General features: G+C 36.7%; 2 protein-coding genes and 1 long non-coding RNA gene across 4 annotated transcripts; 2 read left to right on the plus strand and 1 right to left on the minus strand.

Annotated features, from left to right (window-relative positions):
* Window positions 1–213: 213 nt before the first annotated feature.
* ccl20a.3 (chemokine (C-C motif) ligand 20a, duplicate 3) lies at window positions 214–1,518 on the plus strand. Its single transcript, XM_051875912.1, has 4 exons — window positions 214–445; window positions 888–987; window positions 1,088–1,165; window positions 1,278–1,518. The coding sequence occupies exons 1-4, from the start codon at window positions 367–369 to the stop codon at window positions 1,318–1,320; spliced, it is 300 nt and encodes a 99-aa protein (XP_051731872.1). The 5' UTR covers window positions 214–366; the 3' UTR covers window positions 1,321–1,518.
* Window positions 1,519–7,805: 6,287 nt separating this feature from the next.
* LOC127502696 (uncharacterized) lies at window positions 7,806–32,385 on the minus strand. Of its 2 annotated transcripts, XR_007926903.1 has the most exons (3): window positions 32,253–32,385; window positions 19,838–20,033; window positions 7,806–8,777 (listed from the first exon to the last, which is right to left on the minus strand). It is a non-coding gene; the product is annotated as an uncharacterized LOC127502696 (long non-coding RNA). The 2 variants fall into 2 exon arrangements; XR_007926901.1 differs by lacking the exon at window positions 7,806–8,777 and having other exon boundaries at window positions 18,789–20,033.
* A 25,127-nt stretch (window positions 32,386–57,512) lies between these two features.
* On the plus strand, window positions 57,513–118,173 carry camsap2b (calmodulin regulated spectrin-associated protein family, member 2b). Its single transcript, XM_051917933.1, is given in 20 exon segments — window positions 57,513–58,119; window positions 66,325–66,584; window positions 73,875–74,036; window positions 91,177–91,254; window positions 100,112–100,253; window positions 101,859–101,998; window positions 104,072–104,162; window positions 104,248–104,332; window positions 104,425–104,450; window positions 104,702–104,771; window positions 104,862–105,110; window positions 105,792–107,288; window positions 107,290–107,563; window positions 108,845–108,981; window positions 109,457–109,677; window positions 110,689–110,785; window positions 111,001–111,066; window positions 114,831–114,943; window positions 116,183–116,301; window positions 116,600–118,173. Coding segments are annotated over 20 exon segments (4,287 nt in total). The 5' UTR covers window positions 57,513–57,956; the 3' UTR covers window positions 116,897–118,173.
* Window positions 118,174–118,943: the final 770 nt, after the last annotated feature.

Raw genomic sequence — 118,943 nt, forward strand, 5'->3', positions numbered from 1 at the left:
GACCTTCAATTTGTAACTAAAGGCCTCTCGGAGTTTCCAACATTATTAATTTACCAGTTGGAAACAATTCAAATATGTTGGTGGTTCACTCTCTCTTTCAGGGAAGTAAACATAAAAAACTCCCACAGGCCATTTTTTCCTCTTTGTTCTTCCTTGTTGCACCTATTTGACTGACAGGCCAGATAAGACCTCATTGTGGTGTCATTTTTCTTTTTTTTGTTTGTACATCTGTTTACGTATGCACGGAAAACCCTGTCTAGGTTGTTTCCATGTCCAACAGCCTATATAAAGCTATCACTCTCACTGCTGCCCCACTTCACATCTGACTCTTGCTCTGAGGATCTCACACACACAGACAGAGAGACAATGACTCGGGTTTCAGCTATCGTGATCGTGCTGATGGTTGTGGCTCTCAGTGTATTCTCTGCAGATGCCTCAGCTTTGTGTAAGTACATCTTTCTTTCCTTTTTTCCATAAGTGGATTTGTAATCAGCTACTTGCACAATCATACTCTAAAAATGCCGGGTTGTTTCAACCGATGTTTGGGCCAAATATGGAAAAACTCAACTGCTGGTTTAAAGTTTTTAATTAAATTTTTAAACTAGAATGGTTGGGTTTGTCCATATTTGCCCCAAACATTGTTTTTTTTTTTTTTTTTTTTATGATTATAGCATTCACAACTTTACCGGAATAAGTCTTTTGTGATATTTTTTGATTATACTGAATACTGATATGTGTAAAATGTGTTTAAAATGGTGCATAAACAGGTGCATAATGTGAAGATGTTTTTGTAATATTATATATATATATATATATATACACACATACATACTTACATACACACACAACTCAGTATGTGTTAACATGCTAATATTGTTGTGTTACAGCATGTTGCAGAAAGTACACCAAAGGAAAAGTACCAATGCATATTATCAAAGGATATTCCATTCAGTACATGACAAGAAACTGCCACATCAATGCTGTAATGTAAGTACCATATAAGATGCATTCATAGTGCATTATGTATTGAATGACGAACTAAACGAAAACTAAAAGACGAACTAAAAGATGCTTCCTTACCCCACAGATTCCACACAAACGGAGGCAAGAACATTTGCACAGACCCCACCAAAGACTGGGTGATGGATGGCATCCGTAAACTGAGGTAAACTTGCAGATATGTGATTTCTGTGGATAAATAAACACAGATTAACTCAGATTAATTGAACAGCATTGAATTGAAGCTAATGATTCTGTTATTTCTTCTCTAATTTTAGGGATAAAGTGCAAGCGATCAGCAAAAAACATTCAAAAGTCTAATTTTACAACTTCTGAAGCTGAACAGATGTTACAAGAATAATTCTTTATGGAGGAAGATCTATTTCTTTATGAAATTTGCATATGTACTCTGCATATTTGTATATGCATGTTATTTTGTACTATTTGTTTGTTTGCTTTTTAATTCAATGCATTAAAATTATTTTTTTTATATAAAGTGAAAACTTTGTATGTTGTATGTTCTTATAACTCAAACTTTTAAACTTGTAGCTCAAACAATTCAATTTAACAAAAAATAATTCTAACTAGATACATATGTGAGTTTCAGAACAAGAGCAGTAAAATAAATGCACATTACCATTACTTGAATTTGATTTCATAGATTTGCATATGACACAAAGTGCATAGGCCTACAGTAGATTGAAAGTGCCTCTGCAATTCATGCTGTGATTGGTATGCTTTCTTTAATTTGAATAATGTGCTATGACTGGACTGACAGCGTTAACGAGATTATCAAAAGGCTTTGATGAAAAAAATTCCCCATTCATGCTTTAACTCTGGGAAATAACATTAAAGATATCATCTAAAAGGAAGCACTGGAATGCAGAAAAAACTTCTCTCTGGTTTAAAACAAACAAAGCTTGAAGGATAACCTGTCAAACGAATAGGCTACTTAGTTACACGTGCATTCTTCTCTTGTGTGATGAACTTTACACAGACTAAGAAAAAGATTAAATAATCAGAAGATCCACATGGTGTCGCCCTCCTCTATAAAATAAAGCATTTTGATTTCATTGACCTAAACCAGCGATTGATTGTAGCCTCATCGTCAACATAGGATAGATCATCAATAACAGCAGGTCTATTAATAAAGTAGGTTGTTGATTTAATCTTCTCTCTGGTCAGAATCAGAACTGCAGTGTTTATGAGAGCTTTCTTTCTCATGTGACAGAAACTAACAGATAGATGCAAGGTGCTTATCATAATAAATGACAGTAGCTTAAATGAGCGAATCCGGAACTTTTTAAAAAAGATAATAATCTTATTTATGAAGGGGAAGTTTTAAAAATAAATTAAAAACTCGCAGTATGCGAGAACGAGGAAGAAAGACAATTCCCTGCATACTTCATGGTGACCGGAGTGAGAGTAAATCAAAGGCTGCTCTTATCTCACGCTGACAAGGAAATGTAAGTGAATATAGGCTACAGAAAAACACGAGAAAACAGAAACTAAAGAGCCAGGCTAGTTCGCACAAAAATTAAAATTTTGTCAGCATTTACTCACCCTCACGATGATCTAAACTCATATGACTTTCTTTTGTAGGACACAAAAGCAGACTATCTGAAGATTACACATGGGTACTGAAGCTTTCAAACATAAAAAGACATACAAGCATCATAAAAGTATCCAAAAATATAATTTATGTAGGAGAAGTTGCATTCTATGAGAGGATATTTCCGACTTTAAAAACACTTTGATGTTGAAGCTGCCTAATATGGAAACCTGGGACACAGCCAAAACGTCACAACGATTTTGGTCGAATATTCATCTGAATATCTACCTGTTTCCGGGGGGCGCTACTGTAAAAAAAGAACGTGGGTACAATTTCCGGTGAGGCCGCGGAAGTAGTATACCAATGGTATTTTGTGAAGGAAAAAAAAAAAGAAAAAAATTCTTTTTATTTCCCACTTTGAGCACTGTTGGGTGTAACGCATTACAAGTAACAGGAGTTATGTAATCAGATTACTTTTTTCTAGTGGTAAAGCAATGCATTACTTTTAAATTTGCAACAAAATACTTTTTCAAATAAGTATCTCAAGTTACTTTGTTTTCCCATTTTATTGACTGACAGCTTTCCTGTCTCCATGTTGAGAGAAATCAGAAGTGCAGAGGTGTTGAGTTGTGCTGTGTGAAAATGACGGTTATTGTAGTTCTAGACTAAATGTGAGTATGCATTTACTCATCTCACTCACACAAAAACAGATTCAGTATTTCTCAGAATGAAACTCTGAATCTTACACAAACCTGAAACAATTAAATGTATTAACACAAATACACTTCATGTATTTAATCTCACTTTATTTACCAATGTCTTTGCTGCTGACATTTGATGATCCAGTTCAGTCATACCAGTAATCAAAAATGACTTTAAGTAAACATCACATTTGTGTTTCTTTTTCTTATTTTTGTTTGCTGAAGTTCTTCTGCAATCCAGAATGGCAGCACAGCTGAAAGGTTTGAGCTGCGCCCTCTACTGTACAGACGTGAATTTGAAATTACTTTTAAAAGTAACTATCCCCAACACTGTTCATGAGTATAACTTTGGTGTTTCAGAGCACTGAACACTAAAATGAACAGTAACAACTTTTTTGATGAAAACCTCCCACTAACTTTATTGTCCTCAAATAAATCTAATTATAATACTGGGCTACAGACTTAACACTAAAATTCAACTTTTGCTATTTGTAAAACTGAATAACGCATTATTTATTCTTTTTATGGATCATTTTTGCTATTTCACAGCATACTCAAAAGGAATTATTCATAATTGGCTGCTTCTAGGGAATTTTTGCAGCCATTTTGCCCCCAAAAGTATTTCACACACACACACACACACACACACACACACACTTCCTGCAGCTGAGTTGTTTAATTACCAACGACGCTCTCATGATCTCATGACATCATTGCCTCGGTCCTCTCTGCACGGCTGCACACACAGAGGACTTCCTGCTGAATAATGGACACACACACATTCCAAAACACCCACACACACAAACAGGAACACGGCAACAAAACAGCTCCACTGCCCACCTCTAATCTTTCCTTTTACGCAACAGTGAACAGCAAACTTCCTCCGGCACACGAACTAATACACGTATGTAATTGCTGTCCATATAAGCCAAAACTCTTTCAGATAAAGAACTAAGTATTCATATTCTATGACTGACATTTCAGAGTTTCAGAGTTCAAATCTTGGTTGTGATTAAAGCCTGTTGGTGTGTATATGGGCCATTATACAGAATTTGTTCAAAGTCAGAGTTGGACACGTTTTGAAAAAAAAGTCTTGTAAATATATTTTTAGATTTCAAGTGTAATTTATGACATATTTCTTTGTAAAAGGCATAAAGTTTATTATACTGATTTCAAAGTTAAGGATTTAAACACTATCATAACATCTTAGTTGATAATTCAATATACTTTATTTTTGACAAAACATCCCATGTTTCGGTCGTGACTGCACATTTTTACGGTAGTGACAGTAATGTTTTGGTAGTGACCACATCACATTACAGAATTTTAACTCACACACTAAAACACTACTAAAACATATTGAAATATGATAATGCATAACTGTACTAAAATTTTGTTTATTTCCACCAAATAAATGATTATGTGTTCCCTTTTGTCACTACCAAAACAATGACGACATGTTTCGGTCATGACTGTTTCAGTAGTGACAATTTTAGCTCAAAGATGCTAATCAGCACATGGTTAGCTAGCACAGTTCTGAACAGTTGTACACAGAAAAAAAAAAAAAACTAAATTTGATCAAATAACACTCAAAAAACAATGATGTCACAACCGAAACTTCACCACATGTTTCGGATGTGACTGTTTCGGTAGTGACAATTTTAGATACTTTTGAGCCTAGCTCAAAGATGCTAATCAGCACAGGGTTAGCTAGCACAGTTCTGAACAGTTGTACACAAATAAAAACTAAATCTTATGGAATAACACCCAAAAAAGTTTGCTTAATTGCAGAAAAAAAAGGTGTTTCGTAGTGACATTCCTTAAACACATTTACCTGAAAATGATGGTACCTATCTACTATGAAAGAGAGGCTATGAGAGAGGGACAGGAATATTTCCTGATCAAAAATGTAGAAGTGTAGTTAAAATCAGTTTCAGCCAATGGACTAAAACATACACTGTTTCGTTAGTGACATGACAATACGGGACAGATTTTTTTACATAAAGTTTCATGATTTAAAAATAAAATATAAAATATATATATTTTTTTAACTTCACTTTGAAAGTACCCAATAAATGATGATTTGATATATTAAGCTTACTGATATTTTAAATATTATTGTGGGATTTAATAGATAATAGAAGGATCTTAGTAAATATCTAAACTTGGAATACTTAAATGCTTTTTAAATGTGTTTTTTGGTTGTGGGACAGCAGTTTGCTCCAATTCTGTAGAATAGCCCATATATATATATGAAATCCGGTTTATATATATACACACACAAATATGGGATAAACCCATCGATATGTCCCACCCCAACATCCTGTTTACATAAGAAATAAAGAAATAAAGAAAACTGCACTCATCAAGCCATTTATTGGGGCCCTTAAAGAATACACTAGCACTGAGAATAACTCAGACAGACAATGTCATTCTGCATTACCTTTGATTTACAGCTCTAGGCAAGGAGGTGTGATCCCAGCGCTGTGGATCTGCGTTCAAACAGAGCTGTACAAGAAACTGACTCCTTTAGGGCTCAAAAAGAACCATAAAATCCCAATTGCTGGGTTTATTGAACTGACTCATGACAAGAGTTATTTATTATAGCATAGATGCTGATACATCTTTATCTTCATAGCATTGAAGATAATGCAATAACAACTGATTCTGAGTAATAATTCTCTGGGAATCCCTTAAGTTCACTCAGCTTAAGTGGTTGAAGAATGGACCAATTTGCTCTTCTATCATCCTATGCTGATCCTGAAAGGTATACCAATCACTACCTTTAAATTTAAGGGGTATAGAGCTCAGACTGGGGCCTGTATGTATGTATGTATGTATGTATGTATACCGTTCAGGCATAACATAATGACCACTGACAGGTGAAGTGAATTATCTCTTCATCGCGGCACCTGTTAGTGGGTAGGATATATTAAGTGAACATTTTGTCCTCAAAGTTGATGTGTTAGAAGCAGGAAAAATGGGCAAGCGTAAGGATTTGAGCGAGTTTGACAGGGGCCAAATTGTGATGGCTAGACGACTGTGTCAGAGCATCTCCAAAACTTCAGCTCTTGTGGGGTGTTCCTGGTATGAAGTGGTCGGTATCTATAAAAATTGTCCAAAAAAGGAACAGTGGTGAACCGGTGGCCTGGTCTGATGAATCACATTTTCTTTTACATCACATGGATGGCCGGGTGCGTCGCTTACCTGGGGAACACATGGCACCAGGATGCACTATGGGAAGAAGGCAAGCCGGCGGAGGCAGTGTGATGCTTTGGGCAATGTTCTGCTGGGAAACCTTGGGTCCTGCCATCCATGTACAGTAGATGTTAATTTGACACCTACCTAAGCATTGTTGCAGACCATGTACACCCTTTCATGGAAACGGTATTCCCTGGTGGCTGTGACCTCTTTCAGCAGGATAATGCGCCCTGCCACAAAGCAAAAATGGTTCAGGAATGGTTTGAGGAGCACAACAACGAGTTTGAGGTGTTGACTTGGCCTCTACATTCCCCAGATCTCAATCCAATCGAGCATCTTTGGGATGTGCTGAACAAACAAGTCCGATCCATGGAGGCCCCACCTCACAACTTACAGGACTTAAAGGATCTGCTGCTAACATCTTGGTGCCAGATACCACAGCACACCTTCAGGGGTGTAGTGGAGTCCATGCCTCGACGGGTCAGGGCTGTTTTGGCAGCAAAAGGGGGACCAACACGATATTAGGAAGGTGGTCATTATGCCTGATTGGTTTATATATATAGATATAGGCCTATGTAAGGAATAATTGGTAAAGGGCCATTGAATTATTAGAAGCGGAGTGGCCATTACACCTCTGGTGTGCATTATTTTTTTAATAATTCAACAGGCAGGAGTCAGAGAAATGATCTATTAAATAACTTAAATAATTTGGCAAAGTGGAACTGTAATGTGGCCAAGACTTCACTGGAACTACTTATAAACAATTGCACATCTTAGAAAGTTCATCAACCAACTGGAATCAAGCATTCAACAGCCCTGTAGTATAAATAAACAATATACTTTAAGCTTACTGCATTGCTTCATGGGAGTGAGCAGTTCTTTTGGCAGAGATTTCTTTTAAGAATCATGGGTAATGTAGTTTTTCACCAGGAATTCCACTGATAATAATGCAGGCTGATGGCTTCAGCAAAAGCATATACAATTTATTAACAACCTCATAGCTCATATTAGGTCTGTCTTTAAAGGTTTATAAGTTATTGTTCGAAATCAGTTCCCCTATGGAGAAAATGAATGGATTTTTACTTCCGAAAGCGACTGTTGCACTCCATTAGACAAACGTTATGCACCTAATTAATATTCATGAGTCAAAGCTGATAAGGTTCATAATGCATTAATTTCACCCACTTTTCAGAAATATGGTGTATGTTTGGTTGATAATTTGGTCCTCGGTATACTGACAGAAACATTGTACTTTGGTAAAATCACTTTGTGCATGTCGCTCCCTGCTGTTCAAGCATCTTCTCCATAACAAGATGCGACAACAAACACTCAAAATCAGGACAGAGACACAATGCGCCACTGAGATTTTATTATTCAGACATTTTATTCAGAGAATGTTCCGCTGAGAACATGGAGGAATGAAAGGTAGTCAAAGAAAGAGACAGAAAATAGACAGGATTAGGCAATGACTGTGTTGTTGTTTCAGTATCTGGAGATTTTAAGACTGAAGCTTTTTTCCTTTGATGTCTGTAACAGAGAAGCATACATTGTCTCACGCTACATATGTACATAGACTAAAAAGTTGCACAAACACAAACTCACACCTCGTACACTTCCAAGTGCACACAAAACACCAAACAGACACACAGCTGACAGGGAGGACACAGTATTCAACAGCAAGTGCCATTTTAGGCTCATTTCAGGCTGCAGTGAACACAGTATATAATTTGAGAGACAAAACAGCCAAATGAGAAGAACATCTAAATGATTACACATTCATCCTCCATTTCCTTCTATCCGCTCCACACACGCACACATTTACACAACCACCAATTAGATGCAGGAGGAAGCAGTCAGCGAGGCTGCTTCTATTTGCGTCTTCCTTGAAGAACTCCAGATCCGCGAGGATGAGAGCGGGAGAAGAAAGGAACAGAAAAGCTGATCTCCGCTGTACTGGCATAGAGTGTGATGTACGCTGGCATGACAGGCAGGAATCTGGGCCATAGTTACATTCATTGTTCAGAGAGCTGTTACAAAACTAAACCCACCGACAGCAATGAATGTTGATTATGACCTTTGAAGAAATGTATAGAGGTGGGCGTGTCCAAGTGAGATCTGTTGGGCTGAAGAGGGCGTGGCCTCAGGGCACAATCAACGGTCGATGGTTTTTCAGTGTCAAAAACTCACCGACAGCGTTGAATGTTCAACAAGACCAGCAAGAGGGGGAGAAAGACCAAAATATTTCACTCAAACCTTGTCACGTGGGCTTCTGTGCCCTCCAGAAGGTTCAAGAAGACCTTTCTCCACGCTGAGCCGAGCACCTGCTGGAAGACAAAATGAGAATATGAGTGAAAAATTCAAAAACTATAAGCACATTTTGATTAAGAAGACAGACACATTAACAAAAATATAAGAATAATTGTTGGCATCTGGATGACTCCTTTGGATAAAATAAAATAAAACTGGATAAAATAAAATAGGACATTTCGCAAGGACAAATTCAATTGATCAAAAGTGACAATGAAGACGTTTATAATGTAATGGTTGCTAAATAAATATAGACACTTCAAATGTTTAGGGTCATTAACAATTTTTTTTGCAAGAAATTAATTAATACTTTTATTTAGCAAGGACACGCTAAATTTATCAAAAGTGACAGTGAAGTAATTCATAATGTTTCAAAAGATTTCTATTTCAAATAAATGCTGTTCTTTTGAACTTTCTATTCATCAAAGAATCCTGAAAAAATGTAACATGGCTTCCACAAAAATATTAAGCAGCACAACTGTTTTCAACATTAAAAACAATAGGAAATTTTACTTGAGCAGCAGATCATCATATTAGAATGATTTCTGAAGGATCATGTGACACCAAAGATTGGAGTAATGATGCTGATAATCCAGCTTTGACATCACAGGAATAAATTACATTTTAAAATATATTAACATAGAAAACAGTTATTTCAAATGGTAATAATATTTCACACTATTACAGTTATTACAGCTTGTTTATTTATTTATTTTTGCAGACCGTGTGAACAACCCTAATAAAAGCTGTGGCTAATAAAAGCTCAAAAGACGAAACTGAATAATAAACAAAAGAACAGAATACTCAACAGAACAAAAATATTCCATCATATTCGTATGGCACTAAAATCCTAATAAAAATCCGGAGGAAGTACTGTTAAAGAGGACCTTCCCACACAAAAACAAAATCTATGGGGAAAATGCTCTGAAAGTCAAATAAAATCTTTATCATAAAAGAATAAAAAGTGATGTTATGAAAGCATGTCACTGCAGATAGTATTTCAGATAATTTCAGTAATTTTGTAATTTAAAAAATGCATGTTGGCCTCTCACACACACACATTCTTTCCTCTCACACAAAAGACCATGATCTGATTTGTACCAAAACCAAACTTTTCACCCAAATCGCTGTACCATTTCAAACACAATGCGCAATGAATTCACACACTGCAGCACCTCTTCAGATGACCATGGGGGGTGAAAGGGTTTCCTATGGCAACAGCAGTATGAGGGAGGGATGTGATAATCCAGGGGGATTGTGGGTAGAGTGGATGTGTGTGTATGGGGGTCTCCTGTTAATCCAGATACTCAGCATTACATTTTCACGAGACAGAACACAGACTTCACAGTACCCAAAATAAAATGGTATGAGGTAGTCCGATTTATGCTGCGTCACCAAAACCTTGCTCTGCTGGTGTTCTCATATCAGATTGGAGGATTCTGTCACACCTCTGCAAATCTTTGGATATTATCAGATATATATCAGGATATTTGTATGAATTATATATGTGTGATCAGTGTATAATCAGTAAAGTTGCATGCCATTAATGTAGTCCATACAACATGTATCACTCATGCTGTTCCCATTTTAATAGGAAAAAAAAAAAACACAAGAAATATGATTTGTACAAGTATGATCTAAACCACCTTGCAGATATTTGAATTTTTTTCAGAATCTTAAATGTTCATAATTTTCAAATTTTCAAAATCCTAAAAATTCAGTTATTTCCAGGTTTAAATAAAAAGATTGAAATCCCATATTTCACAAAACATTCACTACTAGTGGTCAAAAGTTAATAATTAAGGTTTTTGAAAGAAGTCTCTTATTGTGAAATATTATTACAATTTAAAAGAACTGTTTTCTATTTTAATATATTTTAAAATGCAATTTATCCTTGTGTTAGCAAAGGTTTAATTCCTTATTATCAACGTTGCTGCTTAATATTTTTGTGGAATCCGTGACACATTAAGACACACACACACACACACACACGTATATATATATGACTTTCATTCAGCAAGGATGCATTAAATTGATCAAAAGTGACAGTAAAGACATTCATAATGTTACAAAAAATCCATTACAAATAAATGCTGTTCTTTTATTATTATTTATCAAAGAATCCTCATTTTCCACAAAACAGGAGCAAAAACTATTTCTAACACTGATAAAAATAAAGAACCAATATTAATAATTAAGCACTAATAAGAACACAAGATAATAATAACTGAGCACTAAATCAGCATATGATTTCTGAAGGATCGTGTGACATTGAAGACTGGAGTAATGATGCTGAAAATTCAGCTAAACTATCACAGGAATAAATTACATTTTAAAATGTATTAACATAGAAAGCAGTTAGTTAAGATGTTTTTGGTCTAATAAATGCAGCTTTGGTAAGCATAACAGACCTTTTTTTTTTTCCCTTCAAAAAAACATTAAAAATCTTAATTATTCCAATCTTTTGACTGTAGCAGTGTACTGTCATTTAAAATACACACTCACTCCAAACTCACCCTCAGTCCCACAGCAGTTTGTCCTATAGCGTGTATCAAGAACACCAGAGCCTGCAGTGTAGCTTTCATTCCTTATTTGTCCTAACAGTGCTTCGGGTGGTCCGAAGTGATCCAACTTCACAAACTGAGGCAGAGAAAGAATGTGCCTTCCTATATATACGCATGTATCTAATATACAGTCTGTAATGACTTTCAGACGTGGTGGTCTGATCTTAACGTGGACTGTGTGGCCTTTTTCAGTGCGTCTCCTTGTGGTCTTCCATAGAATTTGGGGGGGAAGTGGGGGGTTGGGAGGGGGCCCCGTTTTAGCTCTTAAAATACCCTGGATCAAGCCGTGGTCGGGCAGCTCGTCTATCAGCGCTGATTACACGTCGCTGCCGCTGAGGACAGGAGGCAATCAGGAACACGATCACCCCTGATGTGTCTGCACAAAGCTTCCGTCCTCTACAGCCACCTGTGGTTTCCACCGATGTGGACGTGTCTTTACTGTGAGAGAGGAAAGGTAGACCTGTCCTAGGATTTCCTTTTTGATACAAAATATGACTTCATGCCAGAGCTGAAGAATAACTAATTAAAAGCTACTAGCTAAATTTTGGCGGTTCAGTTCAACTGTTTTCAAAACACTGGAGCTTTTTCACAGCTACTCTTTCAAACAAGTAACATTATAATTTCATATGGACTTTTGTATGAATCATTTTGGTTCAAAAAAATTATTCACTGATTGATATGTAGTGCTAGATTCATTTTGGTGGATCAATTTGTTTGTTCAGATCAAACAAAAGATTCACTAATTGATATGTAGTACTGGGGATGTCTGAGTGATTTCTGATTCTTTTTAATGCACTGATTTGTTTGTTTACTTCAAATGAATGGATCAATTCATTTTAGTGAATCAATTTGTTTGTTTTGTTTCAAAACATAATTCACTGATTGATAAGTAGTACTGAGAAGTTTGATTCATTTTAACAAGTAATTTGTTTGATCAGTTCAAACAAATAATTCACTGAGAGATGTTGTGCTGGGCATATAAATTCATTTCAGTGAATCAATTTGTTTGGTCTGGTTTTAAAAAAAAAAAGATTCACTGATTGATATGCAGTGCTGCGGATGTATGATTTCTGATTCTTTTTAACATACTGATTTGTTTGTTCACTTCATGAATGATGATCGGATTCATCGTTCATTTGAATGATGAACAAAAAGTGTGCATGTAAATGTGGCTACAGATAGATATTGTGCTGGGGTGGATCATTTCATTTTAGTGAATCAATTTGTTTGTTCTGTTTTAAAACATAATTCACTGATTGATAAGTAGTAGTGGGAAGTTCGATTCATTTTAACAAATTAATTTGTTTGATCAGTTCAAACATAAAATTCCCTGATAGATGTTGTGTTGTGCAGATTAATTCATTTTAGTGAATCAATTTGTTTGGTCAGTTTTAAAAAATGACTTACTGATTGATATGTAGTGCTGGGGAAGTCTGATGCTTTTTAACAAATTGATTTTGTTTGTTCACTTCAAATGAATGATTCACAGATATATGTTGTGCTGGGGTAGATAAATTCATTTGAAGTGAATCAATTTGTTCAGTTTTAAAACATCATTTACTGATTGATAAGTAGTGCTGGTAAGTCTGATTCATTTTAACAAAGTAAGTCATTTAATCAGTTCAAACAAATCAGTTCAAAGAAGTAATTCACTGATATGTGTTGTGCTGGGCAGATCAATTCATTTTAGTGAGTCAATTTGTTTGGTCTGTTTTAAAAAATGATTCACTGATTGATATGTTGTGCTGGGGAAGTCTGATTCATTTTAGTGAGTCAATTTGTTTGGTCTGTTTTAAAAAATGATTCACTGATTGATATGTTGTGCTGGGGAAGTCTGATTCATTTTTAGTGAATTGATTTGTTTGTTTAGATAAAAAAAATGATCAACTGATTGATATGTAGTGCTGGGGATGTCTGATTCTTTTTAACAAATTGATTTGTTTGTCCACTTTAAACAAATAATTCACTGATAGATGTTGTGCTGTGTAAATCAATTCATTGTAGTTAATCAATTTGTTTGTTCTGTTTTAAGAAATTATTCACTAATTGATATGTAGTGCTGGGGAAGTCTGATTCATTTTAGTTAATCAATGTGTTTGTTCAGTTCAAACAAATGATTCACAGATAGATGTTGTGATGTGCAGATCAAGCCATTTAATGGAATCAATGCGTTTGTTCAGTTAAAAAATGATTCACTGATTATATTAAGTTTTGTTGTTGTATTTAGTGTAAATTTACCTTTTCAAATGTAATGCTGTCACCCTACCTTGGATGCAAAGTAAACAAGAACTCAACAGAAAAATAAGATCTTAAAGTGTCTTAAACTGCAACTTCTCTGAAGTGATTTTGATTCTCCATATTGAGATTTTATATTTTTAACAGCTTTAACTTCTAATGATTCCTGCAAAAGGACTACTATACAGTTTATCAGTCACTATGCAAAAATATTTGACTACAGATGACCAATCAGAATCAAAATTTCCATTTTGATGGCGTCTCTCTCTTGCCTTTGGTGTGTCTATCTTTCATCTGAGCTTCAGTCCGTTTGTAAAGAAACACTGAAGACAAGGCTCTCTTTTGAAGCTGCATGACTGTTTCATTGAGATGCGCCGCTGGACAGCAAAGGAATACCATACGTTCTGATGAGATAAAAGAGAAGCTTCCCCGAGTTACCACAGCGATACAATCTCACAGTGCCGCAGGTGCCATGAAGCTTTAAAGCTGAAACTGAGGTAGGGGGCTGGGAAAACAGTTAACCTAATCAGCCCTTGATAGGAAACAATGCAAATAGAGAGAGAGAGAGAGAGAAAGAGAGAGTGCAAATAAAGAAAATTAGCTGAATGTACTGCTTCCTGGAAACAATATATGCTACAAACAATATTACAGTGCTAATGGGTCAATCAATGCATTGAGCAATCAAATATTTTTTGTATAATGACCACTTGTCTACATATTTCAATTTAGCGGTCATTTTGCTAAAATAAACCCTATTTTAAGACCAGCTGATTGGACATTTATGCCAGTGATGGCCAAAACTGAATTTTCAGCATCATTACTCCAGTCTTAAATGTCAGAATATCTTTCAGAAAGCTATATAATATGCTGATTTTGGTGCTCAAGAAACATTTTTTTATTATTATTATCATTGTTGATAATAATGTGTTGCTTAATATTTTTGTGGAATCCGTGGAATTTTTGTGTATTTTGACGAATGAAAATTACAGAACATCATTTATTCCAAATAGAAATCTTTTGTAATGTGATAAATGTCTTTGCTATGGAAGCTTGTGTCCGCCACTGAATAAAAAAAAAAAAAAAAAAAAAAGTAATTGCGACTTTTTATCTTGCAATTCTGATTTTTTTTTTCTCAGAATTGCGAGTTATAAAGTCAGAATTGTGTGATATAAACTTGTAGTTGCAAGAAAAATAAAGCCAGAATTGCAAGTTATAAAGTCAGAATTGCAAGACAAACTCACAATTGCGAAAAATAAAGTCAGAATTTTAAGTTATAAAGTTGCAATTTTTACTTTTTTTTCTCAGAATTGTGTTTATATCTTGCAACTGAGAGATATAAAGTTAGAAATGTGAATTATAAAGTCATAATTGCGAGTTATAAATTCAGAATTGTGAGATATAAAGTCACAATTGCGAGTTATAAGGTTTTTTTTCCCTCAGAATTGTGTTTATATCTCACAATTCTGACTTTATAACGCACAATTGCAAGTTATAAAGTCAGAATTGTGAGATATAAACACAAGAGAAAGCAAGTCAGTGTTTTTTTCCCTCAGAACTGGACTTCATAACTTGCAATTGTGAGTTTATATCTTACAGTTCTGAGAAGTCAGAATTGCAAGATATAAACTCGCAATTGCGAAAAAAATAGTCAGAATTGCGAGACAAAAAGTCACAACTATCTTTTTTATTTTTTATTCAGTGGCGAAAACAAGCTTCCATACTTCACTGTAACTTTTGATCAATAAAAGTTTTAATTTACTTCAAAATAATATCTTACTGACCCCAGTCTTTTGAACTGAACTGTATTGTACCTGACAGTAAAATGTGTCATATTTTGAAATTCTAGGCATTTAACCTTGAGGAAAAAAATTCAAGGACTCAGGGCTAGTTCACCATCTCTAAAGCTTGTTTTAATTTTCAGCACACAAAGGTAAACCCCAGTTTAACCTTAGACCCCTAAACCTTTAGGAATGCAGCGTTGATTTGCTGGTTGCATTGTTCCAATGACCCCCAAAGAAAGATTGTGTATGCATGCATTAGTGTGTGTGTCTACAAGAGGCATTTAGAGAGCTGTCAGGCTTTGAGTGAGAGTTTGTCTCTGATATCAGCCTGAAGGCTTTCTACAGCTCACCTGCTACAGACCTGAACTCAGAGACCGTCTGGGACTGTGACCCCCCCACCCCCCCAACACACACACACACACACACACACACACACACACACACACACACACACACACACACACACACACACACACACACACACCCAAACACTGATTTACACGCACACAGCTGTTTTCTACAGTGCAGACAAAAGGATGTTTGTCAGACATGCCTATACACAATGTTTCCTATTGTAAAAATCAGTGACTGGACAACCCATTCAATCTCTGGCAAATCACCACACAGACATTCACTTTCCTGTTAATCACCACAAAGTTCATTCAAAACCCTCACACAGCAACACAGAGAGAAGAGAGAAGAGAGAAAGAGAGGAAGAGGAAGACATCACATGACTAGTACATGTCTAAATGTTCTAAACTTGCCTTCAACCAATATATAACGCCAACGCTGATATATCAGTTGATATTTGGTATTTTTTAATTATCAGCCTTGACCGATAAGTTTTACTGTTTGGCAGATATGTTGGAAGCAGGACTTTTAATTTTAATAATTTTAATTTTAAAAATTTATTTTGAAGCACTGAGAATGCCAGCGCCTGAACGTCCAAGTTCTTATTTTTTGTCTTCATAAGTTTACTGGCTGCATCCGAAATCGTATACTCTCTTGAGTAGGTACTTATTTTGAATAAGTAATTACTAAACGACCACTAAAAAATTATGTACTAAATAGTATGAATGTGTGAATGTAATCTGGACATACTACATTCGCCATGTTGTCATTATCATGTGACCTCTCAGCGTCAGTTACGTTGCTTCACTGCCATTTACAAATCCTCTCCCGTGGGCTCAAGGGATAGTAAAGTGTCCATCACGCACACTTCAAAATCTTGCCGGAAGTAGTAGGTCATCCGGGTACTTTTTGCCTACTCTTTTATGAGTACTGTGAATCCGGACATACTTCTTTTGTCACATACTGTTTTTGCCAATTAAATAGTAGGGAAGCATACAATTTCGTATTCAGCCACTGTCTTTGTTTACAGTGTTACAGTGTTTACATCCTTTTTATTCATATTTTTAACTCTTTCTCTATTTGTGAAAAACACTATAAACAAATTACAGAATCAAAAAATTGCAATCTAAAGATTTTTATAAATTTTTATATTCATTTTCAAATTATTCAAATTTAATAAATCTTATGTAAAATAACAAATTGAATTTCAGCAATTGTTATGCATATTTTGTTTTTTACTATCTTTAAATTAAATAGTCTGATATCATACAGCTTTATTTTGGCCATCGGCCACCCTGATTTAAGATATCGGCATCGCCATTAAAAAAAAAAAAAAAAATCAATATTGGTCAAACACTATAAAGTCTGCTAAATGAATAAATGTAAAACTTACTATGCAAAGAGTTAAGCCTAAAGTATACTTCAGTTTTTATGTGTACAATAGGGTATGCATTGTTTTGTATTATGAATCGTGCAACTAGTGCGTTCACACTGAAAATTCCAAACAGAAAAAAAATAAACTTTAAATACACGGATGATGCACTTAATTAACCGAAAAATGAAGTGTGGAATGTTGGGCACTTCATGCACTAAACTGTCGCAGCTTTCATTACATAGCGGAGGGGAAGGGGCTATCAGATTCCAATGTTAAATGACAAAATAACCTTATAAAATGTTTACACTACACGGTTGAGTACATAGTGCATAAGTATAATAGTGTATAAGTACATAGTGTAATAATCATAATCATGGATGAGATTATTAACATTACTGTAGTAACGAAGCAGAGCAGGACCGAGGCACCTGGAGCGATTGCTAATGAGAGACGAGTGTGACACACGTCTCAAGAGCAGCGGAACTTTTATCATGCCGAAGTCACCTCTTCCGCTTCTTCCGGTCATTCGTATGTGGGGTAAAGCAGAGCCGTTTTATCGTTTTAGATACATTTGTGTGTTGAAAGTTGTTATAATGCTACTCTCTGCGTTCGCTCCGAGGCTACTATGAGACACTTGTTGCACACTACAATAAGCTAGATCGATATTAGGCATGGTAAAACATGGTACTCGCTGTAAATCAGGAAAACAAGATTTAAACAATAAGACTTACTGTGTTGAGCTATATAACAATGATTAGTGTTCTGTTGATAAATGTATCCAAACAGTTGCTCACCTGTCTAATAAAACACATAATATATTAAAGCGTCTTTGGTGTTTCCATGGTTTCTACAAAATAAAACAGTAAACAGAGGATAATGTGGGTATGATGTCAATGATAGGCAATGCACGGCCTGTGTGCTGGTTAAAACTGCTTATTTCTCTGGATTTAAACATTCTTGGAAACATCTGGGTTAATGTAAGTACAAGTCAACAAAATATATAACATTGTTCTAGTGGTTTTTGGATATTTTAATCCAAAAATGTTACATATTGTGCCTTTAAGTAAACTGAAGTTGGGTTTAAATCTCCACAACAAATCAAACATCCCCACCTTAAAGCCAGCAAACCAATCAAACAACCAAAACCTACCTAAACTAATAAAACCAATGGGACAAGGTTTGGCTGGTTAACATGGGCCAGTTTGCCTCTGCTGGTAGATGCCAGAACTACACAATTCTGCTGCCAAAATGTTTTTTTTTTTTCCCCCCCATGAACAGCTTTCAAACGAAGCACTGTAATCTTCTAATAATATTTAAATAAATATTTCAGTATTACATGTAAGTAATTGTAAAGGTTTAAATAGTGTAATATGGACTGGCCATGAGCAACGATGGCAGAATTCGAATCACATACCCTACTGTTCAAAAGTGTGGAGTTGGTAATATTTTTTGTTTATTAGGTGTCTTCTGCTTGCCAAGGCTGCATTTATTTGTAAAAACAGTAATATTGTGAAATATTTTTACAATTTAAAATAACTGTTTTATATTTGAATATATTTAAAAATAGAATTTATTCCTGTGATGGAAAAGCTGAATTTCCAACATCATTACTCCAGTCTTCAGTGTCACATGATCCTTCAGAAATCATTCTAATATGCTGATTTGCTGCTCAAGAAAATATAAATTGTGCTGCTTAATAATAAAATGGATTCTTTAAAGAACTTGAACGATCAAAAGAACACCATTTATTTGGAATAGAAATCTTTTGTAACATTATAAATGTCTTTGTGTCACATGAATTTAATGCATCCTTGCTGAATAAAAGTATATTTCTTAAAAAAAAAACAAAAAAAAAAACACTGACCCCAATCTTTTGAGTGGTAGTGTACGTCAGTAGGGGTTATGCACAAGATGAGAAACTCCCATTGGGATGAATTCAAGTATTATAGCTTTTCTTAAATAAAACAACTCTACAACCATTCAAAACCACACACCAGTTACACAATCCCACTATAAAACCAGCTACCAATCTGAAAGCACCAATTAAACAGCCCCACCTTAAAACATCAATCAATCAAACAAACAGCAAACTGTTCTCCTTAAAACACATCAAAATGCTGCCCCTTCCTTTCACCCTGAATGCCCCTTTTTCTAAAGCCTGTAGGAGTGGCGAGATTCCAGGGTACAGTGAGACTGTTTACACCACGGATCACAGCAGACAGACATAAAGCTTTCACCCTGCCTCCCTCACATAGCGGCAACTACATTAAAAGGACATAAATCTGTGGGAGTGGACATGCAAGAATGTGTATGAGCATATTAAAAAAAATAAACCTGATGTCAGTCAGAGAAACCAAAGCCCTGCAGATGTGATGATGTCTCTGTGTGTGTTGAAAGAACAGCTTTTACCTAGCTTTTTTGGTCAAGAATGGTTTTCATCGTTCCCTCTTCTCTCATTTTTGATTTATGGTTTATTAGAGGCTGTTCCACAGACGTCACTTACACATGGAAAGCCATTGTACAGTCATTTTTAAATAAAGTTGTGGTCAGGGTTTGTGTGAGGATGTATGGAGCCCTTATACATGACATACTGTAGCTTAATTTTTCTTGGAACACACAAACTGCAATAAATCCCTTATATGAAGGGCTGGGAGCCAAAACCCAAACAATCATTTACATAAAATATATCTACAGCGTGTCAGGTTTTGGAAAGTCCATCATTTCACTGTTTTTCTTATTCAACACTGTAGTATTTTATCCTCACAGCTTACTTGGAGGTCCGATGAGGACAAGATGTGCGTGTGTGTTGGAGTTCTTGAAGGCCGACAGTTTATTTCTGTTCCTGCGTCGCGACGCATTTTTGCCAACTCAGCGAAACCCCTGCAGCTTCTGGAGACAGAGCGTGGGTGAGAGGGAGCGCAAACCCACAGTCAAAACTTCAACATCTCCTACTGTCCAGCACAGCCTCTGAAAAACACAAAAGTCACACACTTACATGATCATGCTCGAACTTTTTGGCCCCTGAGCAGCTGAAACACAGTAAAAAGAAAATCACATGGCATCCCCGCCACACAATATGGTCATAAAAGAGAAAGTGCACAGCTATGGTTGGCTGAAACAAAAGGACGGGGACAGACCGTCGGGCACCAGAGCCACATCCACAAAAGATGAAAACCCTGGATTACAGAGTACTGCAGAAAACCATATGACTGATACAAGACAGTCTGGCCTGAAAGAACCTCGTAAAACATACACTCATAATTAGGGTTGTGCAAAATGCATCTTGATATTTTAAAATCTATATTCAATACATATACATGTATTTATGAAAATGTAAGAACTAAAGAAAATCCAGTTTAAAAATAATAAAGGCCCATTTTTCATATTATTTATATATATCATATATTATTTATATATATAGTTATTTAACTATTTTGTACTTAATATTTTAACATTAATATATTTTGAATTTTTTAGTAATTTTGTTCGTTTTATTAGTTTTTAAAACTTTAACTTTAGTACTTTAACTTCAGCTCTATCAGCCAATTATTTTTATTAGTTTTTTAGTTAACAATAACAACACTGATTTACAGTATATGCGCCAATATACTGTAAATAATAGTAAACAGCAATATATACCTGCATATATTTTTTACAAAAACATTTCAAAATGTGAAAAATGCCATATGGGGACTTCTATAAAAATCTTTGTACTATACTATCACTGCATTCATTTGCATTATTATTTACTGAAAAAGAGAGTTTTAACTGATTCACAGAGATGAATCAAATTCTACAAATCTAACACCATACTTTATTTGTTACTCAAGTTTAAACCAGAGACATTATTGATTCTTGCTTAATTTTATATAACTTTGTATCATCAGCAAAATCATTGTGAATACATTGTGTAGCCCTAATTATCTTACTCTCAAGACAATGCATATTTTCACCATATTAGGACACAAATAAAATTGCAAAAAAAGTATGAGTATTAGAAACATGTCTTAAAGCTTGCGAAACAAAGGGGTCATTCACATAGCATACGTTCTAGTACAAGCAGAGACAGAGGGCAATGGAATTGAACAAAAAGCACATTAATAGTTTTGTAAGCTTAACCAGCAAATTAGGTGATTGATAAGCATTATAGGAAATCTGAAGACTTCCATCTATGGATAAATTCACCATTAGTCTCTCTGTAAAACATACATTTTCAACATTTAATATACAATTCTCATGCCAGAACTCAAGTCATGCAGCTTCATGTGATTTTTCTAGAAGGTAAAGTGGAAGCAGAGCTGTTGCAAAACAAAAAAATGTCTATGGGTGCATCTCAATCAGCTACCTAGTTCAGTGATCAGGGAGTCGTCCATTTTAAGGGCTGTCTCAATCACAAAATATTTCCAGTACACTGAAATAGTACTGTCAAAAGGACCAACTTTGGTACCAAGTCGGTACTGAAATTTTAAAAATGTGACAATACCATTATTTCCCCCTAGCATTTTGAGCGCTGTTAAGCAGATTCTCAAAAAACCAATGATTTGCTATTGTGTTCACGTGCTCAACAGATACGTCTGTGATTGGCTACAAATCTGCTAAGAATCTGCTCAACAGCACTCAAAATGCTAGGGGAAATGCTGGTATTGCCACATTTTTTTAAATTTCAGTACTGACTTGGTACCGACTTTTAATAATACTACACTGAAACGTTTGCTCCCTAAAAAAATCCCACAATGCACAACGAAAACCAGGGAGTATCGATGTTCACTATGCTTCCTTAATGGGAGTTTGGAAGCACGAAACATAAATAAAAAAATAAAAAAACATTATTTAAAAAGCATAAACATACATCGCTAGACAGGTACTGAACATAATCTAGCTATAACATTTATAATTAATTTACGGCTAAAATGTTGCAAGTATATGTAACAATCAAAGTATTTATTATTATGTATTTTAAATTTAAAAAAAAAAAAAATTATTGGAAAAAATATCAGTTCTGCTGTTGTTCATAAATACCAGTAGTGACGTTGTTCAATGACTATGTTATAAAGTCACCATCAGTGTCTCAATGTGTAGTGAGCCAGGGACCGTGCAGAGAATTTGAGTACACGATATACTGATTCACGACCTAGGGAGCTATGGAGCTGATTGAGACACACCCTATGACAAATGGCAACCTCACACACTGGGCAAACAATCACATGTCTTGCTGACAGGAAGTGAAGAACTGCAGGGATGTATGTGGCAACACAAAGAGCTTTAATCTTCCTTGCAAAAGAAGGAAACATGGTGTGTGATTTACAAGCCAACACTATCACCCGAGGATTCAACAAATCACAGCAGAGATCCTTGAGTGTAACGGAGCCCGTTTAAGTTTAACAACACTACACTCTTTATTTCCTCTGCTTTTGTTCTTTTCCCTCTTCACCTCTTTTCTCTTTTCTCTCTTCTCAACGCCTCTGCAGGAAGTGCACACTGGAGTTTATTTTTGAATCGGACAAAAGGAATGCATGCCATTTCCTGTTCATGCCGTCTCCATATGGACATATGAAGAAATGCACAGATCTAATGGAAGGGTTTTCCACGATTCAAGAGTCAGGCTGCCATTACAAGCTCCAATATTAACTCATCAGACTCCAAACATAAAACAATAAGAGCTTCTTTTCCACTCTGGCAAACAATGAGAATCAGACATCGGACTACTTGGACTAAAACAGTCCAAAATTAAAATGTATGAAGTTTTTGGCCTTTTCAGAGATGGAAAAATGCAGACTATGACAATATTCATGAACAATGGCACACAATTGAATTGTCTTCTTTCAGCAAAACACTCAAAAACATTTGAGAGCAAAGTACTATAGTTCAAAAGTAATATTTTCTGTATTCTTTGACTATTGGCAATGGTTCTGACCAAATGGTCCCGAAATGGTCCTGTGCCACCCTACGCTCACCTTATCCCAAATGCCACCTGGTAAGGTAGTACACTCTTAGAAGAAAAGATTCTATATAGAACTTTCAAGGGTTCTATCAGGCTCTTCATATATAGAACCTTTAAGGAGTTCCCATTATAGGATCATTTTATGGATTTAGTTTCAATTAATTTAGTTTTAATTCATTTTTAATTTTGATTAAATTTTATGAATTAAGCAGCTTGTAAACATACTTTATCACTATAAAAAACTATAAATGCAACACAACACATACACTATATAGACTGCAAGTACACATCACGTGCGCAATTTGGGTTCGGTAAAAACCTCTGGCCTACCTGTAAACACCAGGTGATCAGATTGGACAGCCTAAAGGGCTGTTCACACCAAGAATGAGAACTATAACAATAACTATAACTAGAGTTGTCAAAAGTACCGACTTCGGTACCAATTCGGTACTGAAATTTTAAAAATGTGATGATACCAGTATTTCCCCCTAGCATTTTGAGTGCTGTTGAGCAGATTTTTAAAACACCTCAGATTGGCCATTGTGTTCTTGTGCTCAACAGATATGTCTGTGATACGTACTAGGATGATCAACACTTCAAAAACAAGTTGTAAATAGACATCTTTGATGCTCTTCAGCGAGCTCTTACACAGATACACACAGGAGCATTTGAAAGCAGGCGTCTATCAGCAGATCCCTAATATATCCGCTTATAGACAGATCCGCTGATAGAGGCCTGCTTTCAAATGCTCCCTTTTGTATCTGTGTAAGTGCTTGGTGAAATGCTGTCGAAGTCGAAGTCGGTATTTTCGACAACCCTGACTATAACTATATTATTGTCCAAAGAGACGATAACGTTCTGTTTATTCTAAGCAAGCGCCTGCCACTTTAAATGTTCGAACTCTTTAAAGTGAGGTGGATTCTGATTGGCTGCAAGTTCTTTAATCGTACATCAGCTGGAGAAAAATAATTCTGAAAGAGAAATTGGGCAATAATACAAGCAATGACATTGCTTCTCTGTGTCTTTATCATTATAGCTGTGGTATGGACTTACTGTATATAACAATTTTATAGTTATGGCTAAACAGCAGTTATCTTTCTTGGTGTGAATGGCCCTTTAGATGGAGACTACTGAAATTCAAAAAATAATTAAAATCATAATAAGAGAATCAAATCATTTTTGCATCCTCACAAAACTACAGAAAAAGCTTAGTATGGGCACATTCTACAGTAAGAGCCCCAAAATTTGAGTCATTATGTAGTTTTTCGTACTAAAAGCAGCATCTGCTCTGGCGTCTGCTGAAACAAGACAAATTGGTGGCTTCCACTGAAGCCACTGAAGTTGAGAAGCCTATAAAAAGAGCATTTAATGAGGAAAAAATAAGAAATAATAAAAAGAAAATTTTCTGTATGCCAAAACCTCTGTCTGAAGTGAGACCAATTCAGAACCGTACATCAGGTTTTATGTGGTCATGTGACATCAAGACTCGAGTGCTAACACTCATATATATATATATATATATATATATATATATATATATATATGATACAACACAAGTGAAACGAAATGACATTCCCATAAGGGTTTTGCATCGAAACAGGCTGGTTCTGTTTATGTGGAAAGATTGTAAAAAAAAATTTTTCTTCTTTACTACATTTGGGGAGAAAACAAAAAATAAGCAAACCATCACACCACAATCATTAACATAAAGAACGAATGTAACTAAATATTCAGTTCCATCATTTCATCTCCAAGCAGATTAAATTAACAAAACAGCCTCTTTTTCTTTCTCCTTGACATAATCAAAATGAATTAAACTCTCAAACAGTCCTCTCTCATTTTTCACACAGAGAGGGGTAACAAGTAAAAAAAGAAAAAGGGAGAGAAAGAAGAGGAAAATGAAATAAGAGAAATGAACGGCTCATTGCTTGTGCATCCTACAGCAGTGGGGTCCCACACTGCGCCCAGTGGGGTTTACAGCATTATGGGTAATGAGAGGGGAAAAAACGAAATGTTCTAATGGTTTAGACTAGATGGGTGGTTGTCTTTTGGAAGCGAGAAAAAAGAGGAATCGTCACTTTCTGTTTATGCCATAGACACTCAGTAGAACAGTGTTCTTTAACTGTACTGTATGTGTTGCTCTTCAAAAGGTTCCAACTTACTGAGTCTACAGATCACAGATTACAGCCAACAATACAGAGGGTTCATGCAAACAGACATAAAAAGCAATCTTGCAGTTTCATTTTTAGCCATTTGGATGGGGTTTTTTATGTATTGCATTTCATTGGTGGCATTTATGTTTTTTTTTTTAAATTTCTTAACGTAATCAGAGGTGTTCTCTTGGGAAACTGCTTGTTAAAGATGTTCGTGGTTAAATCCTCAGTCATAAACACATGGCACATTCTACAGTCAGCACCTTCAAAAAATGTTCTCATGACAATGGCTTTTAGTTTCCAAAGAAAATAGGAAGTTAAAGTCAATTTCACTACTGTTTCTTCAGTTCAGATTGTAAGGAAAATGTGGCGTATACATGCAAAGTTCATATCAAAACTGGCATTTCATTAAATAAATATTTTTTTCCCTTAAGTTTGGGATCAAAGATAAATTAAGCATAACCAAGCCTAAAAACAACCTCATAATTTCACATTATTTCATCACACAATTATGATGCAACTGTCAAACGAGCTGTTTACACCAGTCAAATGAATGTCTTTAAGACTGATTGAGGATGTTTTTGAGACAATTCTTTAGAGCTAATTTGTGAATGCACACTTACAATTACCGCCTACATTTTCCGAACTATACAGAAATATTATATATATAGTATATCAGTATACAGTATCTCCAGCTACCACACGCAAAAGCAGAATGACATGAGAAAAAAAAGGCTGAATGTCACTATAGAAGTGTCACTGAATTTAACACACCAACATCAAACAGTTAAAAAAAAAAACTGTGAATGGAAACTGAAATGACGTTTACAGCTGACAACCTTTAAAATGCCTTAGAAAAAAAAAAAAAAAAAATGCAGTAACTACACCAACACTTGATCTGAGCAGATTGGCTCAGTCTTGATTAACTTTGATCTGATATCAGTTTTCACACTCTGAATTTTGTCACTAGAAGTGTCACTGAATTTTCAACACCACATTAACAGCAAACCTAAAAAACTGACAACCTTTAAAGGGTTAGTTCACCCAAAAATGAAAATAATGTCATTTATTACTCACCCTCATGTCGTTCCACACCCGTAAGGCCTTCATTCATCTTCGTAACACAAATTAAGATATTTTTGATTAAATCCGATAATATTATAATAATATTATAAATTATTATATATATAATATTATAAAGTGACGAGAATACTTTTTATGCGCCAAAAAAAACTTTATAATATTAAGGTAGAACTACTGAATTAAATTACTGTAATAAATGACATTATTTTCATTTTTGGGTGAACTAACCGTTTAAAGGTTGTCAGTTTTTTAGGTTTGATGTTAATGTGGTGTTGAAAATTCAGTGACACTTCTAGTGACAAAATTCAGAGTGTGAAAACTGATATCAGATCAAAGTTAATCAAGAAGACTGAGCCAATCTGCTCAGATCAATTTCAAAACACTGCTTTGGAGCTTTGCGAATCGAATCAGAATCAACTCAGAGCACCAAAGATTCGATTCGTAAAACTCCGAAGCAGTGTTTTGAAATCGGCCCATCACTATATTGTTGAAAAGTCGTTTTTTGGTCATAAAAAGTATTCTCGTCACTTTATAATATTAAGGTAGAACTGAATCGGATTTAATCAAAAATATCTTAATTTGTGTTCCGAAGATGAATGAAGGCCTTACGGGTGTGGAACGACATGAGGGTGAGTAATAAATTACATTATTTTCATTTTTGGGTGAACTAACCCTTTAACATGCCCTAGAATAAAAAATTGAAAAAACACAAGCAAAACACTGGAACTGAGCAGCTTGGCTCGGTTTTTTGATTGACTTTGATTTGATATCAATTTTCAAACATATTTCTCTAAACATAGTCCAACCAAATCCATCTGTCACAGTCAATCACAGTTTAAGGGACTTGTTTTCAGTCATAATTCAATTGACAAAACGTGTAGTTAGTGTTTTGCCTTTGCAGGGCAGCGAAATGTGTTTTTCCATTCTCAGACGAGGACTGTTATATTTAATTCAGACGCTAAAGTCCTAAACACACCCATTCCAGCTCTCTCTACAAGTTGGGTTAGGATGTGTTCCACTCAAATTCCATAATTCCAATTAAAGCAGCTGTATGTAATTCCTATGCCACTAGTGCCACTAAATGGAATAAGGGTTTCCATGCAGGACAGTTTCCCATCATTTTCCATTGTTCGACCAAACAGATAGTCCCACCTCAAACTCGTGCCATTGGCTGAGCCAATGCTGCTACTCAAAATCAAACAGACATTTGAAAGCACACAGTGACACAAGCTATTTACAGTTTTCAGGGAAATGTTTGCGAACAGCTTACTTATAGTTGTCTCTGTATATTAAGCAGAGTTAAGAGACGGTATTTAGAAAATTGCAGGTTTTAGCACCAAACTCATTAAAAAAATTACATAAAGTATACAATCACACACTATGACTGAGCAGTAGGTAGTGGAAATTATACATAACATCTCATATTTTAGCTGTATATAAATGTGTCACTACAGCCGAAACCATGCCGTTTCAGTGCAGTTTTTACCAGCCAACAGCAGTCATGCTCCAGGGAGCCTGAGTTCGTGTTGTAAGTTTTCAGTGAAGAGTAGAAAGATCGTTAGCATAAATCATTCTCTACGTTAAGGGTTTTTGGTGATGTAGATGCACTTATGCTCTACGTTGCCCCACACCACCCAAATGCTCCAGATGGGGACAAAGTTTATGCAGATTGGCTCATTAACCTCACTGTGCTGATCTCTCCACAGTAATGACACACACAGCACGTTGGGGCTTCAATAATCCATCTCAACATCCTCTCCACAGAACAGATTACAGTGTGGATGCCACAAACCTTGCCCTGGAAATAGCGATGGCTCTAGATGGAGACTACATATGTGAGTGCACAAGCTCAAGCGCACCCTGAAAAAGTGTTAAAACAAAAAACAAGCAGCTGGTGTCACATTCCCCCTGAGGTGTTTCTGTTAATTTTAGTTCCTCAGACAGAATGGATGAACATCTCTTTGAAGTGTGGCCCATTCTGGAATATTTCTCTCAAATCATCACAACCACACATGGAGGCATTTTTTCTGTATGTATGTGTGTGAGGGTTTTGTTGAGACTTGGAATGGGCGTGGATTCCCTCAAGAACTAACATTCTCCGGATTTTAGAGCTGCCTTGACTTCTGTGCGTCTGAATATGATTGTTGAATGGTGACTGCTTTTCACTGTTTGCAATGAATGCCCACATTTATGCCGCCGAACAACACACACCTCTGAACAAAACCTCGTCTTTCAGTTTTCACTTGAAAAGCAGTCAGTCAATGTGCTTACCTCCTGCAAGGGTTCTTTGATTTCTGGGACATTCTTAAAAGAGCTGTGCTCAAACTATTGGTTTTATGATATTGTTAGTAATAGTAATCTTTCGGATTTTTGATTGTAGTGTGCTTTGTTGTTGATCGCAAAGCTGAATTTTCAACAGCCATTTTTCCAGTCTTCAATGTCACCATCTTTCATTCTAATATGCTGATTTGGTGCTCAAGAAACATTTCTTACTTTAATCTTGGAAAACGTTGTGCTGCTTAATATTTTTGTGAAAACCACGATACATTTTGTCAGGCTTCTTTTGTGAATGGAAAGTTAAAAAAAACTGTATTTATTTGAAATAGAAATCTTTTGTAACATTACAAGTGTCTTTACTGTCACTTTTGATCGATTTAATTCATCTTTGCTGAAGAACAACAACAACAACAACAACAACAAAAACTTACTGACCCCAAATTTTTGAGTGATAATAAATGTGTTTGAGACATACTTTTGTCATATGCCTTGTGTAAGACACCATTTTGAAGTTCCAAACCTACTATTTCAAAAATATGTAGCCAGTTTCAAAGAAACGTTACGACATGTAACATGTAGTCACTTAACAAAAATGACCAAAAATATGCCACCCGTATTTTCACTTGAGGTGAAAAGAGAGCAAGAGATCGTAGCTACAGTGGTAGACTGATATATGATGATGTCTGAGAATAGTGTAATGCCACATAAATGGAACAAGTTTAGATCAAACATTAATTCATCAATAATATTACATTAATACTGAAAAGACATGAAATTCAGAGCAGATATCATGGCCATACATTATGTTAGGGTTTGTTAAAAATTAACAAACTCACAAATTCTAACAAATTATATCTAACAAGTTCAAATGTTTCAATGCATTAGACATAAAACATTAAAGTGTTTACCACTAATTTGGAACCAAGTAACAAAGTATTTGCAACCAAATGGGTTTCTCTCAGAACTAATTTCCTTTTCAGAAATATTGTTGCAGTTAGACTGAAAAAAAAAAAAAAATAGCTTTGGAACAATTTTCACTCAGAAATTTCTAGAAGATTTTACAAAGAATTACAAAGAAACAGCAAGGAGCACACTGAATTAAACGATTTTGAAGTAAAAAGACTGAACATTCTCCAATTCTCTTTGTTTTATTTACAACTTCGAAAAATCTTTTTTTTTTCTTTTTTTTTACGATGTACTTTTAACATCTGAAAATTCAAGTGTTGTTAAATAGTATATCTATGGTTTTCTTATTTTAAACACAACAAATCTTTTTGTGAATGATTTGCTTGCAAAAGTGCAATCTCAGGAAAAACAAAAGGTACAAAAGCTGTACTGGGGTGGTACCTTTGTACACCTTTGTACCAAAATAGACACCTTTGCACTCTTGTCTTGATATTTTATTTTAGAGTGTCACCCCTTGTGCTTTTTTTCTGCATAGTGGCTGATTTGTAGATTGTACCCCCCAAAAGTTGCTCTCTTTTTTCATATTTTTCGTATTTCCCGTTAATTTCCTATGCCAGTCATCTCTGACTGCTAACAACACAACTGTCACTTTTTTTTTCTCTGTAATCAAGTCCGTGATTATAATTTTTTTTTTTTTTTTGTGGTCACTGCCATTTTTGGTGTTGTTCGGTAAAATGACCGAACAACACCAGAGGGTACATATTAGTACCTAAAGTGTACATATTGGTACCTAAAAGGAACAAAAGTGTACTATTTGAAAAGGTACCGCCCCAGTGAGAGCTTTTGTACCTTTTTTCCTGAGAGTGTGTGTTTGAGCTGTTTTATTTAAACTAAATTTAAATTGTTGTGTTTGACATTTTGTTGCCTACATACAATGACATCATTAAATGTTCAAATATTTTCTAAAGCTTGTGTATCTTACCCAGCAGACATACCTGGCAATAAAAACATCGGATTTGAGTGTCTTATCATTTTGTGTGTGTGCCCTATTCATGATAGAATTCTTGCTGTCTGTTTGGGCCTGCTTGCTTGTTTGTAAGAGAGAGAGAGAAAGAGAGACAGTGGAAGAGAGGAGGGGGTGTTCTCTCCAGACACCCGTTGCTGTTGATCATTATGTCTGTGTTCAGGTGTCTCTGAGGGTGGCAGTAGGTGGAGATAACCCGGGAGACAGACAAAGAAGGTGGAGTGTGTGTGTGGGGGGGGTTACTTTCCGGTACAGATCAAATCACAGCCTGTAATATATTTAACAGTCGCCTCTCTCGGTCTGTTGCAGCTTTCCGTGACCTTACTTTATCTCACTGCAGACCAGAACGGCAACAAACAGATTTCATATATTGCAATTAGACACATCTGGATCCTGTCAGCAATACCAGACGGATTTCAAAGATCAGCTGTGTACTTCTTTTTCTAGTGTACTTCCGTCTGAACTGGGGTTTTCTACTTTTTCTTTTAAACAGTGACTTGTCTGTACAAAATACATCAACTGCTGTAGTTAATATGTAACATTTACTGTATAACAGAAAAAAACTGCAGAGAACAATGAAACTGAAAGGTAATTATGCACATTTAACTTGTCACTAAGCCAAGTTTATCTTCAGCCCACATGCAAGCATCAGTTTACTGATTTAATCTAATGATGCAGCAGTGATGATGAGAGTCTGGACACTGAGATGACTCACACCACAGTCTGTGATACCGAAAACGGAAAGCAGTCAAACACAAGAGGTGAAGTCCAGGTGATCTGGATCAAGATTTTCATCTACACATTTAGAAAACTAGAAATATCATGTCTGAGCAGACGGGGAAGGTTGTAACACTTTCTAATTTACTTCTACTGGAGCTACAAAGATTGCACGAAATGGGAGAGTGTACATGTACATTTGTTTCCCATTTTGTTTGCAGTTTTGAATCGAAATGCTTCCTATACACTTTTACAATTATTTAATACAATTATAAGTCAATTTCATTGCCACGATAAAATGAACAATGAGTGTTACAGCCCACTCTGGTTGTGGTATAGACTGTAACAATAGCACTCTTTGTTTATGACATTAATTGTTACACGGTATTGTGGATTTTTAAACTACTTTAATTTGTTTCAGACAAATTCAGGAATATTATATCAAAGATTGAGATACATAGTGCAATAAAAATATTAAAACAAAATGTTACAACTCTCCTCTTACATGTACTGTAGCATATATGTCCTTTAACCCTCCTGTTAATTGCATGGATTATTAAATCACAAAAGATTTACTTCAAAACAACAATATAATTTATTTCCCATATTTTTTAATGATCACGCAGATAAATATTCCAAAGGTTTTGGTGTAAACATAAAAAACAATACAATATGAAGAGAACAGTTAAATATAGCCGAAGTAAGGTTCAAAAATAACCACCAATAGAGGTTAAAAGTGGCTTTTAAAGATCTTTGCATTTGTAGATATCTTGTTTCAGCATTGTGCAAACAGAAGCTTCTTGACTGTGATTTATATTTAACTTTTACTATACTATAAATGTAGTAATTTATTCTGATAAATAGCCTCAATTAAACACATAAAACATCTGAATAAATAGCAATATATTTTTGAAAAGTCTGGCAGAAATTGATCAATCAAACTACAGACATAGCACTTTTATGAATAAGTTACTGGTGACACAGTTCCTATTTTATGCGCAGCTGCCACCAACAGCTTTTACCCTTTATTCATGACCAATATCTTCAAATTTTGCATTGTGAGAGCAAAGTGAAGGCTTACATACCTTCTTTAAAATCTTAAGAAGACGTGAAGGAAGACATTCCACGTAAGGAGCATTTGTATCGCGTCAGAAATCTCTTCGGATCCTTCAGCTGGTTGGATCTGCGCCGGTCACTGCTGAATCGCTGTAGTTCCACTCGCGCTCTGAATGATTCCACAAATGGGGCGGGGCTTTGTGTCACATGACAGACTGCAAAACCTATGATTGGCCACTGTGATGTAGTTTGACACAATGCTGTTGCTTGTGATTGGTTGAGTGTGAAGCTATTTGACGTTGAGTTCGGTGTGTGTTAGAATTTGTGAAGGGGGGCGAATAAGTGTGGGTGGGTGGGGTCCTTTAGAAAAAAAAAAAAAAAAAAAAGCAAGGCCCATATTTTCTGCAAATCTGTCATTGTCGAGATTTCCAGCTTAAAGATGCTTAAAACGTATATTGACAATGAAAAGAATGTATTTAAAGAAAAATCTGAGAGAAAATGATTTTACAATATTTGAAATAAAATCCAAATATATTTTTTGTGAATGAATATTCATATAAAACAAAATAAAATGTATTTTATAAATGTTAGACAACTGGTTCCTGGTTCAACATACTGAAGAATTGTAGAGCAATTACATTTTACACTTAATCTGATCTTTGGTTTTTACAATGTGTGTTTTTAGTGTGCTAGCAATAGCTGTGTGTTACTTGATTAGCTCTTTTCTCTGTCTGTACACTTCCTGTTTACCCCACAAACCACAAATCTGAATGAACTTGCTTGGCTTAGAGGAGTAAGAGTATTGCTGTTGGGACACTTTTAAACAGACTCATTTGTCTTCCTTCTGGTCAGGGCAGCAGAATGAAGCATTAAAGCATCCATAACAGTTCCTTTGAGGTCTGTTTTTGACCATCATCTGGAACAGATTCAATTTTAATTGACAATTGGTTCCCTGAGATCTATAAAACAACAAAGAGGAATGAAAAACATTAACAGTGCTTCTCCTCTCCTCTGTGCTGTTTCTGCTGAACCACAAAGCTCTGACACATTTCAGTGAATTATTTACAAAAGAAAAACTCAAAATAGGATTCAGTCCTCCTTATATGAGCAATGAGCATCACTCCTCAAAGCTTTCAGGCCAAATAGATTGTAAAACATCAGTCATCATCATTTACTCACTATCATATTGTTTCCACCCATGTGTATGATTTTCTTTCTTCCATGGAAAACAAAAGGGAGTTAGAAGACAGGAGTCACTTTGAACACTTTTATGGCTCTTCTAATCGCTTGGCAAAGAGCATTCTTCAGAATTTCACCTTTTGTGTTCCATAGAAGAAAGTCATATAGGATTGGAATGACGTGAGGGTGTGTAAATGATAATTTGTGTGTGTGTGTGTGTGTGTGTGTGTGTGTGTGTGTATAGGTTTACATAGTCCCCACAAAAATAGTAGAGCAATCACATTTGATCATGAGATCATCTACATTGTGGGGACCACCAGCCAGCGGTCCCCACGAGAGAAATGGATTAATGAATATAGTGAATGACGGTTATTTGAAAATGTAAAAATGCAGAAAGTTTTCTGTGATGGGTAGGTTTGGGGGTAGGGTTAGAGTTAAGGGATAGAAAATACAGTTTGTACTTTGTACAGTATAAAAACCATTACCCACAAAGATATGTATAAAGATATGTATTTATTGCCAGATGTATAAAGTATGTGTGTTTGCAAAGGGGCGGTTAACACGTCACCATTTTTAATAAAATATGGAAAACTTATGCGTTTTGACCATTTATTTACATGACAACGGTGTTTTGGGGGCCTGAAAATGCAAAGATTTTAAAACGGGTTTCAAAGTGCAAGTTTTTGAAAACGACACCGTTATTGTCTCCACGAAAACTACAAAAGAGAGAGTTTCTTTACAAAGTGACATCGCCATCTACTGGCCTGGCATGTATAATACTGAATTTTTAATCGTTTTTGCGATCCGTGTGAACAGGGATTGCTTTGACAACTTTGTCAGTCTGTACACAAAAAACACAAAGGGAAAACTTTTCCATTTTTAGTACATCATGTCAACGTACACGTACATGTAAACGTACCCTCATTTTTTATTCTCTGAATGAAACAAGCTTCCATAGGTTATTACAAGCTCCATGAAACCAAGGAAATGTAATCATATACTGTTTGCTATTGAAAATGATTCATAGCATTATAGTCTTCTCACTGATGAGACCATTTACACCACACCAATTTCAACTAAAAACATAAAACTTTTTATGCGTTTTGGCTGCTCATTTACACGATAACGGCATTTTGGGGGCCTGAAAGTGGAAACATTTTGAAAACGGGATTCAAAGTGCAAGTTTTTGAAAATGATATCGTTATCGTCTTCGTGTAAACAACAAATACGTGAATTTGTGAAAATGGTGACATCATGCGCATACATGTTACATGTTTAATCTATAGGCGCATAGTGTTTCTTTACAAAGTAACATCGCCATCTACTGGCCTGGCATGTATAATACAGTGTTTTTAGTCATTTTCGTGGATTTGTGTGAACGAGGAACATTTTGACGTTGTCGCCTGTACGCAAAAAACGCAAAGGAAAAAAATGACAATTTTTAGTACATCATTGTTGTGTTAACATACCCTAATTCTTTAAACAAAGACAGTATTTGATTTAAACACAGGCTATATTCATTTTTGTAACAATCGGAAAGCAATACATTTATGTTAATCATTTTGGAAAAAGAAAAAGAACTTTGACAAAAAAAAAGATTCATCCATTATAGCTCATCTAACATTCTGTCCCCATAAGCTCACAGAGTTATGCATAATACTGCACACATTTCTGTCTATTATGTTGTCTGTTGAAGCCGCAATTTATAAGGATGTGGTAGACAGTGTGAAGGAAAATTAATCTCTCTCCTTTTCACACACACACATTCATATGCTCAGTAGTTATTTGCAGGGTTGATAAATTCGCTCCTGCTAAAGGATAATCCGTAATGAAAGTGTTGCAGGTTTGTGCAGCAGAGGCTGGTTTCTGTCGTCTCCATGGTGATTTGACATAGATGTTCACATGTGGGTAAAAACATTGCACTGGGATGGTATTCAGTGCTGGAATTTATTGCTAAATTTAGGCAGGACATTTTCACAGTTATCTGGCTGACACCGCAGAGTGGAGACCACATCATGAATTGTATTTGGCAGAGTGTTATGAGAAAAAAATCACATCATGTACATGTTAAATTATACCCTTACAAGCGGATTTTGGAAATAACTGTTGGATAAATTCTGACACTGCTTTGTAAATCAATTTAAATTTGGATGACATGTAATTTTATAACCAAGATCATACCAAAACACCGTTTGTGTGTGATCAGAATGATTGTTCCACCTTTTGTCACTGTCATCATGTGTGGAAATCTGATCTGCTATACTTGATTACCATGGCAACCTACCAAAGCCAGGGATTTAGTAGTATTGGTGCCAAACACTAGGCAAATTTCTATGTGTGCTTTAACAAAAGCATTCAATTATCTTTAGCCTGAGTTGAATAATAAATTAAATCAGTAAACATATACAGAAATTAAAAAAAACAAAAGAATAAAAAAAAAGTACATGCTTTATAGTTTATAAAAGAGGACGAGGGCTGCGTCCGAAATCGCATAGTAGGTACTTATTTTGAAAAAGTAATGACTTCACGACTGCTAAAAATGTACATTCTATAGTATGAATGTAATCCTGACATACTACATGTTGTCATTATCATGTGACCTACCAGCGTCAGTTACATCGCTTCACTGCCATTCACAAATCCTCTCCCGTGGCCTCATGGGATAATAAAGCCCTGAGTGTACTTAGCATATACTTACTGGGAACGCACAGCCTTGGAAAGTATACTTCATTTGACTGGTATGCATTCACAGGCGTATGACGCATGCATAGTTTTGAGCAATCTCTTGCCACGAGTTACAACCCATGTAAATATCTTTGTATTCTTTCATGTTAGATTTGTATAAATGAGGGTACTTTCTAACCTCTCTCGTCTATGTAGGCCTCCATTGTCACTGTAGCTTGCATGCATTCCAGTCTGTTTTGTTTATGCCGTTTTTCTTTGACTACCTTGTGAATCGATGCACCCAGGCCACGGTTGCCACCTTGTGGATAAACTAATTACTGCAAGAAAAAATTAAATGCGCATGTGCGACCTGCGCGTACAAGTATGCACGGTTACAAAAATCCGTCGGTGAGCATACAGTACGCCCGTACTCTTCTGATGACGAAATTCGCATCACGCGCTCTGTACGCAGACCCTCGCGTACGCATAAAAAGTGAGCTATACTTTGGGCTTAAAGTGTCCATTTTATGCACACTTCAAAATCTCAGCGGAAGAAGTAGGTTATCCGGGTACCTTTTGCCTACTTATGAGTACTGTGAATTCTACATACTTTTTTTGTCACATCCTGTTTTTTTGTCTACTATATAATAGGGAAGTATGCAATTTCAGATGCAGCCATTGATAATATCTGTATATATTACCGTATAGCTCAAAGATTATTACTACAGATGCTTTAGGCTTTTCTATGTGGATGAGGGGGTGGAGGAGCTCCCGTGTCGGATCTCAGAATGTCTGGTTGATTGCTGACATGCCTTGAGTGAGGGCAGATGTTTGCTAATTGGAGTGATTAGGTCTTAACGAGGGGAGAGGTCCTTAACTAGGCACCCACTGTTTTAGCCAATAACACGTTGCTCATGTCAGCTCATCTGCTGATAACGAGCGCTAGAAAAACCCTCAGATGATAAACAAAAGAGGTCAAAGAATCAGGATTCATTTTGGAATTCTGATTGCTCTCAATTTTCATATTTTGAAACAGAAATCATTTGGTGGTGTGTGAATTTGTATTTCAGATCAGTACACAACTGAGTGTGCGTGTACTGAAGTCTGCATGCTTTCTACGATAATTAAAAGCATGTGAATCTCTCTGTAGTAATGCCCACAACTTGCTTCTTTCTTGATCTAAGGGAAAAGAAAACATGCCAATTCTCACTGGCACTGCTTATGAAACTCAACTTAATATTTAACCCTAACTTTAATCCAGCACCTGAGTTTTGTGGTCCTGTCTCACTTTGAATGTCAGCTGATCTGGTGTCATCATGACCTGGGCTGAACAGTGGTGTGTCTGATACAGAGGGAGATGCTGAGTAACATGTCTGGGTTTCGGGGTGACTGACGGTCACTTCTGAAGCTGTTACGCAACTGTGACTGTTCGCTTGGAGTGTAAATGGAGGAAGGACATTCTGACCCACCAAGAGGAAGTGACTGTGAAACTATATAAGGGCCCTATTTGACAAACAATCCTTCTTCCTCTAATCCTGAATCAGATCTGTCTGGATTTTATATTACACTTGTGTCCAGATAGAACCAGATTTAGCCACACAACTTCCATTTATAGCATTTATTTCACTCACATGCTCAGCTGCTAAGGATTATGGGTAGTCAGTTGTGGTCATACCATTCAAATCATTCATATCATTTGTTCCGGTTCAATATTGTTGGTGTTATAGGGCTTGAATTTTGGCATGGAATTGTGCATATTGTGTATAATTTTAGTCATTCCCACAGATTTTGTGCACACCAAAATGCGCACACATAAAGCTGCCTCTCAGTACAAAATTAAGATCTTTTTCACTGCTTTTTCACTGTTTTCTCCTCTAGAGGTTGCTTATTTAAAACAAAGGCATATCTTGATGACCCCTTGATTTCGCAGAGGTGTTGGGAGGTGTTGTCTTCACGTCTGCAGTTGGTGGAAAAGAATCTGACGAGACTCGGGCAGAAATCAAAATCATGGATGACCTAATGTATTAAAGATTTATTAACATTACTGTAGTATGAAGCAGTATGTTGGAGCGGAACGAGGCCGCTGGAGCGATTGCTAATGAGAGACAAGTGCAACACACGACACGGCTCGAGAGCAGTGGAGCTTTTATTATGGCGCAGACAAGCGCATTCCGCTTCTTCCGGTCATGTGGGGTAAAGCAGCGCTGTTTTATAATATTTGAAACATTTGTTTGTTGAAAGTTGTTATAGTGCTACTCTGCGTTCACTCGGCGGCTGCTATGAGACACTTGTTGCACACTGCAGTAAGCTAGATTGATATTAATCATGGTAAAACATGGTACTCGCGGTAAATCAAGAAAATGAGATTTAAACAATAAGACTTACTGTGTTGAGCTATATAACAATGATTAGTTTTCTGTTGATGAATGTATTCAAACAGTTGCTCACCTGTCTAATAAAACATAATATATTAAAGCGTCTTTGGTGTTTCCATGGTTTCTACAAAATAAAACTGGAAATCAAAGATAACGTGGGTACGATGTCATTCTCTGGATTTAAACATTCTTGGAAACATTTGGGATAGTGTAAGTACACAAGTCAACAAAATATATAACACGGTTCAAGTGGTTTTTGGATATTTTAATCCAAAAATCTTACATATTGTACCTTTAAACAGTCAAATACACACAAAATAATGTCAAAAGTATTCACGTAAACACAGTCAGTTTTAAGTGAATGTAAACAGTTGAGAAAGAAAATGTTTGTGTAACACTAATGGATACGTACGTCAGGTCTTAAAGTGACAGCAGCCTAATATACCTGCCACCAAATTATGAGATAATATCTATATAGCAGTTTTCATAACAGTATCAATGTCAAAATTGTGGCCAGTGAAAATGGTGACTGGCTATAACTTTGGTAAACCACTAGCCAAAGTGGCTGGTAGATAAAAAAAAAAGTTATATATATAATACTACATATATATATAATATATATATAGTATATATATATATAAGCTGATCAGGAGAGCCAATGAGCAAAACCTCAGTCTTTTCACTATTAAGACAGAAATTTTTGGGTCATCCATGTTTTTATCTCATGCAGTGTGAGAGAAAAGGAACATTCACATTTTCAGATGGGTTTGAAATTAAATGAGAGTGAAAAAATGATGACAGAATTTTCTTTTTATGTGAACTATTCCTTTAACTAAACATTGACACCTCACAAAGCAGCAAAAGCTACTCGCACCAGGCTGCTAAAGTGCTAAAGAAACCACTCTTACATTCACCTCCATAAATGCACCTCTGTAAGAAGTGACCAGTAGATCGTACTTTTACTTGTTTCAACAGCCTGTTTAAAATTTACATATAATGCACCACATTTTCAATAAACACCTTGTAATTAATTTTAGTTCAAGCCTTACAGGCCCTTTCTTAAAGTCCATGCCGCTTGGGATAGGTGCTGATGGCAGAATTAGGCAGTGAGCATTACGATATTCTCTGGGGTGCCGGGCCTGTCGCACTGATGTGAAAGCGCGGCATGACGTGTGGACAAGATGCAGGCAGTTGGACGGCTCGAGGTCTGCTGTGGGGGTTATTCTGCATTGTTGTTGGCTTGGCCTACATGCTCAGCCAAGCATATTCTCTTACTGCAGACACACATCTAACATCACTGATGCATCTCTCTGTGCATCATCTTTCTTCTCCGTCTCTTTTCACTCTCGTTCGAATCAACGTCTCATGATTAAGGATGCTGCCAACAGGCATTATAATGACGATCACGCTCTGGCTAATGCCATGTTGTTGCTGCATAATTTAAGCCTATTTTAAAAATAAATGGCAGTATTGTGTCCATAGCTCTGCCCTGGTCTCAAACACGCATATTAAGTTCAGCAAAATGTTTTTTTAACATTGGAACTGATGCATTTCTTTAGCCATCTGAAAAGTAGTTTTTTTCTTTTTTTTTTTAAACCATTAGCATCTTATTAATATTGGATGTATATCAGGACAGTCATCGTCTGCAACGTAAAGTGGCCAAAAATATGACAATCACTTATTTGGCTGCATTTTACTCTAGTCTGTCACTGTTCCTCACCACTCCAGATGGACACACAGGTTTCATGAATTATTTATCATGAACATATTAAAAAATCCTTTCTGTTTCCCATATATTTAAACATTTGTCAGTTTTAGAACTTCAGCTTTAATTTTTAGGATGTGTGTACCTGTCATAACAGCATTAAAAGCATTCCTAACATTGGATTTCCTAGTACTGCGCGGAGAGGTACAAGCCACTGAAATTAATTTAATCTTAAAGTTCAAAAGGTCATAGAGCAGGTATTTAGAAGCACATAACTCAAAAGCAGCTTTAAACAGCAGTTGTGTTTGATTGACAGGGTGTTAGCCAATCAGGATTGAGTAGAATGACATTGATTGGATGTGTTACTAATAAGTCTTGACAGCAAGAAAGATGGTAAGTCTCTGCTGTTCTCAGACCTTCAATGATGTTATAAATCTGAATAGAATCAGAAATAACCCGCTGATTTCAACTTTGTTTGTTCTGCATCCATTTGCATTGATTATCTGCTTTCAAATAGACACTTTTACAAGTCTGTAAGGTGAGGACTTAGACCTTGTTCCACATAGTTATTAAATAGAACAAAAATCTCTAAATGTTATTAATCAAAATAAACATCAGTTCAGCTTTCTTAATTTTTGTACAACATTAAATCAAAAGCTGACACGCAAATTACCTGTCTATTCTCATCAGTGTTTTCTTTATGGTGGATTTATGGTATAGCTCAATTTGTAGAGTGTGAAGGTTTTGTGTTCGATTCCCAAGGAAAACACCACCTAATATATATACACTATATTGCCAAAAGTTTTGGGATGCCTGCCTTTACATGCACATTAACTTTAATGACATCCCATTCTTAATCCGTAGGGTTTAATATGGAGTTGGCCCACAATTTGCAGCTATAACAGCTTCAACTCTTCTGGGAAGCCTTTCCACAAGGTTTAGGAGTGTGTTTATGGGAATTTTTGACCATTCTTCTAGAAGCGCATTTGTGAGGTCAGGCAGTGATGTTGGCGAGAAGGCCTGGCTTGCAGTCTATCGGGTTGAGGTCAGGACTCTGTGCAGGCTAGTCAAGTTCCTCCACACCAAACTCTCTCATCCATGTCTTTATGGACCTTGCTTTGTGCACTGGTGCGCAGTCATGTTGGAACAGGAAGGGGCCATCCCCAAACTGTTCCCACAAAGTTGGGAGCATGAAATTGTCCAAAAATGTCTTGGTATGCTGAAGCATTAAGAGTTCCTTTCACTGGAACTAAGGGGCCAAGTCCATCCCCTGAAAAACAACCCCACACCATAATCCCCCCTCCACCAAACTTTACACTTGGCACAATGCAGTCAGACAAGTACTGTTCTCCTGGCAACCGCTAAACCCAGACTCTTCCATCGGATTGCCAGACAGAGAAGCGTGTCCGAGTCCAGTGGCGGCGTGCTTTACACCACTGCATCCGACGCTTTGCACTTGGTGATGTAAGGCTTGGATGCAGCTGCTCAGCCATGGAAACCCATTCCATGAAGCTCTCTACGCACTGTTCTTGAGCTAATCTGAAGGCCACATGAAGTTTGGAGGTCTGTAGCTATTGACTCTGCAGAAAGTTGGCGACTTCTGCGCACTGTGCGCCTCAGCATGCACTGACCCCGCTCTGTGATTTTACATGGCCTACCACTTTGTGGCTGAGTTGCTGTTGTTCCCAATTGCTTCCACTTTGTTATGATACCACTAACAGTTGACCGTGGAATATCTAGTAGTGAGGAAATTTCACGAATGGACTTATTGCACAGGTGGCAACCTATGACGGTACAACACTTGAAATCACTGAGCTCCTGAGAGCGACCTATTCATTCACAAATGTTTGTAGAAGCAGTCTGCATGCCTAGGTGCTTGATTTTATACACCTGTGGCCATGGAAGTGATTGGAACACCTAAATTCAATGATTTGGAGGGGTGTTCCAATACTTTTGGCAATATATATATATATATATATATATATATATATATATAGTATATATATATATATATATATATATTTATGAAAGTGTCTTCAAAATGCATACATGTAATCAGTGTTGGGGAAAGTTATAAAAGTAATGCATTACATTATTGCGTTACTCCCTAAAAAATGTAACTAATTGTGTTAGTTACCTTTTATGGAAAGTAATGTGTTACGTTACTTTTGCATTAATTTTTCTCATCTGGGCTGGGCTTGCTTATTTGTTTTTAAATAACAAAAAAAAAACTTTCTAGAAAGCAAACCTTACAGCTGTGCTGCCATTCTGGATTAAAGAATAACACAAGAGAAGAAAGTTCAACATTCTTACTTCAGCAATAAAATAAATAAACACAAATGTGATGTATAACTTAAGTCAGTTTTGCTTGTTAGTATGGTTGAATTGGTCAGCAGCAAAGGTGCTTAATAAAGTGAGATTAAATACATAAAGTATATTTGTGTAATTTAACATTTAATTATTGCAGGTTTGCGTAATATTCTGAAATGAAATGTATTGAAACTTCTGTATTATAATAGTACAGAGACTGTTTAGACAGTACGCATAACAAGGAATGTGAATCACAGTTCGCCTGGGGCCTGTAAATCACATGGCCTTTGGGTCTCTGTGTTTATTCCACAGAATTATGGGATATGATGCATGTCAAAAGTCACAATGTCACAAAAACACAATATTTCCTGCCAAGTGTCCGTCATCAAAAGCTACTACAAAAGGACAGCTTGTCAAGTCAAAGTCTCAGAGTTTAAAAAGCCTTAGAATTTTGTTCTAATAAGCTTAAATACAAATCAGTATGTTAGTTCTTCTATCAAAAATAATATTATGGCATATAGTACTTCACTGTCATGCTTTAAAGTTTAGGTTTACAAAAACCATGTAAATACCTCATACAGATTCAGAGAAAGAATTGTTTAATCAGATTTAAATGAGATTTAGAGTATTGTTTTATGTAAAAATTTGTTTTCTTTTTTTCTTAGTGTTCCTGGCAGAGTTCCAGTGAAACAGCCTTCCAGCTGTTACTTACACAACATATGAAGATGGAGATTGAAACATTTTTCATCAGGCGCTCCAAGATATACTCGATTGCAGAGAACTTTTTTTTTTTTTTTTTCAAACAAAAAGGCATAATGCAATTTAAATCCAATCCTAAATGCCAGGTGGCCTGTGCAGCAATGCCAGAATCCTCTCTTTCTGGCTCCTGTTAGGATACAAGATGTGATACTTTGTGCAATATATAATTTGTGTTTTTGGTCACTTTATAAAAAAAAAAACAAAAAAAAAAAACAGTGTATTGCAGTACCAAAATAATGTTTGCCACATGTCTTTAGACAGTATTTTAGCATTAATACAGCAGTGACAATGACAATGGAAAAATGTGGTAACAAACATGTCCCCTGACTTTTAAAATATGAAGACAATTTAAATATTTAATAATAATAATACTATAATAGGCATAATTCAATAAAATTGTATTAAATAATAAGAAATGGTTTTTCATATTATTCAACTTTTTTGTACCTCTATGTTAACTTGTATTTTGAATATACACTACTCAAAAAAATTAAAGGAACACAGCAGATCTCAATGGGTAAAAGTATCATGCTGGATATCTATACTGATATGGACTGGGTAATGTGTTAGGAACGAAAGGATGCCACATCGTTTAATGGAAATGAAAATTATCAACCTACAGAGGACTGAATTAAAAGACACCCCGAAAATCAAAGTAAAAAAAAAAGCAGCAGGCTAGTCCATTTTGCTGAAATTTCATTGCAGCAACTCAAAATGGTACTCAGTAGTTTGTATGGTACCCACGTGCTTGTATGCATGCCTGACAACGTCAGAGCATGCTCCTAATGAGACGACGGATGGTGTCCTGGTGTATTTCCTCCCAGATCTGGACCAGGGCATCACTGAGCTCCTGGACAGCCTGAGGTGCAATCTGGCGCCATCGGATGAACCAAAACATAATGTCCCAGAGGTGTTCTATTGGATTTAGGTCAGGCGAGCATGGGGGCCATTCAATGGTATCAATTCCTTCATCCTCCAGGAACTGCCTGCATACCCTCACCACATGAGGCCGGGCATTGTCATGCACCAGGAGGAACCCAGGACCCACTGCACCAGCATAGGGTCTGACAATGGGTCCAAGGATTTCATCCCGATACCTAATGGCAGTTAGGGTGCCATTGTCTAGCCTGTAGAGGTCTGTGCATCCCTCTATGGATATTCCTCTCCAGACCATCACTGACCCACCACCAAACCTGTCATGCTAAATAATGTTACAGGCAGCATAACGTTCTCCATGGCTTCTCCAGACCCTTTCACGTCTGTCACATGTGCTCAGGGTGAACCTGCTCTCATCTGAAAAGCACTGGGCGCCAGTGGCGGACCTGCCAATTCTGGTGTTCAATGGTAAATGCCAATCGAGCTCCACGGTGCTGGGCAGTGAGCACAGGGCCCACTAGAGGACGTCGGGCCCTCAGGCCACCCTCAACTTGAATCTGAATGCACAATTTGTAGGTCATAAATTCATCCCAACATCAAGGTCTGCCATAACCTGGATTCATCTAATTGTTGAACACATTATCACATCATTTATCAAATGATCAGGAGCTGGGAAATCAACATAATTTCTCTGGTAATGAGATGACCTCTGCAGTAATGCTATGTCTTGCCTTAAGGGGACCTATTATGTCCTTTTATAGAGTCTTGATTTTGTTTTTAAGCTCTGCTTGTGTGTGTGCTGTTTACTTCAGGAACTGTGAAGCCCATAAGGGAGGCTGAGAGGTGGGCAAACAGGAAGTGACACGATTGTATGCGTGAGCTGTGCCTGTGTGGACTGACCCTAATCATAACGGACAGTTTGCACTTATATAAGTGGCACAGAACAGCCAGCAGGCCTGAAGACCATCCTGGAGCAACATATGTGACTTTATATGTGAATATGTGCACATGCATGTATGCATCAGTGTCCACTTTCTTTAATGTAAACACACACAAGTGTCTCGCGCTCTGCTGATGCAAGCAACACTGTCTTTACTGTTTTGATAAACACATAATTCCTACCGTCTCAATTTCTCTTGATCTCTGTACTTAACAGCCCCTCACAAAGCATCTCACGGTTAAAGTGCTGATCTAGAATCAGATTTTTCCCCTTTCCTGGCACAATCTCAGTGAAATAAACAGATTCTGGCTCAGCACTCCTACACATCTGACTATTCAAGGCAAAAAAAAAAAAAAACGTATGAAGAATATCGCTGAGGATGAGAGGACGTAAGCACAACCGCCGGCTTTATCAGTGGTGAAAACACACACACACACACACACAAGCAGGAGGATGAGAATTTGCTGTGGTGTTTACTGAATGCTCAGGTTAACTCTTTTCATTGGTGTATAAGTGAGCGTACTGTATGTATTGGTGGTTTGCTGCTGACGGAGGCTTTGCATTGAGAGCAGATCTGCCCGCTGGCTTCAGCGTTTTACACAAGTCATTTCATAGCGGACAAAGTAAAGTCACACACCTGAACCCGGCATGAAGTGTTAACAATACAATCTCATAAACAGCATCTTAGCAGTATTGTTAATGCTCTCATGCCTAAATAAAGTGAGGGAAATGTATAATTGGACTCTGTATTGTGTAGCAGCTGCTTTAGAGGATGTTGTTTACAGAATGATGTTGAGTTCTCTTTAATATCTCTTTTTTTCTGCAAAGATATCCACTGCTGTTCAAAAGTTTGGAAAATAAAGACATTTATAATGGTACAAAAGATTTCTATTTTAAATAAATGCTGTTCTCTTCTTATTATTATCACCACGTGTAGTTCAGATTTGGTTTTGTTTTCTCTGTGTACTGTTCCTGTTTTTCCTGTGTTCCCTTTGCTAGTTTGTTTCCATGGTTATTCATTAAGTTTGCATGTGTCCCTAAGTTACGTTAATCATCCCCTGTCTATTTAAGTCCCGTGTTTCCTCAGTTTCTTTGTTCAGTATTGTTTGTATTAAAGTGGTTGCTCTATAGTTTATCTCCTGAGTGTTCTGTTTTGAATTAATTAAAGACCATTTTGTTTCCATTCCTTCGTTGTGCGCATTCTCTACAAGACCAGCCGTTACAATTATTATCTTTATTAATAATAAGAAGAAATGTCTCTTGAGCGGCAAATCAGCATATTACAGTGATTTCTGAAGGATCATGTGACACTGAAGACTTATAGAGTATTGATGCTAAAAATTAAGCTTTTCTATCACAGGAATGAATGATGTTTTAAAAATATATTAAAATAGAAAACAGTGGTTTGAAATTGGAATAATATTTCACAATATTACTGTTTTACTGTATTTTTGATCAAATAAATGCAGCTTTTGTCGGCATAAGACACTTTTTTCAGAAGCATTATACAAAAATGTACTGACCCCCAACTTTTGAACGGTAGTGTAAAATGGAGAGCCAAAATGGTGACATTTGTTTAGATCGCTTGCTTTTTTCCATTTTCCTTTTCTTAGTGTGTCACTGTCCTTTGCCATTTATAAATATGATGACTCCTCTCCTGTGGCCACATGGGATCTATTTTAGAAACATTTTATTTCGATGGTCCACTTTAGACATTCTACTAACTATAAGTAACCCTAACCCTACATGTCAGCTAACTCTCATTATAGTCTGTCTACTTAACCCTTGTGTGACCTTATGGACATTTTTGTCTTTTTTTAAAAAAAAAAATCATTTTGCCTATGTTAATGCCAACTGCATAAATTTTGGCACAGGTGTGTATTTTTATTGGAATTTTACTATTTCACCCCCATTTCCTTTAAAAAATCTTTTTTGCACTAAGTACACAAAATAGTTTCTTCAGGACCTTTTGGACATAAATTTCCCCATTGAAACCCATTAAAACTGCAATTTTTATTCCCAGGGCCATTTAACTATAAAATTATGCGATCTTTGTTAATATGCTTTTATTCTATTGGCAAGGCTTCAAAATTCAAATTTTTACTATTTTTACCAGATGGTGCCACTTTCTCAGGTTTGGCCTATAAAGCATTTGCTTTATAGGCCAAACCTGAGAATGCTCGCTTTATTCTTGTTTTCTGCTTATGCGTATAATAGAGCCAGCTGGATAAATTATGCAGCTATAATTGTGTGTTGGTATGGATGTCAGAGTGTGGTTTGTATGTGTGTAATAAAAAAATTGTGTGCGAGTGTGTGCTTGTAATATTTGAAAAAGAAAAACTCTACTGCATCACAAATCCAACCACTGTGTGTACCAGTGGAGCTTTTCTGGCATCTAATGGGGAAAATCTGGTACTGCGCCCAAACAAAATCTTACTGAAAGCTCATTTTTTGAGATATCAACCTCAAATTTGGAACACAACTTGTTTAGGTTTATGGCTTTAATTTTCTAGCAGTTTTAGAGTTCAACACGTTTCATGAGATATATATTTTATATAAAAATAATGTTCATAAATCATTTTCATAAACATTTTTTCACTTTTTTGGTTTCACTTTTTAACTTTTCTGCCTAGGGTCTTCTTTAAAATGAGACTAAACTTAAGTTTGTGGTCCCAAGCTTCAAATTTTTATGACAGATTTTTGACACTGATATTTTTGTCCATTATGGACCTATGTGTAACTTTTTTAATTGACGCACAAGGGTTAAAGGGTTGGTTCACAAAAAAATTAAAATTATGTCATTTATTACACACCATGTCGTCCCACATCCGTAAGACCTTCGTTGATCTTCAGAACACAAATTCAAAACCTATGATTCATAAAGAATCGAAGCTTCATGAAGCAGTGTTTTGAAATCGCCCTTCACTGGATATTGTGGAATAAAGTCGCTATTTTGTTATTTTTGCCGCACAAAAAGTATTCTCGTCTCTTTATAATATTAAGGTTGAAACACTGTAGTAACATGAACTGTTTTAAATAAGTTTTTAGTAGCTTTCTGGGCATTGAAAAAGGGAGCGTTATTGCTGTCTATGGAGGCCTCACTGAGCCATCGGATTTGATCAAAAATCTTAATTTGTGTTCCGAAGATCAACGAAGGCATACAGGTGTGGAACAACATGAGGGGTAATTAATGAAAGAATTTTCATTTTTGGGTGAACTAACCCTTTAATATCGACTAACGCTTTATTTTGATGCTCCCCCAACAGACATTCTACTGACTATAAGTAACTTTGCAAGTACTTGTCAACTTATTCTACTAACCCTAACCTAACAATCTACTAACAGTCTACAAATACTCTAATGAAAGTTAGTTGACATGTAGTTGCAAAGTTACTTATAGTTAGTAATCATTAATTTTATAGCTCTATACTCTAACAATTCTTATTGGCCTACTTATAGGTATACTTGTTTCAATTTCTTTTTATTAAGATCGTTGAAGCTGATACTTCTGAGAACTCCATGAAATGGAGCAACCACTGAGTAATAAGATTTTCCTTTGCCACTTCACTCAAAACGTATGATAAAAACAGTGTGTCATCCTTGAGATTCAGTTTATTCTTTAGTTTATGAGTAAAAAATATGAGTAAGGGGAAAATGGGACAGAACTGATGTTGAGCGAATCTCTGTGTTTGTCCAGGGTGATGGAAAGAGCTGATATTACATGTCAGTTAGTTCAGTTAGTCATCATGGTTGTGGCACTCATTGTGGCTTTCTTGTTGTCGCAATATGGTGCATATCCAGTGCAAGAGTGAGAATTTACACAAAGCTGCTCATCATTCTCCTTTAACAAGCTTTCTGCCATGTAGGCATTAGACCAAACCCTGTGTCCTGACTCAACCAATCTTAACAACAAAATCAATGCATGTTTATGTGTGAGTAAACAGTTTCATTAAACTCAAGTGGCACTTAAACGCACAGTAGACTCAATCGTTAGGAATGATAATGAATGTTTCCTAAACACGTCCTAAACAATTACAAAAAACTGAGTCCATACCCACTTCCTGCGTGCAGTTTAAATGGGAAGCATATGTAACATGCAGACGCTTCCACTTATGATTTACATTGGAGTCATATCATGTGTTTTTTATCATTTTTATTTTTTTTTCCCTGAGATCCATTTATGAAGTCAGTCAAGATTTCTTGCATTAAAAACAGCCATCATTTATTTATTTTTTCTTTGCCACTGTATGACTGCCATGCAAACACCCTCTTTTGTGTGAAATGAGTAACAATGCTTAGTTATAGGTTGTGGGTAGTTATAGGTTCTGGTCCAATTTAGTTGGCATTGCCCCATGCTTCAATAATAAGCTCTTTGCAAAGCCTGCATTACATTCATAAGGCACAGATTCATAAGGCAATCTGCACAGAAACAGTTATTAAGGTCAAGGATCCTGTCAGCTTCTTGTTTCTAAAAGGAGTCAAGAGCAACATAATAATTGGTTGTTTTTGCCAAATCTTACTCTTGTTGTTAAATGCCAGCTGGAAAAAAATAATATTGTCTTACGTTGTTTAGGGATAATATCTATTCAACTTCCTCTTTAATACCGTAATACCTATAATTTAATACCTATAATACCTATAATTTCAGATTCTAGGTTTTACATTGCTGCTTGTCAAGTCTTTGCTCTTCAGTTTAAACTGATGGTCATTTTGACAAAGTTAAGTAGTACATCAAACTGCTTAATTTCAGATGATCAATGGAAATGCGATCTTTCATGACGTGATGATGCCTTTAAAGCAATTTAGCAACAATCAGTCAGTCAATATTGATGCTGAGGACCCATCGGTATCATTTGTTTCAGAAAATAAAAGAGTCTATTCTCGTCTCATGCTAGCTGTAGTAGCTGTTTTTTCAAAAGAGCAAAGAGATATTCATGCAAAATGTAGGCCACTTGCAGAATTGGAGCAGCACAAATGAAAATAAACACAACAGAACTTGACTTTTAATTAGCAAGTGAAAATACATTTACTGTTCACGCATGCAGAAAAAGAGTCGACAGAACTCCTAAGGGATGTTCTCTCTTTCTCTTGCAATCCATGTCATTCTCTCTCGTTCTCTCACTCTGCATCCTTCTTCATAATCTATTTTTTTTCTCTTTTAGAGGCTTTGTTTCAGCTCATTTTTTACTTTGCTGAGAATTTTAGTGTTAATATATATATTAACACTTGTTGTTATTGTTTTTGATTTTGGAAAAAACGTACCTGTGACAACATTTATGCAAAAATGGGGCCCATCAACTTTTTGGTTACCGACATTCTTCAAAATATCTTCTTTTGTGTTTAGCAGAAGAAAGAAATACATACAGGTTTGGAACAACTTGAGAGTGAGTAAATGATGACAGAATTTTCTTTCACTCTCCCTTTAAATGGATGCTCCAGCCAAAAATGACAGTTCTGCCATAATTTACTCACCCTCATGTCATTCCAAAACTGTATGATTTATTTTTTCTTCTGTGGAACATTAGAGAAGTGTTTTTTGTCAATGGGTCAATGGGCTCTAATGTTGTTTGGTTCCCAACGTTCTTCAAAATATCTTCTTTTATGTTCTGCAGAAGAAAGGAATGCATACAAGTTTGAAACAACATAATGGTGATTATGTTTATGGCTCCTATGTATAAATGTTTTTACATTTTTCTACATACTTGATCTCATGTTTCCTATGAGAAACATTCATGTAATGAGGAAAGTGTTTATCTGAATTTTAACCATATTTATTATACATACCTCATAGCATACAACTCTTCATTTTAAAGTGTATTGTAATAGAAAAGCTGCATTGAGTTGCATTACTTGTTTTAAGTTGCTAAAACTTTAAGATTGCAGAGTTTAGAGATGACGGTGGCATATGGTAGAATCTCTTATTGTTTCATAACAAAAAAAACAAACAAACAAACCAAATTTAGTGTGGTTTCTGTGTCACTACTGCAAAGTCACAGCGTTTAAGAAAAGATAAACTTAGGGCATACGGTCCAGACTCCCCTCTGGATTTTATTCAGATAAATACAGGTTTCTGCTGCCAGTGGGGGAAGCACAGGCCAGCATGACCCCACCCTCTAAATACAGCCTTGAGGTCTGTGTGCGTTAAAAATACCCCACAGTGACCCAAGCACCAGAGTGATCCCGTCTGCCATACTCACTCTGTCTCCTCCCTTTTTATTCTCTTCTTTACTTTCTGCACACAATGCAATGTGTCTGTCTACCATATGATATCTATCTTATAATATTAATAAATGCTATACTATTAATTAAAATGTATAGCACTTTTTATTAAATGCAGATCAAAGTGCTTTTCTAAATTCTCATTACTGTAATACTGTCACATTTTGTGGCTGCTGCAATCAGAGCACGATGAAGGAGATAATAAACAAACACAGTCTTTAATCAAATCCAAAAATAACACACAGGAGATCAATCAGAAAACAGAATAGCATAACCATTTTACAACTAAGATGACAGAAAAAAGAACAGAGGAAACTGAGGGTTTAAATACACAGGGCAAACAAAGAGAGCTAAATGAAACGCAGGTGAAACTAATCAGTAACTATAGAAACAAACAAAGATCAAGAACGCAGGACACATGAACAGAAAAAAAAACAAACTAAAAACAAACTGAACATAATCCTGTCATTACACCCCCCTCCCAGAAGGTGCATTCTCACGCAGTAACATTTTTAGGGAGGGTCGGGGCTCTGTAGGTGGGCGTAGATCTAACTACCATGGTGGAGCTGACTGAAGGAGGAGCCAGGGTGGCATCTACGCAGACGGTCCAGGTGGACCCTGGAGACTGACAGAGGCGGAGACAGGAGAGGTGGAGACCCAGATGGAGTCGAGGAGACAGAGAGACTGGATGACACCGTAGGTCCTGAAGGCCAAGGCGGAGCCGCGGTGACGAGCGGCCGAGGTGGAGCCAGAGTGTCGGAGGACTGAGGCGCAGCTGGTGGGACCGAGGACCAAGGCAGAGCCAGAGAGACATGGGAGCCTGGTGGAGCCATAAGGACGACAGTCCCAGGTGGAGCTGAGGGAGGGAGGAGCCAAGGTGGAGCCGACTGGTCAACGGGCCGCTGTGGACTAATGGGTTCTGGGGCCTGAGGCAGAGACAGGAGATCCACGCATCAAGGCGCAGCTTGCGACCGGAAGACTTGAGGTGGGTCCTAGCAGCAGAGTGGGGTCAACAGAGGGGGAGCCGAGGGACTGTAGGGAGCCAGCAGAGGTGGGCCGAAGGACTAGCTGTCTTTGTTAGAGGAGGTGGGACAGGGAGGCTGGGTGGGATCATCAGACACTTGGAGCTGGTCGGGACTAGTGGAGATGTAGGAGGCTTGGAGCTGGGTGGGACGAGCAGCGATGTGAGACTTATCCTCTTTCAAATCCTCATAAAACAATCCAAAGGCCAGGCACAACTCATCCCCAGTGGTGGGGATTTGGGCAGGGCTTCCCTCCATGCCCTTTTAGTCCACAAGCAACCCCACAGGGAAGGTCGATGCAGCCGGCTCACACATTTGGTCAGACTCCATCTTGTGCACGTGCTCGGGGAAAAATAGGGTCTTTAGCATTAGCTTGGGATTGAGGCTTTGTGTCGGGCGAGGGGTCTGCGGTGGGCTCGGCCAGTATGTCTGTGTTGGGCAGTGTGGATGGCTGTCTGGGTTCTAGGACCAGAGTGGGGCTGGTGATGTCTTCCTCAGAACTGCAACTCACCAGCACCCACTCCACAAACCCTTGAGGACCATCATTGGGCAGTCGTGGCCAGAAAAAACACACACAATGAGTGGTCTGGAAAGTTTGTAAAGCACGCCAGCTTTAAATAGTCTCTCGTGTGGACCTCGAGGGAACGTTGCTCCTGCTCCAGGCAGAGCAAACGAAGGGGCAGGTAAGTCCATCCTTTTCTGTTGGTTTAGTTCTGTGTTCTGTTATGTTTTGAGGCTGCTGAAATCAGAGCACAACAAAGGAGCCCAGGTGAAAAAATACTATAGTAATTTATAGTAAATACAACAGTGTTTTTGAACCATACTATAGTAAATTGTAGTATACTGTATATTTTATAGTATTTACAACACTTTATTAATGAATGCTACAGCATACTGTATAGTGAACTGATAAACTGTAATAAATACTGTAGTATACTTTAGTTTTTACTACCGTAAACGGTAGAAAACTTACAGTATTGGGTAAAGTAATTTGTTTATATTACTATAGTTGTTATGTTGCCACAGCAACTATAGAATTACCACAACAAATTAATTCAAATACTTTACTATAGTATGGTTCAAAAACACTATAGTATTTACTATAAATTACTATAGTATTTTTTCACCTGGGAGGTAATAAACAAACACAGCTTTTAATAAAAAAAATCCCAAAATAACATGCAGGAAATCAATCAGAAAACAGAATAGCAGAATAATCACATTACAACTAAGATGACATAGAACATGCGTCACGTAACAGCAACAACAACAACAATGGCAGACTACATGCTTGTGTTTGCACTGGAGAAGCTACTGAGCCTATTAGCTTTACTAAAATAAAGCTTTATTTCTAAGCTTTACTAAAGTTTGTATACAGCACGCAAGGTTTATGCACATGCTCCAAGTCTCCAAGTCGGTTTCAGTGGTTCCATGTGTAGGCAGATAATTCTTGAGATGAGGGGAAAAAAAAAAAAGCTCGGATAGGGAAAGCTCTGGCTTTGTGTGGATGTGGCCTAAAGGTTTAAATACAGAGGGCAAACAAAGGAAGCTAAATGATATGCAGGTGAAACTAATCGGTAACTATGGAAACAAAGTAGGGCATGATCAGTAACTATAGAAACAAACAAGGATCATCAACACAGACAAACAGGAATAGACCAAAACCAAAATAAAAACTCTAAAAAAACCTGAACATAATATTGACAAATACATTTTTTTAAACAATTCCATTTATGCTCAATGCTTAAATGTTTCTTGAGCACCAAATTAGAATAAATGACTTTTGGGAAAATTCAGCTTTGCCATCACAGGAATAAATTACAATGTAAAATATATTAAAATAAAAAACAGTGATTTTAAATTGTAAAAAAAAAAAAAAAAAATCACCACAATATTTTCTGTTTTATTGCATTTTATATCAAATAACTGCAGCCTTGGTGAGTGAAGAGACTTCTTTCAAAAACATATAAAAATCTTACTCTTAACTTTAAAACCGCAGTGTATTGTTATTTTTGACATTACAGTAATGAGAACTGAGAAAATAATGTCACAGTACAAAAAACATATTGGTTCTTAAAACAGGATTAATGTAAAATTCTTATTTCTTACTTTTGGTTTTGTGGTAAAATCTGACCAGACATTTTTGTGAAATTCAAGTGTTTGCATATCAACATGTTAATGTAGGACACAAAATAAGTAAAAGATAAGGTTATGACTTATGCACTTCAGTAACAGCCTCCCCCAAATGCTTCATATGAAACAGTTCTCTGTTGTGAATGTTAACAGGGCTTATAGAAATGTACAGCTACGTACTGTGGGCAAACGGAGGGAGTATCTGCGATAACAGGCAAGGGCGCTGACGTCAGCTGGGTCGTATCTGGAAGCAGTTTGGCAGCTTAGAGCAAAGAGCACACACTGCCCTGCATACACAGACATACAGACAGGAGCGACGGCCTGAACTGTCCTTTTGTGTGTGCTGCTTCATGAAGGATGGGGCTCATCTGTGTATGGGTGGGTGTAGGGCCTATCGGGGTGGGGGTCAGTGAATGGATGCAGTGGGAAACACACAGCCTGTGTTGTGTTTGCGTGAAGGCATCTTTGTATGAAATATGCAGCACATTATGTGTGGATGTGGTTTTGGGGGGTTGGATGAGGCTGGTAGCATTTAGCATGATAATGGTGCACACTTTGAATTGAACGTCATGTGAATAATCAAAGGTTCTGATGGTCGCAATCATAACACATTCCTGAATGTTTGTGAGGGACTGGCTGTCTTTATTTATTTGCTCCACCGTCATTTACATACAAGAAGGAAAAAAGATTTTACGTCATGATATCCAGATAAAAGTTAAATGCAAATTGATCTTAATGATTCTTTTTTCACCATTTTCATGTTATATTATCAGATGGCTGAATGATTTTGCTTTTTTTTTTTTTTTTTCATCATGATCACTATAACAATGTAGTGTGAAGTTGTGTGTAAGTCTGTTTTGTGCTTTATTTTACCTTCTGATTGTCTTATAGTTGTTTTATTTATATTATTTTATATTGACATTGAGGTCAAACTGTATTGCCAATTTCTTTATTTTGCATTGTAAAGCTTTTATAGTTGTTTTCGAATATTTTGACATTGTGTGAAACTGTATTATTTGTTTTTATGCTTGTGAAGCACTTTGAGTTGCATTCCATGAAAAGTGCTATACAAATAAATGTTTATTATTATTATTATCACCACTGTATGTAGTATATGTATTAATATAGATAGATAGATAGATAGATATTTTGTAGTCAAAAAAGAATGAAGAAAAAATAAGCCTTTGTATGATTAGAATAAATTAATGCTGCCATCTAGTGGTAGAAATACGCAGGTCAACCTACTGCTGTTGATAAGGCGATATAAGACAAGCGACTTATTAGAGAATTTAAATCTAATCTTATGAATGTCTGCCACTTATAAACAGTAAAAACACGTTATTTCATCACTGGGTGGATGATCAGCATTAATTATTAATTATTTAATTAGTTTCAATCGAGAGGTTCTTGTTTTTATATATCATATCCTAAACGGCTAGGCCACGTGACAAAAACACTAACAATAGTTGTCCCTAAACAGAAATTTAGATTGCAGATATTTAAAAAAAAAAAAAATCCTCTCATCTTTTTCAGCTAATGTTTAGCCTACAAGCTGTACAAATGCTGTATGCTTCCGTCGATCTCAAATAAAGGCGCCGGTATCCGCTAGAGGGCGACATTACTCTGTGGGGACCTTGGTGTGGACAGTTGGCACAGATTTCGCCATTGAAATGGAAAAACACAAACAGGTGGTCATCAGTATAGTGAGACTAAATATATTAATAATCAGTTAACTATTTTTAGTCAAGATCGTCGTTTAACATCTGATTCAGTGCACATAATGGGTGTGATGTCATTGAAACAGGGTCAGGAGCTTTAACAGTGAGTAACAGAAGCCAACTGCTAAAATTAGCAGGAGAGATTTCAGTCACATCTGGGTGGAACACTCTCTCTCTCTCTCTCTCTCTCTCTCTCTCTCTCTCTCTTTCAATAAATGACTTCCATTTGTGTTTGAGAACTAGGAACCTCACTCCCTCACACATGAAAGACTAGTGTGAGTGTGTGTTTGATGAAAGGGTTGTGTGTGTGTGTGTGTGTGTGTGTGTAATTACAGCTATTCTCCAGAGCTGATAGTCAGAGGCCGCCACAGACGTGGTCACACCCCTTCCTGTCTGAGAGAGCCGATCCATGACTCCTGCTGCTAATACAACCTGAAGACTCACATCTGCCTCAACATCTCACAGTTTGGACTCTACTCACTATTCAACTGTAAATGTCACAGTTAATACTCCACCTCATCAGCATCAAAGGATATGAATATCATTTTTTTTTTAATTGATTGAACATGCTAACAAATTTAGAAAAACAACTGGTTTTGTATCAAAAATCATCAGGTAGGCTATTCATCTATTGTTGGGTGCAATCAGTAAAGGATACAAAAATGTTTATAAATATTGACAAATTTAGTATTCACTTTAATGAATATCTTGCACACCAGAGCCTGTCAGGCCTTTGAAAAAATATGAAAATATGAAAAAAGGATCCTGACATTAATTCTTTTTTTTTTTTTTTTTTTTTTTTTTTTACATTTTCATAAATATCTGAGGTTGATGCCAAAAAATAAAATAAAAAAAATAACACACAAGGATGTACTTCTATTTATGATTACAATATTTTAATATCTAAGTTGTTGTCTGAGAACAGTTTTAGGGGTAGTAAGTGATCATGTAATATTCTGATAAAAATAAATGGTATATTAAATCTCATTTAATCTTATTTTAAGATTGAAAATAGGCTATAATTATTAAAACAATTTTTAAAAGTTGTGGGAAAGCAAGAGCTTTAAAAGTCCAGCAGTGAATTGGGGTTTTGAGTCATATTTATTATTGTCCAAAATTACCTGAAGTCACCATTTTTAACATTCACAACAAGTTAATTCCAAACAATTTTAGCCACATCATAGAAAAAAAAAAAAAAAAAACATTTTTAGGCCTATTAGATTTTTATTCAGAGTAGCCTACAAACATAATCAGTATGAGCATATTTACATAACTAAAAGGGTAGATGCGTGTGTGTAATTTTGTTTTTTGACATCTGCGTGAATCTGCTTCATCCAGCAGTGCTTGTCTGCGTCTGGGCGTTTCGCGCATGCGCACTCGCCTTTCTACTTTTTTTTCCAGGCCAGTGCGGCAGGCGCGGACCGCAGGGAGAAGGAGAGATTTTAGGAAGGACAGTTACAAAAGTTAAAGAAGAGGAGAAATCATGACACAAAACAGTGAACTCATCGATCGCCTCTCCTCGCCGTTAAACGTGACATCCCTCATCATGGCGCTTGTGTCACCTATGAAATATTGATTTTTGTCATCTACACCAACTTGAGGATATAATGCCGGGAAACGGATGAGAACTACTGTAGACGCTTGGAATCGCTCGTTGGATATTGAATCCGGCGCTGGGGGATGCAGTTGGGATCGTTTTCGTGTATATAATCAATAAATGAGAGGAGGATTATTGGACTGCACGAGTGTTTGGGCCGAACCGTTATATTTCTCATCATATTTGAGCATGGGAATGTCGTCTAGCGCTCTGATCTCATAGTCCCGTGGGACGTGATGCAGCCACGCGTAGATGTCAAGATGGGTGATGCCGCAGAGATCAAGGAGAGCAATAGGACGTTCATCGTGCCAACGATCAAATCTGTTGATCACTATGATTTCACAAGGGCCAAGATATCATGCAGTTTGACGTGGCTCATCGCCAAAGCCTTTGGATCTGGTAGGTGGCGCTTGAAGGTTTGAAAATCAATATATTGAGTGCTGGGGGAAGTTGTCACAATAAGAGCAATACTGTATCTCTCAATTGCTTTATACAGGGGTTTTCAAATTGGGGTCTCGGACTCCTAGTGGGACCCCTAGTGGGCCGTGCAAGGGGGTCCGTGGAAATGTTTACAGAAAAAGTGTAAAAACAACATAAAATAAATAATCAAAATAAATAGATTAAAATAATTAAGTAAATTAATGTGTATATATATATATAAAAAAAAAAAATTAATATGCATGTGAATGTGTAAATAAATTATATTTTTTATTTATTATATTATCTATAATTATTATGAGTAATATGTAACTGAAATTAACTAAATGTTTTCAAAATAATATTTTAGACATTTATAATATAAATTTTTCACAGTATAAATTGGGTCTTTAAAAAACTATATAGATGCCTTAAAGGGATAGTTCACCCAAAATTAGAAATTCATACAGGTTTGGAACAACATGAGGGTGAGAAATAATGACAAAATTTTCATTTTTAGGTGAACTGTTGCTTTAAATTTTTAGGATGGGTCCCTTGCTCAAGGATAATTATATTTGGAAGGCAGTGGCATTTAAAAGATTGAAAACCCCTGGTTTAATATATGCCTTTTTATGAATTGTTTTGGCTTTCATAAGTTACTGTTTACATTTATCTGTAAAGCCTGTTTAATGGCAGTTTCCACTGTGACAACTTACCCCATATAGTATGACAACATGCCTCGTTATTGGTTACCATGTATTCAATCAACTGTATCTTTTTTTCCAGTCAATAACAGTGGGCATGCTTTTTTTTTTTTTTTTTTTTTTTTGTTGACAAGACTTTATAGTATGTCTATTTCGAAATTGACTTGTATAAATAAACCTACCTTGAGAAATGTTGACTGGAGTAAAAAAGTGTGACAACATACCCCGGTCTCCCCTACCAGTGTTTAGAAATGCAGTGGACATATTTTTAAATTTAGGGTCATGAGAGTTTATTGGAGAGATTTTGTTAATGGGTAACACCAATTTGTTAAATTTTGAGGAGAAAATTAAATAACTAGTTTGCATAAACACTGTTGTTCTCTAATGAGTCATAAACAAGTTCAAATCTGCCATTTTAAAGGGATAGTTCACCCAAAAAATGAAAATTCTGTCATCATTTACTCCCCCTTAAGTTGTTCCAAACTTGTATAAATTTCTTTGTTGTGCTGTACAAAAGAAAGATATTTGGAAGAATGTTTGTAACCAAGCAGATCTTGCCCCCCATTTACTACCATAGTAGAAAAAAAAAAATACTATGGTAGTCAATGGGGGGTGAGATCTGTTTGGTTACTGACATTCTTCCAAATATCTTCCTTTGTTTTCAGCAGAACAAAGAAATTCATACAGGTTTGGAACAACTTGAGGGTGAGTAAATGATGACAGAATTTTCATTTTGGGGTGAATTATCCCTTTAAGGCATTTTAAGTGCACATATGTCTCACGAGAAGCAGTAAACAGAGGTTAAAAACAGTGAATTTGACAAAAATCTACATGGTGGTAAGTAACTACTGCCAAGTCTGCAGAAACCATTAGCCTAGATCCCTGCATAGACTCGTGAAAGGCCACAGTCTGGCTTATGGCTCTGAGTCCATCCCCACAGTCCGTAATAAATGCTCAAAGCAGATTCCCCGCTTCTGCACACTGTAATAGGATTGAATTTTCCAAAATAACTCCCAGTGGAGGATGCTGGAATTAACATAAACACAGACAATCAAACTTGTATGGCCATTAAGTAATGTGGCTTTTATTGCACCCACAATAGAGATGCCTATGGAGTGCAATGCAACAGGGCCAAGATGAAGATGGAAGTCTGCTTTTTTCTGGTGGACATGAACTCTAATGTGGTTGATAAAGTATGGATTTACTCTGATCTCTATTGCAGACGTCTTTGAATCCACTATATTAGTGCTTACAGTGACATTAACAAAAAACTACTCTGGTACTACCATAGTTTTTGGGTATAGCAGCCCTTGTGAAAAAGAAGTGTGCTTAATTTTATTTAATGTACACTTGTAGTGTACTTCAAATCTTAAAAGGCCATCTCCCTCCTGAACAGTTAAAAGCCTCCCAAGGCCACGCTTGTACGCAGTACTCCCACAATATCTTGTTAATTCACTTTTATTTATTATCAGTAATGCTGTTAACTGTAAATATGTTCATATCTGTAAATATGCCTATTCTGTGTTTTAATATTTTTCATATTTTTATTCTTTAATTTTATTATTATGTCTTGTTATATTTATGTGTGTGCACTATAAGCTTCATTTACAGAGAAAAATTCCTTGTGTGTGAAAGCACAATAAAGCTCTTTCTGATTCTGAAGAAAATATTATAATTTTATATATTACATTATATAATTTATATTATATCATGGTCATTCTGAATACTCGATTCAGACTGGCTGGAAGGTGTGCATTAAAACTGTTTAAGGCACTGGTAGATCCAGTTTAATCACAGTTCTGTATTAATCTGCTGCTTTCATTAAAGTGCACACACACACACACACACACACACATCACTCACAAACAGAGATCGGAGATCGCACTGTGCACACACAGAAACACAGAATCAATTCTGCCCTGTGACTTTTATTTATAAAATAGCTTTGCTACTGAATCACTTAGGGCTGGGACAATACATTGTTTCTCAATACAAAGAATCTCGAGCGATTCTCTCTCGAATCGATTCTGGGCTTAGTTTTTAACAGCAGATGGCACTACGTGCTTTAGAAACACCTGTACTCTGCTTGCTTCCAGTTCCTTAACACATACCACTTAAGCCTAAAATAATCATGCATAAAGTTTGAAAAAATTGAAGCTAATTACAATGGTGTTCGCAGTGGGCTGTGTTTACATTAATCTTACATCATAAAAGCATTCTGAGCCGCAGGTATGTTTAACCACTTACATGACTCAGCCGAACGCACAAGCGCTCTCCAGCACTCTTCTTCTTGAGCATTTGAGTGTGCAGTTAAAAACTAGCCTAGAGCGCCATCTGCTGTTAAAACTAAGCTCAGAATCGATTCAAGAGAGAAAATTTCAGAATCGATCCAGAATCATTGTATTGCAAATCGAGAATCGATGTATTGTCCCAGCCCTAGAATCACTACATTATGTTTCTCAGTAAAGAGGGGGTAAAATTTTTTTTGTTTTTGAAACCTGCAGATTTTGAGGTTTTTGAATTTCACTATTAGTAGAAGGATGCTGCACCGATGCAAGCAATTCATACGCGCATCTCTCTCTCACTATAATTGATTCAGATAAATTTTATAATTCATTCATGCAAATAAATGTAATGTTACTGCACTACTTTATCTCTGTCTGATTTAAAGGTGGCAGAATGCTAGATCTAACAAGCTGTAACTGATAAAATAACCATCATTTTTAATCTTTCGGTAAAATATTGCCCGCAAACATCCATAACAGCTTTAGCTTGTCAATGCTGCTAAATGTTCATGGTATAAGCGGGATAATCCACGGCTACCAGTGCATTATACGATTTGAATGCACTCTGCTTCACGTTGGGTGTTTCTTTTCCACCACAGCGTGCATTAAAATTGTTTAATGCACAGGATTATCCCTTACATATATGACTGAAATAAGTAATATTAGGCTACTTAAGTATACTTACACTTGCATGACTATTTTTCTTAACACACTTAAGTATACTTTAAAAGAGTGTAATAATTAGAAACTAAAAGTTTTAATTTAAAGTACATTTATGATATAAAAATCATTTGTCATGTTTTAAAGAAGTTGTTGACTAACATACTAGTAGTACCACTACTTGATTATAATTTTAACTGTAGTTTGTTACAGTAATACATTTAAATTTAATATACTTTAAAATTACTAAATTGCAGCTTACTTTTAAAATGTGTAATTACAAATATATTTAAACATGACACAAGTTTCAATAGAAATTATATATTTTAGTTGCCATGAATGCTTGTCAGTACATTCGACAGTAACCATATTTCAGACAATAGAAGTAATTAAAAATTGTATATAAAAATTTCCTTTTTAAGTGGGTCAAAAAGGCACTACTTGTATTTAATAGAAATGTAAATGAATTATTTCCGTAATAATTTCTCTTTTTAAAAGTGTGCTAAAGTGTACTTTTTTCACAAGGGAGGGATATAAAAATTATGTGTTTTTTTTTTTTTTTTTACATTTACCTTGATAAACCTATTTTGGGATATATGGTAGTGCCATGTAAATACAAAGAGTACCATGGTACTCTTTTTGTACGGGTGATAACATCTCCCCATTAGTCACTGTTCTTCGCAGTAGAGTGAAACTGCTGATCAGCATAAGAAACAAACACAGGAAAATGAGCCCCACCATTGCATGGCATCCTTAGATTGAAAATAGAGTCTGGTGGATGTCTGTTCATTCAGATACTTTGCTCGGAAATGAAAAATAAACAAGTCTACAAACAGCTGTTTTGAGTGCCAGTAGGCCCTCATGGCTGTGCTGTCCATGTTGTGCTGTCTTTCCCCCCAGCCTAACATCTGTGGCATACTGCACATACCACGACAGAGAGCATTCGTTTCTGTTACATCACTGAAGCCTGAGGGGTGCTGGGAGTGTGTGACATTCACATGTGACTGTGTGCGCTGTTATTCTCACTGTAAACTGTTATTAAGGACAATAAAATGTAACATGTCCATGTTACATGAGAAATCCATAGTGCTGAATGTGAAAATGATTACATTATTTGCTTTTAAAGTACCCCGATTATGCTATTTTAAAAGATCCTAATTTAGTCTCCTACAATCGGTTTACATGCATCCAAGGTCAAAAAACACTTTAATTTTCTCATAATATACATTACAGCATCATCTCTTTTCTCACAATGTCTGAAATGGTTCGATCAAGGATTCAGTCTCTCCAAACCCCTCCTTTCTGAGAGCCTAATCTATTCTGATTGGTCAAATGGCCCACTCTGTTGTGATTGGTCTACCGCTTACAGCGCTTGTCGGAAACGAAACGTCCATTACCATATCTGAATTTCAGGTCCAGATCTTCCTCAGGGCTTGATACGAAGTGATGCGACCAGTAATGATGCCGTTGGTGTTACTGTATCAATTTGAGCCTGATTCCTCATCTTTTGGAAGTGTATGCAAAATGGATTTGCTCTCACAGAAAACAGAATCTTCTCGACATGTTGACAACACGAACCAAACTCTTCCAGACCTCAGCTGCAACTGCAGTGTTTGATGCTGGGTCAAATTAGACGTTTAAAATGATAGCGTCAGCAGATTTTTGAGTATGAGACTGATTGAATAAATGTTTTATATCTTATAAGAAATGTAAATATCACAACTTAGTGTGAAAAACAAGCCTACATTTCTGCCCTGCTCTCCTTTCTTTGTTCAAGACAGTTTATAAGAGAACTGGCATTGACTGATTTGTGAAGCATTGTTTTGAGTAAGATATTTTTATGAATCACAAAATTGGTGATAACGACTCATTTAAAAATTTCACGAGTTTAAACTAGTTGACAATATGATCCTGTTTCAGTCAGACAACCCACTGAAGAGGAAGATTATCAGTAAATTACTTCAATTTTGGTCTGTTTTTTTTTTCAGACATGGCTTCAGATAACTTGGAAATGGAATAATAGAATAAGTCTTTCATAATTCTTTTTGGCATTTTTGTGAAAAAGAAAGCCTGGAAGTGTTTGGAACAATGAGTAAATCATGACAGAGTTTTCATTTTTGGCAGAACTATTCTTGAAGTTTTTCAAAGAACATGTTTGGAATCATTATGCATAATCAAATGCCTGGAATATCTTCAGAATCCGACAGAATGTAGGATATTATCTGCAGTAAAAACCTAGATAATTGACCTTAAAATAATCAGGTCTTATAGGAACTGAGTTATGTTTCTTTACTGTAACATTTAAACTCACAAAAGTGCAGAATTGAACTTTTGAAAGGCTTTTGTGAGCTGTGGTGACTTGCTGCCTCAGGCTTTTCTCTTCTGACCCCTCACTTCCTCCCTGTGTTTGTCGTGCCTACGAGAGCCGCTTCCTGCCTCTGTCCTCAATCTACTTGGGATGAAATTCAGGGAAAAAAACCTTTCCATAACCAGGCTGCACTTTATGAGCGTGTTCAGGAAAAACTGTGAGATTTGTAGAAGGTGTGTGTGTGTTATGGTTTTGGCTCTGAACTGGCGGACACTGGCAGGGAAAGGGTTTCCATTGACGCAGCAACTTTACGTAAAGGTTAGGGGGAATGATTTTAAGAGTTTTTTTGCCTCTGTAGTCCAAGCAGTTTTAAGTTAAAGCTAATTAACTCTCTTAAATCAGTTGTTTTATATTTATTTGCATATGCTATATGCTTTTACAAAGCTTTTAGCACCTGGTTAAACTGGATGGCAGGTGCTTAAGATACAGTAGTACAGCTTTTTATTGAATTCACACTTAAGACATCTGTAAGAATCAATTACACACAATTACAATAAGGTTTTTTCTGAGGCTAGTGTATTTTTCCAATTGTTTTCAATGGGAGCGCCGCATTTTTAAAACGGCAGGAGCGTAAAGGCTTTTACACACAGGACGTGACAAGGGCACCACTGCGGTATGAAACCCATAATGGCTTGCGCCGTGCAAGGACGGTTTGTTGCTGCGTCGACCAAAGCGCACGCGCAGTGGAGCACACCATTGCCGTGCTCGAGCACACGCCGCGGTCAAATTTCAACTTTCGCCGCTGCGCTCTGTGACGATTACCCGCATGGCCAATAGAAAAGGGGCATCAAATGAATAGACGTATAGAACTCCTGCTAAGAGTTTTGAAAACTCTGCCTACTTTGCTCTGGCCAGTGTAGCGCAAATCGCGTTGTATCTGAAGGGCTACGCTGAACCCAACGACCAGCGCAGCGCATTCTGCTTGTACAACATCAACAGATGATAACAACAAGCATAATAACGGAACAAGATCATTTAAAACAAGAGCCAGAGCAAATACTTTACATTGTATCAAATTTTTTTATATAGAAACAGTACAGAAACTTGGTGTATAAGATAGAAATGGCTAATTCTAAGGTAATAAAAACATAACGGTTCATTATGGAAGGTCTTTATATACCACTGAAAACATAGTTATGTATATTATATTGCATTTCTGTCAATAGATCCTCCTAAAATGTACACATTGCACCTTTAAGATGGCATCTAGCAGAAACTACTGCACCTTTAAAACACATTTTCTGCTGCTGAAAAAGAAAATGAACAAGCACACAGACATAGCTGATTAATAGAGATTTTTATTTATTTACCTATCTATGTATTTATTTTCAGTTCATTTAATCTTAAAATGTATTTATTTTTTCATCATTTTGTTATTTGGGGAACTGTACTGTACCTTTAAGACACGTTTCCTGCTGCTGAAAAAGAAAATGAACACACATACTCAAAGACATACTGAAAGGAAATGACCCGGGAAGAGCAGGAATCTACATTGCCTGTAGTCTGACTCACACTGAAGCATTATGGGATGCCAGGAATTTCCTTGGCCTTCTAGACTCAGACATTTGCAGTCGCACTTCAGCGTCAGAAACAGGGCTGAATTGTCAGTCTGTTTGCAGATGTTATCCTGATGCTGTTATTTGCAGTTTGCGTGCATCACGACTGCTGTATTATTATTATTATTACTATTTTTTATTTTTAATGGGCAAGTGCTCGTGACTCAGTTTTTGCAGGCCTGTACTTGGTGTTTACGTATGTGTGTGTGTGTGTGTGTAATTTTGTCTGCCCAGTGATTGCAGTCTGTGTGTGTGACTGAATTCATGCATGCCTGTACCTGTCTGTTTGTGTGCGTTTGAATCTATGGTGCTATTCTGAAGAGCTTCAGTAAATCAGATTAAGTGGGAGCCATAATGGAATTAGTCTGAAAACAGTGTGTCTTTCTTTTCAGATTCCACTCATTGACCTCACATCAGTCTGTCTGACCAAGCATTGATCCTGAATCAGATTTAAAGGCACATTATGTTCTTTTATTCACCTAAAGAACCGAATAACCAAATTTTTTAACAAATATGTTTTACCTACCTCACATGATCAGCTCAAGTAATCACTTTTTCTCATTACCCTCTTTTGGTTGTGTAATCAATCACAGTCTCTCTCTTTCTCTCTTTAGACTGTGTACCCGTGGAGTTGGACGATCCATTTTACCGGGACCAGTATGATCAGGAGCATGTGAAGCCGCCTGTTGTGTCTCTGCTGCTATCTGCAGAGTTGTATTGCCGCGCGGGGAGTTTGATCCTCAGGAGCGACGCGGCTAAACCTCTGCTGGGTCATAACGCCATCATCCAGGCCCTCGCTCAGAAAGGCCTCTACGTCACTGACCAGGAGAGACTCGTGACTGAAAGAGACCTCTGCAAGACCCCCATACAGATGGCAAGTGATTTGGCACTACGCCTTCATTTTTTTCTGTTGCAGAGCTGATATACATTCAGATTTAGAGTGTAACGGTTTATCTTAGCATTTGCATGTTCACGTCACTACTGTCAAAAGACTGTTGCAGTGTGTACCAACAATAAAGAATGCACAATCGATTCTAGGGCTGCACAATTTTGGGGGGGAAAGTGTTTTTTTTTTTTTTTTTTTGATTAAAAATTGTGATTTACGATTTAAAAAAAATTAAGTTTGCTGTGCTTGTTTGTAGGGCTGCACAATTTAGCCAAAAATGTTGTGATTATATATCAATAATAATAATAATAATAATCATATTATTATTAAATAAAATATTAAGTAAAATAAATATTACTCTAATGTTATTCTAATGTTTCACTGTAAAATAAGAGTTGAAAGTCATAATAATAATAATAATAAATTTTTTACAGTACAACTGTAAAATGACAGTAATATTTATGTCTTAATTTCTTCATTTTCAAACCATAAACCATTAAGTTTTTATTTTGCACATTTCTCCTGGTTTTACATTTAGATTACATTTTCCATCATATAACGCTCACTCAAAATTTACACCAATTAAAAACACCAATAATTTAATTTAAGAATTTTAATATTAATCATAATTATCTGCCTATAGGTATCAATCAGAATTTTAATATCAGTGCATCCCTATACCAACTGAAGCTAAAGCTGTTAAGTATAATCTTTAGCAAATCTCAACATGAATATCCATTTTTCATACTGATTTTTAGCCTTTTGTTTTTATATTATTATTAATTCAGTAACACTTCAGTTTAGAGTCCAATTCTCACTATTAAAGGGGCTCTATGTAGGAATGACACCCAGTGGTCGAAATAGGTACTGCAGTCCAAATTCAAAATATTGTTTGCCCCGCCCCCTCGTTCAAAGACATGGGTGGCCAGCTTGAGGACACGCAACAAGAGGGAGCGCAATTGACAATAAAAGCTGAGAAGACTTACACACTGTAAGCTGATGAGTTGATTTATCTGTGTTTTAATATGCTGTCATTCATAGAGATTTTAGATGGATGCAGAGGCTTTTTAGGTCAGGTAGAATCTGCTATTCTCTGACCCAGTTTGTTTGTTGGTTTCCATGGCTGCAATACGCAGTGTTTTCCGCCAACTGGCAACCTGTGATGTCGAAATACTATTGGATAAACTGGCAGCACGCGGTTTCGCACAGACCAAAACAAAGACAGACATTCCGACACGGAACGCACATTTCAAAGTAGAATATCTGGTTGTAGCATTATTTTTCTGAGAAACAGTAGGTGAACTTAGCATGATTCCTAAATATTTGCAAACATATTGGTGTATTTTTATGCTTTATTAAAGTAAAAATCTTACATATAGCCCCTTTAACTAGTTGTTTATTAGCATGCATATTGCTAGGATATTGCCTGTTTATTAGTACTTTTAAAGCACATATTAATGCCTTATTCTGCATGACAATATTCTTTATCCCTTAATTCTACCCAATACCTAAACTTAGCAAATACCTACTAACTATTAATAAGCAGTAATTCGGAGTTTATTGAGGCAAAACTCGTATTTAATAGTGAGAATAGGACCTAGTGTGACCATTAATTCTTTTGACAAAATAGCATAGGATTTAAATATCAGCTACTTATTGGCCATAATAATTGCTTATTGGTATTAACCAACATTTTAATATGAGTGCATCCTTAGTACCGACTAAAGCTTTTTTAGTCTGTCATAATGCCTTCATAGTGATTTTCATAGAACAAGCATGAAAGGCCTTACATATGGAAATTATTTTGGAGTGGCCATATTTTCTTCAGGTTTTCCTTGCTGTTACTATCATAAGTAAGGCAGTGATAACATAAAACTGGTAATGCATACTGTGCTGATTTTGGTCGCTACCTATATATGTAAGCTGCAGTGTGCACTTCATTTAAGGGTGTTTTATGGTGTAAAGTGTAGGGTGGATGAGGAGGAGAACTGGACACTGCCATATTAAGAACTGCTGATGTCTGCATTGCAGTACTCCCTTTCTCTCCCTCTCTCTGTGTCTCTGCAGTAACAGTCAGTATCCTTTCAGTATTCAATTTAGGTGCTTTTACCTCTCCGAGAGCACAGCGCTCAGTCTAGACCATCTGTTTTAACACACACAACACGCACATTAAGTCACGAACACAGACACATCCACAACCTTGCAGAGTCACCCTACATACAGTAAGCTCCAAAATGAAAACACATCTCCACATGCTATCAGATTTGTCTCTGTAGCAGCCACAGCATGCTTGTTTATGATTGGCAGGGTTGTTCGGATAAGATGTGCACGTGTGAGATGAGGTTCAGGGGAAGGATGTGACCTTCGTTTGTCTCGCAGTCTGCAAATCTCACCCACTGATACACACAGATAGACCCACCATGTCCACAAACACAGGTCATTCTCCTGTCTCTGTATGAGTTCACTCTAATATGTTCACATGGGTGGGTTTTTCTGTTGGCATGGCGATTAGCACTGCGGCAGTGTGTTGAGGTGTGTGTGACTCAATTTGAGAGGAGGAGTCTGCACTGCTGTGAAACTGCATTGATGATATTCCCTTTAATCAGCATATTTGGGAGAAAAAGTGTTGACTGCACATATGCTCTCACTTGACTCTGTAGCAGGTTAAGGTAATAGTTTAAACTGTATTCTGTATTTTAAACAGTGTTTTTAGAAATCACATCTTCATGTCGACTTCAAGGTGCGATCACATTAGTTGTGGGTCACATCAAGTTGTTCTAAACCTGTATGAATTTCTTTTTTCTGTTGAACACAACAGATGATGTTTTGAAGATTGTTGGTATTAGTAACTAAACAGTTTCTAAATAGTAATTAGATGCTATTTACACTAAGTGAAAATAGCATATTTTCTTAGCGATATGCTATCTACACTAGGTGAAAATAGCGATAGATTCTATTTACACCAATTTTGCAAGTCTTTTTTAAAACTTGAGTGGCACAACCAGACTCTGGGGGGCGGAGCTAGTGTAAATAGTGTTTGCCAACAAGGCAGGTTGTTTGCACTTAGTGTAAACAGACACTCCGTAAAGGGCCAGGCTCAAAATTAAAACGCAAAGTGTTGGACCCTTTCTGGTTGTCAAATAATATTGTTTATTGTTGACCTTTTTAAATGAGAAAAACTCTAGCATCATTGTTGAAGATGCCCTATTTTTGATGCTTTTATATTTGTGACTTGTGAAGTGAGACAAATGTCCAAATTCTTTTTGGGGCCACTGTATACTGTATCTAATACAGTTAACACATGTATCTAATTTGACATTAAACCTCTTCCTCAATTTACTCATGGTGGCAATTGTAATGTACTTACAGTTTGTTCACAAATTGTACCACTCAGTCTTGAATGGGTTATCCTGTAAACTGCTGAATGTATGTTTATGTGTGTGAGCATTGTAGTGTTATTGTAGGTGAGGCTGAAGGTCAAGAGCAGGTGAACAGGATGAAAACTCAATGCAGAATAGTTCCTAGAATTACCCTTTACCTTTTTTGGTTGGCAGTGCTCCACCCTTCAGCCGCTCTGTTAGTAGGATGGAGGACAAACAAAACAGGTCTTTATGCAGAGAGAGAAAGAGAGAAGAAAAGCATGTTTGCATAGCAAAGCATGAACCCTACTGAAAATGGCACCACATACATCAACATGTCTTTCAGTGAGAGATACCTGAGCTCTCAGAAGCAGTTCCAGACCTGCCGCTCTCAGCCTTTGATGATGTGAAAGCACTTCCTTTTGATGCACACTGTACCAGGCCAGTTTTCAGCGCAGAGTACCTGAGCGCTTCTTTGGACCTCTACTTTACATTTAGACTGTTAATTAGCCAGTGGTTGTACGTTAAACAGCTTTTGTAATACTAGAGCATACAATGCTCCACTTTTTTCTGTAAAAAAGACTTTGAAGAGTAAAACGTGGACATTATTGTTTTTTAAAAGAAGAGTTGAAAGTATATAATAGAGCAATGTGAAAACCTTATTAAAGGGTTAGTTCACCCAAAAATGAAAATGCTGTCATTAATTACTCACCCTCATGTCGTTCCAAACCGCTCACACATGTATGGTTTAGTCCAAATTTTCTGAAGAGACACAGTCACTTTATATGATGAACAGATTGAATTTAGGCTTTTATTCACATATAAACATTCATCAGATATGATAAACGGAAGCTCAAGCATGTTTGCTTGATATGTGCGAGAACCAATCGTGTTAAGCAGCACGTTTGAGCTTCCGCAAGAGGTTAGTACTTGCGCGTCAAGCAGGATTGAAATCCAGCGTTAGTTCTGGCAGGTCACGTCAGTCAAGCTCGCATCAGCTGACTCCCAGGTGACTTACGTCTACCTATAGGAATACGACGCCTATGACAGCATCCATATATAAGCTCCTCAGTATTATCAGAAGCTATCGCGTTTCTCAGGCGCTAATTACCCTCCTCCATCCCCAGCTCCTCCTCTCTTCAGTCAGGATTGGCCTTATGATTCCCCTAATTCTTGAAATATGTGTACGTTAAATTATTGACATTAATTATATCTGCATATGTTGGTTCTGTTCTGTTTACCCTAAGGGGGGTTATTGCTGCTCTCCCTGCTCTTATCCATGCTAGGCTGCATGGATGCGCAGTGAGTTCTTGCCCAGAATAGAACCATACCGCCAATACAACTCTATGCAATTATCAATCATATTTGACGATAGTGGTCCTGACAGAACTTCTGTTTTTATTTGCTGATCAATGTTTATATGTAAATAAAAGCCCAAATTCAATCTGTTCATGATATAAATTGATCGAATCTCTTCAGAAAACTTGCACTAAACCGTTCAACTCATATCGATTTGTTTTACGATCTCTTTATGAACTTTTTGAAGCGTCAAAGTGTCAGCTGTCAATGGCAAGTACAGAAAGCTCTCAGATTTCAGCAAAAAGATCTTCTATTGTGTTCCGAAGATGAACGAAAGTCTTAGGGTTTGGAACTAATGTAGGGTAACTAATGACAGAAATTTTATTTTTGGGTGAACTAACCCTTTATTAATGTACTGATGTGTGTAAATAATGCACAGATGTTTGAATTTAGTGGTTCATTTGTACAAAGCCATGTGTAGTGCTTCTTTATAGAAGGTTTTAGTGATTTGTCCTCTGGTTTGATAAACAGTCTGCAGTGTACAGACAAACTTATCAGATTCAATCTGACGGGGTCTTACAATCCTCTGCTATCTCAAAACAGCACTGTTTGAGATGAACTACAGGCTTTGTGTTTGTTTTTACAATAAAGATGAAAAATGAGTTTAATCCCTAAAAAAGGATTTCCATGCATTTGCTTGATTTTTGTGTTTTATTATGATCAAGAAGTCAGTACATTAATGTAAGGAGGCATAGTTCACCCAGATATTAAAGGGACAGTTCACTCAGAAATTAAAATTCTATGGGATTAGAACCTCCTTGAATAAGAAACTTTGGGATACAAACTACACTTTTTGCATAGCAGTATTATGGGGAACACTAACCTAAAACATTTCGGGAAACTGTTGGATTTTTGACTAACAAAAAATGAGGCAGTGAATTCTGAGCTCAGAAACAGCTCTAAATGACTCACTGACTGATTCAATCTGATTCTATTACAAACTCACAAGTACACAGCTGTTTTGTGACTTGTTAAAAATGACTAGTCCATAATAGTAATTTGTTCATGAATAGTACATGAGTGCTTGCGCTATAGGTAAACATTGCTGCACACACTAAAGATGTAGTTAACCCTAGCTCTGTAGCTCACAAGATTATATTTGATAAATCCGCATGTGGATGTACACAAAGTTTTCCAAATCCCAACTGCGGCACATTGAGAGTTTTTTCTAGCATTATTTTTGTCATGATCGCAAGTTGTGTGTGGCAGCAATCAGGTAGACATGCTGAATGTCCAACTGAGAGAAAGATTTTTGAACCCTTACGATAAGCGCTTTGGTAAGATACTTAAGACGTAAAACAGATTAAAGTATTCTGTCAGTATTCATAAGAAGAGCTTTATATTTGCATATTGAATTCGTTTTTACTAATCAAACTGTCTAAATGGCAAAATATGAGCACATGCTTGAAAGCACATTTTTCTTCTGAAATTGATTTATATAGCATGTTTGGATTTTAATCTAAATCTTTGCTTCATTATTTAGGGATGGTGAAAAGCCTAGGCTTGCTGATCTCCACGGATTAAACTGACATTTGTTCATTTTAGTAGCTTAAGGATTTGTTTGGTTAAGTAACATGTCCTTTTTATAATTTTAATCAGAAAGTTACACTTTCTTTAAGGATGGTCAAAGAGGTTTTATTCCAGTCAAAGCCTACAGATATATTCTTGTATCAAAGTTGAATAAGTAACAAATAATATAAACAACATCATTTTAAATGGCAAAGCACAATCACATGGGACTTGCCCAGTGTACAAATACACCAGTAATAGTTTACTGCTGCTGCACTTTCCAAAGATATGAATGCTACAGTAAGGAAGTGTTTTATATTGTTAAATGGGGTTAAGGAGAGTTTTGGTCAGGCATTCCTCCAGGACACCACTTCCACAGGAGACCTGAAACCAGAAGTGGCTGTTCCATGTCTGCTTTTTCATTCATAGCCCTTAAAGCTGCTGTTATGTATTTCAACAAACGTTATAACATTTTCTATTTTCTGAGAAAGAATGGTGCACAGCTGAACATGGACCTTTTACTGCTTTCTTCATACTCTGGCTAAAATGGATTCACTATCACCCTCTAGAGGACTGAAACCGTCACTGACTACATGCATTGATGTTCGATTCAACAGAAGTTAGAAAAGGCACAAACATTAGATCATCATGGATTGTGTGTTACAACTTCTTTTATTTTTTCTAAAATTAAGCTCCATTTAGCAGGTGATGTAGTGTATATGAGAATCTGATTTTTTTTAGATCATATTCAGTAAATTTGTATATAAGCAATCTAAATGTAAAGCCAATTGTTAGCCAAGTATGTTTAATTGTTTAATTTTTTAATTAAAAAAGAAGATATACACTTGTATTTTATTCAAATGTATCTCATCCTTTTGCTAATTTAGATTATAATGTGAAGCATTGTGAAACAGTTATGTACAGGATATAGCTTTAAATTATGTATGTTTCTGACTGTTATATGTCAAGGTCTGCCAGTGTCAGTAAAATATTCGCATATGTGTTGTTATAGGAAAACGTAATTTTTCTTTATTTTTTTTATTTATTTCAGAGTTCTCACCTTGCGATGATCGACACTTTAATGATGGCGTATACAGTTGAAATGGTCAGCGTGGAGAGAGTTCTGACCTGCATACAGAAATTTACTCCTTTACTTCCTGAAGAAGACTTCCCTTATGATGCTGAAGAGGCAATAACCACATGGATCAATAAGGTAAGAATCCTACCGCATTCATTATCCACTTATGTCACATGCCACAGTTTACTGGTCCAAACGCTTTATCAGATGTCAAAAGCAAACAACAAATGGTGCTGATATACACTCTATGTGTTCTCTTATACTACCGAAAAATCATGATCGTAACCTTTATTTCTATACTGCATTTTTTAGGAATAATTAAAATACTGGTGCCAGAGACACTGTGAGCCCAGAGACTGTAGTGTACAGTGTGACTTTTTAAAATCATAGCTTTAATGTGTGATATGAATAAACAGTGTTCATAACTGACTTAACAAGCGGATACTAAATAGAACGACTTAAGGGTTTTTCAATTTACAATTCTGATGGAGGAGACCCAGACATCGGTGTGTTCACCAGCCTATACAATGCCAGTGTATTGTAATAATGTGTACAATAGCAAATTAAGTTTGAAATAATATTTTCAAAATATTTGAAAAGTGACAAAAAGGAAAGCTAACAATTATGTTAATCTGCAAAGTAATTGCAGTTGTTAGCTTATACCAGTAATGTCTCATATCATAACTCCTATTATAATAATTAGTCATATTGATACATGCCAAATCTGATTTGCTGAAATCAAAATGTGAATGTGAGGTGAGTGCTAGCCAATGTGATTGCCACTTGCACATTATGGTCTACCTACTGCTAGCTAGAAATGGCTTCTGCTCCATCTTAAATGCTTCTTTTTATGAAGATTGAAAAAATAAATAATTCAAAATGATCATTCTGACATGAAAAAAAACAAGAAAGAATGCAATTTACATCTAGTGCTTCAGTTCTATGCGGTATCTAAGGACCTCTTGCTAAAATTCAGTCTAAATGTGCTCTCTACCTTCAATTCTTTTTTTTAAATGCAGTTTCTTATAAGTTGTGGAAAACACTGCTGATTCTTTTGTGTATCCCATATTGAGATAATTCTCTTCTGATTACGGCTGTTATTGTAAAAGTCTAATAATGTATATATAATAAATTTTCACATTAGCACACATTAAGGGGTTAGTTCACCCAAAAATGAAAATTCTGTCATTAATTACTCACCCTCATGTCATTCCAAACCTGTAAGACCTTCTTTCATCTTCGAAAAAAAAAAAATCTATATATATTTTTGATAAAATCCGATGGCTCAGTGAGGCTTGCATTGATAGCAAGTTAATTTACACTTTCAAACGCCCAGAAAGGTACTAAAAACATATTTAAAACAGTTCATGTGACTACAGTGGTTCAACCTTAATGTTATAAAGTGATGAGAATACTTTTTGTGTGGCAAAAAAACAAAATAATGACTTTATTCAACAATATCTAGTGATGGGCGATTTCAAAACACTGCTTCATGAAGCTTCGAAGCTTTACAAATCTTTTGTTTCGAATCAGTGGTTCAGAGTGTGAAAGTCACATGATTTCAGTAAATGAGGCTTCGCTACGTCATAAGTGTTTTGAAATTTCAATGGTTCACGTGACTTTAGCAGTTTAATACATGCTCTGAACCACTGATTCGAAACAAAAGATTCGTAAAGCTTCTAAGCTTCATGAAGCAGTGTTTTGAAATCGCCCATCACTAGATATTGTTGAATAAAGTTGTTATTTCGTTTTTTGGCCCACGAAAAGTATACTCGTCGCTTCATAACATTAAGGTTGAACCACTGTAGTCACATGAACTGATTTAAATATATCTCTAGTATCTTTCTGGGCATTTGAAAGTGTAAAATAAGCTGTCAATGCAGGCCTCACTGAGCCATCAGATTTTATCAAAAATATCTAAATTTGCGTTCTGAATATGAACGAAGGTCTTACGGGTGTGGAACGACATGAGGGTGACTACTTAATGACAGAAGTTTCATTTTTAGGTGAACTAACACTTTAAATGTTGTTGTAAAGCACTTCATACCTGCTTCTTATGTGTATTTCTGTATTTTTTATTGTGAATGTAGCATTGTGAGGTGTTCTGTTCTGTACATACATTTTACCTAATAGAAAATATTTAAATAATAACCATCAAGTGCAGCATTTTTTTCACATAAGATCTTTTATTGTGCATTTCAACTTCATAAAATACCATATAATTTGCTTTTACCTTGCTACAATGTCACTGTTGTATTGGTTACATTTATCTTTAGTTTTTATCCCATTCCACTTCATAGTTCTTTAATATCAAACAAAAATCAACAACTTCACTACAACGAATCCTGAAAACAAAAAAAGCATGAGCCTGACAAATATTATTTGTATAAAAACATCAGGCTGACAAAAGTTACATCTGATTACATCTCATCATCACGTATAATATTAATATAAGAATGTATAAGAATACTAATATACTAATATAAGAAGTGTGTAACGTGTAATATAACTGATATCATTTGAGAATTGGCTCCTTGATTGAAAATTGGATTATAAAAACAATGCAAAGAATGTGCCGTAACCAATGCGCAATTCTTCTTTTCTTCTCCAGACTCTGGTTAGGAAGATTCTCTCTGCCAGTATATTTAGATGAAGGACAGAAATGGACAGTTCATTTAGTTAATTTATCCACTCTCATGTCTACCTTCTGAATGTCATAGGCAAGTGGACCATCAATAGCGAAGCCAATGTAGAAAGTCACCCTCTCTGTACTATGACCACTTAGCCCTCCAAGGTAGGTGCGTCGCACAGGGATTTTCAGCTTTCCATACTCGGCATAAAGCTCACCAAGCTCCAATGTGCCATTTACTCTGAAGAGCTTGTTTTTAATTGCCTGTTCTTTGAAAATGTCTGCATTTTGCCATAGGACATTACGGTCTCTTACTTTACTGAAATCACTGTCAAGGTTTGCTTTGGAAACCAGTCTTTCTAATCCATCAGATTTCCCCAGATAGAAGTGGGCAATTGGATTTCTGAATCTAAAAATGTGTGAGAGTTGCTTTCTGGAGGATTTTCTTAGCATTTCAACATAAGTTGTTATTCGTGGGTCAGTGTTATTTTTTCCAGGCCACAGCAACAATACAGCAAGGTAGTAAGGCTCTGGGTGTTGATGCTGTGTTCCAGCTTCTTGCAAGAGTTCTTTCAAAAGATCAGCAAGTTCTCTTTGGGTTTTTGCAAATGGTGAATTTGGTTTATTCAGCTTAAGAATTATGTGGGCAAGCAAATGGTTTGTTTTGTCCTTGAGAGATTTGGTGACACAATTCTTGTATATGAATGAATGTTTTTCAACAATTTGTTCAATAATGTTTTTTCTGAACTCCATAAACTGAAGAATTCTTGGGAAATTGTTTGCTCTGTTTTCCTCTAGGAAAATTCGACATTCCTCAATTTCCATGTTCATGCTGAGCTTTGGTTTACGTTTTTTCTCATTTAGCGTTTCCTCTGATGAAGAGCAAAACAGGGTTATGTATTTTTTAAAGTGATCAGAGAGCTTTTCCCTGTTCTTAAACTGCTTTTCTTTGTCAACAATGCCCTTTTCTCTTGTGTAAGTGAAGAAAACTTCAAGGAAGTCAAAGGCTTTATCTACTTGTGTCTTCAGTGAAACAAGGAATGGTTCATACTCCTTAAGTATATCAACTCGTTTGTTGTTAGCATCATTCTGGGATATGGGAATATTTGTTATGGACATTTTTCCCTTGAAAAACTGCTGAATGTAATAATCTTTCATGGAGTCCCCCTTCTCAAATAACGGCAGTCCCCTCACAATGTCAAAGACTGTCATAGCAATGTCAATCTCACTCATGTATCCAGATATGTTGTAGGTGTTTGGTTTCCTATGAAGTGTCTCTTCCAGATCAGGAGTATCATCTGTCTTTGCCAAGATTTGTGCCCTCTGGAAAGCTTTTATCGCTGCATCAGCTAGATCCAGATATTCTTTCAAATCACCGGGTGTGGATTTTTTGTTTCCTTGCTTATGGCAATCAATTTTATGTTTTAGCTCACTTCTAGAGACCTGTCCAACTGTGTCGAGAGTATATGAATTTTCTTTGATGGTTTTAGCTGTGTTTGCCCAATCCTTGGCTAAACCAAAGTTCTTTTCATTCAGATAGAAATGTCTTGCTAAAGCTTGAGGAATTACAAAGTCCTTATCAAATCGTCTTGATGCCTCTGTAAAGATGTCCTGGATTTTTTTCAGACCGTCATTCTGTTTATTGATGTCCTCTATCAAAGGTGAAAAGAGTGTGTCTTTCTCATCACCTTCTGTCTTGCGTTGTCGTGTGATTAGCATGCTTTTTACTGACTGCAAGAGATTATCTTTTCCAATTCCACTTTTGAAAAACAAGTCATAATGCAGCAAATTTTGGACTATGTCAGATCTTGAGATTTTGTGTGTCTCTTCTAACTCCTTTACACACTCTGTTGCAATACGTTGATGAACAAAACGGATTGCTTTGTACACTCCCCCTTCCTCAGCTTCAAACTCAATTAGCAAGCATGACCGAGGTTCCATTTCATCCAAAACTGTTTGCTTCCCCCATAAATTTCTTTTAATGCCAAGAAAATCCTCACACAGTGACACAGAAATTGCTGATTCAGCCACATAGGAATTCAGTAATGCCAGAATTGAGAGAAGTTGTGCTTGTTTTCTTTCAATATCAAGATCTTTCAGAATATTACGAGTAACATTTGTAACATACTCTTGGCTGAAGTTTGTTTTCATGATCATGAAACTATAGAAATTTTCTGGTTTTTCATGCGTTTTTTGCAGCTCCTTTAGTTTCATCTCAAAGGCATCCATTTCTTCTTTAGATAGTGTTGCTGTGATGTACTGACTCTCAATGACACTGTTTGAGAATCTCACTTTTGGGGTTTTTGAACGTAAACAATTTAGAACAACAACAAGTGCATTTGGAGAAATTTCCTCAAGAGTTTTTCGTGTACAGTGCTGAAGTTCCTCTGTATTTTCCGTCTCTTCTGAGTCATCAACTAATAAGAGTACTGGTGTTGTCCGTGAAGTCTCATTTTTTCCACACCTTACCAAGTAGGCAACTTCTTGCGCTACATTGAGTTTGGAAACGCTGTTGTCTTTCAGAATTGCACAACGGAAATCTTTCCTCAGATTCCACATTACATGCATGGCTAAAGTGGTGCCCCCACAACCAGGGTGATGAAAAAGATTCAGCATGACGCATGTGCTTGTTGGATTTTTGGTTTTAGATTCAATTATACGTTTAAGTTGATCATATTTGTCCCGTTTTATGAATGGTTTCCCTGTATTTTTTTCTGAGAAATAGAAATTCCACCATTTCACTTTGTCACCTCTGTAGAATTCAGCTTCTGTTTTAATTTTGAATTCTTGGAATTCTGCACTGTTTTCATCAAACACATTCTCACACTCATTTTCACAAAGGACCTCAAGAGAAGGCATCAGGTCCTCATCGTTCTGTTGGAGAACCACTGAACTTCCTTCAGCAGATGGAAGAAGCCTCTCAGCATGTGGCTTGTTCTGTCCCAGTTTCAGTATTGTCCCATTGATTTCACTGAGCTCCAGGTCATATATACTTCGGTGACTAATGTCATGTTCACATCTGGCATGAATGAAATCTCTCCATTTTTGAAAGGAAGCATCTGAAGTACAAATACTTAATATATTCTCTGTACCCCCAAGGTTTTTATAGAATGTCATGAATGTGTCAAACATTGGATCATTCATGGCTTCAACAGTGGAGAGGAGGAGGAATATGACTAAGAATCGTCCTCTTGGAAGAGTATCAGGGTTGCAGAGGAATGAAATTATGTCTTGTATTTCTCCTGCTTTGTGTATTAACCATTCACTTGGTCGGAGTGGTCTGTCAGATTCAGTGTTGAGGTCTTCTCTGCCATTACAAAATACCCAACTTGTTTGTTTGTACAAGTTGAGATTTTTCACAACTATTCCTGGATCCGCATGGAACTGACTTGGCATGTGAAGGTTTGCAAATCGAACTTTTCGATAGTTGTGGCAGGACCCACTTACTGCAGAGTTAGAATCGTAGTCTAATACACAGAACAATCTCAACATTGTCATGAACTGAAGATGCTGGAGTTGTTCAGGGTGGCTTTTGTTTGTTACAATAATGTAGTAATCATAATGATCCAGTCTGCTTCCTCCACATGTCAGCAGATTCTTCAGTTTGTCCCCCTGATTTGATGTTCCTTTCCTTTCAGGCCTCTTTTCTGCTTCCTTCCTCCTGTTATCTAGAACATTTAGTTTTGTACCTATTTGGGCTATTTCTGATTGCAAGTCTCTTGGGTTACCAATTTTACAAATATCCCTGGTTGCAGCTCCCTCTCTGATGAAGAGTGATTTTCCTTTGCTCTTTTTCCATTGATTGTCCTCATCCAGAGTCTGGGTATAAAACAGCTTACCCTTAACTATGCTGTGGGATGGGACAACATCCACCTCTATGACATATTTGCCAGACAGGGTACCGTCAGGGCAGAGCACTTCTACAAAACGTGGTTGTCTTATGCATGCCTTTGCTTCATCTGTGTGCTCTTCAAAGTATGATTTAATGCCCTGATTAAAGTGATCAATGATGGTGTCCTTGTTAACAACACTGACCCCAATAATTTCACCATGGACATATTCAGAACTCTTGGAATCTGCAACACCACAGTGGATGGTTCCATTTGTGCGACTGTTCATACACCCAGCAGCAAACCGGAACACCTTTTTATTGAACGTCCTTTTTATTGTATGGATATCATCTGTCCTGCCCAAGAACTTATACTCATGAGCAGGATCAACCAGATTTCCTGGTCCTGTCTCTGGTGGTAAAGTATAATTTTGAATGTATCGTTGAGAGGCAGAGTTGTGATCAAATGGATAGAGAGTACATGAGTGTTGCCCAGGCTTCCCTTTGCTCTTTTCTTTATCACTTAAGTTGTCTGCATTGATGACCAATGTTTTAAGCTCAGCTGACTGTCTTAGTTCATTTTTTTTGGAGGTTGAATGAGTTTCTTCAACCTTTTTTTCCTGGGAAGGGGGCAGTTTTAATAGTTCTTTTGTCTGGCAATCATCTTTTTGAGTACTTATAGTCATATCCATTGAATCTTTTTCGATGTTTGGTGTTTGGTTTTTCTTAGCTTTTCTTTTTTTGCTTGATTTTCTTTTTGATTTTGTAGCTGTATCTTTAGAAATTTGTGTTTGATCTGTTGAAATATCTTGGATTTCCTCCTTTGCATCTATGCTGCCCACTTCTTGCTGTGTTTGGGAATGTTCAGGAGATGCAGAGTCTCCTTCATAATGCTGTTTTAATTCCTTTAATCGATTGATAATCATAACAGCTGGACCATGCTTAATTCCAAGGTAATGCAGATCACTGGCTTGGTAGCAAAGTAGTGCTTCGCCTGATACTTCTTCATCATATAACTTGTCTGCATATTTTTTATCTACTTTTAGTACTTCAATTAAACAGTAATGTACATGCTCTTTTGTCCAGTCCTCCACTTGATGGGGAAGTGTTATTTGACTCATTGTCACCACTGAAACGAAAAAAGAGCAAATAAATAACAATATAAAAAATGGATGGTGGCATATAGCAATATATATATAAATTTGATATATTATATAATATATATTAGAATTTTTATATTTGATTTAATTTTTGGAGGCTTACAGAAGTTTAATTTTGTGGTCTTACAGAAGGTTAAAAAATTATTTATTTCTCATGAATAAAATAATATTTATCGGCTGCAACCAACTTTGTCTACTTTTGAAGACTGGATGGACAGAGTACATGATATTTTTGCAATAGAGAATCTTACCTATTCTTTAAGACTTAAGTCTTAGTAGTTTTTAGCACTATTGAGAGATTGAATGAAGTGTATATATCCCTATACGATCAGATTTCGTTTAACTGAATAAAATAAAGACAGCCTTAGGGCACACATTTGCTTTATTATTTTCATATAGGGAATGTATAGGATTTGTCCATGTCAAATGTGTAAAAATAGATTCTTTGGTTTCAAGTGACTTAATACTTTAATGTAATTAATAACATCATTTTTGTGACTATTTAGGTGTTTTACATTGCAATTTTTTTGTTGATAATTTCCCTATAGTGATTTTTTTTCTATATTGGATAAATAAAAATAAAATGTAAAAAGAAGAAATAATATTTATCATGGAATATTAAAGGTGCAATATAACCTTTTTCCTGTTCAAAATGTACTAAATTTATATAATGATTAAGTACATCTTCCAAACCGTGTTTTTGTCTTATCTTGAATCACTACAGTACGCCTATAATAAGTGTTTATACACTATATTGCCAAAAGTTTTGGGACACCTGCCTTTACGTGCACATGAACTTTCATGACATCCCATTCTTAATCCGTAGGGTTTAATATGGAGTTGGCCCTCCCTTTCCAGCTATAACAGCTTCAGCTCTTCTGCGAAGGCTTTCCTCAAGGTTTAGGAGTGTGTTTATGGGAATTTTTGACCATTCTTCTAGAAGCACATTTGTGAGGTCAGGCACTGATGTTGGCGAAAAGGACTGGCTCGCAGTTTCCCACTCTAATTCATCCCAAAGGTGTTCTATCGGGTTGAGGTCAGGACTCTGTGCAGGCCAGTCAAGTTCCTCCACACCAAACTCGCTCATCCATGTCTTTATGGACCTTGCTTTGTTCACTGGTGCGCAGTCATGTTGGAACAGGAAGTGGCCATCTCCAAACAGTTCCCACAAAGTTGGGAGCATGAAATTGTCCAAAATGTCTTGGTATGCTGAAGCATTAAGAGTTCATTTCACTGGAACTAAAAGGCCAAGCCCAACCCCTGAAAAACAGCCCCACACCATAATCCCCCCTCCACCAAACTTTACACTTGGCACAATGCAGTCAGGCCAGTACTGTTCTCCTGGCAACCGCCAAACCCAGACTCGCCCATCAGATTTCCAGACAGAGAAGCATGATTCGTCACTCCAGAGAACACGTCTCCTCTGCTCTAGAGTCCAGTAGCGGCATGCTTTACACCACTGCATCCGACGCTTTGCACTTGGTGATGTAAGGCTTGGATGCAGCTGTTTGGCCATGGAAACCCATTCCATAAAGCTCTCTACGCACTGTTCTTGAGCTAATCTGAAGGCCACACGAAGTTTGGAGGTCTGTAGCTATTGACTCTGCAGAAAGTTGGCGACTTCTGCGCACTGTGCGCCTCAGCATGCGCTGACCCCGCTCTGTGATTTTACGTGGCCTACCACTTCGTGGCTGAGTTGCTGTTGTTCCCAATTGCTTCCTCTTTGTTATGATACCACTAACAGTTGACCGTGGAATATTTAGTAGTGAGGAAATTTCACAAATACACTTATTGCACAGGTGGCAACCTATCACAGTACCACGCTTGAATTCACTGAGAGCGACCCATTCTTTCAGAAATGTTTGTAGAAGCAGTCTGCATGCCTAGATGCTTGATTTTATACACCTGTGGCCATGGAAGTGATTGGAACACCTGAATTCAATGATTTGGAGGGGTGTCCCAATACTTTTGGCAATATTGTGTATATCAGAATATTTTTTTGACCGAGTGGGACGCCGACCGGAGAAGCCAGTACCTGCGTGACTCGTCATATATACATAAAGAGAGACAAGTAGTTCTGGCTACAATGTTCTTTTGCAAGATGCATGTAGTTTTGTTTATTAACCGCTAGAGCACCAAAAGTTACATAGTGTGCCTTTAATTTTAGCAACAGAATCTAACATGATGCAGAATCTTACTTGAAGTTTGCTTTTCATGTTGCATTATTATTCTGCTTATACAAAGACAAATACATGTAACTACACATTTTGTCACTTTAGTTATGTTTGAAATGTTGTCTCTTAAGACTATGACAGATGGCTAAACCATGCTCAGATTCAGAGAAAACAGAGAAATTGATAGTGACATCCAAAAATCAGATTAAATTAAAATTCAATTAAAAAAAAAAAAAAAAAAAATCTTTGAACCATTGAGCATTTTCTTAGAATAAAAAATTAGGCCAGGGCTCTAGACAAAAAAAAAAAAAAAAAAAATCATTGAGGAGCCATTGGCTCCTATACGAGGAAAAAACAGGCGCCAAATATTTTTTTATGAACCACACAACAATGAACTTAAATTTTTAAATCACTTACTTTTAGTCATCCTGTTGTGTTTATATACCTCCCCTTTACAGTTTCAGCATTTTCATCTTGTGACTTTTCTGGGAAATGAATTTCACTATTTTCGTTTAATACTATTAAAGTTTTTGTTAATATTTTGAATCCGATTAGATTTTTATATTTTCTGCTTTCATTTTTCGTTAAGTTTTAATATATATTTTTTTGTTTTTAGTTTTATTTTTTATTGTTTTTAAACATGACTGTTTCGTTTGTATAATTTTTTATTTCAGTATTAACATTTATTTCAAGCAATTAAAAATGTTTTTAATGGTTTTAGTTAACTATAATAACCCTGATGCTAGTAAAATCTTTATATTAAATAATGTGTTAAATGATGTTCTTAGTCTTTACTTCCTGAAGCTAGTTTACATTGAATCAAATGAAAATAAATATAAATATAAATATATGGAAATAAATTGCCAAAATACAGTGGGGCTCTTATTTTGAAATGTCTGTGCTTTACTATTGCTGCTCATTCATGTTCAGATGAAGAAAATAAAAAATGTACGTTGTTACAACACATTATAATATAAATAATATAAAGTAAACTTTGTCATAATTGATCAGCATTAGTTCATAAGCAATCAGTTGACAAATGTGCGCTAATCATTGATTGCGAGCTGCTCTGAAGCACTGTTGCGAACCGTTAATAATGCGCAACAGTGCCATCTTTTGACTTTAAAACATGCAGCGCTCACATTTATTTAATGAAATTAATGTTAGTAATCAAATTAGGGAGTATTGCGATTTTGTTTTTGCATCCACAAAATATAAGACGCCTTAAATGATCATCAATACTCTTGTTATACCATTTAAGGTACTGAAGAGTTTTTAAGACCTTAAATTTATCTGATGTGCATGAGAGGAGTGGAATAATATAAAAAGTGATCAGCATGATTGATATTCAAAACAGTAAGCACGCGCTGCATTGTGTGTGTATCTGCAGTCTGCAGAGCCGGTTTCCCTTTTTGAATGACGAATATAGATGAATACATATGAAGAAATAGGCAGTTGTCTCCTTTATGGGGGAGCAGAACGGTGTGTTCAAATGCAGCTTTTTTTTGTACCGAAGCAGGCGACGTGAGACGACAACACAGTCGGCTTTCATCAGCTCTAGTTCTTTGGCGTCTGTTTGGTGTGTGATATTTATTCCCTACCTGTTCATATTTTGGCGCTCTAACTCAGTGAAACTTTCACACGCAGCATCTCGTTTAATTACGTCAGCACAACAAATGATGTGATAGGCTACTGCTCACAGAACATGCAAATACCATGCAAATTTTACAGTCATAACGTGTGAATTTGTATGGTCGCCAGTGACGACCTCAGCAAAAATGACCACTCGCAAATTAATATTTTTGGTCGCAAATTCGACCGTTTTAGCCGCAGTCTGGAGCCCTGTAGGCCAAAACGAAGTCAGACGTCCACAAGTAAAAAACATGAAAACACTAGACAGCTGCTTTATGGTAGAAAGTAATTTACATATTCATCTAAATGCTGCTTTCGGCAGTGTGGTCAGCGTCAGGATGTTTGCTATGTTATCTGAATTTTTTTATGGAAAAATTTTACTTTACTACATATTAGCCTATTGTTGTACTTTACTCCACTAGTACATTTCATACAAACATATCGTTACTCGTTTTTTTTCGAACTGAATTAAGTTTAATATTTTAATAGTGTATGTTTTGGTAATAAAATAAAAGGTTTGCTTAACGTGTATATTCTGTTATGTTCTGTTTTGGTTTCGTTTTCACTCTGTTCCTTTTTGCCTGTGTTCATAGTTAGTTTCTTGGTTGTTAATTATCCCACACCTATTTCTGATCAGTTGATTACCCTCTCTGTGTATTTAAGCCTTGAGTTTTCCTAGTGGTATCTTGATTAAAGACTATTTGTTTGTACTCCATTTGTCATGCACTCATTACTACAGCCACATACTGTGACAATTTGCAGATCAAGTCATTTTCAGTGTCTGCATCCACTATTCTTCCCTATTGTAGAATGTAAAGTATATAAAATTGCAAAATAAAACACGATTCATCAATCTGTATTTTTTTAATAATTAAGTACATTAAAATTCAAGTACTTATACTATAGTAATTATGTAATAGTGTACTATAATTTTAAAAATTATAGTATACTATAATTTTAAAAAGAGTGCTTATTTTTTTTACTGGAGTAATATTTTATTAGGGTATCTGTACTTTTACTGAAATACTTGTTTTGTGTACCTTGTCCACCACTGAAAAATGAAAATTCTGTAATCATTTACTCACCCTCATGTCGTTTCAAACTAGGGATGCACCGAAATTAAAATTTTGGGCTGAAACCGAAACCGAAAAAGACTTTTTATTTATTTATTTATTTATTTTAATTATTCATTTCATATTTTTGTATAATTGTATTATTATTAGACTTTTTAATTAAATTCAATAATTTTACTGAATCTGAATTTAAAAAATACAAGCCATATGTAAAATAACCACACTTTACTAAAGTAAATACTAATACTGAAGTAACACAAAAATTGGACAGAAAATGGGCCTGTATTAAAACAATGTTAAATGTCAATATATTAATATCAATTTATCAATATTTAACAGATTTATTTTTTGACCAATTATCAAAAAAAGTATAGTCCTACAAAGCATATTATTATCAGAGCATATGAGCAGATAGCAGGCAGTGGATCAGTGAACGAGAAGCAGGCAGCGCACGCACAGAGCGGAACGTTGAGCAGTTGCTTCGAAGTTGTGCATCTTCAGAAGTGAAGCCTTTTGCAAAGTTACAAAACATGCTGCACGAGAGTGAAACCTGATCATTGAACATGGAGGGGCGGGGCAGCATATTTTTGGCTTATATTTTCAAAGTATTCTACCTTTTTTCTTTTTTGTCCAAAAACCGAAAATGCCATTTTCGGACAATAATTTTTGGTGGCCAAAATTTTGGCGCATCTCTATTTCAAACCCACAAGACGTTCATCTTCGAAACAGAAATGAAGATATTTTAATGAAATTTCTGCCCCTCCATTGACAGTCTATGCAACTACCACTTTGACGTTTCAAAAAGTTTAAATTTCAAAAATCCAAATTTTCTGAAGAGACACGATCGCTTTATATGATGAACAGATTGAATTTAGGCTTTTATTCACAAATAAAACATTCATCAATGCATATCAGTTATGGTAAATGGAAGCTCAAGCATGTTTGCTTGACGTGTGAGAAACAATGAGGTTCGTTCTTGTGTTACGCAGCACTTCCGTAAGAGGTTTGTTCTTGTGCATCAAGCAGGTTCAATTGAGCTTCTGTTTATGTTCGCTGATGAATGGTTATATGTGAATAAAAGCCTAAATTCAATCTGTTCATCATATAAAGAAATCTGGTCTCTTTAGAAATTTTGGACTAAACCACTCGATTCATATGGATTCGTTTTACAATCTCCTTATGAACTTTTTGCATTGTCAAAGTGTCCGTTACATAGACTGTCAATGGAGGGACAGAAAGCTCTCAGATTTCATTTAAAAGATCTTCATTTGTGTTTCGAAGGTGAACAAAAGTCTTACGGGTTTGGAAAGACATGAGGGTAAGTTAATGATGACAGTTTTTTTATTTTTAAGTGAACTAGTCTAACCCTTTAAGCAGCAGAGCTACAAAGTTTATGTCCCTCTATGTTCTAGTGATGGTATATGGTATGTTATATAGTAATGGCAAGATTTGCCTTCATCAGTTAAATTTATAGGCATATCAGTGGCAATATTTAGTGCATCACCCATTCATTTTAGAGCTAATTCAATGTCCCATTTAAACAAAATCATTTAATTTAATCTTATACGGTATGTGTGAAATATTCAAAAATGTTTCATTTTTTAAATGTGTGACTATGAAACATTTGTGACAAAATTAGTGACAAAATTAGTATCATAAACATGCAGCATGCTAAAATGTTTTTTTTTTTTTTTTTTCAGGTATACATTTAGTATAGTCTATTTAATTTTTGATCTTACCTCTCCTGTGTTTAAGTGTTTAAGCACTGTTGTTCAGATAAAAATTGTTCTTTCCATCTCTGGTATTTCTCCTCTCATTGTGTTTCTTAGCATCCTGCAATAAGAAGAATACTTCTTTGAGTCACATGCAGTCATGCAGTAATTGTCAGTATACCAGAGACCCTTATTAAGTCATGGGTTCACTTCCCAGAGAACTCACAGAACTGATCAAATGTGTGTAGGCTAGCTAAGAGGCACTGCAAGTCATTTTTGAAACACAATGAAGTGTAATTTAATGTTCATGGTTTCAGCTATTTAACTTTTTCATTACTCTGTCTAGAGATGTTTCTGAAAGCCCTTGTTTTAAGCATTTTATGTTACATGGCTTTAAAAAATAAAAATTGTTATAAGGGAGAGTGCTGTTATTGTATTCATGGTGGTTGACACATTCACAGCCCTTAAAGGGGTCGTGAATTGAGAAATCAAATTTTCCTTGATCTTTTGCCATACAAGAGGTCATTGTACTATAAGAATATCCTTTAAGTCTCAGAACTCAAAACTTCCTAAATAGTCCAAAAAAAGCTTTTGTTGAAACCAAGCTCTCAAAAAGACTTGTTTCAGATTTTGTCTCACTATGACATCATAGTGTGACCAAATGCCACCTTTGCCTAAGAAAATCAACACCTACTTCTACATCATTGCTTATTTAGCTCCGCCTACTGATTCGGATGTCATGTAGTAGTAAATACAAGAGAGACACAAACATAGGATTGCTCCAGCAACAAAAATGAAAGAGATGCCTCTGAGAATTACAAGATGTTTTGCAATGCCAAGTTGTGGAAAAACACAGTGTTTGCATTGCCTTCCTTGTACTCCTAACATTAAAGGGATAGTTCACTCAAAAATGAAAATTCTATCATAATTTACTCCCCCTCAAGTAGTTCCAAGTAACGTTACATTCAAACATGTATGGCTGAATTTCACCTGCTGCCATTTTTTCAACATGGGAAGTTTTCAGTACAATTCCACACGTGTAATGGTGGGGACGTTGAAAATTATTTTAATGTGTAAAACTGTTACCAGGTCATAGCAGTGAGCATTTACTTCCAATGTGGCACTCCCATCAAAACTGAGTGTTTGAAAGAGAGGGTCAAAAACAGGATAGAAAATAGCCTATTACTAAATTAGGATGTTTTTTTTTTTCATGTAAAAATCTTGCTAACATTAAAAGTGGAGCTCAGAGAGCATTATAAAAAAAGAAAAAAAAAAAGAAAAAAAAATGCCATTCATGACCCCTTTAAGAATTAATCTTTGTACACAAGGCTTGATGTAATTTAAAATACAAACTGATACTTCTTACTCAGAGTGCATCGCAAAAAGTATGTACAGGTGCTGGTCATATAATTAGAATATCATCAAAAAGTTGATTTATTTCACTAATTCCATTCAAAAAGTGAAACTTGTATATTATATTCATTCATTACACACAGACTGATATATTTCAAATGTTTATTTCTTTTAATTTTGATGATTATAACTGACAACTAAGGAAAATCCCAAATTCAGTATCTCAGAAAAATAGAATATTGCGAAAACGTTCAATATTGAAGACACCTGGTGCCACACTCTAATCAGCTAATTAACTCAAAACACCTGCAAAGGCCTTTAAATGGTCTCTCAGTCTAGTTCTGTAGGCTACACAATCATGGGGAAGACTGCTGACTTGGCAGTTGTCCAAAAGACGACCATTGACACCTTGCACAAGGAGGGCAAGACACAAAAGGTCATTGCAAAAGAGGCTGGCTGTTCACAGAGCTCTGTGTCCAAGCACATTAATAGAGAGGCGAAGGGAAGGAAAAGATGTGGTAGAAAAAAGTGTACAAGCAATAGGGATAACCGCACCCTGGAGAGGATTGTGAAACAAAACCCATTCAAAAATGTGGGGGAGATTCACAAAGAGTGGACTGCAGCTGGAGTCAGTGCTTCAAGAACCACTACGCACAGACGTATGCAAGACATGGGTTTCAGCTGTCGCATTCCTTGTGTCAAGCCACTCTTGAACAACAGACAGCGTCAGAAGCATCTCGCCTGGGCTAAAGACAAAAAGGACTGGACTGCTGCTGAGTGGTCCAAAGTTATGTTCTCTGATGAAAGTAAACTTTGCATTTCCTTTGGAAATCAGGGTCTCAGAGTCTGGAGGAAGAGAGGAGAGGCACACAATCCACGTTGCTTGAGGTCCAGTGTAAAGTTTCCACAGTCAGTGATGGTTTGGGGTGCCATGTCATCTGCTGGTGTTGGTCCACTGTGTTTTCTGAGGTTCAAGGTCAACGCAGTCATATACCAGGAAGTTTTAGAGCACTTCATGCTTCCTGCTGCTGACCAACTTTATGGAGATGCAGATTTCATTTTCCAACAGGACTTGGCACCTGCACACAGTGCCAAAGCTACCAGTACCTGGTATAAGGACCATGGTATCCCTGTTCTTAATTGGCCAGCAAACTCGCCTGACCTTAACCCCATAGAAAATCTATGGGGTATTGTGAAGAGGAAGATGCGATATGCCAGACCCAACAATGCAGAAGAGCTGAAGGCCACTATCAGAGCAACCTGGGCTCTTACAACACCTGAGCAGTGCCACAGACTGATTGACTCCATGCCACGCCGCATTGCTGCAGTAATTCAGGCAAAAGGAGCCCCAACTAAGTATTGAGTGCTGTACATGCTCATACTTTTCATGTTCATACTTTTCAGTTGGCCAAGATTTCTAAAAATCCTTTCTTTGTATTGGTCTTAAGTAATATTCTAATTTTCTGAGATACTGAATTTGGGATTTTCCTTAGTTGTCAGTTATAATCATCAAAATTAAAAGAAATAAACATTTAAAATATATCAGTCTGTGTGTAATGAATGAATATAATATACAAGTTTCACTTTTTGAATGGAATTAGTGAAATAAATCAACTTTTTGATGATATTCTAATTATATGACCAGCACCTGTATTTGTGTTTATGGTTGCTTGCTTGTGCTTATTTTATATTGATATTGATTTTCCTATACAGGTAAATGAACATTTGAGAGACATTTTGGCCCAAGAAAAGAAAGTTAAAGATGCAGATGAACCCTACACTCTTCAAAAGGTGAGCATGCATTAATATCTTGTCAACAGATCATATACTAACATAAGTCAAAAATCTATTCCAAATAGTTCCTTAGAAGTTCTACAAATGAAAGGCATTACAAAGCTCAGATGCAGTACATTTCAATTAATATGGAGAAATATATTTCAGTTTGTTATTGCTTTTAAAATATGCAATAATATTTGAGCATTTTAATATTGTAAGGTGTAAGAATTTTTATTTTTAAGTTTTTTTTTTTTTTTTTTTTTTTTAAACACAACACAGCTTATGCTTACTTTGTTATATGTTACCTGTTAGCAAAACACTTTAAAAATGTCATAGAAAACCTCAGTAGTACTCACGACGTAGCTTTTCTGTTCTTGGTTGTTGAAGCACTGTGCTAGGTTTCAGTCTTTACAGCAGTGTGTTGGATATACCCATATAAATCGCTGTACAGAGTATACACCCTCACCCTTAGGCTTAGTCATAGTCAAAACACAAACAGGTTTGTACAGGTTCAGACATGTTCAAAATGTTTTTGTTTTGTTTTTTAATCTAAAGATTGAAGCCTTAAGCTATCTGTATACAAAAGAGTAGGTTGACAGAGTTGAATAGAAAGACAATCTTTTCCTGGTTGCTATGGTGTTACGACCTTTCAATTTGCATCAAATGCAAGATATTCCTTAGGGTGAACTATCCCTTTAACACCCCCAAATGCTGCTTCGTAAATCTAACAACACTGTCATATTTTAGACAGAAATGTATAAATGTATTCATACATTTAAGATAATATCAATTATTAATTGTTAATTATTTTTTTATTTTTAATAAGCTGCTAAAGGCTGGAATACACTAAATGACTTTTACCTATAGTTTTGCCCAGATTTGCAGTCTGGAGTAGTCAATGCTAGTTGCCGAAAGTCTGAGACAGTCTGCAAATTTTGCAGAAAAAATCATGTACTTAATGATGGGAACAGACTTAGATTTTTTAGCTTTAGGCTTTATGATTCCAATCAGTCAGAGGATAGCAGACATGTTTGATAATTTGAGCTGATTTTACAATGCATTTTGTTTTCATTTGTCACGTATCTCCTAGCAACAATGCATGTGTTTCTGCATGAGTTTGTTGTGTTCAGAACATCTTGAAAGTCTGGAAGTGTGATTGTCAATTGTTCAGTCTGTGATACCCAGTTTTTCCTCTGTAACCAAGTTTGCAAGTATAGTGCTTCAGAATCTGTTCAGATTTTGTAAGTTGTAAGTTGAAATCTGACAATCTTTCACTTTTATTGCTCAATTATAATCTCAACAATTTATCAATTGGATTTTTGATACACCCAAACAAAATTGACAGTAAAATGAGAAAAACAGGAAGTGAGGCTGTGTCTTTGCAAGGCTTTCAAATGAGATTCAAAGCAGCCTATATTGAGGCAATACTTGTTGAAACTAGATGGGTAAAGTTTGCCTAGACAAACTAGGATGCTGATTTGAAAAAGCCTTGTCCTGAAAATTTAAAATAATTTTAAAAGCTTTAAGTTTTTTTGTGTGATGTGACTTGTTTTGTAGTGCAAGTGTTAACTCGTTTCTGGTTTTATTGAGAAATCTGATGTATAAAATTATCTGTTGGTTGGATGATTCTCTGAATGATATTATAATTCTGCTGTCAAATCCTAGACTGAGTGTAATGTGATACCAGTCACCTGTGTGGAAACATTCGTCATCCTAAAAATTCGTCACGCGCAGAAACCTTACACACTAAAGCTGCGATCACACTAGACTTGGAGCATGCGAAATTTCTTCGGTCACTGCAACGGTCATGATATGACGTCATGCTCTGAACCGTCTTTTTTTATAAATATGAATTCGACATATAACAAATAGTAATATACTCAAAATGTAAAAAAAATAAATAAATATATATATAAATACAATCTACTCGACTTTACTGCAAAAAAATGTTTGGTAACATTTTATTTTACAGTGTCATTGTTACACATGTTGCATGTAGTAATAACTATAACTTATGCATAATTAGATGCAACTAACCCTAAACCAAATCAATCCCTAATCCTAACCTACATGTAGTTACTTAAAATTACTTAGTACTTAAATGTATAATTACAGTGTAACAAAGACACCTTAAAATAAAGTGTAACCATATGTTTTTTTTAATTCAGCCAAGAGGTCACGCTGTAATGTATCGATCTTCTACTGGTCACATGTGTTCACATGATGCAAATTCACAGTTCAGAGTTCACCAAACTTGAACTTTGGAACACAGCAAAATGCAAAACTTTTCGCATTCGCATGCATTTTCAGTCTGCCACATTTGCAAGCATAGTACGAATGGAAGTCAATGGAACAAAATGTGTAGTGTGACCGCCTCTTATGTCCGATGCGTATTAATTAATCCGTTGTGAATTTTTGTATTCCACACTTTGGGACCTTATCTAACTTTTATAAAAAGTTGTATGTTTTTTTTTTTCTTGTGTGTCTGCTAATGGACCCTGAGTCTGACAAAAAAAAAGTTGATCTTTGTTAATGTCTTTAGTTGAACTGAATTTAACTTATCTTTAAGCCTATGATTATTCAGGTTGGGTGTGAATAGTCATGCTATCCTAAACAATGTCTGTGGAATGAAGTTCTTCAGGAATGATGTAGAAGACTTCCATGTGGTTGATCTTACTTAGGGCTTTTTTTTTCTTCATTCTAAGAGTTTATAGTCTCTTAGAATGAAGTTGTAATGACAAAATGCTTCTTTTATTTGTTACTACTAAGCAGGTAATGTAAATGTCAGGGTTATGTTTAGTTCTGTTAGTTTTAGTTTGGTTTTGTTTTGTTCCTGTTTGCCTGTGTTCCCTATCAAAAGCTACTCTTAATGCTGCGCTGACAGCGCTATGGGAAAACATCTTTGTTTGACCGGTTGTGAAGTATGTGTGGCAGACACACCAAGAATGCATGCTCGTGAGAGGCTATAAATAGACTGTGCACCTGACGATAAACAGGTGCACTTTCAGGTCTCTTTAGCTGCATCCAAAAACTTAGGCAGCTGACTTGTTGCCTCACTGCCTTATCAGGCAATGACTTTTGAGGCAGCATTTGTGCATGAAGGCACCTCACGAAACTGATTTCAGACAGACTTCAAAGGCAGCGTACCAGTTTAATGATCTACAGCAAAATAGCGTGAGCTTTGGTGAGAACTAAACAAATATTTATTACAGTAGTAATTTCTAGCTAGAAATTACATCAAAAGTGGAAAATGTTGGTCAAAAACGTACATTTACACAAACTGACCAGCAAACGCAACTTTCGGATGCCATCTTCATTTTTCTAGCTCTACTGTCTGTCACAGAATGGAATGCACAGGATTGTGGGATATCAAAGGCAGCGAAGGACACATCTATGCTGCCTTCAAAAATCGATCAGATGAAGGTATCTCAGGAAACAGGAAGTAAAGCTAACATTGGATTCGGACGGGCCTTGATGCCTTCCTACCTTGAAATGTGTCCTCCAAAGGCAGCATTTTCCAGTTTTCAGACACAGTCTTTGGCTGTTTCTCAATTCCAAGAACGCAGAGAAAGGACTTGCGTTCTCGTGTAGTCCGGTCTTAACAGGCGACCTTGAAAGAACGAACTCGGAAGGACGCGAGGACACAGAATGCATCATTTGAGAACTGAGATGTGCTGCGATCTTGTTGCTCAACTGACCAACCCAGCATCTCATAAGTGGCTAATGCATAATAAATACAACATAACATAACGAACAAATGCCATGACCTATTAAAAGATTTATTTCATATTATTATAGACATTGTTTTCATATCATTTTATATCTTTTTATTTCACCGCGTGTATTTATGAAAATGAGTAGCCTTTGTGTTGTATGCTTTGTCAACATTAAGATTCTTTGTTATATTCCAATAAAATACTGCAGGCTTTCTTCAGGTTATCACTTTATTAAAATTAAGCAAAACAAACGGACAAACGTTTACTTTCACGAGCCATCACTTATATGCGAGCGGGAATCTCGTAAGTGAGAATGAGAACTTTAAAGCTTGCAGGCTTCCGTACGTCGACCGCCCGCAGCGTCTTCTGGGATTTTTAACGGTTCAATTCTCTCAAGTCTGTATTCGATGCATCCTCGATATCAAGAACACATCCGGGTACTTTCATGCGTCCTCTGTTCTTGCCTTCTTGAGTATTGGAACTGAACTTCGACGGCTGATGATGACCTAGAGCAAGAACTCAAGGACGCAAGATCGCTTAAGAACGCATATTGAGAAACAGCCTTTGTCTTCAGAGAACCGTATTGTGTGTCACTCTCTATCTGTCCACTTTGTTAGGAGTTAGAGTTCCAGGTGTCATGCCTTCACGGCCTATCCCTATATTATGATATGCATGAGCTCTGCTTTGAGTACTTGTGTTTGAGCATGGCGAGTGCGAGCACTGTGAGTTGTTCTCCATTAAAGTGTTTTACGCTAGTCTCGCATATCGTGAGTCGATCTGGCTGAGGAGCAGGAGACAGGTCCTTCCCTTTCTTTCCTTTTCTCTTCAGATCACAAATTCCTCCCATCTCAGGGCTCCAGACAAAAAAATTCATTAAGGAGCCGTTGGCTCCTATAGGGGGAAAAAAAACAGGCGGCAATTTTTTTTTTTTTTAAGAGCCACACAATAATGAACTTAAAATTTTAAATCACTTACTTTTAGTCATCCTGTTGTGTCTATATACCTTCCCTTTACAGTTTCAGCATTTTCATCTTGTGACTTTTCTAGGAAATGAATGTCACTATTTTCACTTAGTACTATTATAGTTTTTGTTAATATTTTGAATCCGATTCGATTTTTATATTTTCTGCTTTTATTTTTTAAGTTTTAATTTTTTTTTGTTTTTAGTTTTATTTTTTGTTGTTTTTAAACATGTCTGTTTAGTTTGTATAGATTTTTATTTTAGTATTAACATTTATTTCAAGCAATAAAAAATGTTTTTAATGGTTTTAGTTAACTGTAATAACCCTGATGCTAGTAAAATCTTTATATTGATAATATGTGTCAAATAATGTTCTTAGTCCTTCTTTCCTGAAGTATAAACGAACAGTTCTTTATTGCTGGTAATTCGTGAACAGCACAGGATGCAAACAGGCGAGGGAAACAATCACTGAAATATGAAGCTGGTGGACTTAGCTGAAGTTAATGCAGTGTTCTTTGTGCAGGTGCATAAATTGCAGTGACGGCTCATCCAGGGAGACAACGCAGGGAACAGAAGACAGATGACAGTTTAGGAACAACAGGTAGGTTTCTCAGGTGAGCATAATGGGTCTGTGTAGCTTCTCATTGATGAAACCAGATGCAGAGTGAAGTGTGTGAGGGCCTTTTGAGTGGTGCAGATGAGTGACAGCTGGTGGTGGTCAGTGATTGCAGATGGAGTGCAGCTGAATAGAAGGAGGGATGATGGGAAATGTAGTGAATGGGCAGTGACTGGACTTGTGACCGTGACAGTTCTTCTCCCTCCCGGAAGGCAAGACCTCGCACCAGTAGGAGTCCAATCCGGGAGGGAGGGCGGGCATTCTGGAGTCTTGGCAGGTCTCTAGGGTGAAGCCAGTGTCTTGGCAGACTCCAGGATTGTACTGATGACCAGAGAGGTTCTGGCAGATCAGGGAGCCAAGGCGACGCTGGAAACTCAGGTACTCAGGCTGGAAACCACAGAGGTACAGGGGGCCGCTGGAGCCTCCGAGGGCACTGGAGACTCAGGGGTTCACGGTGGAGCAGGTAGTTCAAGGGGCCATGGTGGTGCGGCCTCCGTGGCCTTGGCCCGGACCCCAGGCTCGGCCACTAAGGTCGAGAATGGGCTCATGGGCTTAAACGAACACAGGAACTGGAGCGGGCTCTGGGACTGGAGCCATATCTGGGCTCTCAACGAGGACGGGAGTCACCTCTGGACGAGGAAGGGAGTTGGAGTCATAGGCGCAGTGGTGGCCGTTTTGGCTGAGGGCTCAGATGTGGCGGCCATTCTGGCCGAGGGCTCAGGTATAGTGGCCATGCTGGCTGAGGGTTCAGACACGGCGGCCATCTTCACTGAGGGCTCAGGTGCGGCGGCCATTTTGGCTGAGGGCTCAGATTCAACAGCCATAGTTGGATGGGACTCTAGAATGGAGGCCATCTTGGGAAGAGACTCTGGGATGGCGGCCATCTTGGGACGAGATTCTGGGATGGTGGCCATCTTTGGACGAGACTCTGGGGTGGCGGCCATCTTGGGACAAGACTCTGGGATGGCGACCATGTCAGGAAGAGACTCTGGAATGGCGGCCATTTTAGGACGGGACCTCTGACTGGTAGCCATCTTAGGACGGGAGTTCGGACTGGCGGCCATCTTAAGATGAGACGCTTGGGCTGGCTGGAACATATATACATATACATACATACATATACAATACATATGACGGGACGAAGCTCTCAAGACATCGGTGGATGGCCTCCTTCCAGTCCAATCCAGCAATATCAGGGAGTTCTCGTGGATGGACATAGTTGGACCCAGTTTGGTACAACGCCTTTATGGTCTCGTCATTTAGGGAGCTGGTCTGGAAGAGACAACAGAACTTCTCAGTGAAAGTAAACAAATTCCGACTGGATTGAGCCGCCACCGCGATCTGTCCAGCGAATTCCCAGCTCATTTCCTCTTGTTTTGTGGTCTGGTCTTCTGTCATGCACACAGAAGAGGACAGACGAGGTGAGTATAAACAAACAGTTCTTTATTGCTGGTAATTCGTGAACAGGGCAGGGTGCAAACAGGTGAGGGAAACAGTCACTGAAATATGAAGCTGGTGGACTTAGCTGAAGTTAATGCAGTGTTCTTTATGCAGGTGCAGAGATGGCAGTGATGGCTGAGCAGAGGATCCTGGGAGACAATGCAGGGAACAGAAGACAGATGACAGGTCAAGAACAACAGGTAGGTTTCTCAGGTGAGCATAACGGGTCTATGTAGCTTCTCATTGATAAGACCAGACGCAGAATGAAGTGTGTGAGGGCCTTTTGAGTGGTGCAGATGATGAGTGACAGCTGGTGGTGATCAGTGATTGCAGATGGAGTGCAGGTGAGTAGAAGGAGGGATGATGGCAAATGTAGTGAATGGGCAATGACTGGACTGGTGCCTGTGACAACTAGGAGGTGCTCTAGGCATATGTTTTCTTTGATTTTCCCTGGCATTGGTTTTCCCTGAAAAGATATAGCTACGTTTTTATGGAGTGACATTTCTGTCATGACAACTCTCGGAGTGTTTGGCATGATAATGGGTATGACAATGTTGATAGGTTTGGTCTTGGCGGAATAGATCTGCTTTTATTGCTGCTGCTTCTGCAGAGCAAGTACAGGACTAGCTACTGCCAATACATACACAACATGCTGCTGTGAGCAAGTAAGACATGCTGCTTCTGTACAATATAGCGTACATGAATTACCCGTAGCAGATCTATACAGGTGGAGCTGGGGAAGGTGGAGGGTTTCTGAAAGCCCGCTGCACTGCTAAGGCAAATGCTTCTCATGTATTTGAAGATTAAGCATGTGAGCTCATTGGCTACTGATATAGCAGGAACCAATCATCTGTGTCCTATAGATAATGATGTGATTAAGAGCAGGTTGAGTTAAGGACCTATTAGCCTGCGCATCTAGAGTTTCATGACAGAACTTTGTATTTGTTGCGTTTTACCGCAAAATGAGAGTTGTGTCTTAATTAAAATCAACTCATTAATGATTTATCCACCCGTGACCCACCCGCAATTTTTGAAATGTTATTTTGTATTACTTGACCTGCCAGACCCGTGGATTATCTGCGCATCTCTAACACACACACACACACACACACACACACTTTTGTCCCTTTTGGTTTTTACACAGAGGCATAAAAAAAATACAAGAATATACTCTTGGTGTAAACACACACATTCTGTAAAGGTCCTTATGACATTTAGCTCAGTTGTACAATTGAAAAAATTGTACAGCTTTTATACATACATCCAAATTTCTTGATGCCTCTGTATCCCTGGATTATTGACCACAATCCATTTCACCTGTCCCTCTCATTGAAAATTTATTTTGTCCTACACTAGCACACAACTTCTACACTACTCACTGCCAATTTTGCTTCTGCCTAGATTATTCATTGATTTTTTTTTTCTTTACCTTTTTATTATTTCATTCTTTTTTTCTATCAAAAATGTCCAAATAGTAGGGTGAAATCAAGTATATATTGGGCCACATTTTTGCGAATCATGTAGAGCAGCATTAAAATGCATTTGCAGCATTGCAGCAAATGCAGCATTAAAATCAAATTATTCTCAATTTTCCCAAGAGCTCTTTTTGTGCGTCAAGTAATGTCAATTCAGTCATTGGATTTTGAATTCACAGTGTTAATAAATATTCCTGAATATCTCTGAAGCTCAGGGTAAAACTGTTATACAGTATGTTTCTCACAGATATTAACATAAGACAAGAATACATATTAAGAACATTTTTGCCAAGAAACAGTCAAGGGCATTCAGATTTTGTGGTACCAAAAACTCTTTTACATTAATGGATTCATTTATTCATATATTTTTTTCCCCTCTCTTTATATTTTTCAGATTTGTTATGCATGCACATGTACTGCAGCTGTAACTGACTCAATTAACATATAGGCTACCTGTTGGTAGTGACTGCCTCCATTAACAGCTACCTACCATCACTTTATGGCAGTGATATTTCCCAACTAAGAGCATAAGGGCTTTTGTGTTGTATGATTGTATGTTTTTTGAACTGATTCATATGGCTCTGGTTATGATGCATTCCCATGCTAGCAACTTTGCTGTCATAGCAAAGTATTTGTTGTTGTATGTTGTATTTGTAATCCACAGGGGCGTTACAGGAATGATGACGCTAGAGCACGTCCAGCTCTTTGTCTCCCCCTGGTGGAAAATCTCCTGAAGGATAACACAGACGGCTGTGCACTGGCTGCACTGCTGCACTTCTACTGTCCTGATGCTGTGCCACTGGAAGGTACTTTTGCAGCAAACTCTTTTTTTGTGATATGAGAAATATCGATTTGTTTCGTTCCTCCTGACAAGTGTCAACCTTTTCACATACACTATATATATATATATATATATATTTATTTATATGAATTTAGAGAGTTGCATTAGATTTATATTTATAGAGCAGCATTAGTCCCTGATATACGATATTATATATATATATATATATATATATATATATATATTTTTTTTTTTTTTTTTAATTTCTGAGTAAATTATGGAGGATGGCAGGGTGGACCAGTGCTGAGTTGGACTATATTTTTCACCTGCATGAGAACTAAAGCTTATTGTGTCACAGTATGTGTTTTACCCCCTAGACCACACCTCCAACATTAAACTGCACTAATAGTAGTAATTTTCTAATCTTGTGCTAAGTCTTATAAAGTCTAATTCATGTGTAGTTTTAGACTAGACTTAAAAATTTTCTGGGGAAGTTGCCTAAAAAAAACACTTCAATATTTAAGTCAGAAAGAGTGCATTCCTACTGTCTTCATTTTGTTTCATTGAGAGGTGTAGTTGAGTACATACCCTCCAAGAGAGGCCTGTACAGATAAACCCTCAACAAAATACTCTGCCCCTAATCTGGCCCTGTAGATAACAGACGTACACACAGAAACAACATCAAGAAAAACTACATTATCCACTAAACTCCCTCTGAAGTCCCTAATGACAAGAGCATAACAACATTCAAATATTCAGGGTCAGCTGAAGGACACAGTCTCTGTCTCTCTTTAAAAGTGACTTATCAATATAATGGCAAAGTTTCTTATAATAATCTTAACAGAGACTGTTAGGAATGGGTGGGAACGATAGGATAAAACTGATGGAGAGAGAGAGAGCTATTTTACAATATTACACTACCATTCAAAAGTTTGGGGTTGGTTAGATTTTTGTTAATGTTTTTTAAAGAAGTCTCTTTTGCTCACCAAAGCTGCATTTATTTAATTAAAAATACAGTAAAATAAGTTTTAAAATGTAATTTATTCTTGTGATGTCAAAGCTGATTTTTACATCATTACTCCAGTCTTCAGTGCCACGTGATCCTTCAGAAATCATTTTAATATGCGGATATGGTGCACAAGAAACTTTGCCTATGATTTTCTATGTTGAAAATGTTGTGCTGCTTATATTTTAGTGAAAACTCTGAGACATTTTTTTTTAGAATTCTTTTATGAATATAAAGCTCAAGAGAACAGCATTTATTTGAGTAAGAAATCATTTCTAACATTATAAACGTCTTGATTGTCACTTCTTATCAATTTAATGCAATCCTTGCTCAATAAAAGAATAAATTTCTTGATACGAATGAGGGTGGAGGAAGAAATGAGTGAAAGGAATAAACAGAGCGAGTAGGAGTGCGTGAAAGGAAGTTTGAGAGAGAACAGACAAGCAGTTATTCAAACATAAACACATCCCCACCCCGTGACTTGGAGGATTCTGTTCATTACATCACACATTCTGCTCCCGCCCTCAAAGACTTCATTGGCTTCTACTTGTGTTCTGTCTCCGGCCCCTCAGATTAATTCACAACGTCATTGGCTGTTATGTGGTTTGTTCCCTCCCCATCCAGATATCTGTATCAAAGAAACAATGTCATTGGCTGACAGTCTGTACAATCTCCAGCTGATCCAGGAGTTCTGCAGGGAAAACCTCAGCAACTGCTGTCACTTCACTCTGGAGGATATGCTGTACGCCTCCAGCACCATCAAGGTAAAGCCTGACGTCCACATGCAGCACTTCTTCACTTCTTTTACTGATAGTTTTACTGAGAGATTGATCGATATGTTTATTTTGATCGATAGATCATCTTTTTTTTTTTTTATTGTTATACTGTACTCATTTTTTCACATCTCTTGCATTTGTTTTTGCATGTATTTAGTGTTACATCACTATTACTGTTTAACATACTAAGAGTTATGGATTTGAACAAACCCTTAACTCTAAATATTAAACGTCTTGTCCTGTACCAATTATTCTATGGACATGAACCTGTGTGGCTTATTGAGGAGATCTGTGCTGTCTTAAAGGGATAGTTCACTCAAAAATGAAAATTCTGTCATCATTTACTTGTCCTCATGTCGTTCCAAAACTATATGACTTTTTTTCTTCTGTAAAACATAAACATAAACATTGTTTGTTTGTTTGTTTTTTTGTCCATTGTCCATTCAATGGAAGTCAATGGTCACCAAAACTGACATTTTTGTGTTCTGCAGAAGAAAGTAAGTCATACAGGTTTGGAACAACACGAGGATAAGGATTTAATTTTTGGGTAAACTATCCCTTTAAACGGTGTGGCTATGGTGGTGAGTGTTGCATGACAAGAGCTGCTGTCATTTTCTTCAGAAATTGTAAAACTTTCGTTTGGTGTGCTGGTTTTATTCCACCATATTTCTGAAGACGGTAATATGTAAGCTGACTAACCAGTGGAAAATTGTATTGCTTGTTTTTCCTGGTATGATTTAGTATCTGAAGTTTTCTGAGATGTTTCAGCACAATGAGTAGGTTGCATGTTTCCCATTTGCTTCAGTGTTGCAAACTTTGTATGGTTTCTAGGATACAGATTATGGCCACTTTCTGTGGTGATTTTCCACTGAATATCCTTTTTTAGTTTGAGGCCAGGATGAATGAGTGATCACTGGAGTATTACAGGGAATTTCAGCAGGGCTGATGCAGGATGGGAAAGACTACCAGTGCGTGTTTTAAATCTGACTGTTTGGAATGACTGAGTCATAGTTTGTGTGTGTGAGAGCGCTGCCATGTGGATCGCGACAGTTATGTTAGTGAAGCAGTTTGTCTAGATAAACACACTCCATGTGTAGCCGTTACCTCACACAGCCACCGTCATAACAACAGCCAGTAATATTTTTTGAGCAAATGTGTTACATTTTCCAAACCAGCAACCGTGGATTTGCCGTTATGTCAGATGAGTCTGTGGTCGATTATGTAAACCAGGTTAAAATGCTTTCAGCCAGTCACATGCTCTCCAGTAAAACAAAGATACATCTGATTTATTTGGTCATTTAGGCCTTAAATGTTGTGATTACACTAAATGAGGCCTTTTTCATGAGGCTAACAGCCCCTAACTGTGGTGAAATAAAGGTGTCAGGACTGAATAAATCTGCAGAGAGTGCTGGGTCTGTTCTGTTCGTGTCAGGCTGCCCCGGTTGCTTTGTTCCTCTTGTCGGGTCAGAACACCCTTTTATGTTTAGACTCTTCTCATGGCTGCTGTGCAGTTTCTTTCAATAAATACACTATATTAAGTTATACACTAATGAAAGTGTATTTTTGCACTTGTGTTTTTCCTTCACAACAGAATGTTGTCAGATGAATACATAAACACATGACCCTCTAAATGTATACAACATATTCACACAAACCTGGATTAAAGGAAAGTTTTTTTTTTTTTTTTTTTTCTGAAATAATAGCTGGATGCCATTTTTTGAATTTAATATGCACTGCAATACGATCATATTACAATGTTTTTACATTTTTCAAATAGAAGACAATATATATTGCATATATTACTGTAAACGGTATGCTAGTTTGCTGGTATTCATTTTGAATACACTGTTGTCATTAAGTTAGTAAAGGTCTGTAAAGGCTCAATCTTTATCTAAACAGTGGCACCTTGTGTTTATAGAATGACATTACATGAGCAGCACTACACACACACACACACACACACACACACAATTCATCCATCCATGTCTCTTCAGTTCTCCTCTGTCTTTGATCTGTATCTTTTTCTCCTAATTAATATTAACATCTGTTTGTGTGTTTCAGAGTAACTACCTTGTGTTTATGGCAGAGCTATTCTGGTGGTGTGAAGTTGTGAAACCATCTTTTGTTCGGCCCCGCACACTCAATACCAAAGGTAAGGTCTGTCTCGTTGGGTGTTATGTTTGGTGTTCACGCTGTGCATTTGGTTAACTCTAAGTTTCATATATTTTCTTTTGTAGCTTCTAACCCATCCCAGTCCAATAATATGGCTCCCATAACCAAACAAAACCTGATCCACAGACCAGGCAGTCCAGAGCAGTCTAGGTTTGTCTTTAATACAATGCAGCAGTGTTTGAGGTCTCATTTATCATGATTTTTATGCAAGAATTTATATTTCAAACAATTTCGTCTTATAGGTCACAACCTAAAAATGACAACTCAGGTAAGACATTACAATTTTGAGTCAATCTTTCATAAAATTAAAGAGATTTGGCTTCCCTTTTTAGTTTTGTGTATCCTGTAGCTTAACTGGTAAAACGTGGCTCTAGCAATAGCTTCCATTTACAGCGAACACACATACTGATACAATTTATAGCTTGAATGCATGGAATAAATGTAGATGAAACATTTATTTAATTGTAGACATTTACTTGTTTTTGCAGGAAAGTAAATGGGTATTTCTTTCTTTCACAGCAGTTGTCAGGCAGTCATCCTCCATGTCATATGTGGACGGATGTGTGGGGACATGGCCAAAAGAGAAACGGTCTGTGCCCAATATAAACTCTCTATCCCTTTCACTCTCTTACTCTGTCTTTACATGCTCCAGATATATAATTCTTTGTCTTCATCTCAGGTCTTCAGCTCATGGGATATCATTTGAGATTCCACTTGATGACAGCACGAGTTCATCTTCAAGACGTGGACTGAACCGATCAGCAAGCACAGAAGGTTTGTGTTTTAAAGTCCACCATGCAGCCCGAGGAATGCGGAGGAACCTTTCATTCCAGCCCGTTAATGGGAACGCCCACAGCAAAATACATGAGGAGGATGATGAGAAATCCAACAGACAAATCAGCAGACATCATCTGGGAAACTACACTGGGTAGTTCTTCCATTTTTATTTATTTATTTGTTATTTTTGCTTTATCTTTGCCCGCTTTTTTAGCTTTTTAAAGGTGTAGCTAATGCAAAAATTAAAATTAAGTCTAAAACTGGAATTTTTAAAGAGGAATGTTGAAGGATTTCAATATAAGAGAAAATGAGGATGGGTTTGTTGCCCAGCCCTATTTGTTTGAACCACGGGAGGCGTCTACTCTCACCCAAGCTTATGATACTCCTACATCCTATGTCATATGTCGGGTCAGAGGTCACTCTTCCACCGGAGCTAGACTCACGTACAGCCGTTGCCGGACTAACCCTTTAAGTAATTTGAACTACTTTTATGGTGCCTTTTTTGTCAATTTTGGAGCTTAATATCATCTGTATTGTTGTATTTTGTTGTATTTTCATGTGTTGAACACCTGGAAAATGATATTAAACTCCTACTTTTGTGCTTCTTGGAAGAAAGAAAGTCATAAGGGAGAGAAGTAATGACAGAATTTTCAATTAACCATGAACAATTTTCACTTATCTATTGCTTTAATATTAATCTTTAAAAAAAATTGAGTAAACATATGAAAGAAATGTTAGTTTTATTATGTTCATTGTCAAGCTGTTTTATTTTGAAGTAAGTTATCTAAATCTTGAGAGTTCTCTATAATTGAATGAATATCCCATGTTTCAGGTACTCAAATGGTGTGTCAGCAGATAACCTCAGCCCTCCGTACGACCCTCAGCCCAATACTCCTAGTATAGAAGAAGCCCTGAAGATCATCCATGACTCTGAACAACCCCACAGCAGCTTGCACCCCCCATCTGGGGATAGCACCTTTTTCCTACACAACCCATCTTCCCACAACTCCGCCACTGACTCAAACGATTCCGAGGACTCTCTTTCCAAGGTCAGAGCAGACGATGCGGACCTGAATTCCACCTCTACTGACATGGACACTGGAATCCATGTCCGTACCGAGGACATCCAGGATGGACAGGATGAGGATTCATCCCTGAAGGACTACTCGGACATGGACCCGGACCATGAGGCTCGTTCCTGCCCACTTCCGGAGACGGCTGGCAGCCCGTGTCCAAGCCTTTTGGGAATGCGTTCCCTGGCCACCAGCATGGCCTCCTCGTTGGGTTCTGCGGTTCGAATGACCAGCTTCGCTGAACAGAAATTTCGTAAACTAAACCACGGTGATGGCCGCAGCAGCGGTAGTGGCGGTAACACGCCTGAGAGTGGTGAGCTGAACGTCACAACCCCAGGAGCGTCAGGGACGGTTCGCTCGATTACTCCTGACGCACACAGCCCTGCTCGCATCATCTCCCCTCGTGATCCCTCGCAACTGTTGGCGTCGGAGATGGTGCAGTTGAAGATGAAGCTGGAAGAGAAACGCAGAGCGATTGAGGCACAGAAGAAGAAAGTCGAAGTGGCTTTCACACGTCACAGGCAGCGCATGGGCAGGACTGCCTTCCTCAACGTGGTTAGGCGTAAAGGAGTCGTGTCGCCACTAGGGGGCGACAGTAAAGGCCCAGATGGTCAGGAAAAACAGATCAGTGACCCAGAACCTCTAAAGACACCCTTGAATTCGAATGACTCCAATTCCAGACTTGAGAGATGTCGACCAGACGGCGCACCACCAAAATCACCCCTGGAGGAAGCAGCCGTGGAGGTGGACTTGGCGGAGTACACGCGATCCATCGAGCGCCTGAACACGTCTCTGAACTTCCTACAGTCAGAGATGCAGCGTTTGGCACAGCAGCAGGAACGTATCATGCAGATGCGTGATCATCAGAGTTGGGTGATTCCGCCGCCGGACCCGGCGCCACGCAAACAGCTGCGTGAGTTGCGCAGCAGCAGTGTAGTGGGCCGAGGTTCGGTGGGGTCGCTCTCCCCCATTTTGTCATCCACCGGCTCACCACGCACATCACACCGTTCGCCCTCGACGATCAAAAGGAAGTCTGCGTCTTTCCATGCAAGGACGCCACGAACGCCAAGGCCCACTGACCTGAAGGTCACGCCCTTCAGCCGCATGCTCAACACGCAGCAGTCGGTGGACAGCCTGCCTCGACTTAGACGTTTCTTGCCCAGCCAGATGCAGACCAGCTCATTTGCCTACTTGGGACATGATGAGGGACCTTCAAGTGAGGATGCACAAAAAGCAGCTGCAAATCCACCGTCTGCTCAAGGTGAACGCAAAGCAGGAAGAAGCAAAGCATGATAGAAACATGAATGTGCCAACATCTGAGGTTCTGTCTCAGCCAACAATGGACCGTTCGACGGAAACAGCAAGTGGGAACATAAATGAAGAAGAGTCACAAGAGAAGAAGGATCTGATTGAGGTTCCTCTCTCTATTCTGAAGCCTCTAGATGGGCATAATCTGGAGAGCAGCAGAGAAACAGAGACTGGACCAGAATTTAGACCAGACCAGAAGATGTGCTGTGGCTTCTTCTACAAGGTGAGACTTAGATATTTACATACAAAGTATAGAGAACAGAAAGCACACACATATAGAGAAAAGCTGCTTAAATAACTGAAGCTCAAAGTATACTTCGGTTTTGGCCCAAATGCTTAGCGTATATGTACTGTCAAAAGCACAGCCGTTCAGAGTGTACTCCATTTGATACCGTGCAAGCTGAGAGTACATTGTATTTGGGGTTAGAAAAATTTGACTGTTCATGTACAGTGTATAAATATGAGTATACACCGATCAGGCATAACATTATGACCACAAATAGGTGAAGTGAATAACAATGGGATATATTAGGCAGCAGGTGAACATTTTGTCCTCAGAGTTGATGTGTTAGAAGCAGGAAAAATGGGTAAGCGTAAGGATTTGAGCGAGTTTGACAAGGGCCAAATTGTGATGGCTAGATGACTGGGTCAGAGCATCTCCAAAACCAGGTCTGCAGTGGTCAGTATCTATCAAAAGTGGTCCAAGGAAGGAACAGTGGTGAACCGGCGACAGGGTCATGGGCGGCTAAGGCTCATTGATGCATGTGGGGAGCGAAGGCTGGCCCGTGTGGTCTGATACAACAGACGAGCTACCTGTAGCTCAAATTGCTCAAGAAGTTAATGCTGGTTCTGATAGAAAGGTGTCAAAATACACAGCGCATCGCAGTTTGTTGCGTATGGGGCCGCATAGCCGCAGACCAGTCAGGGTGCCGATTCTGACCCCTGTCCAACGCCGAAAGCGAGTTTGAGGTGTTGACTTGGCCTCCAAATTCCCCAGATCTCAATCCAGTCGTGTGAACAAACAAGTCTGATCTATGGAGGCCCCACCTCGCAACTTACAGGACTTAAAGGATCTGCTGCTAATATCTTGGTGCCAGATACCACAGCACACCTTCAGGGGTCTAGTGGAGTCCATGCCTCGACGGGTCAGGGCTGTTTTGGCAGCAAAAAGGGGACCAACACAATATTAGGAAGGTGGTCATAATGTTATGCCTGATTGGTGTATACTGTATATGCTTTATTTACAACATAAATCAAATACATTTATTTTTTTGATATAAATGGTTGTGACTGCATATGTTTCTCTGTTCAGAAGCTTCAACAAATGTCTTTGTTATTCTTTTTCATTCATTTTAAGTAAACACTCCTTTGAAATGAACATTTTGTGTTTTTCTTCATGTTGCACATCACAATGTTCAGTGAGAGACATTGTCTCATACAGCCAGCTACACATGAGCTTCTGTGTCAGACTGAATAATTGTTTGTTTGTGTTGCTGCGACTCAGGACGACCTGCAGGGAGAGGAGGATATTGCACAGAAGAAAGCAGCTCTGATGGAGAAAAGGTTGCGGAGGGAGAAGGAGATGCAGATGAAGAAACAGCAACAGGAGGCCGAGATGGAACAGAAGAAAGAAGCAGCACGGTATGAAAAACACCACAAAAAACACAACACAATAATAGCAAATGACATGATCACAGGAAACAAAGCCACACAATCACAGATAGCACAACTAATTCAACATGTCATGTTCACAGAATTCAGTATACACTAGAGCTATTTAAAAATTAATATAAATTATAGTCATAGTTATTCAACATATTATGTTTTGATATGTTCAGCCTTTATTCGATATACAACTTTCTATTTCTTTGTGCTAAAATGGCATAAAAAGGTGTTTTATTTAAAGCAGGGGAATTCATTATTTTCATTTACATGCAGCAGTATTACAATACGTAGTAATATACAGTAATGTAATAATTACCTGTATTTGTTTTACTAAAACTTCATGCAACATTCACCTGTTTTGCTTCTGTATTTAAATGAATTTTAAATGATTTGTAGAAGTCATTATAAATTTATACACTCGAAATGCATAAATTCCTGCTTCCTTGATCAGAATGAAAGCAGAAGAGGAACTTCTGAAGAAGGAGGAGGAGAAGGCAAGACGGGAGTTTATAAGAAATGAATATATGAGGAAGAAGCAGCTCAAACTGATGGATGACATGGACAGTGTCATTAAGCCCCGCCCCCCTGGTGCGAAGCAAAAGAAGCCACGCCCCAAATCTATGCACAGAGACATCATGGAGTCTCCAAAACCTCCAGCACGGACAGCCACAGGTATGATGGGAAATCCAGGTTGTCAGCCTTTGAGTCAGCGTTGCTATGCCAAACTGATCAAACAGAGTTTTTTTACAGAGCCACAGCAGTTACACTTTATAGAGATTTGAATGGCTTACTTATTGTCTCTGCTCATTAAACTGGGATGTATTATTTAATAATGTTAAAATAATTTTAATAATAATATTCTAATTAGTACTTATAATATTAAAAAAAAAATATATATATATATATATTTTTTTTTTTTTAAATATTTATATTTTTAATAATATTATAACTGTATCAATTCCAATTATTTCAGATTATTAATAATATTAATAATTAATAATATATCTATTTTCTTTATTAATTAATAAATATTTACGTTTAATTTTATTCAAATGTATTAATTCTAAGTATTTTATATTAATAATATTAATAATTATAAATATATTTTTATTTTTATAAAGTATTTATATTTTAATAGTATTTAAAAATAATTCTAATCATTTTATATTATACATATTTTTTATTTTACATTACATATTTAATAAAATTAATTATTAATAATATACCTATATTTTTATTTTTAATAAAATAATTATTAAACTGGGATATATTATTTTAATAATATTAAAATCATTTTAATAATAATATTCTAATTATATTTATAATATTAAGAATATTAATATATCTATATTTGTAATAAAATGTTTATATTTTTAATAATATTAAAAAAGTATTAACTAATTAGTTTATAATATTTATATTTAATAATATATCTATATTCTTAATTATTTAATAAAGTATTTATATTTTGATAATATTAAGAAATGTAATTCTAATTATTTCATATTTTTAATAATATTAATCATTAATAATATACCTATATTTTTTATTTATAATAAAATATTTTTATTTTTAATAACATAAACATTCTACATTTAATTTGCTGCTGTGGTATCCAGAGAGCTTTTGAAACCAAGCTTCCAAAAGAAAATGAATGCAAATTATGTGTATTTGTGTGTTCAGGGTCACGGCCTCGTGGATATTCCGTGTCCAGCTTATCACTCGCCTCCCTTAACTTGGCAGACAATGAGAGCGTCCAGTCAGATAAGAGGACATCTAGGTGAGACCATGTCCAATTCACTATTACCTTTCCTGTAAAAGATCATTCAAAAGCAAAGAAAACAATGAAAGAATTGTCGTGATTACAAATGGCACGCTCTTGTGTTAATCAACACTGACACACATCTCTGTTGCTGTGAGACCAGTCGTGTTCATAACCTTCTGTCCTCCCTCTGTCTTTGGTATCTCTGTCTTTTCTCTATGCTGGTTGCTCAGAGGCAGCAGACTGTCTCCTGGCAGTCTGTGTTTCTTTCTGAGCTCCCCTAAAGGGAAAAAGGGAAGGTCAGTTTGCAGACAGCATCACACCCATGTCATTACCTCACAGTGCTGACGCCTGTCATTTCAGCTTGGGCTCTGAACAAACTCATTCGCTTGGACAGATCAGTTCACTGGTTCATCAGCATATTGGTGGAACGTAATAAACTGTTATATAATTATCATCTTTGAATCACTTTTGTTATAAAACGATCAATGCTACAGCATACAACATGACATTTTTAGTTTTTCCTTGATTTTCCCTATGATTTTCATGTTTCTTTGCAGTGGTGATTATTTGTCAGCTACTTTATCATTGCAGCAACAGAAAATGGCTAATCTTTTAAGCAACTGTTTATGAGACTCAGGACCTGTTTACACCCGGTATTAAGATGTGTTTTGGTTGATCAGATCACAAGTAGATAAGAGAGACACATACCTGATTACACCTGGTGTTTTAATCCGTCTATTTTGTCCACTTTCAACCACTTCTGTCCTGTTTTCTTCAAGGGGATGGTCAATGGGTGGGTAAAATGGGACGGTCAATGGGTGGGTAAAATGTTTTTTTTTTTTTTTACGATCTTTTTACATATAAATGCTCCTGGAGACAACGGAAAAACATACAGAGAGCATCAGCTTTCGTTTCTGCTCTGACAGCCACAAGATCACAAAACACGGTGAGTGCGTGTGTGAAATCAGGATTTATGAGAGAACATTGTGCTTGGTACGTTTTTCGTCTTCAAACCAATCTTGGCTCTCCAGCCAACAAAGTTAAATTCCGTCTGGCTAGCGCGCTTCCCATAATATTTACACATTAGGTCAGTAGGTGGAGCAGTGCTTCCCACAGGTTTAAAATATATTTGCGGTGGTAGCCGGGTGAAAAATCCTCCTATTACCCACGGCACAAAAAATGGTCTACTACATGTGACAAACAAATAATGTGTGATTTTTAACAGTATTTTTATTTGTTGAAATTAATTTTAATTACATAGCATACTATTACATTTAATTATATACTAATATTATGTATTATTATGCATTGTAAATTATGCAAAATTACAGCATTTAAATGGTTCTCCTTTTCCTTTGTTCTCCTTGCTATGTCATATAGTGTCTCTCTCAGTAAATGGGACACAGATTTTACTGGTAAAATGTATATAATGAATAATATACAGTACGTGTCAAATAATGTTCTTAGTCTTTTCTTCCTGTGGGGGAGACTACAATAATTTACTATAAATTAATTGGAAATCAAATTAAATACAATTTATTGTGTAGCCAAAATACCAATAATGACCAGAAGGAAAAAAAAAAAAAAAAAAAAAAAAAACTTAGCTTGTGACTTTTAATTATAAACAAGCCCGAAATTCACCGGGACTTTTATTTTGAAATGTCTGCACAATTGCGGGCTGATCCTTCAGATTCTTACAATCATCTAAAACATATCATATAAAGGCCATAAAGTAGACATTGTCATAATTCATCAACTTGAGTTCATTAGCAATTGCTTGGCATAAATCTGCGCTTTTCGTTGATTGAGAATAATGCTTTGAAGCAGTCTGAAGCGCTGTTGTGCGAGCCTGTAGAACGCGCAACAGCACCGCCTTGTGACTTTGCAACATGCAGCGCTCTTTGTGAAATATCCACCGCATCTCTGCAGCGTGCGTGGGAATGTTAGCGGGAGTAAACAGTTCTGACGCACACGTAACGAGCAGGTACGAAACGCGTAGGGCGAGGGGAGATTTTCCACTAGTTAATCGATCGCGGATGGTTTCATTATCTTGGGCGGATACAAAAGTATACGAGGATAAAAATAATAAAAGCATGAATGTGTCTCCAAATATACTTGGGCAGCCGTTAATATACCTGGGCGGCCTGCCCAAGTAAAGTCTATGTGTGGGAAGCACTGAGGTGGAGAGTAGGCAGCCTTTTGTTGCTGTTCGTACACTTTCAGTCACGAGCGTCTACACTAACATTAAAACGTTTTAGACCACATTTACATCTGTATTTAGTGCCGTCCACTTGTGATCTAAATGACCAAAATGAATCTTTAATACCAGGTGTAAACAGAGCCTCGGTGTAGTATTGTGTATTAACCAGGTGCAATTTGTTAAAGCAACAAGTGAGACTGTAAATTCTGTCTCCTCCATGTTAGTTTCTATCTAAACCGACTGCAACAGAAAAAATGACAAGCAACATGGATTTGTTTATCCACCTGGTTGACATCTCAGTGCTACAGAAGCATGCTCAACATCACTGTATAAAAACATCACATATGTTCTGATTGGCTATGACTTATATGACAAGTCGTGCAGCAATTTTGTTTTTACTTTGGGCTTTACTTGTCACCGGAAGCTTGAACCTGATTAGAACATGGTGCAATGAGTAACCTACATCTGCTGCATCCATGCTTCGCTTCTGTGATATTTCCAGCCTTCAGCTTCTCGGCATCAGTGTGTGATGTTATGCTTACTAGGGATGTGTGAGACTAGTCAACTAAACAATACTGCTGCTGCTAGTTGACATTGGACATACTAAACTTTTATTTGAGGAATTCCGTTTATAATATTGAGCTTGTAATTATTGGTCCTGCACTGCCTATTAATTCATTTGATTTTTAATAATTATGTCTATGGCTAACGTTGATTAAGTGAACGCTTAAAGGGACAGTTCACCCTTAAATTAAGTCATCATTTACTCACCTTGGTCTTGTTCTAATGCCGTATGCCATTCTTTCTTTTATGGACCTTGGCCATTGGTCTTCTCTGCACGACTGCATGACGTGTGCATTCGTGAGACTCTATTTCTCACACAAGTTGTGAGAAATCAAGATTAACAAAAATGCTTAGAAATCCCAAAAAAGTATCCATGTACTTTGTTTACTGAGTCAAATATCACCGGACCAGAACTCCTGTCTGATGACAGTCAGAATGACAGTTGACAGATGTGAATGGACGTGACAACTACTTGTTGTGACAAACACAACAGATATATTCACCTCAGAGAAGAAGGTACATGGGTTGTATTTCATGTCGCGTTTTTATTAATATTGATTTCTCACAACTGCGGTGCTTATAGAGTGTCACGAATGAGCACGTTCTCATAGCCGTGCACAGATCAACGGCCAAGGTCAGGATTTTCTTTAAATAATACATTTAATTTCAGTTTGTTTTTCACCAAACTCTATCGTATACCCCTAGAACGCTTGGAATACACACCATGTGTCGCATGGGATCATTCTGTGATACTTTTGCGTCTTTTTTAAAAAGCTACCATTATATGAATGAGCGCAAGAGGGACATTTTTTTTAAAAAAAAAGTTTCTTTTTGTGGTCCATAAAAAAAGAAGGGAATACGGCATTAGAAATTATGACTTAATTTTCATTTTAGGGTGAAATATCCCTTTAAGTTAAGTAATGTACAATGATCATAATGCAAAGTGCACATACATGACCTATTTTTCAGCAGCATTCAGTATTGGTTTTGACTCTTTGATTCGTAGAATAAGTAGGCTGTTTCAGATGGATCGCTTATCCAGACTGACTGTTATCTGGAGTTTTTTTTAGACTAGTTGACTAGTCGGTTACAAAATTTTCATTTAAATGTTATGGAAATTAGTCATGGCACACATCCCTAATGCTTACTACTATTTTTTTAGGCAGTGGCAAATTTATGAGTTGATTTTATATGAAAAATGTGCTTTTCCAGCAGCAATAAGGGCCCACCTGTTAAATTAGTACTTCAGTCTTTATAAAAGAGATGTTTGCAGTGTGTATATTTGTTTATTCTCAGGCCGGAGTCCACAGAGGGCTTTCTGTCACCTTGTCCATCAGTAAGTGGAAACGGGGAGAACTGGGAGCTCGAATCAACAACATCGTCTGCAGCGTCTAACACAGAATACACAGGTGGGCAGGTGACATGACAGTCCTGCAGTGTCACATTCTATATTCCAAAACCTTTTCAACTTTTTTCATTATTATGTGTGCGTTTGTATGACTTGTTCATTTAGATTTTGTAATGTTTTTGAAAGAAGTCCATGCATTTATTTGACAAAAAAAAAAATATTTTTTATTAATATTAATATTAAAAAACTTTTTTCTATTTTAATACATTTTAAAATGTAATTTATTCCTGTAATGGCAAAGCCATATTTTCAGCATCAACATTTGGTGCTCAAGAAACATTTCTTATTATCAATGTTGAAAACAGTTTTGCTGCTTATTATTTTTGTGGAAATCGTGACATTTTTTTTCGGGATGAATGTTTGATAGAACAGTATTGATTTAAAATAGAAATCTTTTGCAACAGTTTAAATGTCTTTACTGTCACTTTTGATCAATTCAAAAGTGTCCATTCTGAATAAAAGAATTAATTTCTTGGGGGAAAAAAAACATTACTGACCCTAAAATTTTGAACAGTAATGTATATGTAGTGTTTGTACATTTTAAAATTCATTTGTTTTAATTTAATTTGTTTTAATGAACTGCAAAAACAAATGATTTACCTATTTAAAACGTTGAAAAATTACATTTAAACTAAAATTTTGATGTAGAAGAAAGGACATATTTATAGTACTTTATCAGCTGCAAACAGATTTTATGCAGTAATGCCATTTACTCCAACATTAAAGGGTTAGTTCACCCAAAAATGAAATTTGTCATTAATTACTCACCCTCATGTCGTTCCAAACCCGTAAGACCTTCATTCATCTTCAGAACACAAATTAAGATATTTTTGATGAAATCCAAAAGGTTTTTTTTTATCCCCAATAGAAAGCAACACAATTACCGTCATTCAGTTTTTAGTACTTTTCTGGACTTTGAATGACGATAATTACGTTGCTTTCTATTGGGGATAAAAAAAAAAAAAACCTCTTGGATTTCATCAAAAATATCGTAATTTATGTTTTGAAGATGAATGAAGGTCTTACAGGTTTGAAACGACATGAGGGTGAGTACTTAATGGCAGAAATTTCATTTTTGGGTGAACTAACCCTTTAAACACTGAACTTGGACATTTAAAATGGATGGAATTACATATATAACAATACTGACCCTTATAAATGCCATAACCTTAACCCTCAATAGGAGTCTGCACACAAATGTTGATCGCTTCCTCTAATTCTCATGTCTCTTTCTCTCTAGGGCCAAAGTTATACAAGGAGCCCAGTGCTAAATCAAATAAATACATCATCCAGAACGCACTGGCTCACTGCTGCCTCGCAGGCCGCGTCAATGAGGGACAGAAGAACAAAATCCTGGAGGTGAGGGGGAAAATGTTACAATAAATTCTGTAGAAAATCAGCTTTGATCTGGAGATCAAAGAGGAGGAGCTCAATTCTATTTCAGTTTAATTTAAGTTGTGAAAAAAAAAGTATGCTATATAAGAAATTTAATTATATTTATTTAGTTATTTATTTTATTTATTTATTTGTCAGTTATTTTTTCATATTTTCTTTGTTTAGAAAGAATCCATTTTAAAGAGGTCTAGATTGTCATTTAAAACATGAATGGAAATAATAATCATTTGATATGTGTAAGTATTTGTTTTATTTTTCCCAGGAAATGGAGAAAACCGAAGCCAACAACTTTCTAATTCTGTTCCGAGACACTGGCTGCCAGTTTCGCTCCCTGTACTCATATTATCCAGAGGCGGAGGAGATCAACAAGCTAGCTGGCATCGGGCCCAAGACCATCACGCCCAAAATGATCGAGAACCTTTACAAATACAGCTCGGATAAGAAACAGTTCAGCAAAATCCCCGCCAAGACCATGTCAGCTAGTGTGGATGCCATCACCATTTACAGCCACCTCTGGCAGAACAAGAAACAAAACACACCCAAAAAACTCCTCAAATAAGTTCACAGCTCACTGGCAGATTTCTGCCTTATCGGACATTACAATGCACATCCTGAATGTAATGAAAACACTTTCGCAGGCTTTGTCGGATGGTCACTTGTGGCGAGTTTGAGACCCTCTGCTCTACAGTCTTTGCAGCACTGATGGATGCGCTTTTACGCCATTTTTATTTCAAACATGTTCAATTTTGTGGCCTTATGCTTGTTTTGTCGTGTCTTTTATGCAATGCTTAACGCACAGTTACTGAGTTTATGAGCAAGTCATTTCATCGTATGAAGATACACAATCTGCTTCTTTTGTGTTTGTGGAAATGCAGGTGTAAAAGAATATTAGGGACATACTAAACTTGAAGACTAATTTTTCAGAAGGTCATGCAGTTGAAGAAGCATTTAATGTACTGGAACCTCAGAAACAAACTCTTTTGCTTTATTTAATGTCTGTTTTTATATTTTGGGTAGGATTCGTAATTCTTGTTGCACATCTGCTTCTCCAGAGGAACGTGTGTAAAATTAGCTACAGTAAGAGTAGTTCGGTCAAGACTCTTTCTAAAAAAAAATGAACACACTCATGTTGCTCTATATCTGTCATGTAAAAGTAATGAGGGGCCTTTAACTGATGAAGTTAAGGACCAAAACTAAACATTATAGCTTTAGATCCCTAGATATGTTGCTATCACTTGTGTCACAGCCCAGTGTGCCATGTATGTTTGAAACATACATTTTAGAGAGACAGATCAGCTGTCAGCTGACAGAGTAGTGTAAAAAAATCCATATAAATAATAGAGAGGAAACACTGAGATATTGAATATTATATAATGAAGCTTTCAAAGAGATGGTGAGTATTATTGCTAAATGATGTTGTTGCTCATTTTTAATTATGAAGTGCATTTTAAAGAGCTGGGATATTTGGGCAGGCTGTTGTCTGGTAACGCATTTTGTCTTCTGGTGCAAAAGAGTCGAAAGATATTTGTTATTTTTACTAAGTGAAGTAAATCATCATTTGAATTTATTGATTCTGTACAGATATAGTTTTACATACTAAGCATATTTTTTAAGCCATTGAATATTACTGATATTTTTCATATGAAAAAGATGTTTAACAGGTCAAAGTATGGGTCAGTCCTGGCGACGGGACGTGATAAAAGCTGTTCTGAGTGTTGTTCATTTCCACACGCTGTCTAATCTTTTTCCAGGTCATGTCCGCTGTTTGTTCGTCATACGCTTTGTCTATTTGTATTTGAATGTTAACCTTAACATAAATACAGATTTACATCCAAATCATTGACTTTTTTGACCCTTTTTTCCCTTGTGTTATGACCCAATATTGTTGTTTACTTATTATAACTTCATTCATGACTTTGTGAGTAATTATGGGTATAGAAGGGAATCGGGAAGAATTTAACCATTCTGGTATTGGTTCCTTAAAAGAATTATAATAATTGTTCATGGAACTGTAAAGGAAGAAAAAACATTTGTGCAAAAAGTTTTTACACAGAATTTTAAATGACCTTTTACAGTCTCCTTAAAGGCAACAAATATTTCCAACAAACAATAAGCTAATAAAACGTTAATTCATTATCATTTATATAAAAAAAAAAAATACTGAAAAGGCATATTGTGTTTATTTAAGGTATGAAAATTCAATAACGTCAATAAAAACAGTGATATAGTTATTTGAAAGCGTTTGACTGTGTTTGATTCACTAAAAAGAACCAGCTAATAAGTGATTCATTAGAGAGTCGGACTTCACTGGAGACTGATACGCTGTATGTTTTTGATTCACTAAAAAGAACCGGTTCATAAGAGTCATACGTTTAACCATAGACGTTTATCAGTCAGACTCAATAGCCGCGCTGTATGCATTTTGATTTTCTAAAAAGAACCGACTCACAAGAATGATTCATTAGGGATTCGGACTACTTTAGATTCACTAAAAAATCGTTGAGGAGTCGGACTACACGGGTGGCGAAATGTAAAAAATAAAACAATTATGGAACACACAAACAATTTAAAAAACAGCAAATAGCAAACGATTGTTTTGGAATCGT

Source organism: Ctenopharyngodon idella, chromosome 2 (assembly GCF_019924925.1).
Source record: "Ctenopharyngodon idella isolate HZGC_01 chromosome 2, HZGC01, whole genome shotgun sequence".
NCBI lineage: Eukaryota > Metazoa > Chordata > Actinopteri > Cypriniformes > Xenocyprididae > Ctenopharyngodon > Ctenopharyngodon idella.

Bases quoted from the DNA above. Each gene is read 5' to 3' on its own strand.
- ccl20a.3 (XM_051875912.1), top strand. From the start codon at position 367: ATGACTCGGGTTTCAGCTATCGTGATCGTGCTGATGGTTGTGGCTCTC. The intron at 446-887 runs GTAAGTACATCT...GTTGTGTTACAG, and splicing joins TGCAGATGCCTCAGCTTTGT to CATGTTGCAGAAAGTACACC. The intron at 1,166-1,277 runs GTAAACTTGCAG...CTCTAATTTTAG, and splicing joins GATGGCATCCGTAAACTGAG to GGATAAAGTGCAAGCGATCA.